Genomic DNA, 144179 nt, shown 5'->3' with positions numbered 1-144179 from the left:
GGGCGGGAATGAGCAGTTTGGCAACGTTTCACTGTTTATAAGCAAAACAGTCATGATTGAGCCGTTTTAATGTTCGGCGACTGCATTTAATCAACAGTATGGCCGAGGAGGAAGCAGGACACCGCCGATCAAGTCAGAGCATTCAATGGTTATGGGTTTCACCCGTATTTCACTCCACCTGCCCAGGGAGGACCTCAGAGCGCCAGAGAGGGTCAAATCCATTTAAAACACAGTCGGATTTGTATCAGAGGCCCATTTCTAAGTGTAAATGTGGTTGGTGGCCATTTATGGACTCCTCCACGCATTGTTTAACAGAGATATTTTGTATATACTGAGAACACAGATGTAATCAGATTGATGAGTGTTTGATGAATGATAGTTTGTTGCAGCCTTTAACTTCTGGAGACTGTAAATACTATGAGACCTGCAGCTTCTGGTCTTGATTTCCAACTAATACAAGCTTCTTTTGCTGTCACTTGCTCACTTTCCACTTCTCTTTCTTGTTCCAGGCTATGCATACTTGCATTTATTCGAGGTGCTGTAAATGTTTAGCATTAGAGGGGCTGTCATCCCACCTCTGTGTTATAATTTAGTGGCTCATTGACATTGCTTGCAGATTGCTGTTGTTTTAATATCAGGGAGCTGTCATCCTGTCTGTGTATTAAACAGTAGTTTTACAGATCTTCTAACTAATTACAGCTGGCCATCACAGGGTCTTGTGCATCTGCTGGTGCAATTAGTCTTCTCCATCATCACCTTTACCTTAAACTATGAGTAGTTGGTAGTTAAAAGCCTTGTAGTTTGGGGGTCTTCACCCATGTCTGGGGATAATCATAGTAGGAGTGGTTATCTGGCTTAAATGTGCAGTATATCTTCATTTATCCATCATTTTATCCAACATAATTGTTGAATTTATAATGTTCCTGAGCATCACGGATTTACAACCTACATGAGTTTCTTGGGGTGATAACATTAATTTATATAGATTCTTCACACAAACCTTGATCTTCTTCACTTGTCTCATGGCTATGTGTATTAGGAATGTTTTTCCTTTGTTGAAGATCACGTCATAACCACGGTCTTCCAAAACTGTAATAGAGATGAGATTTTTCTTTAGGCCTAGAACAAACATGACATCCTTGAGCCTGAGAGGGGAGCCTGACTCCCTCTGAAAGGTGACTATACCAATATTGGTCATGTTGTACCTTCCGTCATCCCCTAGCTTGATGTGCATCTTGAGATCTTTCTCCTCCAAGTCACTGAAAATGTCTCTACACCCTGTCATGTGGAACAATGCACCTAAGTCCTAGTACCACATGCTCCCCATCACTATTTTGGACATGCATGCGATAAGGGTAAATTCAAGGTCAAACTATAAATCGAAGGCTTCACCCACTGCTCCTCCTAAGGTCTTCTTGATTGCCTTCTTATGTGGGCACTTCATGGCATAATGCTCGTATTCATGACAATGGAAGCATTTAATTTTTGACAAATCTTTCTTCTTTCTCCCTTGGTTGGATTTTGGTTTGGTTTGAGATTTATTCCCCTTTTCCCTTCTTTCCCTTTTCAACCAATGCAAAGTTTTCTTCATCCTTGCCCTTGGATGAGGTCCCATCTTTGGTATTCTACCTTATTTCCTCTTGTACCAAATCATACCATAAGTGTTCCCAATTCGGTAGTTTCTCCCTCCTATTCACTTAATCTTGATAGCTATGCCAAATCTTGGGAAGGCCCAGGAGGGATATTCTTACCAAGTCATCCTTTGAAAGAGTAACACCAACTCCTGCAAGCTCATCACAAACTTGTGTGAACCTCCTCAGATATTGCAGGATAAAGCCATTCTTCTACATCTTGGTATTTGAAAGTTTATCCTTGAGCACCAACTTTTTGTGGTCACTACCATTCTAGAATAGATTTGTGAGTGCCCACCACATTCCATAAGGATTTTCTTTCCTATGGAGATTGCTGACAATGTGGTCTCGTACTCCCTCCAATATTATTATCCACACGTTGGCTACAACTTTCTTCCACTAAGCAAGGTTTTGGGCATAAGATTTTGTTGGTTTTGTAACATCTCTCTTGATGTATTCTAGCAATCCATTTTCATCGAATACCTCCTCCATGTGATCCTTCCAGTCAATGAAATTAGAGTTGCCTTCCAAGGCATACTCTAGCCTTAGCCCATTGAAGGTCATATTTTCAGTTCTTAAGAGATCTTGCTACACTGAACTGCAAATTCGAACCTCCTGAGAAACAAATTCGAAATTCCTGCTCTAATGTGAATCCTACTATGATACGATGTAGAAATTATGGTGTAGATTTGCAGCTAATTGCATCCAAGTTGTCTACTAATGTGGAAATTCAAATTTTCTCAATTTAATCAAGGCAAAATCAAATTGAGAATTTCTTGTTGCATTTTTTAACAATCCTTCAGGTGAATCTAATCCATGTTGCCAATCTAGCACAACAATGTGCTAATAACAACAACTAATTGATATAAGTAGCATTCAAAATAAATAAAACAGTTAAAAAACACATATTAAAACACAATCGATGGAGACCCCGAAAAGTACTCCAACTATGTTACCATCTATTAACGTTCTTCGAAAGTGCCTCCATCACTCCTCTCACGACACACACCTCTGTTTTCGGCCTCCATTGCCCTAAATATCATTAGTTGTTGTCAAACTCCATCACTCTACTTCCCGAAGAAACCATTAATAGCGTAAAGATGAACCCCTAATCCTTTACCTTTTTTACTAGCGCGTCATATTGTAAATTTTAAGACAAAAAAATTATTTTGTCTTAAAAAGTTGTCTTAAAATTCCCCTCCATGTAGTAGTGTTGAATTCAAAAACATACAAGTTGTCTCTAATCGTATCAACAAAGGTCAAAGGGACAAAAGAATAATTAATGTTTGGGAAGTCTTGCAAGGGAAAGTTTTCACGTTCTTCAGAGTTGGCTACCCCCACAAAACGAAGAGCCCAACAAGTCGTTGTCTTTATATAAGATAACATGAATGGAAAGTGAAATAACAATGTTGGTATAGGCGCGATACAGTGGTAGCCCACAATGTGGCGACTTAGGGTGCACTATGAGAGTCAATTTTGTAGTTGTTAGATAATATTTTCTTAAATTGTTATGTTTTTGTCTTAATTGTTAATTGTCTTAAATGGGTTTTGTCTTAAGTGACCATTGTCTTAAATATAAAGTTGTCTTAAAATATTTTTGTCTCAATTTGTTTTTGTCTTAAATATAAAGTTTTGTCTTAAAATAATTTTGTCTTAAACTATTTTTGTCTTAAAATAAAGTTTTGTCTTAAAATATTTTTGTCTCAAACTAATTTTGTTTTAAAATATTTTTGTCTTAAATATAAAGTTTTGTCTTAAAATACTTTTTGTCTTAAACTGTTTTTGTCTTAAATTTAAAATTTTGTCTTAAAATATATTGTCTTAAGTTGTTTTTGTCTTAAAAATAAAGTTTTGTCTTAAAATATTTTTGTCTCAAATTGTTTTTGTCTTAAATTTTATATTTAAGACAATTCAATTCATATTAAATTTTAATGTAAAATAATTAAAATAAAAAGTGACTTTTTAAGACAAAAGATTTCTTTTGTCCTAAAAAAATGTCTTAAAAGTGCCCTTGGTGCAGTAGTGACACATCATTGCACAAATATTACGACAACTCAAACACATATATGGAGCCCTTTTGTGGAAACTTCCTAAGAGCCCTCCTTTGCCCCAAGATGCTCGCATACTACTGTAGTTGGGTCTCCAGTCACTAGTTCCCCAAGACATAAACAAGGGTGTGAGCCAAACAACTGCTGGTAAAGACATCTGGCAGCCTCCTCCTCATGGTTTTTTGAAAATCAATATAGACAGAGCCTCTAAGGGCAACCCAGGGATGGCTGGATTTGGTGGGGTTATAAGAGATGAGTAGGGGTGCATAAAGGAAATCTTTCATAGTCATTTGGGGACTGCCACTAATAACATGGCAGAGCTCATGGCCTTAGAGCAGTGCCTAGAAATCCTAATCGAGTCAAATTTATACAACGCCATCATTGAAGCAGACTCTGAATTGGTCATCAATGTGGCCAAGAAGATATGTAATGGAATGGCACCAAGAAAAGTTTCAAAACATTGGAGGCTATCACAGGTCTTTCAGCGTATTTATTCCCACTTGCGAACCCTGAGAACTATCAGTTTCGTTCATGTGTGAAGAAAAGCCAATATGCTAGCTGATCGTCTGGTGAATGAAGGAGTGCTTCACAAGGAAAGTTACAGCAGGTACGCTTGGGATTCAATACCCTCAGGGAAATTGCGTGATGATTGTCAAAGACAGGTAGCCAAAGACATGGAGCACTTCCAGACCATGAGAAATGAGCAGAAGGAAGACCAGTGGAAGCAGGAGAGAGCGGAAGTAGGAGTCAATCCTAACCGTTGATCCCACAAAGAATGCTTAAGACAGAGCAAGCTACAGGGGAGGAGTACATGGTAAATAGCGGGCTAGTAGAAAGGCTGTCGACCATAGATTTTGATGGCCTTCATTATCGAATGGCTATCGGGTTGAAAAATGACCGAAGGTTAAGTCTACAAGCGGACCCGAAGATTTATAGATTAGCAGTTTATAATCTTTATCGGCTTCGTAAGGCGAGTAAAGGTCACTCTAGTTCCTAACCCGATATGTCCAGGAACCATCAAATCAACAGGCTCTTGATTGTATGCTTATCGGGTTTTAAAAGTGATCGAAGGTTAAGACTTAGACCGGATTTGAATTTTTATAAACCAATGGCTTATAATCCATATCAGATTAGTGAAGCGGGTAAGAGTCGTGTATGTTGCCGGGGCGATATCATTAATTACCGTTGGTTCATACATGATCTTGATCGAAAGGATATCGGGTTTCAAAATGGGAGGAGGTTAAGCCCAAGAATGGACCTGAAGTTTTATTCATTAATAGTTTATTTTCTTTATCAGCTCCGTAAAGCAGGTAAGGGTCGTGTAAGTTTTCGACGTGATTTATTTAAGGGCCATCGGATCATTGGGGTCCTTATTGAATGGCTCTCGAGTTAGATAATGGTCAGAGGTTTATGTGTAAGCTATATATGTAAGGTTTTGGGTTTTGTTTCGGGTTTTGTTGACCCTGTTGACTGTTAATTATCAACGGGTTTGTCTTTTATTTGTCTTTACAATTGTAAAGACATGTAACATATGTAATCTTTCTTGTGGTTAATTGAAGGCTCCACTTTTACTTGACCAAAAAAAAATATTATAAAAGTGATTTTACATTATTAAAATCTTTCCAAAAAAACCATGATATATTACAAATTACACGAGAGCATCAGAGTAGTAAATACATATGTTTATAAACTAACGTAACAATTTTAACCTATGGAAGTGAGATAAAACTATAGAAAATGAATAAATATTTCCAACAATAAAGAGCAACATCATCAATATTGATCTCGATCATTCTGATAATCACAGTAATCATCAAATTGTTTAAATTATGATAGAAAATATTAAGGAAAAGACCAGGTTGTGCTCAGGGAAAACCTATTATAATGTTAGTTAGTTGATATAATTCTAACTTAACTTATCACAATGTGTTTTCATAGATTATTGACATTTTAATTAATTAAAATATATTTTTATATTAGAAATTTTCTTTTAAGTATTATTGGTTATATAAGTTTTTTTAATTATTAGGTCTAAGGGTTAGGAGTATGTGTTTCCTCTTAAAAAGTCATAAGTTCAAAATGAGGAGTAAAGGGAGTAGAAAATATATGCCTAGGGAGTAGAGGGAGTAGAGTATATATACCTTAGCAACAGTGAAATGGTTGAGCCTAAATGAGCTTCATCTTTCACAAACAAAAGATCTCATACACCAAAGTTTAACTATGACCTTAAAATTAGATATCGATAATAATAATAAGTATTCCTCCCTTCTAATTTATGTAGATCTGCCTAACTTCCACATGGCATTCTCTTGTGATTCCGGCTTTCTCTTGTTAGGATTCTAGGGGTCCTTTTCCGGTCTCTCCCAATCCCTTATGGGTTCTCACAAGGCTTCTCCTTCCCAGCTACTCGGTTTTCCATCCCATTAACTCCCAAATTGGATGTCCTCAGCACTGACAGTGGATTTGGTGGATTTCTCTGGCAGACCCGTATCTTCCTTAATCTGTTGAAATGCATGCCATGTTCCCCATTTGCAACCTTCTCGATCCTCGAAGGATTGGAGGAGGACCCACGTTCAACCTCTCTAGTCCTTCATCGGATCAATTGCCCAAGACTTTGCATGTAGATCCAACTCAGTATGGTTTTCTCCCGAATCAAATGACTCTGTTAAATGTGTTACATAACACATTAAATCCTCCCCTATCTGTCCGTTTTTCATGCTCTAACGATGGCGCTTCTTCCCAGTTCCTCTTTGTCATTGTAACCAGACTCTAATGTAGACTCTAGGGCCACTCACTGGGAGCGAAAGAAAACTAAGTGTATGTAAGTATATTCCTCTAAAGTTTCTATGGTTGTAGACAAGGGTATTCACACTGAAGCTATTCCGTAGTGTGGAGAAAACCGCTTGTTCGCTGGTTTTGTGGAAGTGGTTAATGAATCCTCCCTGGAAAAATGGCTTGAAGTATGATGGAGGTTCTTTGAAAACTAAGTGTATGTAGGTATATTCCTCTAAAGTTTCTATGGTTGTAGGCAAGGGCATTCGCACCGAAGCTATTCTGTAGTGTGCATGAAACCGCTTGTTCGCTGGTTTTATGGAAGTGGTTAATGAAGCCTCCTTGGAAAAATGGCTTGAAGTATGATGGAGGTTCTTTCCTGGCTTTATTATGGTCTTTCATATCTCTGTTGGAATTTAATTCCAACTGCAACAATGAACAGCTGGACAAGAATCTGATCTGCAGTAAATACTCCAGGCTGATCGATGCCTTAATGTCAAGCCCGATATTTTTGCACATTAATATGCATTAAAGTTTCAATTGAATTCCCCTGCAGACAGCCGACTTGTTTTTTGATAAAAGCATTACCGCCTTGCTGCATTAAATACAGAGATAAACATTAGAAGATATTTTGTAATATTTTATTGTTTTAATCAGATATGTTTTAGCATATAAATATCACACAACAGTTCTGTTTTAAGGTTAGCAGCAGATTGATAGAGAGCAGAGGAGAGCACGCAGTAGCGTGAAGATAATACCTGCCAGATAGTGAAACACACAACAGTGCATAGCAGGAGTAGATGCAACAGTGCAGCAGAGAGCAGAAAGGGAGAAATGCACAGCAGTGTAGATATTTGAATGAAATTTGTTTAACAGATGTTTATTTGTGTGGAACAAAAGCGTTCCTTGGTGAATCTGTTTTGTAATAGAAGTTGTGAAATTCCCTCAGTATGAGGAAGACAAATCTGTAACAATTAGTTTATTTTTAATAAACGCAAGTTAATTCTTCCTGTTGCTGTTACACCGTAACTCAAGAAATACTTGACGTAAAAAAATTACGTTGCTGCAACACCACGAATAGCGTTGCTGCAACACAAGTTACAGCAACTAAAAAAAAAAACTGTGTTGCTGAAACACCGTTTCCAGTAAGCGATTTTTCTGTTTTTCTGTGCAAAAACAGAGTGCAAAAACAGAGCAATTTTTGTCTGTCTGTTATGGAATTTATCAGAAATTTCCAACATGGTATCAGAGCTGGTCTAGGCACTCAGTGAGTCAAAAAAAGAGCTTGTTTTTCATTGTAGGAGCTGTAAGAAGTTTGTTGAGCAGATTTTTCCAGCAGAGAAAGTTTTTGCTTGTTTTCAAAATACAGTTAGTATCTTTTCTTTACCAGTACAGGTTAAGATCGCAGATGCTGGAATAGTTTTGACAAATCCCCAACTGCCTCAGTTTAATGGGAAAAATTATAGTTATTGGTCCATAACAATGAAAGTATTGTTTGCTTCTCAAGGAATATGGGAGCTGGTTGAAACTGGCTATGCTGAACTTGCAGATGCAACAACACTGGTTGCTTTGGCAGTAGCAGAAAGAGACCAGTTGAAGAGTGACAGGAAGAAGGATGCCAAAGCCCTCATTTTCCTCTTCCAATCAGTACATGAAAGTGTTTTTTCGTGGATTGCTGCAGCAACAAAATCCAAGGAGGCATGGGATATTCTCCAAACTGCCTATCAAGGCATGGAGAAGGTGAAGACTGCAAAGTTGCAGATGTTGAGGAGAGACTTTGAAAATCTCAGCATGAAGGAATCTGATACAATAGATTCATTCTTCACTCAGATTATTGGCTTGATAACCCAGATAAGGTCTCATGGTGAGATTCTTGAAGATAGAAGGATTGTAGAGAAAATCTTGAGGTGTTTACCCTCAAGGTTTGAATCTATTGTGGTAGCAATAGAAGAAACAAAAGATCTCTCACAGTTCACGGTAGATGAGCTGAGTGCTTCTCTGTTGTCTCATGAACACAGACTGAGTAGAGGAACAGATTCCTCATTTGAGCAAGCATTCAAGACTCAAATGTCTTTTGGCCAAAGAAGAGGTCGAGGCAGAGCAAATAACAGATGTCGTGGAAGAAGCCAAAACAGAGGCAGAAATTACCCTGCTAGCACAAGCGGAAGGAGCTGCAATCAAAACCAAGATGAAGGTTCAAGCAAACATCAAGCTCATGGACAAAGGTATGACAAATCCCAAGTCCAATGTCATTATTGTAAAAAATTTGGGCACTGCGGCAATGAATGCAAGAAAAAACAAAATGACATGAATAATAGGGAGAATGCTAATTTTGCAAATGAAGAAGATAAGAACCCAAAGAACGTGCTGTTAACATGTAACATAGCACAAGACAAACAAGAAGATTTTTGGTTCTTAGACTCAGGTTGTAGTAATCACATGACTGGAAATATTGCAATGTTTGCCAATCTGGATGAAAAAGTGAAATCTGAGGTAACAACAGAAACTGATGATAAGATATCTGTCAAGGGTAAGGGCAGTGTCAGTATTCGAGCAAAAAATGGAGAATAGATGATTGTGCCAGAGGTATACTATGTACCTGGTCTGAAATGTAATCTTTTGAGCATTGGACAGCTCATAAACAAAGGTTACAACGTGTTCTTCAAAGATGATTTGTGTACTATCAGAGACATACCTCCAAGTAAGAAGATCATTGCACAGGTGCAAATGACCAGCAATAGAATGTTTCCTCTCAAACTCAGGGCAGATTTGAAGGAAGGCAAAACTATTGCGGCTGTAACACAAGAAGTCTTTCAGGAACAAGTGAAAGATGTGAATTGGTTGTGGCATTTGAGATTTGGACATCTCAATTTCGGAGGCCTGAATCTGTTGCACAAAAAGGGAATGGTAAAGGGATTGCCGTTGATTGAGAAACCAGACAGCCTTTGTGAAGGCTGCATCTTGGGCAAGCAACACAAAGAAAGCTTTCCAACAGGAAAGAGTATAACGACAAAAGCACCCTTGGAAATTGTTCACTCAGATGTGTGTGGACCGATGCAAATACCATCATTTGCTGGAAATAAATATGTTTTAACTTTTATTGATGATTACACCAGAAAGACATGGGTGTATATGCTGAAACAGAAGAGTGAAGTGTTTGAGAAATTCCGCCACTTCAAAACTCTTGTTGAAAAGCAGAGTGGGCATTATATCAAAGTGCTCAGAACAGATAGAGGAGGAGAGTACATCTCCCAAGACTTTCTGCGTTTTTGCAGAGAGAATGGCATACAAAAGCAGTTTACCGCAAGGTATACACCTCAGCAAAACGGTGTTACTGAAAGAAAGAATAGGACCATTCTTGACATGGTCAGAAGTATGTTGAAGGCAAAACACTTGCCGCATGAGTATTGGGGAGAAGCTGTTACTTGCGCAGTTTACATCTTGAATAGATGCCCAACTAAAGCTGTCATGAACAGAATACCAGAAGAGACATGGAGTGGTCAAAAGCAAATTGTCACTTACATGAGAGTATTCGGTTGTGTGGCATATGCACATGTACCGGATCAGCTAAGGAAAAAGCTTGATAGTAAGGGGGAGAAGTGTGTCTTTGTTGGCTATTGTGATGAGTCAAAAGCATACAAACTCTATAATCCATCCACCAAGAAGTTAATAGTAAGTAGAGACGTGCAGTTCATTGAAGATGAAGCTTGGGATGGAAGCTTGGCAAAAACAGTGAATGTAAAGACAATAGTGTCTCATGAAGAAGAAGAGGAAGGGACAGCAGCAAATAATCCTTCCTTGGTAGCTCCTCCTACACCAGAGCAAGTACAACAAACCACACCACAAACTGGAATCCGAACAGCCTTGAGAAGTCAAGGAAGAACAGTTGCTGTTACACCACAAACAGCTGATGCTAAAACACCACAGGGATCAGATATACCCTCAAGTTCGGATGGAACTCCAAGCACACCAAGAAGACCAAGATTCAGAAATCTGAGTGAGATTTATGAACAAGGAGAGGTAAGTAACAATACCGGTCTGAATTCATTATTCGCTTTGTATTGTCATATTGATGACCCAATCCATTTTGAAGATGTTGTAAATGAAGATAAATGGATTGAAGCAATGAATGAAGAAATTGGTGCAATTGAGAAGAGTAAAACATGGGAGTTAGTGGACCTCCCTGAAGGCAAGGATGCCATTGGAGTTAAGTGGGTCTATAAGACCAAAAGCAATGCTGAAGGTAAGATTGACAGGCACAAAGCAAGACTAGTTGTGAAAGGCTACAAGCAGCAACAAGGCAGAGACTATGATGAAACCTTTGCACCAATAGCAAGGATGGAAACAGTGAGAACAGTGTTGTCTATTGCAGCACAACACAAATGGAAGATTTATCAGATGGATGTTAAATCTGCATTCCTAAATGGAGTGTTAAAAGAAGAGGTTTATGTTGATCAACCTCCGGGCTATGAAGTTGAAGGCCAAGAGCATAAAGTTTGTAAACTGAAGAAGGCTCTTTATGGGCTAAAGCAAGCTCCAAGAGCATGGTACAGTAGAATTGATGCTTATCTGATTGAGAATGGGTTTGATAAGTGTGATGGTGAACCCACACTCTACATAAAACAGAATGACGGTAAGATTATTATTGTTGTTTTATATGTAGATGATCTGATTTTTACTAGCAATGATGCTTCTCTCATTGTTGATTTTAAAGCAGTCATGAAGAGTGAATTTGAAATGACTGACTTGGGCTTCTTAAGATATTTTCTTGGAATTGAAGTAGACCAAAGTGAAAATGGTGTTTTCATTTCTCAAGATAAATATGTAGAAGCTGTGTTGAAGAGATTTAAAATGCAGAACAGCAAGGCAGCTGTGACTCCAACTGTAGTGGGGTTGAAATTGACCAAAGAAGACAACAACAAATATTTTGATCCAAAATTGTACAAGAGCATAGTTGGCAGCCTTATGTACTTGACTGCAACTAGGCCGGACATTATGCATGATGTGAGTTTAATCTCCAAATTTATGGAAAGACCGAAAGAGACTCATTGGCAGGCAGCCAAGAGGATTCTAAGGTATGTGAATGGAACGAAGGGGTTTGGTATTTTATACTCCTCTTCTGAAAGTTTCATGTTGACAGGTTACACTGACAGTGATTGGGCTGGAAGTGTTGATGATAGGAAAAGCACATCGGGATATGTGTTTCATATGGGATCGGGAGCCATCTCATGGGCTTCCAAGAAGCAACCAGTTGTGGCTTTGTCAACAGTAGAGGCAGAGTATGTGGCAGCAACAGCAGCAGCATGCCAAGCAGTATGGCTGAGAAGAGTTCTCAAAGATTTGTGTCATGAACAAGAAAAGGGCACAACCATTTACTGTGACAATAGCTCAGCAATAGCATTGTCTAAAAACTCTGTTTTTCATAAAAGAACAAAGCACATAGACACCAAATTTCACTTCATAAGTGAATTGGTTAACCATGGTGAGATTGTTTTGCAGCACTACAGAACAGAGGATTAGCTAGCTGACATCTTGAAAAAACCATTAGCAAAGAAAGGTTTTGATAATTTCAGAAAATGTCTGGGTATGCAGTAGTTGAAATTAAGGGGGAGTGTTGGAATTTAATTCCAACTACAACAATGAACAGCTAGACAAGAATCTGATCTGTAGTAAATACTCCAGGCTGATCGATGCCTTAATGTCAAGCCCGATATTTTTGCACATTAATATGCATTAAAGTTTCAATTGAATTCCCCTATAGATAGCCGACTTGTTTTTTGATAAAAGCATTACCGCCTTGCTGCATTAAATACAGAGATAAACATTAGAAGATATTTTGTAATATTTTATTGTTTTAATCAGATATGTTTTAGCATATAAATATCACACATCCGTTTTGTTTTAAGGTTAGCAGCAGATTGATAGAGAGCAGAGGAGAGCACACAGCAGCGTGAAGATAATACCTGCCAGATAGTGAAATGCACAGCAGTGCACAGCAGGAGTAGATGCAACAGCGCATCAGAGAGCAGAAAGGGAGAAATGCACAGCAGTGCAGATATTTGAATGAAATTTGTTTAACAGATGTTTATTTGTGTGGAACAAAAGCGTTCCTTGGTGAATCTATTTTGTAATAGAAGTTGTGAAATTCCCTCAGTATGAGGAAGACAAATCTGTAACAATTAGTTTATTTTTAATAAACGCAAGTTAATTCTTCCTGTTGTTGTTACACCGTAACTCAAGAAATACTTGACGTAAAAAATTTACATTGCTGCAACACCACGAACAGCGTTGCTGCAACACAAGTTACAGCAACAAAAAAAAAAACTGTGTTGCTGAAACACTGTTTCCAGTAAGCGATTTTTCTGTTTTTCTGTGCAAAAACAGAGTGCAAAAACAGAGCAATTTTTGTCTGTCTGTTATGGAATTTATCAGAAAATTCCAACAATCTCAACCAGTCGCTGGCTCTATTTTGTTTTCATTTCAAATGCCGATTGCAATAAGATAAAGACATGCACTAAAAGTAACGATGTTAAGAATGAATGCGATGCCATTTACAAATAGAAAATGTTAGTTGACGTTTACCATGGTTTCCATGAAGAGGTTTTTTTATGGTGGCCTCGGTGGAATACGTATTTATTTAAAAGGAACACTTTTTTGGTGATTTTCAATACGCTGTCCATATTGTAATAATATGAGGTAGTGGTCTTCATATATTTGGTATAGGTATTATGTGAAATAATATTTTCATTAATATTTATTTTTCACCCTAATAGGAGGGACATATAGCGTGAATAACATAATTATTTTTATATATATTAATGTATATGAAATTAATGTTAGAGTTAATGGAGAAATATATTTTGGGAGGGAGTTGGTTTATTAGTTGAGTGTATGTGTTTGATTAGGATTTAATTTTTATTTATTTGGAGGTTGTTTTAACTTCCTTATTTGAATGTGAGTTATATATATTCATGTGTGTAATGAAATGATGTAGAGCGTTCTGTTAGTGACAGTATCTAGGTGCAGTCTCTCACTTAAGAGCTGCCCAACTTGATCAATAGAGTTTAATTCTTCAATTTTTATCATGGTATTAGAGCCCCTCGGGGGCTGGACCCTCCTGGGCTTGGCCCATCCTGGGATGAGGGAAATAAGTAGAGTGAAAGGGTGTGAATGTTTGTCCATTATTCAATTGTTTTGCTGATTATTGTTTACACAAGAGCTGCATCAAGAGGAGGATTGTTCGGATTTGTTGCTCGTGGATTGTGGCAGTAACGTGAAGGTGGCATTCGTAACCAGTGGATTGAGGTGGAGCTGCAGCATTTTGGATCTGTGATTGAGAACCAACAGATCCTCAGTCTACAAAGCAATGTGAGGAGGGCCAAGTTAACGTAGGTGGATTGACCTGATTTGAGGTAGGGGTCTGATTTGTCAACTGCAACGAAAGTCTAGCAGTGGATCGTGAATTGCTGCAAAATTGTGGTATGCGACAAATCACCCTCGTGCTGGTGGAGCGGCGATATGCTGATCTCATAGCTAATTGATCGGTTTTATGTTTATCTGTTTCGCTCCCTTTCATTTGGAGAATTCAACGATTTTGAAACATTGTTTTGGGCACATAAATTTATGATGTTGTGAATAGGGATGCATCTGGATTCGGTTTCGAATACAACTCAACTTTTGAGACTTCCGAATACCTAGATGTGATGTTCTTGTCGTTTTATAGCGGAAGCATGGAAGGTCACAACAACAAGCGAGGTGATGTTCCTGTCGTTTTATAGCAGAAGCATAGGAGGTCGCAACAACAAGCGCGGGAGGTCGAGGTCGAGGTCGAGTTGTCGTCTCTACAGAGGCAGCCTTTCGTGGCTGTAGGTCTGAACTGTGTGGCTATTGTTGGCGTGGAGTGTATTTATTTTTACTGAGGTATCCCCGCTGTGGATTCAAGGTGATGCCATTTTGGATTGACTGCATTGTGGTTGCAGTAGTAGTGTTGATATGATTAGCGTGGAGCAACGAGACGTATCTACTCATGGAGCAACGAGAGATTAGTTTCTCACAATTCGTGGTTGTATCTGCTCCACCAGTCATGGTTGTTCAGATGCCTCTGTCGTTTGGATGGGAGAAGCGTCTTGACATGAAGTTAGGAGAATTTTATTTCCATAATTGCATCATTCCCGCAAAGGATGCCAAGAATTCAAAAGAGCATCTTGTACATGACCTGAACTTTCCTCTGCCACTATCTTTGTCATTTACTGCTTTTAATGATAAAAAGCGAGCAGGCTCAGAGGCTGAGGCAAATAAATCAACCAGTGCGGAAGCCTACGAATCACAGTGGCTAACCAAAATTATAGCAGATCACTAGTGGAATGGTGGTATCGTAAGAGGCGCAGGAGCACGTGGAGCTGTTGGGAGGCTTCTAGCTTCTAGTGTTTGGGATTGGCCTGGTGGAAGGTTGATTGGTGCAGCTATTCATTTCAGGTTTTGGGTTATTGAGCACACCCAAGAGTTCGTTGATGCAGTGCATTTTTAAGATCGAGAGAATCTCTATTAGTGGGCGTGGTTCCATTACAGAGGGATTAGTTTCTACTGTGATCGATCAAGAGATATGAGTTCTGTTAAAAAGAGCTAGTGGATCATCGATTGGTGTGGGGACCAGTGCTGAGATGGAGTTCTACGAAGCCGTGAATGGATCTGTGTGATTGTCTGTAGTATTGCTGAAGCAGAAGCAAAGCGCAGATGTTAGAATGTGGGATCCCTTCCTCAGGTGGTAGTGGAGTTCTTTTCTTTGTTGCGAAAAACATTCCATTTTGCAAGAAGACTTCTTCATCTATGCCATGATAGCAGCATTTAAATATACATGGTTTTGGATGGTGAAGCAATTTCCCGTAGATTCCATGCTTTGACTGAAGAACTAGATCATATTGTAGATGACATACCATATGATTTATTAGATATTTAAGATGAAGTCAGAGAGCAATCACATGGTGCCTTGACTCCAACCTCTATTTTGTCAAGATGCATGTATTTCAGGTAAAAATGTCATTCATGTAAATCTGGTTAAAAGAAATGGATGTTGTATTGTTGTGACATTTAGTCTGGGTAGCCATTGTCATGAGTTTGTGTCTTTGTTGGAATTGGCCATTCCAACAGTAGACAAATTTAACTCTGAGAATGATTGGCCATGAGGTATAATGAAGACATGATAGTGAAGATGGAATTAAAGGAGCTGCATCAGAAATTGGAGGATGATGGACAATCGCGTTTGTGAGAATTAGTGTGAGTTTGTGGAACAGATTCATGGTGTAGTATGAGTCACATATTTTAATCAGAACAAATTTACATGTCATATACTCTTTTGTAATGGTTAGTTGTGGTATTGAAATGTTTTATGTACCTATTGTAAGACCCAGAGAGGCATGCATACCCTTTGTTATGTGTTCCCTCTGTAAGAGAGTTTTAACACCTTGGAAGAGTGTGTCATGTGGGATGGATACACTTGGGTGGGCCATATTGGTTTTAGATTCCATGAGGTGAACTTTTATATTTAGGGGGAGTTCATCGAGAGGTTGGATGAACCATGTATGTGAAGAACTTCCTAGTAGACTGGCGGTTGCAGCGGTTGGGATCACATGCATTCTGGTAGATGACTGCTCCTTTATATGGACATCGACAATTGCATGAACAAGGTACGAGGTGTAATTACGAGACTGGACCAGATGTAGATCTTGCAGATTGATATCAAGACAAGTAGTCATTAAGGGGGTGTTAGAAAATGTAATTCCACTTGTCTCAGTTATGACTTTCTATGTAAAGAGTCTGTTCCTATTCTATAAGAGTGGTTTCCCTAGTTTGGTGTGTGGTTGAGATATTCTCTCAACCAATTGATTGTGTGTCCAAGATAGTTTCCCTATCTTGAGACAACACTTCCTCTATATATGTAATATCCTATTTGATTAATGAATATATATTTCCTTATGGAAATTTAACATGGTACTCTTTAACATGGAAATTTATGTACTCTTGTAAGGCTAGCTAAGACTAGACCAGTAGGCATATGCTATTTTGCAGGTACCCTTTCTCCATTAAAGGGGAGTGTTAGAATTAATGGAGAAATATATTTTAGGAGGGAGTTAGTTCATTACTTGAGCATATGCCTTTGATTAGGATTTAATTTCTATTCATTTAGAGGTTGTTCTAACTTCCCTATTTGAGTGTAAGTTATATATATTCATGTGTGTAATGAAATGATGTAGAGTGTTTTACCAGTGGCAGTCTCTAGGTGCAACCTCTGACTTGAGCGCTGCCTAGCTTGATCATTATAGTTTAATTCTTCGATTTTTATCAATTAAAGGAAAATATTTTTATTATTAAAATATATGAGGTTAATTAAATATATTGAAAAAAATAATATTATTGCAAATCCATTTTAATTTCATATTCATGCACTTGAAAGGTAACACATTGCTACAAATACAAACATTTTCTAACTTATTTATATCAATAAAAAACAGTATATATCAATAAAAATATTATATATTAATGCATATATATTTAAAGGAAATTGATTTTATTATTAAAATACATTATGTTAATTTAATAACTATGTTAAAGCAATAATAATGTTAATTAAATAAAAAAAATTTATTTCCAAAGTAAATGACTCATCTTACATTAAGTTACAACTAGAAAAATAATATAAATGCAAATACATTTTGATTTCAGATTCATGAAATTGAAAGGGAAAAAATTTATGAGAGATTCTTCAGCGTAAATCACATAGAATATCATTTGTCTTCAGTGTAAATCACATAGAATATCATTTGTCAAGAAGAAGAATCTCTCATAAATTGATATGGATCACAGAAGCCTCAATTCCAAAAGGAAAAAATTCCTACACGTATGAACCTTTGCTAACTTATTTACATCAATAATAATATTACACCCCATGAGATCAGTGGCACTGAGCTCAACGAAAGTCAGGCGAGTTGTGAGGCTATTTGGCTTCACAAGGTGATCTGTGGTTTATTTGGTCAAAGGCTCAGACCGACTGTAATATACTGTGGTAATCATAGTTGCGTTAAACTCATGGAGAATCCAGTATTTCATGACCAGTCAAAGCACAGAGATCAATTACCACTCCATTAGAGATTGGGTTCAGAGAGGAGTAGCGAGGCTTTAGTATATATCACTGATGAATAGGTTGCATATATTCTCACCAAGTCATTGTCAAGGGGAAAGCATGTGTATTTCAGAGACAGGATGGGAGTGGTGAGAAACACCTTCATCGGTAAGAGGGAGTGTTGAAGAAAAAGGTACCACAAAGGTGTTTTGTAGTGTATTTTCCTTTTCCTAGGAAAATACTTTAAAATGTATTTTTATCATGTGACTTTATGAGTTATATTAAAGTCATGATAATGTCACTTTATAAATTACTTTATGTACTATGCACTTTTAAATATTACACTACTACACTTTTAAGACATTTTTTTAAGACAAAATAAATCTTTTATCTTAAAAATTCACTTTTTATTTTAGTTATTTTACATTAAAATTTAATATTAATTGAATTGTCTTAAATATAAAATTTAAGACAAAAATAGTTTGAGACAAAAATATTTTAAGACAAAACATTATATTTAAGACAAAAACAGTTTGAGATAAAAAAAAATTCAGACAAAACTTAATGTTTAAGACAAAAATAGTTTAACACAAAAATGTTTTAAGACAAAACTTTATATTTAAGACAACAAATAGTTTGAGATAAAATATTTTAAGAGAACTTTATATTTAAGACAAAAACAGTTTGAGACAAAAATATTTTAAGAGAAAACTTTAGGAGTCATCTACGGAGGCAAAGGAATTGGCCGGACGACCAAAATTGGCTGGAATCCAGCAAAACGAAATTCCAAAAATCTTGTAGAGGCATTGTTTGAATCATGTTTTTAATGGTGGAAATAGACTCAGTACCATCAAAAAATTCTAGGGCACCTAATATCAACTTTTACTTGCATTTACAAAAATTTATGTCGGATTTTTCAAAATATGACCGAAATTTCCATAACATTCAAGGAAAAAAAGCATAATTATTAGACTACAGAAAAAATTTATATTCAAGACATTGTGAATTAAGACAAACTCATTTAAGATAGTTAACAATTAAGACAAAACGATATCAATTTAAGACAATATTATCTAACAACTGCAAAATTGACTCTGACAGTGCACACTAAGTTCGTCAACTTGCAAGCTACTATTGTCTCGTGCCTATACCAAGGCTACTATTTCACTTACCATTCACATTACATTATATAAAGAAATCGATTTGTTGTGCTCTTAGTTTTGTGGGGGTAGCCAACTCTGAAGAACGCAACAACTTTTCCTAGCAAGATTTCCTAGACATCAATTTCTCTTTTCTCCCTTTGATCTTCGTTGATACTATTAGAGACAAGTTGTCTATATTTGAATTTAGGAAGTCTGCATAGAGATTCCATGAGTGGATAGGGGATAATTATAAATTTAATTATTGAAAATAGATATTCATATCACATGAAATTTAATCATATCAATTTTTTTTTGTTAATTTTTTATTTATTTTTTCATTAATTCCTTTTAATTAAATACAAAATTAGAATATGCTAATTATATTAATTTTTAAATTAATTATAAAATTAAAATATAACATTTTGAAAAGTTAGAATATTTTAAACTAATTTTTAAGTATTTAATTTAATGTATATTTATTTGAAATTTATATTAAAAATTACATAAAAGTAATAAATTAAAGATAATTTGATTTCAAAACAATGACAATATACATTCCACACTCTAAAAATATAATTACACTGAAGGTGTTCTGCTACAGGCTTTGGCTGGGTAGATTTGGCCAATCAGAGCATTCAATTTTTGTCCTCCTCTGTCAAATCAATTTTTACCACATGACAGGATCTAGCAACTCTCGGATTTCATCTCCAAGTTCAATCTTCTCTTTCGTCGGTTGTCTCAAGTTCGAGTATGAGGATGTGTTCTCAGTCTCAGTGTAGCCCGTGGATGCAATGCAACACTAGTCTGATCTCAAGGGTGAGGAATATTGAAAATGTTTCCTTAACTGAAGATTTGGCTCTATCATCTCCCCTCTCTAGATTAAGCATGCTAAGGACTGGTATTAGGATTTTGAGAAATACACATGCATTATGTTGTAGGAATTTACAGGGTAAGTTCCTTAGATAGAACACCAAAAGATACCACTCACAAATAGATCACAGATCAATACAATAGTATTCTTGATGAGGTTAAAACCCTCAAAGAGGGAAACAATCCACGGCTTGAGACAATGTGGCGACTTTAGGAAATTTATTAATGTAAAAGAAAGAAAAATTACATAAGCTTCTTTGATGAAAAATCACCTAACAAATGACCCTCCATGCTCTTTAAATAAAGGTCATGGACCAATCAGGTGTTAAGCCATGAATTAAGTGTTGGTAATACTGAGGAGAGAATGAATTGTCAGATCACTTCATGTCTAGAACATATCATGACCGTCGAATTGTAGGTTACAAAAAATACATACTAAAGAGACACATTTTACCTAACTATACACTAGACCAAGTTGAACTTAATTATTTCCTATGTGTTGGAATATCCTAACATCCCCCCTTAAGAACAACTTGGCATAGGATTGAAGGATGTACAAAGATGACACAATAGGAGAAGGAATAAGGCACTAGAGCCTATCCTCCCTTAGTGACAACTTCTTGAACTCCAACCATAAGTCAAAGTTTAGTAAACTTACAACTTGATCATCAGTTGAAAAATACTGCACTTCAAGAACATGGTCATGAATGAGCTTTCTCATGAAGTACATGTGTATTTCAATGTGTTTGTTGCGCTCATGTTGGACTAGATTTTTGCATAGTTGAATGGCACTTTGATTATCACACCAAAGTGTATTCGGATGTTGTTGCTGAAAACCAAACTCTGATAGGATCTGACGAAGCCACATGGCTTTCTTACTAGCTTCAACGACGCCATGATACTCTGCTTCTACTGAAGAAAGAGAAATGGCACTTTGTTGCTTGCAAGCCCATTTAATAGGTCCAAAACCAAGAGTGAAGACATAACCTGCGATAGAATTCCAATCATTAGGGTCACAAGCACAATCAGAATCATTGAAACCAACCAATAGAGGAGATGCTTCTGCATTGTAATGAATCCCAAGCTAAACTGTACCTCGAAGATAACGAAGTATCTTTTTAGTTTCTTTCCAATGAATTTCATGTGGGTTTTGCATAAACTGAGCAACAAGGTCAACAACAAAGGAAAGGTTAGGAAGGTTATGGGTCAGATACAAAATTTTTCCAACAAGCTCATGGTATAAGGTAGCAACAACTTCACGGGAAGTAAAAGTGACTGAAAGCTTTTCTCCAGATTGAAAGGGAGAAGGGAATGCCTTACAGTCTTCCATGTGAAAGTGGCATAGAAGATCACATGCATACTTGGACTTGGAAAGGGAGATACCTTCTTTGGATTGCAAGACTTGAAGACCAAGAAAATAATGGAAGTGTCCTAAGTCTGTCATTTCAAACTTCTTTTTAAGGCTGAACGTCACATGGTCAATAAGGTTAGGAGTACTACCAGTAAGGATAAGATCATCAACATAAAGAACAAGAATGATAAATTGATAAGAGATTTACCCAATTTCTTGATGTAGACATTATTGTTAAAATGACACCTAGAAAAGCTAGTATCTAAAAGAAAACTATCCATTTTGGCATACCAAACTCGAGGGGCTTGCTTGAGACCATAAAGGGATTTCTTAATCCGACATACAAGGCTCGAGTCTGATTGTATAAACCCAGGAGGTTGTTCCATATAGATTTCTTCACGTAAGTCTCCATGCAAGAAGGTAGATTTAACATCGATCTAATGGAATTCCCATTTGAAAGAGGAAACAAGGGAAAGAACAAGGTGGATACAATTCATTTTGGCAATAGGGGAGAAGGTTTCAATATCATCAATACCTTCAGCTTGTGGAAAACCCTTAGCAACAAGATGACCTTTATATTCATCAACTTTTCCATTTGGTCCAAACTTGGTTCTGTAGCCCATTTGCATCTAACAAGTTTTCATCCCTTTGGAAGAGGAACAAGATCCCATGTATCATTTTCTAAAAATGAACGATATTCTTCATTCATAGTTGCGTCCTAATCGAGATGGCCTGAAGCTTCTGCAAAGGTGTCAGGATAATAATTCAATGAAGCTTGAGCAAGTAAAGAAGAGGCTCTATCAAACTAAGAATGTGTACGATGTTGATCTAAAGGATCACCTGCAAGAGAACCTGCTCCATCCCGAGTAATGTTGACCCATTTTGGAAGTTGAGGAGCTGAAGGAGGATCTTGAGAACGTGGGGGAGGATTTCCATCCTTAATGTCATCATCTGAAGAAGGAATATTTTCAAAAGTAGAAGGGACAGAGAGAGGTGGCACATCCGCAGAACTAGGCTCGTAGGCCAATATATTTTTAGCAAACTTTACATCTCTTCTAATGATAACATATTTTGATTTAGGTTGAAGAAGTCTATATCCTTTCACATCTTTAGAATATCCAACAAAAATACATTTTTGACTCTTAGGTTCTAAGGCTTTATGTTTCTCATTTGGAATATGGGCCCATGCTTCACTTCCAAAAACACCAAAGTGAATTACATTTGGTTTAATTGAGCTCCATTCTTCTTCTGGAGTGATATTCTTTAAAACCTTAGTAGGAGTGTGATTGAATATGTAATTTGCACAGTTAATTGCTTCTGCCCAAAAATTAAGACTAAGTCCTTTAGATTGAAGCATACAATTAACCATTTCCTTTAAGATGCGATTCTTCCTTTCAGCGACACCATTTTGTTATGGAGTATATGGAACAGTATGTTGCAATTGAATTCCATGCTCAGTGAAAATGTTGATGAATTTTTTGTTAACATATTCTCTGCCATTATCAAATCGTAGCTTAAGAATTTGGTGTCCAAATTGTTTCTCAACAAAGATCTTAAAGGCCAAGAACATGTTAAAAAATTCACTCTTGAATTTTAAGAAGTATACCCAAGTGTGTTTGGAGAAATCATCAATGAAAATTAAAAAATACTTGTAGCCAGAGAATGAAACAACTGGAAGTGGACCACATAAATCACTATGCACAAGTTGTAAAGGGGCTAAGGCATGCCAAGAGGCACGTTTTTCAAAACTATCCCGATGATGTTTTCCGAGTACACATTTTGAACAAGCATTATCTCTGCAAGATACCATAGGAAGAATTGTCACCATATTTTCTTTACATATATTTTGAAGGGAGCGATAGTTTAAGTGACCAAACTGCTCATGCCAAAGTTTTCTCACTTCATCATTATGAGCAACAAATACTAAGTGAAGAGTTGATGAATCAAATTTGTTAAACTTATACAACCTTGTAGAATCATCAATAGTGTGAGTAGCTAAAATATGTCTAGGATTTCTTAGGTCCTTAATTACAACATCATGAGTTGAAAATTCAATGGTTTTACCTTCACCTGAATGAGTTATCTGATATAAAAATAGAAGGTTACAGGATAAGGTAGGAACTCATAATACATCATTAAATTGACCATTGTCTAGATGAATAGTTTTAGTCCCTGCAACACTAAGAGATCTATCATCACCAACATATATATTTTTGGTGTTACAATAATTTAAAGAATAAAACATGGCTTTGTTTTGGCCATGTGATAAGAAGTTCCATAATCAATGAGCCACTCATGAGAATGAGAAAGAGACATTTAGTGCATAATCAACCGAGATGCTTGAAACCACATGCAGAAAATGTTATTCTTGAAGGTGAAGCGAAGTTGAAGAGTGCTCCAAATGGATGTTATGCTTCTTCATTGTGCTTCCAAGGCTTCCATCTTCTTAAATAATTTGGAATCTGTTGTGGCCAGCAACAACCCCCCCCCCCCCCCCCCCCCCCCCCCCCCCTTTTTCATTTAAGTGTTGTCCAAAATACTAAATGAATGGGGACCCTTAGTTAAAATTTAGGAAAAGCAAGAGTTTCCTTTCTTCAAAATAAGGTTACCATCGTAAGCTTAAGAAGATCTTTTGAATACTTTAAAACCTAAGTTTATGATAAAGAAAAAAATCTTTAAAAAAGCCGCATCATAAAATGATAGAAAAGCACCTCCATTTGGGTATAATCCCGGTATGTGCAAGATTCTCCTACTAAGCAATATATCGCATCACAATAAAGTAATGCTAATAAGAGAAAACTTCAAGATTTTCCGATTTGCGATAACACCGATCGCAAGATCGCATATCGCAGGGAATGAGCTAACAAAATTTGGCAAGCATAAAACTTTTGCGATTTGCGATGTTGCGATATCGTGATAAAATGATGGTTGCGATATTAAGCCAAATCAACTCTGCGATGTTATATTTGTGAGTCGGTGCGAGAGCGCGATAGTGCAATAATGCGATGTCGCGATCTGCGACGATTGCGAACCAAATCGCAAAACTACTCCATCACGAATCTTTCGGGCACGCTATTCAAGAAAAGCCACTTACCATAATTTGACTCAAGATCATGCGCTTTTAATGATAATAAAGGAATTAGTTGTCATCTATTAATAAAATGTAGACGCATGCTTTTGCAAAGAATTACTTCACATAAGGTGGCATATTTGATATATCTGCTGCATTTAAGACTCTCCCATCATCTTTCTTGATCAGTCATTTCCATTTCACTTGTGAGCTGCAGGAACAGAGAACGAAGGATGATACAAAGCCATACGCAGGAAGAAATGGGAAAGAAAAATAAAGCTCAGGGTTCTGAGGTGAAGGAAATGGCACCTTTATATACATACACAGCTTGTAACAAAGAAGCAGGGATATCGACATGGGAAGGCATGTACAGACTGCTTTGAAGAAGAAAACCCCATAATAATGAAGGTTACCGCTGTCTCAGACTCACAGGGCTCTTCCGAAGCATCCTTAGAAGAACTAGCGTGCTCATTCCTTCATCGGATAGCAGCAAGGCCCAAAATTCTCCCATATACTGATATGATCAAGTGGATACTTGACGACGCAGGAATGAACAATAGACAGTTCAAGATTCAAGGACATGGGCTCATCGGGTCATTCGCTGCACAAGATTTAAAGCTCATGTATCATCTTCCTGAACCGCAGGTGACTTACAATGCACAATTCATTGAAAAATTTGTGGCGGAGAACCCAAACCTATTAGAGACCACCAAAGATTGGTCCAGAAAATATGAACCGCTCAAGAAAGACAAAAATGGTATGTACAGCACTAGTTCTCTCTCCTCTCCGTATTGTTTTGCTGCGGCCATGCTTTGTAGATTGTTTGGGATGACAGATATGAATAAGTTTTCGTCTGAATGATTACCATTAATAGATGCTGGCACAAATGCCGTTATTATAGATTGGGCCAAGATCTTTTCTGATAACCTATTCACGGCTATTGTCAATTACCGGTCTAAAAGATCCATGTCTCAAAGGATCTATCCTCCTTTTTACCTATCCACATATGTTATGGATTCTATTTGTTATGTGTCTAAATTTCCCGTTATGGGTTGGAAATGGACAACTCAGGACCCATTACCCATCCATGTTTATCATAAGATATTATGGGATTCTCAGTTCATTCCACATTTCTACCAGATTTGTCACAGGCTTATCTTACCCTTGTATAGAATATTGTATGATAAAGACCCCCCGAGGTGCTCACCTAAGGGACAGATAGATATCATCCCCATCGCAAGATGGTTCGGAGAAGAATGGTTCACCTATATTAGAGTATTTTGAAGCACTGTCCCCCCTCATGTCCTACCTTTGTATATCCCTGACAAACTTCTGGCTCAAGAAATTGCATATCAAACCTATTCAGAAGGCGGCCTAACTAAAGACCTAAAAGACAAAAAGAAGGCCATATGGCCACAATTTCCTATGGCTTGTGGGGCCTTTTCGTTGTTTGATGTAGGTCACGTGTTCACCGAAGTACAAAATATGATGTGTCTACAATTATTTAAATTCTCGGCAAGACCATTTGACCCAAATGAGGTTGCCCAGAATTTCACAACGACAGTTAAGATAAAAGTGTTCGTTGGAAAAAAGGATTTATTTGATGATATATTTCATAGTAAAATCTCACTTCAGGAAATTTTGCGGGAAGCCCAATCGAAATTGTCTCCAGATGACCTCCAAAGATTCATGGTATATAGGGAAAGGAGACTAGCCAGTGTTCCTCTAGAAAAGCTGCGACTATCTGCCAGAGAACCGACTCCAAGTGTTAGCCTCAGTGGGAATTCAAGCACTTCCGGATCTAAATCTAAGACTGTACAAGAGATGCCTGAACATTCTAAAAGATCTGAAAACAACCAAGATAGGAGCGAAGAGTCAGGTAAAGACACCACTCAGTCAATGGAACTTCCACAACAGCAGGTTATCACCTCCCCGCCAAGAGATGTCCCCCCTCTCGTCATTGAAGCACCACCCGTCACAACAGAATTAGATAAGGAATGGGAAAAGTTCAATGAACTGATCAATCTTGAAGGACAAGCCCCAAAAATGCCTGTGAGCAATACACAGGTAGCAGAAGAAGTGGGCTCAACCATAGTCAGCAATGTCACAGAAACGGAGCATATTCCTATCACTCCATCTTCTGAGCTTCTACTGAATGTAGAAGAAATTCCCCCTCTGGACATATTTTATAGTCCCCAACATAAAGCAGTTGTAAGAAGATAGAGAAAAAAGAGGAAGTTAGAAAATACATTTTCTCAGTATGCTGAGCAATTAGACGTCCTATGGAAAGATCCTGCTAGTAATCCGACTGAAAATCTCACCAAACTATCTCAGATCGCAGGGGCGTATGCCTCTGCGACTATTGACAAAGTGTTAGAAGTACAACAATTGTTGAAAGAACAAGAAAATCAGATACAGGTACTGCAACTACAATTGCAACAAGCCAATACTAATAATGAGGCACACAAACAACTTGAAAAGTTGCAAGAAGACTTCCAGCAGATGCAAATAGGTTATCAAAGGAGCTTGGACGAAAAGGGAAAACAGTTGCAGGATGTACAAGAGATGCACATAGATGACCCTAAACTTACAGAATTTATTTCACAATCTATTGCCTTGAATGAACAACTACTGCGGCAACAGGAAGTGTTGGGACAAAAGATATCACAGTGGAATTATTATTGCGAAATGAGTGACAAGATCACCAATCAAGTGGTCGACTTATGAAGTGACTATGATAAGATTGACAAACGAGTGATGGAGTACTTGGCTTGGCAGGATGAAGACGAGGGAAAAAGAGCAGGCGCACCCAGGATAAATGAGAATCATAAAGAGTTGCTCTTCAACAAGTGGGACGATCAAATCAGGGAGGCAGAACAAGCAGCAGAAACAACGACCACGACAGCAAGCATTCTTATCGACTGTGTAAATGAGAATTTGCACAGAGCAAATTTAATCGTAGAGACTACCCCGGGGTATTTACCAAATAAACTATGACTAGAAGCAGAATGGAAGCAGAAGGCACAAGAAAAGGGAAAATCGATCCAAGCACTAAACAGGTTAAATTGGGAATGTTACTGGGCATACTTGGTGAAGTCGCATAGTCAGTGGATGGCTGTGAAATGTATCATAAATGCGGTCGAAAAAATGGTGCCAGCTCTCATAGATTTTGTTTTCTCATCCCAGCTCAAAGCAGAAGTGAGCCAGCCGACTCTCCTTAAACCAATGCTGAATGCATGCAGCTTTAAAGACCAGATATAGAAGTAGCTTAATTTGGAATGTTGTTTTTACTTAAAAATTAGATTAGAAAAAGGGAGATCATTTGAAAACCGCATCCTAAATTTTGTAAATAAACTATTATTAGAATTAGGAAGTAGTATTTAAACCCTTCTCATGCATTTAGAGAAGGCTCCAGAAATTCGTCAAAAACTTGTCCTCAGAACATGCACTTTTGCACCCTCAGAGGAGGTTTTGGTGAATGAATGGATCAAGGTTTATTGATGTTTGCATTTGATATCTGCTACTGATGTTGCACTTCTGTACTCTTGGTAGATATTAGAACAAGGAGAGATAAATCATTGTTGCTTGAAGCTTATGAGTAGGACCAGTCATAAATGGTACTTTTATCTCTTAACCATTTCTGCTTATATTCTTAAAGTGATATATAGTTTTTAGTTGTTTATATGTTATTGCATGAATGTTTGAGTTACCATTTGGCACTTTTGTACGGTGGAGCCATTTATTTATGTTTGATATATGAATAACTTATTATGCGATATGCTGTTCACAATTATTTTGCCTAACTTTTTATGCAAAGTGATTCATCTTAATTGATTTCCATTCTTATGATAGCTGAATGATCTTTATTACCAGTTATTATTTGAAATCTCTTTAGATCGCATAATAGAAGAAATACATCCCGGGTTAGCATAGATTAGATGTGCTGTTTTCATTAGATTACAATAGCATAGAATTAGATTAAAGTAGTTTAGATTAGAACTCTTAGATCAACATCATCCAACTCTGCACACACACACACCCTCAGATTGGGAAACTGGTCCCATTATCCCCAGTCGGACCCGCTATACCAAACGGATAAGGAGCTGCCAACCAAGGTCCAGACCGGGCGGGTATCCCCCTTGTTGTCGACCCGATTTTCGGCGCTTCAACATATTTGGCGCTAGAAGGAGGGCCTGAGCATAGTGTCTGTTGGAATGGTTTGAAATCGTAACATTTGAATTATGATGGCTGCTCACGAACTTCCCATTTGGATTTTTATCCATGTTCGTGCCTCTTCCAACACTCCACCTGAAGTGGTAAGACTCTTTTCTCAGGTAAAATTCAATGGTAAGAATAATTCTTCTGCTTTTAATCATGCCCTTCAATTTATTCAAAATGTTTCAAGTTCGAACGTTCAAAGAATTGATGAAGGCATTTTATGCAGAATTTTTACTCTCACATTCACGGCAGAAGCTAGAAAATGGTGTAGAACCCTCCCAGTTGCCTCAATTCACAGCTGGGACCAATTTGTCAAGGCTTTAATTTGTAAATTTGATTGCTATGATTATGATTAGGTCTATGATGAAATTGAGTATCTACGAAAAGAAGATGATTCTGTTAGGGATTTTAATATGCGATTTCATCTTGATTGTCTAAAATATGATCTTGAAAATGAACTCATGAATGGAGAATCTTCAGATTATGCTGAGCATTCCCTGCCTCCTATGCCCGATCCATCAGAAATTAGTCCAAGTCTTGTTTCATTTTCTTCTAATAGGAATGAAAATTCCAATTTGAATGTGTGAATCACTCATGATGAAGAAACTTCCCAAAGCTTAGGAAACATGCCTGCTCTAATGCAAGAAGACAAAAGCAAGAATGTTGAAAGAAAGCCTGCCTTGGAACCAGAAAGCAACTTGGAGACAAGGTTAGATAATATCATCGCAAGTCAACAAATGCAGATGCCAAGGTTAGAACAGCAAATTAATTCTCTTTCGGAAAATACAAACACGCAAAGGTATGATCTAAAGCCTGATGTCTACAATGAATGTGATGAACAAGAATTTTTCATGATGATATTTTCAAATGCATTGTTTCAGAATCACATTTTTCTCTTTATCTTGATGTATTTAGTGATGATAATTTTTTCCCCATCAGTATTAATGATATATCAAAAGGTACAGAGGATTATTCAAATGAATCACCATTAGCTTTTCAAGATAAAGAGGCAGCTATAGAACATCCTTTGGTCATTTACAAACAAGAACGACTTGACCTTCCTTTTCTGAAAATATTGGATGAAAAAGAAAAATCTAGAGAACCCTGTAAAATCATTTATGATAGCTACTTTGATGATGATGATGTTGATTTATCTCAAGTAACTCAACAGAGCTCAGATAATGAGAGATATTCTAATTCAAGAATCGTATCAGTCGATCCTCATTCCAGAGTGACGGATCATTTGCATGATTTTACTATCCAAAACAATATCCCGATCTATGATTCGTATCATGAGCAAACCCCCATGCATGTTCCCAATCATAACTTGTTTTCTGATTCACAAGACGTAATTTGAAATTACCCGGATCCCATAATTTTGGCCAGTTCTTGTGAAAAAGAAGATATTTCAAGTCAATCCCAGTTGTGCTGTAACATTAGTTGTACAGATAATCATTACATTATTTTTCGCTTGCACTCATTTTGTATAAAATCGGATTGTATTTTAAATTTTCAGACTTTTGATAGATTACTATGGTATATTGAGCACCTTATCAAAGAACATTCGAGAGATGTATTACCATTTTGGAAAACTAAATTTTGTCAAGGAAATACAGAACTTTTTCAATTCCAAGATCAATCAATATCAACTTTTCAAAAGAAACTTCTATGTCATCCAAAACATCATCAACGAAAGAAAGTATTTTTGGAAACTTGCCAGCAATTCACGTTAATTGATAAACCTCTTTCGAGAAATTTCCATCTATTCTTCATTGATTTATTTAGTGATTTATATGTGGAAACTTTCCTTTTACGAGAAATTGATAAAAGCTTGACTTTAACGCATAGTAGATTACAGGCCATTAAAACTAAAAAATGATATTCGCAACCTGGCTTGTCATCTTTCCTATTACATGATCACCAATCCATAACAGAAATTCATCCTTATTTTTATGATCCAATAGGTATCCAATTGGAAAGAAGATTTCATAAGAAAGAAATTTGAGGCGGAATTCCAACTGAAGTTACACTTTCTAATCCTACATTCAATGTTCACAGTCCAAGAAAAGTTTTATTCTTAACACTGATGTTTAAAAGGTACATACGTGTAGGAATAAAAATGAAAAGATGGTTTCACTGGAAATATCATTTTACCTAGTCAATTTTTCTGTGTATAGTTAGAATAGAAGTAGGGGTAGTTTAGCTAGGTTATTAGGTGGATAATTTAATTTTTAAATATTGGTAAGAAAAATAAGAGAAGAAATTATCCCTATCATGTACATAATCCAAGGGAATAGTTACCTCTCATTTCTTTAAATATTTTTCTCCCTAAAAACGTTGTTGTGGTTAACAGCATTTGACATTTACTAAAGACACCATTTCTCTATCAGATTTTGAACTTCTGCTTGTATAAATAGCAAATATTTTGGAAACTTTATCTTTATTATTAATAGATACAGTTAAAAACTTTAACCCAGATATGATACTAGTTTCAACTTCAAGAAATTTGACGAAAGCAATCTTAGTGAAGAAATTGTTTTATATCAGTACAATGAAAGGTATCAATAACAAAATGAGGATTCCCTGTAGAACAGCCATTTCCAAAAGCTCTATTATCGTCGTCCAGAGCTTTCTTAAGGAAAAAATGACTTCCTCCCTGCTAAAGAAAATCGCAGCATTTAGAGAAACGACCCAAGGATACACTATATCTTGAAGAATAAGAGGTCTCATCACGAGCCGGCTTATCATGATCACAGATATTATAACTTGCTATATTTTCCATTACTATCCACTAAAATAGGGCAACGACTTAAGATTGTTGAGATCAAAAGACAAGGGGTCTCATCACGAGCCAGCTTGTTCAGCAAAGTGTAAATCAAGTGAATGACTGTGTCATAATTTGGCTACCAAACCAAGACATTGTTCTTTAAGAATAAAAAAGGAAAAAGTGTCAATATGGGTTTTTCTTTGAAAGTTGTAGATCACCTTAAACAGGATAAAGGATCATTACTGGGTAATAGGTAACCCTGTCGAGGCTATGAATGCCTGCTGGCAGCAGAGGCTCTACCTACGACGAATGAGCATATTTAAAAAACTGGTACACAGGGAAGACCTTATTTTATCTTTACAAGAACAAGTGATGGCTGATGTAAATGCAAGGACAAGCTGAGGAAGCAAATAATTAAAGTAGAAAGAGGTTGGAACAAAATATCATTGATAGTTTGGAGTATAATGCGCTTTATCTTTTTATAATAAAGTTTAATTTTCTAAAAAAAAATTTTGTTTTGGAAATTTGAAAAGTTCAATAAAAAAATAAGAGATAACTGGTTCTCCCAAGTGAATCGCCAATTGTTGTGCCCAGCAACAACCCCCCCCCCCTTTTCATTTAAGTGTTGTCCAAAATACTAAATGAATGGGGACCCTTAGTTAAAATTTAGGAAAAGCAAGAGTTTCATTTCTTCAAAATAAGGTTACCATCGTAAGCTTAAGAAGATCTTTTGAATAGTTTAAAACCTAAGTTTATGATAAAGAAAAAAATCTTTAAAAAAGCCGCATCATAAAATGATAGAAAAGCACCTCCATTTGGGTATAATCCCGGTATGTGCAAGATTCTCGTACTAAGCAATATATCGCATCGCAATAAAGTAATGCTAATAAGAAAAAACTTCAAGATTTTCCGATTTGCGATAACATCGATCGCAAGATCGCATATCGCAGGGAATGAGCTAACAAAATTTGGCAAGCATAAAACTTCTGTGATCTGCGATGTTGCGATATCGCGATAAAACAATGGTTGCGATATTAAGCCAAATCAACTCTACGATGTTATATTTGTGAGTCGGTGCGAGAGCGCGATAGTGCAATAATGCGATGTCTTGATCTGTGACGATTGCGAACCAAATCACAAAATCACTCCATCACGAATCTTTCGGGCACGCTATTCAAGAAAAGCCACTTACCATAATCTGACTCAAGATCATGCGCTTTTAATGATAATAAAGGAATTAGTTGTCATCTATTAATAAAATGTAGATGCGTGCTTTTGTAAAGAATTAGTTCACGTAAGGTGGCATATTTGATATATCTGCTGCATTTAAGACTCTCCCATCACCTTTCTTGATCAGTCATTCCCATTTCACTTGTGAGCTGCAGGAACGGAGAACGAAGGACGATGCCATACGTAGGAAGAAATGGGAAAGAAAAATAAAGCTCAGGGCTCTGAGGTGAAGGAAATGGCACCTTTATATACAGACACAGCTTGTAACAGAGATGCAGGGATATCGACGTGGGAAGGCATGTACAGACTGCTTGAAGAAGAAAACCCCAGAATAATGAAGGTTACCACTGTCTCAGACTCATAGGGCTCTTCCGAAGCATCCTTAGAAGAACTAGCGTGCTCATTCCTTCATCGGATAGCAGCAAGGCCCAAAATTCTCCCATATACGGATATGATCAAGTGGATACTTGACGACGCAGAAATGAACAACAGATAGTTCAAGATTCAAGGACATGGGCTCATCGGGTCATTCGCTGCACAAGATTTAAAGCTCATGTATCATCTTCCTGAACCGCAGGCGACTTACAATGCACAATTCATTGAAAAATTTGTGGGAGAGAACCCAAACCTATCAGAGACCACCAAAGATTGGTCCAGAAAGATGAACCGCTCAAGAAAGACAAAAATGGTATGTACAGCACTGGCTCCCTCTCCTCTCCATATTGTTTTGCTGCGACCATGCTTTGTAGATTTTTTGGGATGCCAGATATCAATAAGTTTTCGTCTGAATGGTTACCATTAATAGATGCTACCACAAATGCCGTTATTATAGATTGGGCCAAGATCTTTTCTGATAACCTATTCACGGCTATTGTCAATTACCGGTCTAAAAGATCCATGTCTCAAAGGATCTATCCTCCTTTTTACCTATCCACATATGTTATGGATTCTATTTGTTATGTGTCTAAATTTCCCGTTATTGGTTGGAAATGGACAACTCAGGACCCATTACCCATCCATGTTTATCATAAGATATTATGGGATTCTCAGTTCATTCCACATTTCTACCAAATTTGTCACGGGCTTATCTTACCCTTGTATAGAATAATGTATGATAAAGACCCCCCGAGGTGCTCACCTGAGGCACGGATAGATATCATCCCCATCGCAAGATGGTTCGGAGAAGAATGGTTCACCTATATTAGAGTATTTGGAAGCACCGTCACCCCTCACGTCCTACCTTTGTATATCCCTGACAAACTTCTGGCTCGAGAAATTGCATATCAAACCTGTTCAGAAGGCGGCCTAACTAAAGACCTAAAAGAAAAAAAGAAGGCCATATGGCCATAGTTTCCTGTGGCTTGTGGGGCCTTTTCATTGTTCGATGTAGGTCACGCATTCACCGAAGTACAGAATATGACATGTCTACAATTATTTAAATTCCCGGCAAGACCATTTGACCCAAATGAGGTTGCCCAGAATTTCACAATGACAGTCAAGATAAAAGTGTTCGTTGGAAAAAAGGATTTATTTGATGATATATTTCAGAGTAAAAGCTCACTTCAGGAAATTTTGCGGGAAGCCCAATCGAAATTGTCTCCAGATGACCTCCAAAGATTCATGGTATACAGGGAAAGAAGACTAGCCAGTGTTCCTCTAGAAAAGCTGCGACTATCTGCCAGAGAACCGACTCCAAGCGTTAGCCTCAGTGGGAATTCAAGCACTTCCGGATCTAAATCTAAGACTGTACAAGAGATGCCTGAACATTCTAAAAGATCCAAAAACAACCAAGATAGGAGCGAAGAGTCAGCTAAAGACACTGCTCAGTCAATGGAACTTCCACAACAGCAGGTTATCGCCTCCCCGCCAAGAGATGTCCCCCCTCTCATCATTGAAGCACCACCCGTCACAACAGAATTAGATAAGGAATGGGAAACCTTCAACGAACTGATCAATCTTGAAGGACAAGCCCCAAAAACACTTGTGAGCAATACACAGGTAGCACAAGAAATGGGCTCAACCATAGTCAGCAATGTCATAGAAACGGAGCATATTCCTATCGCTCCATCTTATGAGCTTCTATTGAATGTAGAAGAAATTCCCCCTCTGGACATATTTTATAGTCCCCAACATAAAGTAGTTGTAAGAAGACAGAGAAAAAAGAGGAAGTTAGAAAATACACTTTCTCAGTATGCTGAGCAATTAGACGTCCTATGGAAAGATCCTGCCAGTAATCTGACTGAAAATCTCACCAAACTGTCTCAGATCGCAGGGGCGTATGCCTCTGCGACTATTGAAAAAGTGTCAGAAGTACAACAATTGTTGAAAGAACAAGAAAATCAGATACAGGTACTGCAACTACAATTTCAACAAGCCAATACTAATAATGAGGCACACAAACAGCTTGAAAAGTTGCAGGAAGACTTCCAGCAAATGCAAATAGGTTATCAAAGGAGCTTGGACGAAAAGGGAAAACAGTTGCAGGATGTACAAGAGATGCACAGAGATGAACCTAAACTTACAAAGTTTATTTCACAATCTATTGCCTTGAATGAACAACTACTGCAGCAACAGGAAGTGTTGGGACAAAAGATATCACAGTGGAATTATTATTGTGAAATGAGTGATAAGATCACCAATAAAGTGGTCGACTTACGAAGTGACTATGATCAGATTGAGAAACGAGTGATGGAGTACTTGGCTTGGCAGGATGAAGATGAGGGAAAAAGAGCAGGTGCACCTAGGATAAATGAGAATCATAAAGAGTTGCCCTTCAATAAGTGGGACGATCAAATCAGGGAGGCAGAACAAGCAGCAGAAACAGCGGCCACGACAGCAAGCATTCTTATCGACTGTGTAAATGAGAATTTGTACAGAGTAAATTTAATCGCAGAGACCACCCCGGGGTATTTACCAAATAAACGGCGACTAGAAGCAGAATGGAAGTAGAAGGCGCAAGAAAAGGGAAAAGCGATCCAAGCACTAAACAGGTTAAATTGGGAATGTTACTTGGCATACTTGGTGAAGCCGCATAGTCAGTGGATGACTGTGAAATGTATCATAAATGCGGCTGAAAAAATGGTTCCATCTCTCATAGATTCCGTTTTCCCAGCCCAGCTCAAAGCAGAAGTCAGCCAGCCAGCTCTCCTTAAACCAATGCTGAATGCATGCAGCTTTAAAGACCAGATACAGAAGTAGCTTAATTTGGAATGTTGTTTTTACTTAAAATTTCGATTAGAAAAAGGACGGTCATTTGAAAACCGCATCCTAAATTTTGTAAATAAACTATCATTAGAATTAGGAAATAGTATTTAAACCCTTCTCATGCATTTAGAGAAGGCTCCAGAAATTCGTCAAAAACTTGTCCTCAGAACATGCACTTTTGCACCCTCAGAGGAGGTTTTGGTGAATGAATGGATCAAGGTTTATTGATGTTTGCATTTGATATCTGCTACTGATGTTGCACTTCTGTACTCTTGGTAGATATTAGAACAAGGAGAGATAAATCATTGTTGCTTGAAGCTTATGAGTAGGACCAGTCATAAATGGTACTTTTATCTCTTGACCATTTCTGCTTATATTCTTAAAGTGATATACAGTTTTTAGTTGTTTATATGTTATTTCACGAATGTTTGAGTTACCATTTGGCACTTTTGTACGGTGGAGCCATTTATTTATGTTTGATATATGAATAACTTATTATGCGATATGCTGTTCACAACTGTTTTGCCTAACTTTTTATGCAAAGTGGTTCATCTTAATTGATTTCCATTCTTATGATAGCTGAATGATATTTATTACCAGTTATTATTTGAAATCTATTTAGATTGCATAATAGAAGAAATACATCCCGGGTTAGCATAGATTAGATGTGTTGTTTTCATTAGATTACAATAGCATAGAATTAGATTAAAGTAGCTTAGATTAGAACTCTTAGATCAGCATCATCCAACTGTGCACACACACACACCCTTAGATTGGGAAACTGGTCCCGTTATCCCCAGTTGGACCCGCTATACCAAACGGATAAGGAGCTGCCAACCAAGGTCCGGACCGGGCGGGTATCCCCCTTGTTGTTGACCCAATTTTCGGGGCTTCAACAGATTCTAAGTGTCCATCATGATTACAAAAGTTGCAATGTCTATCAGTCTTCTTCCCTTTGGTTTTAGTTGCCTTATCATTTTTTTGAGTTGATTTTTCATTGTTAGACTGAAATGGCTTAGGACCCTTGTTTGGTTTAGGACCATTCTTTTTATGATGTTGTTTCTTAGGATTTTTCGAGCTTGGTTGTTGCTGGGCTGCTAAGGCTTTCTTAGAATATTTTCTAGTATTAAGAAGACCAATATGTAAGAGTTTTTCTTGCTCTCTTATTAAAGAGTCACAAAAAGCATCAAAAGAGGGGGACTTGTAGGCTTGTCCTTGCGAAATAAAGGCTTCCCTAGTAAAATGGAAGGTGGAAACAAACATAGAGTAAACTGGTCCTAACTTAGTAAGAATGCAATATATAAGGCTACCATCTTCTTTCTTAACCTTAACACCTTCCAAGAGAAGTCTAAGGGTCTTGAACTTGGACAAAAAATCTTCAACGGAAGAAAAATTATTGGGGTCCAACATAAGCAACTTATTTTCAAGTTGATGGGCTCTAGTTTTATTTTTAATTCCAAAATCTTTATTGAGTTGTTTCATTGCTTCATCAGGGGTATCAATTTCTACGATACGAAATCTAAGGTCTTAAAAAATAGACATACCTATCAACCCACATGCTTGATCTTGCTTATTTTCCCCTTTGACTTTCTTATATTCATCTTTAGGTTTAGACTCTTGGCGTGAGGCTATTCTATACAGACCTTTACTTCTAAGTAAGTTCACACATATGATAGCCATTGGAAGCAGATGGTGTTGTCACGAATAACTAGGCATGGAATTTCCATTTTAAAATAGATTGAAGCTGTAGATAATTAAACTAAGTGTTCCAATGTAAATATCTTGAAAAATTAGGCCGATTAAAAAAAACAGCTTCTAGATGAGGAAGTTATGGCTTTTTGAAGAAAAGTTGTTGAAGATGCCAACGAACTACGTGAATATTTGGAAGTGAATGATAACGTTATATTTAAAAAAAAAATCTGCACCGCCACACCCCCCCCCCCCCCCTCACCCTTTCCAAACTTAATCTAATTAGCTCACTTTTAAAAAAATATTACTTTATGTGACCCACTTTTATAAATATGTGAAAGTCATTTTTGCAATGGTACTTTTGAACTATCCACTAAAATGTAACTTAAATAAAAGATAAAGTGACTCTAGAATTATAACTAACTCACTTTTTATAATGGATGAAAACACTTTTACATAAATAACATTGAAACATAAGTTACATGTGTTTTTTTGAAAAAGTAACTCAACAAAAAGAAATACTTGAACCTAAGACCTCTATTCTCATAAAGTAACTTTGGACCAAGTGAGCTAGTTTAAAATGTTAGTAATTTTTGGAAAAGAGGAAGGGTTTTTTTTTTTACTCACTGAAGATTTGGAGTACATGCTTACCTGAAAAACCTCTATTTGCCTACAAAACAAAAAAAACCACACAAACCAAAAACGAACATGCAAAAGTAATCCAAGCCTTACGACTTAACGTCTTATTTTGCTGGAAACTATATATTTTCCTCAATGTTTATGGTTTTCTGAGATCACACTAAGGTGCGACAGAAAAGAGCATGCACGTGAGAAAACTACCTTCTTTCTATTTTTGGTTTTCCCAGATTGCACAGTATCGCAGGGAAAAGAGCATGGACATAAATGAAAGGTATATATCCAGTAATATAAAACAGAGAGATAAATAAACTGAAATAAGAAGAGAAATAAATAACTAAAGCTGCAAATAAAAACTATATACCTCCAGATCTTAAAAATGATGTAGCTAGGGTTACCAGAAACCTTTTCGTGTGAAATGAAAGGGGTTCCTCACTGGAAAAAATGCTCCTAACACAATAGAGAAATCCTCTCGGCCTAAAAGTAGTTATAAACAATAGGTCTACAAAATGACAGTCAGATGCAGTTGTACCGACTTCAGATTTGGATCACCAACAGATGCGACCCTCGAATAGCTCTGATACCATGTACGAATTTGCGGGTTAAGTTTCTTAGATAGAACACCAAAGGACACCACTCACAAATATATCACATATAGGTACACCAGTATTCTTGACATGGTTAAGACCCCTCAAAGAGGGAAACAGTCCATGGCTTGAGCCAACGTGACCACTTCAGGAAATTTATTAATGTCAAATAAAGAAATTTTACATAAGCTTCTCTCATGAATGGTCACCTAACAAATGACCCTCCATGCTCTTTAAATAGATATCATGGACCAATTAGGTGTTAAGACACAGATCAAGTGTTGGTAATACTAAGGAGAGAATGAATTTTTAGATCACTTCATGTCTAGAACATATCATGACCATTAGATTGTAAGTTACGAAAAATACATACTAAAGAAACACACTTTACGTAGGTATACACTAGAACAAGTTGTACTTAATTATTTCCTATGTGTCAGAATATCCTAACATGTGTTTGCAGATCATGCATTATCATGTTCATGGTTGCAATTATGCTCTTGCCCATGAGGGGTGCAGGATCAACTTGTTCTAGTGGGAGTTGTCAGGTCGTGGGATTATATCACATAACCCACATTAGCTATTTTGATGGTAATAATCTTAGAATCAATCAAGACAAAGAGGGTATTCTCATTTGTTTCCCCCTTTTTTTCCCAACGGGTCTATGATATTTGTACAAACGATAATGACTGGGTCATGGGCCTTCAATGCATATTGTGTAGTTCAGTGGGTGACTCGAGTTATAGATGCACCAAGACTAATACTACAAATCCAACTTTAAAGGAAGCATTCTCAACTTTGAAAGATTCTGATTGATTTTCATTTAATTTCTTTGCAAATCATTAACATTTTCTTTTATTTTTGTTTAGGTGGGCAGACTATCTTTTAATAAATACTCATGGTTGATGACCCGCAATTCTTATGTAATCATTAGAGAAGAATCGTAGATGGGTGTCCAAAGATTCACTTACAATAACCAAGAAATTAACATTACATATTATTTAAATGTATGTATGGCTTGTAAAATATTTCAGGGAAATTAGGGTATTTGAATAGTTGGGAATTTAGTCGAGACTTCAAGTAATTAGGGTATTTAATTTGGGGAAACTTTTATAGAATATTTCTAGAGGGATAATGTTGGACAGGTATGATTACAAGAATGATGTTTGTTTATGCCATTCCTTCACAGGCAATTGCTACAATTTCACAACTTTTGTAGGTTAAAATCCCAAGTCCCTTGATTAGCTCTTGTAATTTTTATTTTTTATTATTTAAATTAAATACATTCAGGCATAATTTTCCACATTTGGAGTTCTATTCAGCTTGTTAGGGTGATATTTTTAGTAGTAAACCAATGCACCATACCTCGAGGTCCACATTATTCAGGATATTTGAATTTACCCAAATGTTCAATAATATTGATGGAAATCAGTGAAAATAAAGCCTTGGATTTAACGTTAAACCAGTCTGACTCATATTAATGTATATTTCATTTAAGATATTTGGGCTTAGACATGTCAAGCATTAAATACATTGATATATTACAACTGATCATATATTTTGTTAACCCTGTTTAAATTTAACTAAATCAATATTTAAATATTTTCTTTATTCGGAATATGGTTCTGTTACAAATTCTAGCTGTGAATACATTGAACAATATTGAGGCATTTCTAGCAGCCAATCCCTCTGAAATCATCACCATATTCATCAAGGACTATGTCAAAGCTACCAAAGGTTTGACCAAAGTCTTCACCAAAGTTGATTTGATGAAGTATTGGTACCTAGTGTTTGCCATTCCCAAATATGGAAGTGATTGGCCCACTGTGAGTGACATGGTCGTGCAAAAATACTTCCTTATAATATTCACCTCAATATCTTCCAAAGAGGCATCAAAGGTAATTGCTTATCAGTGGAACTGTGTCATGGAAAGTTAATGTAAGTTTTACAAAACCTATCCCACGCCTTTAATGATGTATAGGGAGGGATTGATGAGAAGCTATTTTGGTAGATGGGGATGTTGGTTTGGTATTAGGATCCAACACTAATCGTGTTGAATTGAAGAATCTAAGCTCAAAATACTAGTCATTGGTTCTTGAAAATTTGTTCCCAGATCAACTTAGTGTACCCAAAGCCTATGTAGAAAATTTCGATGCGCTATTAAACATTCTGAGCATGTGTCACGAGGCCACGGGAAACCGATGGGCTAATTTTTTAGTAGTGGATTTCTTTCAAGTTCAATTTAACACTTCATTTTTTCAATTTGAACAGACCAATCTTTAACCTCGATGGGTTTTACGACATACACACATAGGTTAAATTTTATTGATCCATGTTAAACTAGGATTTTTATGTTCACATCTATTTTTGATCATTGTTTTATTTTTATGTTCACAACAATGGTCCTAAAGGGAAAGTGGGTTTGGATTTCTGAATTATACAAACCCCAATCTTCAATCTTAGTGGGTTTTATGACATTCACATAGAGGTTAAATTTTGTTGTTCCATGTTAAACTCAAATTATTGTGTTCACATCAGTTTCTGATCATTGTTTTATTTTTCTTTTCACACCATCCTATATTCATTGTGGAATGTTATCACACATTCCATTTTCTGTTTATTCCTTCAAACATAAAGCACGGAAGCCTGATTTATTTTGTTTGCGAAGAAAAATAGAAGTATTCCTCTTGCATTTACTACAGATCTCTAGATAGGGTATTCCTCTAGAATTTACTACAGAGCTTTAGACAGCGTATTCCTCTCAAAGCGTCAGACAAGGTATTTCTCTTGCATTTACTACAAAGCTCAAACTTTGGGAAGAATCCATTTTAATTGAGAAGCTAAGTCAAGAAAACCTAAGAAGATGGGAAGTTGTTATATGAAAGAAGAATTGGTTGATCACAAGATAATTTCACCCTTGAGTCCACAACTATTCCTTCAAGCCAAAAATAATGGCAATTCTCGCCATCATTCTCGTGGAAAAAGGAGGGCAAGGTTACTACATAAGATCATGTACTTCCTCACTATTGAACAAATATATCAATGAGATAAATAACAATAATTTAACTGTTTCTTAGATAATATTTTAGTATTAATTTTTTTTCTTATTGTAAAAAAGGTTTCTATACAAAATGCAATTTAGTATTTTTTGATGTCAATTTATTGTTAGGTATTAAGATTTTGGTAAATATTTTCATCTAGTAATTAGAAAACCATGAATGCATTATTAAGAAACCGAGTAATATTAGTAATTGATATCATTTCAAATTAGGGAATACTAGTTATGTGATTTATCATCCTCATTTAATAGAGATATATATAAATAAATTATGAAGTAGCTTGAAAGAGTGCTTCTAGAATAAACTTTGATTTAACCTCAAAATAAATTGGCATGCCCCTATAGTCACCCACATTGGAGGTTGACTTAGGGCACCCAAATGGCCCATCACTATAGGTTTATGGTGCGTCGTGACTCATTTCATCTCATTGATTTTCTCAATCTGAAACTACATGATTCCATACTACACCTCCCTTTTTATATTTCATGATTATTCAAATTCATAATTTTAACACTTATTGAAGTATGTAGATAATCATTCCATACAATTATGCCTTAATGATGCCAGCCTAAGCTAACTTTACCCACAGTATGCATATAAAATGCATAATCTATTTTGTCACAGGAATTTTAATTCCCCTACCTAGTGAAACCTTCACAAATTAAGGCTTTTGGCTTCTTAATTAAACCTCATGCAGAAACGTTTCAATAACTATCCAATAGTATAAACCTTAATTAACCTTTCCAGTGAAATCTTATTCAACCCTCATAAACTTTGTTTAATCTTTAATCCTGCGCGTATTAACCATACCCTCTTAACTCTTGTCTCAGCTTAACTCAATGTTAACCACACCATGGTCTCAAAATTGGTTAAACTCGACTTAACCTTTTAATACCTTAATCCGCTTTATTTCTTTTATTCCTCGTACAATAAAAATACTCCATAAACCACACATAAGCCTTACCTTTCTGCCAATCCATGACCTTGGCACATTTACCGATGCTCACCTTATCGTGTTCAACCTCCATCGTTGATTTCACTCCACCAGATCAATGGCTATCGTGCGATCTCCATTCATCCTCTAGAACTTAAACAAATTTAACTTGCATTAATAAACACATCAGGTCCGCTCAGAATATTAAGTTGCACACACTTTTCTGTGCGATTACCATCCGATCAGTACATCAATAGATGGTCCTGATCATCTTATCTTAACAGGATTTAACCCAGCTGCATAAACTCTCATCAGGCCTGTTTTTCAAAGATTCGTCCACACTTGCTTAGCATGTGATATCCATCCGATCTCAAATTCAACGGACGGTCCGATCACCTCCGGACTTCAACTGAATTAAGATATTTTTCATAAACCTTATCAGGTCTGTTTTTCACTTACCACTTACGGTTTTGATGCCGTGTGAAAACCACTTCCACTTACAAAAATCGCTCCTCCTTCTGCTAACACTTGACTTAATCTTAGCCTTTCATCTCTTTTACTTTATGTTGTGCGACTTTTCTTTTTGCCATCCCTCGCACTCTACCTCATCCGTTGATCTTATAGATCCAACGACTCCTGTGCATTGTCACTTCATTTCTTCGTCCTTCCCTTTACTTTGTTTATGCCATTACTCATTGTTCTTCTATGGTTTTGGGTTTCTCCAACGTTCTGGTCTTTCGTTGTTCTGCCCCACAACTCTCTCTTGGACTTACTCCGTGTACTCTAAATCACTCTCATTCTTGAACTTCAATTGTGATTCTTCAAATGGGTTCAACGATAAAACCACGATCATTCATACTTCACCACTTCTCTATTTTCTACTCGAGCTTCACCTGCATACATATACTATGAAGAATTACACTAATTCATACACAACTCATAACTCCATTAATCAATACACACCACACAATTCAGGAATCGAATTCTCTGTATTGATAAATAAATATTTAGATAAGCGTCTCTCTCACTCTGGCTTGATTTTCTAATCAGTGGCCTTTGTTTTCCTACCTTCCTATAGGCTTACAATCAAAGCTATCTAACTCTCGAACTAATTCCTAGTTAGCTAACTATCTAACCCCTTTCTATGCCTTTTAGGCTTACATTTATACATAAGGATTCTATAACCAATTCCTAGTTTAGATCCATAAACTTCTCAACAAAAATACTAAAATCTCTTCTTTATCCATAAGGATCCTCTTTAATCCACAAATCATAAAACATATTTCTAATCCAAGGTTTACATCTGATTCTCAAATCTTTCAACTATCCTAAATCTCTCATGTTCTCAAACATTCAAGAACATTTACAAATATGCCTCACAATACTTAATTAATTCCTATTCTCATTAAAATCACTCAAAATCCTAGATAATTACATTAATTTAACACTTAGGAAACTAACTTCCTTAAAACACAAGATCTGCTATGTCTACTAAAATACAATGATTTTTCTGAGTCTGAATGCTCCTGCATCAGACTCCCAAGGTAGAAACATTCATATCTCCTGATCATGTGTCTTGACATGTTGATAGAAAACCTCTAGGGTCCCAAACTTTAGTTTGTAACTGTTTGAATGCTCTACACCTTTGTTGTTGTTGTATGTTTGTTGTCTTCTATTTCATCTTCCTCTCCTTGTCAATCACATTCAAATTCTGATTGATCACACTTCCTCATGTTGTCAATATCCTCCATGAGGTCTGCTTTATCATTAATTTCCATAATTCTTCAATCTCTGTATCCAGCATATCCTTGGGTTGGTCCATACTCTACCACTTACTGCTATTTCTTTCTCTTTGTTTCAGTTTGTTGCTGCTATCCACTAACTCTTCAAACTATTGTTCATTATCCCCTCTTTGAAGTTGTCAAATTCTTACTCTTACTTCCCTTTTATCCTTATCCTCTTTCATGATTCTCTCTCTCTGAATTGAATCTTGACTTTCCAACATTCTTTCTAGCAATTGAATATCTCTATTCCATGGATTAAATACTTCCACAGAATCCTTTTCTTCCATCATTTTTACTAGGCTGCTCATCTGTGCCAAATTTCCTCCAGGATTTGCAACAAAACATGCACTCACAAAATAATTATTAAAATAAAAAGCATAAGGCCTCTGTGCCTCTTCTTCTTTTGGCAACACATCAGTATGCTGCTCTGATTTATCCTCCTCTATCAGCACATCGGTATACTGACTCAACTTCTCTAAAGAATTCTCTAAAGTATTCTCAAGACTATCAGTTAGTCTCTCCACCACACCATTTGCTTCAATGATGTCTTTCTACTCTTGTCCACTGTAATGAACTCCTTCCTCTACAATCATACTGTCATACTATGAATTTTCCAGCAAATACTTCCGCAATTCAATTTCTTTATGACACTTCATAAGTACTTCATCATTACTTATGATTCCTGCATATATACACAAATTATCAGTTTGAAAATTACAAGGTTCAATAGTCTCAACTGTTGCTTCACATATAAGCTCTTCAGATTGAATTTCATCTCCTTATATCACAAGAAATTGTTCCTGTGTTGTCACAGCTTCAAACATCAATGTACTACTAAATTATTTCTGCTGCAATAATTCACTGTTTTTCTCATTTAAGAGAAATTATCCATCCTTCTTTACTTTAGAGTTTTCATCTTCTAAAATATACTCTTCCATACTTTTGACAACTTCAAAATATTTCTCATCCTTCACAAAACCTATAATCACATCAAAATTATTAGATTGAAACATACAAGGTTTTACATCCTCCTGTTGATCTACATTTGTCCAATTGTTCAGAAAATCATCAATAATTCCTTCTTCTTCATTGAGAAATTCACCCTGTTTTGCTTCACAAATGGACACTTCCATTTCCAACTCAGCTTCTCTGAGTTCTTCCATTAGCCCCTTCACTTGCCTCTATTGTAGCCTTCTTTGTAGCTTAGACCACTTCATTGGCTTTTTCTTCAAGACCCATCCTAATCTTTGGCTTTCCTCAAGTATCATCCTTAATACATTGAGTTGTTCTTTCATCTCAACAATCTCTTTGTCAAGTTCCTCTTGACTCATTCTCTTGTCATTTACCTTGGAATCCTCTTTCTTCACCTTTCTTCTATTGTGGTCTTCCTCAGAACCTCTATTATCTCTGTTATGACTATCAGTAGTTATCTCCTTCTCCATCTCTATGAGTTCCTCACTCACTCACTATGAGCTGCACAAGTCTTTGCAACAGCAAGTCCTCCCTGCTGCATGATACCTCACTAAGCTTCTCTCCTCTGAGCTCAGTCTTTTGGCATCTCTCTAGTTCTCTCCTATGGAACCATATGAGCACTCCATGCTCTAGACTTCAACTCATCTGCACTTTTGAGAACACAACTGTCCTCTTGTATTTCAAACACAAATGAAATACTAGGTTCTGCCACTCTCTCTCATAAACCTTTATTGGCTTCCTTCATCACTGCTCTTCATGCTGTGATCTTCTTGTTGAGATGCTTCACTAATTGTTGTCACCTACATATAAATGACATTTAACCCAAAGATCATTCAAAGCTTTCAAAAGCTTACTGCTTAGCTTCCTTCTGAGAACACTTTTGTCTACTCTGTCCAACCTTCAGTTGGATTCTTCAGGTTCACTGCCACTTGTTTTTCCAGTCTTTCATTCACTTTGTTCTTTAGAACATATACAACTTTCTTTGTCTGTCTGCTTCTATCAATCTTTACTCTATCTTTAACCTGCAAAACTCAAACCAGAGTTAAATAAAATAGTACCTATATGACTTCACAAGCAGTCTCTATCCACTCTTCACATTTGAGTGAATCTCCATTTTCCTCAAGAAAACAAACATCACTGTGTTTTCTTTATGCTTCTGCAATCTCTTCTTAAGAGTATCACTTACTCTCATCTTATGTCATGCCTTCTACTTATCAGATTCAAATAACCTGATCTCCTCTTGCCTGCATACACATCTTTAAAACATAACACAGAATTTCCTTATTTTTCTCTGATACCAAATGATGCTAGCCTAAGCTGACTTTACCCATAGTATGCATATAAAATGCATAATCTATTTTTTCCGAGGAATTTTAATTTCCCTGCCTAGTCAAACCTTCACAAATAAATGCTTTTGGCTTTTTAATTAAACCTCATGCGGAAATGTTTAAATAACTATCCAATAGTCAAAACCTTAATTAACCTTTCTAGTGGAATCCTATTCAACCCTTATAAACTTTGCTTAATCCTTAATCCTGTGAGTATTAACCTGTTATGAAACCAGCTCACAAAAAGATAGAAAAGAGAGATCCACGCCTTAGAATTCAGCCTCTTCGAGGGGGCAACCTCCTTTACATTACATAAATGAACAATTCTTGGATGATACAAATGAAAAACCTCCTTTCTATATATAGGAGTCTAAGGGTCACAATATAATCAAAGCCGACCTAACAATAATATTATAGGCACAAAAATAACAATAGAGGGATTCTATGGGGCACAATAGTAACAATATGGGCACTACATGGGTACAACAATATAAATAAGGGGTATAACTACAATAGTAATGGGGTAATCACTAGTATTATAGGGACCCAACATGCCCCTCTCCTTCAAAAAAGTGTTGTCCTCAACGCTTGAGTAGTTCTGGATACTTCTGCATAAAATTCTCATCCTCCCATGTGGAATCTTCAGCGGATAAGTTCTTCCACTTGATAAGATACTCTGAAATTGATCGATTTCGTAGCTGTCGAGTTCTTGTTTCTGTGACTGCTTCCGGTTCCAATATAATTTTTCCTTCCTCGTCAAGTTCTGGCAATATTGTTTGAACTGGGAGCTTGTCGCCTATAACCTTCTTTAAACATGAAACATGGAAAACTGGGTGCAATCGAGAAGCTGCAGGAAGCTCCAATTTGTATGCCATAGTACCAATCTTTTGCAACACCTTGTACGGACCATAATACTTTGGTGATAATTTATTATCCTTCTTAGCTTGCTTGAGGGACATTTGCTTATATGGTTGTAGCCGTAGGAATACCCAATCACCTACATCAAAACTTCTTTCACTGCGATGTTGATCTGCCTGTTGTTTCATTCTATTCTGTGCCAACACGAGGTTATCCTTTAAGAGTTGGAGGACTTGTTGTTGATGTTCGATGTGATGTTCCACTGCCTGAACCTTAGAATTTTCTCTTAAATATGATGTGATGGATGGTGGTTGATACCCATAAAGTGCCATAAATGGGGTCATTTTTGTTGCTGTATGGAAGGAAGTGTTATACCACCATTCAGCCAGAGGCAACCATTTGACCCATTGTGTCTGTTTATCAGATACAAAGCAACGAAGATATCCTTCCAAACATTTGTTTACTATCTCAGTTTGCCCATCAGATTGAGGATGATAAGATGAGCTATGAGCTAACTGAGTACCAAGACAAGAAAATAATTCTGTCCAAAAATTTCCAGTGAAAATGGGATCTCTGTCACTTACAATAATCTTTGGGTTTCCATGTAGCTTTTGAATTGTTTCCATAAATGCAGTAGAAACTGTACTGGCTTTAAATGGATGTGATAATGCACAAAAGTGTGCATACTTGGTAAGTCTGTCAACTACCACCATGATGACACTCTTTCCCTCAGACTTGGGTAAACCTATGATAAAATCCATTGAAACCTCCTCCCAACGTTGGCTTGGAATGGATAAAGGTTGTAATAGACCGGCGTCTTAATTGTTTGAACTTTATTTTGCTGGCAAACCAAACATTCTGCAACAAACTTTTTAATATCTGATTTAAGGCCATCCCAAAAAAATTCCTTCTTAACCCTGTGGTAAGTTTTTAAAAATCTAGAGTGCCCTCCTAAGGGAGAAGTGTGCAATTCCATAAGAATCTTTTGTTTTAGCTGGGAATTCTTACAGAGGTATAAGCGATCTTTGTACCATAACGAATCATTTTTCCAGCTAAATGTATCAGACGTACTGGAATCTTGTTGTAGCTTTCGAATAAGTGCCCACACTTCTTCGTCATTCTTCCATTCCTCCCTTGCTTCGTTTATCCAATCTGGTTGGATAATAGAAATGGCGCACAACAATGCTTCCACATCCTCATCCTTTCTTGAGAGTGCATCTGCCACCACATTTTGCTTCCCTTTTTTGTAGATGATTTCAAAGTCATAACCCAACATCTTTGTGACCCACTTTTGTTGCTCTTCAGAGGATAATCTTTGTTCTAAAAAGTATTTAAGGCTATCATGATCTGTTTTTACCTTGAAGTGTCTTCCCATTAGGTAGGGTCGCCATTTCTTAAGTGCATGGAGTATTGCCAACATTTCCTTCTCATAAATAGCTTTTCTTAAAAACTTTCCCTTGATTGGACGACTTTCAAAAGCAATGGGTCTTTCATCTTGCATTAGAACAGCACCAATTCCATTTCCTGAAGCATCACATTCCACAATAAAGGTTTTTGTGAAGTCCGGTGTAGCTAAGACCGGTGCTTGGCACATTGCCTCTTTAAGATGTTCAAAGGCCTTTGTTGCTTCCGGAGTCCATGAAAATGCATCTTTCTTCAATAATGTTGTTAGAGGTGCTGCTATTCTCCCATAATTCTTAACAAACTTGCGATAATACCCTGTCAACCCAAGAAATCCTCGCAGATGCTTTATGGATGTGGGGATTTTCCATTCCTTAATGGCTTTAATTTTGCTAGGGTCTACCTTAACTCCTTCATGAGATACAATATGACCCAAATATTCCACCTCCTGGACTCCAAAGAAACATTTGGATCTTTTTGCATATAATTGTTTCTCTTCCAATAGTTGTAGCACCCTGTCAACATGTTCAACATGATCCTTCCAAGACTTGCTGTAGATTAGTATATCATCAAAAAATACTAACACAAATTTTCTAAGGAATGGTTTGAAAATTGAATTCATCAAACCTTGAAATGTTGAAGGTGCATTGGTAAGGCCAAAAGGCATGACCAAAAATTCATAATGACCCTCATGAGTTCTAAATGCTGTTTTCGGAATGTCTTCAATCTTCATTCTGATTTGATGATATCCTGAACGAAGATCCAACTTGGTGAAGTAAATTGATCCATGCAATTCATCCAGTAATTCATCAATGACAGGAATGGGGAACTTATCTTTAATAGTGAGCTTGTTGAGCTCCCTATAATCCGGACACATGCGCCATGATCCATCCTTCTTGTGCACCAATACTACTGGAGCAGAGAAAGAACTTTGACTCGGTTGAATTATACCAGCCTCTAGCATTTCTGCAACCATACGTTCAATTTCACTTTTTTGGACATAGGGATATCTGTACGGCCTGATGTTTGGAGGAACACTTCCTGGAATCAGATGAATAGCATGATCATGATCACGCATAGGTGGGAGACCTTTGGGAGTCTCAAATACCTTGGAATGATTGTCCAGGACTTTTTGGAGATCTGGAGAAATAGATGATTCTAATGTGGAAACATCTAGCGAACATAATTGTGCAATTACACCTCTTTGCTCCTTTTTTAGAAGCTTTGTCATACCATTAGAGCTGATTATCTTTCCTGGTTTCCCTGCAATACCCCTTAATTCAACTTCCTTTCCTTCCACAGAAAATTTCATGAAAAGTTCTTGAAAATTAAAAGCTATTGTACCCAAGGATTGTAGCCATTGGACTCCTAGTACAACATCAGCACCTCCCATTGGAATGGAAAGCATTGGGCTAGTCAATACATATTCTCCCATGGATAGCTTGATATTATGGCACTTTCCAGAGCAATTTATTGTTCCTCCATTTGCAATCATCACTTGACACTCTGGTGCTGGATATAGGAAGCAATTCAATTCTTTTGCTACCCTACAATGAATAAAATTGTGGGTGCTTCCTGAATCAATCAACACTATTACCTTTTTCTTCTTGATTTGTCCTTCTATCTTGATGGTTTGAGGAGTGGTAATTCCTGCCAATGCATTACAAGATATGGTCGGATTTATTTGTTCTTCATCTAGGCTTTGTTCCTGGAATATATCCTCTTCTTTTGACCTTTCTTGCTCCTTTTCTTCTTCCTCTTCACAATCTATGTAGAATAATTTCTTCTCAGCACACTTATGACCTTTTGTGTATTTGCTATCACAATTGTAACAAAGCCCTTTTGCTCTTTTTTCTTCCAATTGTTGTGGTGTCAACCTTGTAGGTTGTGGAAGACTATGGGCAACAACACTTCCATCTTTATAGTTGTGAATGGTATGCTTCCTAGTTGCCATAATTTTGCTTTCCATTTTTCTTGCTAACCTGAATGCCTTCTCTAATGAATCAGGTTCCCAAAGGCGCACATCATGTTGGATATTATCCTTTAAAGACCCTATGAACACATCAATCCTATGCTCCTCTGGAATATCTTTTACCCTTATGTTCAATTTTTGGAACTCCTCAATGTGCTCCATTATTGAACCCTTTTGTTTGAGACTTATCAATTGGCTAAAAAAAGTGTTGCTTTTTGTATCCTCATAATGTGCTATCAATTCTTCCGTAAAAATTGCCCAAGTGATAAATTGTTTACGAGAACAAAGCCATTGATACCATACAAACTGATTTGGTTCCAAATATAAAGTTGCCATACGTACCTTTTGTGTGTTTTGCACATTATTGAGATCGAAGAATTGCTCCATCTGTAATATCCATGTGGCGGGATCCTTGCCATCAAACTTCCTCATATCGATTTTTGGAACATGGTGAGTCTTCGATCCAACATTAGAGTCTATGGAATCATGATTAACATTTCTTTTGTTCTCATCATGAGTTTCCTTTACTACCTTTTCACCATTAGTGACCCTTTCTTGTAGCAACTTCTTCAATTCATCCATCTTATCATCTATGCCATCAATTTTAGCGTCAATCTTAGCTTCCATGCCATCAATTTTAGCGTCAATCTTAGCTTCCATGCCATCCATCTTAGCTTCCATTCCCTTTATCTTAGATTCCACGCCATTTACCTTAGATTCCACGCCACTTATCTTAGCTTCTGTTAGCTTTTGTGAGCGTGACATTTGTTGCACTTGTTCTTGTAATTTTGATATATCATGTAGCATTTCTTCCTCTTCTTCATGAGTCATGCTAGAGCTTTCAGGTTCCTTACTAGGTGTTTGCATTTTCTTTCCTCGGGGCATCAGTTACCGATAATAATGCTTTACTATGCCCTTTGAATTCCGTTAAACCAAGCTTACACAAAAATTTAAAAAAAAACTACACACCTTTTTTCACTTTATAGAAGCCTGATATTGAATCTGATGTATCTCTGTGATTTTAGATCATCCAGTTCTGAAATTGCTATCTGTAGTAGCCTTTTGCGTCCTCTTTCCAATGCCACAAGTCTGAGCCAAATTGGATTCTCCAAGGAAGAGTTATGTGAAATCTCCCACAGTGACTTGCTTTTAGACTGGTTCAGTAGAGCGAACTTGTACGACGTGCCACGAGTCACTGTTTCAACCTTTGAATCTGAAACTCACCCACAAGAAACTAAAGTCCGTCCTCTTTCTGTACCTTTTTACGAAATTTCAATCCAATCCTCAGAGAGAGAGTTATGACGATTTTCCCCAGGTCACCTGTTTTGAATGTAATTCAGGAGTCTGCAAAAAGACCAACTTCCTCAGATCATATCTCCGAAAATATCGCGCGAAAAGCTCTGAAATTCGGACCCAAGGTTCAACACCAATTCTTCTCAAATGGGTTTTTTTTGCGACTTCTGAAACGTCACAGAAAAAAGGTTATAGCGAAAATGCCACGATGACCTGTTTGGAGCAGCGAAACCCTAGAATCCAAAGCTCTGATACCAAATGTTATGAAACCAGCTCACAAAAAGATAGAAAAGAGAGATCCACGCCTTAGAATTCAGCCTCTTCGAGGGGGAAACCTCCTTTACATTACATAAATGAACAATTCTTGGATGATACAAATGAAAATACCTCCTTTCTATATATAGGAGTCTAAGTGGTCCCAATACAATCAAAGCCTACATAACAATAATATTGTAGGGCACAACAATAACAATAGTGGGCTTCTATGTGGCACAATAGTAAAAATATGGGCACTACATGGGTACATCAATATAAATAAGGGGTATAACTACAATAGTAATGGGGTAATCACTAGTATTATAGGGACCCAACATAACCATACCCTCTTAACTCTGGTCTTGGCTTAACTCAACGTTAACAACACCATGGCCTTAGACTTGGTTAAACTTGACTTAACCTTTTAATACCTTAATCCACTTTATTTATATTATTCCTCGTATAATAGAAATACCCCACAAACCACATGTAAACCTTACCTTTTCACCAATCCATGACCTTGGCACATTTATTGATGCTCACCTTTTCGCGTTCATCCTCCACCATTGATTTCACTCCACCAGATCAATGGTTATCAACGCGATCTCCATTCATCCTTCGGAACTAAAACAAATTTAACTTGTGTTGATAAACACATCAGGTCCACTCAGAATATTAACCTGCGTGCACTTTTCTGCGTGATTACCATTCGATCAGTACACCAATGGACGGTCTTGGTCACCATATCTGAATAGGATTTAACCTCACTGCATAAACTCTCATCGGGTCCATTTTTCAAAGCTTCCTTCGTGCTTGCTTAGCACATGATATCCGCCTGATCTCAGATTCAATGGATGGCCCAATCACCTCTAGACTTCAACTGACTTATTCTCCATCGTTCATCTCTTTTACTTTATGTTTCTCGACTTAATCTTCATTTTCCTTTACACTCTACGTCATCTGTTGATCTTATAGATCCAATGAATCTTGTGCATTGTCACTTCATTTCTTCGTCCTTCCCTTTACTTCGTTTTATTCCATTTCTTAGTGTTCTTCTTTGGTTTCGGGTTTCTCCAAGGTTCTGGTATTTCGTTGTTCTGCGACACAACTCTCTCTTGGACTTACTCCGTGTACTCTAAATCCCTGTCATTCCTAAACTTCAATTGTGATCCTTCAAAAGCATTCAACGATGAAAACATGATCCTTCATACTTCACCACTTCTCTGTGTTCTGCTTGAACTTCACCTCCATACATATACTATGCAGAATTGCAGTAATTCATACACAATTCATAACTCCATTAATCAATACACACCACATAATTCAGGAATCGAATTCTCTGTATTGATAAATAAATATTTTCATAAGAGTCTCTCTCTCTTTGGCTTGATTTTCTAATCAGTGGCCTCTATTTTCCTACCTGCCTGTAGGCTTATAATCAAACCTATCTAACTCTCGAACTAATTCCTAGTTAGCTAACTATCTAACCACTTTCTATGCATTTTAGGCTTACATTTATACATAAGGATTCTATAACCAATTCCTGGTTTGGATCCATAAACTTCTCAAAAAAAATCCTAAAACCTCTTCTTTATCCCTAAGGATCCTCTTTAATCGGAAAATCATGAAACCTATTTATAATCCAAGATTTACATCTGATTCTCAAATCTTTCAATTATTTTAAATCTCTCGTGTTCTCCAACATTCAATAACATTTACAAATATGCCTCAAAATACTTAATTAATTCCTATTCTCATTAAAATCGCTCAAAAGCCTAAATAATTACATTAATTTAACACTTAGGAAACCAACTTCCTTAAAACACATGACCCCCCTATGTCTACTAAAATACAATGATTTTTCTGAGCTGAATGCTCCTCCATCACTTAACATAACCAATATGAAAATTATAGGAATGAAAGTAATCTTGTAGAATCAACTACCCAACTGACCTAACAATTGTCAAATATTCAAATGTCTTACAACCAAGTGAACTTTAGTCTCATATATCAATTTAAAAATTATAAGAGCACACAATTCATACAAACCTATCACAAAATTTCCTATTTGATTTATTGTCATCGATGACAACTATGTCATATGTCAAAGTCGTTTCACTTGATAGAAATAGTAAGTACTCTAGTATGCATGCAATTTATGAAGAGTTAAGTTAAGCGAAGAAACCAAGATAAGTCTAATATTACAAGTCAAATGAGCCAGAGTTAAAAAAGTTATTGCCTTGTCAAGAAAAGCTAAGTTAAGGAAAAGAAAAATGTCGATTTATGTTAAAATGAAGTTATAAAAGTTTAGTTAAAGTGTCAAGTCATAGTTTGCATGATTCCATATTTATAAAGTTTAGCGCATATATACTCACGGTTAGGTCATTTTTATTTGAAGTAAGAAGAGAAAATAACAACAGCTCGATGGATGTATATGAGAGAATAATTAATGAATATAACTTCTTTATTCAAGCAAATCTTGTGTACTTATTTTTCTTGTGTTTGCATGTTTATCTCCGTCTCTAAATAATATGTGGCATTAGAGTAATATTTAGCAAGGTTTCAAAGGACCAAAGGAGTTAATAAGGTCATGAGCTACTTCCACTAAGAGCCTTGGCTATTGTGAGTAGCCCGCAAATTGAAGTTTGCATTTGTTGGTCCATAAGTAGAAACTAGAGCTCATTAAGAGTTTGTAAACCCAACTACTAAAATATTAGGGTGAGTAGCCAACAAAGCCAACACCTTATGAAGAGGAAAGATCCACTGCCACTAACCAAAGAAGGACTCTCCATTGTGAGCTATAGGCACGAGCCTCAATAAGAATCTGTGTAGAAGAGATTAGCAATGTTCCTAGTAGTTGTTGGGAGCCACTGTTAAAGTGAAGGTTAAAACGTTTATTTTTAAAGATAATCAAGTGTATGAGACATTCATTTCTAGAATTATGACACAATAAGGAAAGAAGAAAAAATATAAAAGAAAGACGACATTCATGGGTCACAAATAACGATTAAAGCAAATCGAGAAAATAAATAGAAAGGAAGAGCCAAAGTATTTTGAAGAGCTCATAGAGGTTCTCACCACATTCGGGGCACCTAAATACAAGTAAATGAAGTATAACAATTTGAGGATGAATGGAACAAGATAGATCTTGTAACATTACCAAAATTTACTAGTAAAACATTTAATTTTTGGAAACTGCAAAAATGAAATTTTTTCTTTGATGTAAAGAGTTGATTGAGTATCAGTCTAATAACCCATATGATGAATTATGTGATGAATTAGTATTTAATCTTATAAAACATGCATTGGATGAGAAGTACTTGCGTTAGGTAACAAAAGCTACATCTTCCTTGGAAGCATGGAAGACCCTAAAAGTAAAATTTTGTATAAAGAAAAGTGACATAAAGCAACTAATTCTCTTACAATCTATTGAGGAATCAATAGAAAGTCAACTACATATATAAGAGTAAAAATCAAGACTCTAGGAGGAAAACAAAGCTTGGATAATCCCACTCAAATGTGGATTATTGTTATAAAGACTATAAAAGTGAAACCCATCACACAAACATGCATATAGATGAAGAAGACACATAAAATATTGCAGAGTGAGAAGTTGAAGCCTCTATGTGTGGAGTAGAACAATATAATATATATGCTCAAGAACCCCACTGTAACATGGATGGTGAAGATGATGGTGAATCCCACTATGACAAGACACATATGGATGGTGACTACAAAGTGAGTTTTGAATTGGTAAATTCAACAGAAGACCTTATTGATGATGGTGAAGCTTCCAATAAAGAAGTGAATAACATATGTGATCTAGTTGGTATGATTGTAGTTGATGATGACCTCTTTGAATCAAAGTTTGAGGCATTTAAGTTTGAGAATATCAAATATAATTTTTCATATGAAGTAATCTTTTGTAGATTTGAAAGTGCATCTCTCATTAATCCAACAACAAATGATGAATTTGGTGATGCTGAAATTGTTAATGAGCACATGCATGCTCAAATATCTCACCATAGGGTAGCACTGGTTGTTAACTTTTCCTTCACTATGCTTTATTAATGAGTTCCAATCATCCACATGATAGTAGTTTGGATTGAGGTAAAATTCCAAGTATAGAAGACCATGATCCCATGTAATCATCTTATATGGTAACATCGATTCAATATTGTTAGGTCCCTATAATACTAGGTTATTCCCTTATTATTATTGTCATTGTACCCCTTATTGTTATTGTTGTGCCCATGTTGTCCCCATATTATTATTATTGTGCCCCATAGAAGCCCACTATTGTTATTGTTGTGCCCTTACATTATTATTGTTATGTCAGCTTTGATTATATTGTGACCCCTTAGACTCCTATATATAGAAAGGAGGTATTGTCATTTATATCATCCAAGAATTGTTCATTTGTGTAATGTAAAGGAGGTTTCCCCCTCGAAGATGCTACCTTTTAAGTCTTTGATCTATTTCTTTCTTCTATTTTGTGAGCTGGTTACATAACAATTGGTATCAGAGCTTTGGATTCTAGGGTTTCACTGCTTCAAACAGGTCATTGTGGAATTTTCGCTATAACGTTTTTTTCTATGAAGCTTAAAAATCTAAAATTAAAACCCATTTGAGAGGAAATCTTGATGAACTGTGTGACCGAATTTCAAATCTTGTCTTGCTATATTTTTGGAGATAAGAATTGAGGACTTTAGGGTTTTTGCAGGCTCCTGAATTAGATGTCGAACAGGTCACCTTGGGAAACTCGTCATAACTTTCTCTCTCAAGATCTGATTCAAATTTCATAAAAATGATATAAATAATATAGACTATATTTTTTTTGGGTGTCATTTCCAGAACATAAGGTCAAATTAGTGACATGTGGCACATCATACAAGTTCGCTCTACTTAACTAGTATATAATTAGGCCATCGCGGGAGATTTGGCATAACTCTTTCCTCCGGAATCCAATGGAGATAAAACTTGTGGGATTGGATAGAAAACACAGAGGAATATGACAGGCCAAAATTTCAAAACTTGGATATCCAAAATTACAGAGTTACAGACATTTCAAGATCGAGCTCATACAAAGCGGAAAAAAAAGTGTGTAGTTTTTTTTTTTTTAATTTGCATAAGCCTTGTTTGAGAAAGTAGTTTAAAGCGATTCAAATGGAAATGTGAAGCATAATTTTTATTCATTGATGACCTGAAGAAAGAAAATGGAAACACCTAGTAAGCAACTTGAAATCTTTAATATGACACACGAAGAAGAGGAAGAAATGCAACATGATATATCAAAATTACAAGACCACGTGCAACAAATTTGGCTCTCACAAAAAGTAACTGAAGCTAAGATGGATAGTTTAAAGAATGGAATGAAAGCTAATATGGATGGTATAGAAGAAAAAATTAAAGGAAACATGAAATATTTGAAGATAGATTTGACAAAGTTGCTACAAGAAATGCTTACTAATGGCGAAAGGGTAGTAAAGGAAACTCGTGAAGAGAACAAAAGAAATGTTAGTCATGATTGTATCGATGGATTTGCTCTCATAAACAAATTGTCACTTGGGAAATTTTTATGGAAGAAATGATAGCACATTATGAGGATACAAAAAGAAACACCTTTTTTAGCCAATTGATAAATCTCAAACAAAGGGGTGCAATGGTGGAGCACATTGAGGACTTCCAAAAATTGAATATAAGGGTAAAAGATATTGCAGAGGAGCATAGGATTAATATTTTCATAGGGAATTTAAAGGATAACATCCAACATGAAGTTCACCTTTGGGAACCTGATTCATTGGAGAAGGCATTCATGTTGGCAAGAAAAATTGAAAGAAAAATTATGGCAATAAGGAAGCCTACCACTCACAACTATAAAGATGGAAGCTTTGTTGCCCCTAGCCTTCCACAAACTACAAGGTTGACACCACAACAATTGGAAGAAAAGAGAGCAAAAGGGCTTTGTTACAGTTGTGATAGCAAATACACTAAAGGTTGTAAGTGTGTTGAGAAAAAATTATTTTACATATATTGTGAAGAGGAGGAAGAAAAGGAACAAGAAACATCAAAAGAAGAGGATAAAAACCAGGAACAAACCCTAGAGAAACAAGAAATGAATCCGAAGATATCTTGTAATGCATTGACCGGAATTACCACTCCTCAAACTATTAATATAGAAGGACATATCAAGAAGAAAAAGGTAATAGTGTTGACTAATTCAAGAAGTACCCATAATTTTATTCGTTGTAAGATAGCCAAGGAATTAAATTGATTCCCATATCCAGCACCAAAGTGTCAAGTGATGGTTGTAAATGGGGGAACCATAAATTTCTCTGAAAAGTGCCATACTATCAACCTATCCATGGGAGAATATGTGTTGAATAGTCCAATGATTTCCATTCCAATGGGTGGTCTTGATGTTATACTAGGAGTCTAATGGCTACAATCTTTGGGTACGATAACTTTTAATTTTCAAGAAATTTTCTTGAAATTTGTTTTGGAAGAAAAGGAAGTTTAATTAAGGGGTATCACAGGGAAACCAGGAAATATAATTAGTTCTAACAGCATGAAAAATCTTTTCAAGAAAGAGAAATGAGGCGTAATTACACAATTATGTTCGTTAGAGGTTCCCACATTGGAATCATCTATTTCTCCATATATCCAAAAAGTCTTGGAAAATCATTCCAGGGTATTTTAGACTCCCAAAGGCCTACCACCTATTTGTGATCATGACCATGCTATTCATTTGATTCTAGGAAGTGTTCCTCCAAACATCAGGAATTACAAATATCCCTATGTCCAAAAGAGTGAAATTAAACTTATGGTTGCAGAAATGCTAGAGGCTGGTATAATTCAACCTAGTCAAGATCTTTCTCTTCTCCAATAGTACTGGTGCACAAGAAGGATGAATCATGGTGCATGTGTTTGGATTATATGGAGCTCAACAAGCTCATTGTTAAAGATAAATTTCCCATTCTTGACATTCATGAATTATTGGATGAATTTCATGGAGAAATTTACTTCACCAAGTTATACCTTCGTTTAGGATATCATCAAATTAGAATGAAGACTGAAGACATGCCAAAAACAACATTTAGAACTCATGAGGGTCATTATGAATTTTTGGCCATGCCTTTTGGCCTAACCATTGCACCTTCTACATTTCAAGGTTTGATGAATTCCATTTTCAAACCCTTAGAAAATTTCTGTTAGTATTTTTTTTATGATATACTAATCTACAAGAAGTCTTGGAAGGATCATGTTCAACATGCTGACAGAATTCTCAAACTATTGGAGGAGAAACAATTATATGCAAAAACCTCCAAATGTTTCTTTGGATTACAAGAGGTGGAATATTTGGTTCATATTGTATCTGATGAAGGTGTTAAGGTAGACCCTAGAAAAATTAAAGCCATTAAGGAATGGAAAATCCCCACATCCATAAAGAATCTGCGAGGATTTCTCGGGTTCATAGTGTATTATCGCAAGTTTGATAAGAATTATGGGAGAATAGCGGCACCTCTAACAACATTACTGAAGAAAGATGCATTTTCTTTGACTCCAGAAGCAACGAAGGCATTTCAACATCTTAAAGAGGCAATGTGCCAAACACCTGTCTTAGCTATGCTAGACTTCACAAAAAACATTTATTGTGTAATGTGATGCCTCAGGAAATGGAACTGGTCATATTTTAATGCAAGAAGAAAGACCTATTTCTTTCGAAAGTTGTCCAATCAAAGGATAATATTTGCACAAAACTATTTATGAGAAGGAAATGTTGGCAATACTACATGCACTTAAGAAATGACGATCTTACCTAATGGGAAGACACTTCAAGGTAAAAATAGATCATGATAGTCTTAAATAATTTTTAGAACAAAGATTATCTTCAGAAGAGCAACAAAAATGGGTAACAAAGATGTTGGGTTATGACTTTGGAATCATCTACAAAAAAGGGAAGAAAAATGTTGTTGCAGATGCACTCTCAAGAAAGGATGAGGATGTGCAAGCATTCCTTTGTGCCATTTATATTATCCAACCAGATTGGATAAAGGAGGCAAGGGATGAATGGAACAATGATGAAGAAGTGTGGGCACTCATTCAAAAGTTGCAGGAAGTTCCTAATACATCTGATACATTTAGCTGGAAAAATGATTCGTTATGGAACAAATATCACTTATACCTTTGTAAGAATTCCCAAAAAACAAAATATTCTTAGGGAATTGTACACATATCCCTTAGGAGGGTATTTAGGATTTTTTAAAACTTACCATAGGGTTAAGAAGGAATTCTTTTGGGTTGGACTTAAATCTGATATTCAAAAGTTTGTGGTGGAATGTTTGGTTTTTCAACGAAATAAAGTTGATACAATTAAGAGGAGGTTTCAATGGATTTTATCATAGGTTTACCCAAGTTTGAAGGAAAGAGCATTATCATGGTGGTAGTTGATAGACTTACCAAGTATACACACTTTTGTGCATTATCTCATCCATTTAAAGCCAGTACATTTGCTACTGCATTTATGGTAATAATTCAAAGGCCACATGGAAACCCAAAGATTATTGTAAGTGACAAAGATGCTATTTTCACTAGAAAGTTTTGGACAAAATTATTTTCTTGTCTCAGTACTCAGTTAGCTCATAGCTCATCTTATCATCTTCAATCTGATGGGAAAAATGAGATAGTGAACAAATTTTTGGAATGATATATCTGTTGCTTTGTATTTGATAAACAGACACAGTGGGTCAAATGGTTGCCTCTCACTGAATGGTGGTACAACTCTTCCTTCCATACTGCAACAAAAATGATTCCATTTATGGCACTTTATAGATATCATCCACCGTCCATCACATCATATTTAGGAGAAAATTCTAAGGTTCAAGTAGTGGAAGATCACATCGAGCATCAACAAAAAGTTTTGTAGGTTTTAACCCCGTACAGAAATTACCTGCATACGATTCTAGAACACAAAAAATAAACAATGTGAGAGCATAACACACAAAACACATCTATACAGAGATTTTCCCCTGGATCCCAAAACTGGGACTACCAACTTGATTTTTCATTATGTTCCTTTGAATGTTACAATACATATTTATACATGCCGAAGAATCAAATACCATGGACTGAAAACCATCGTGTCCAAAAACATGGACTGAAAACCATCGTGTCAAAAAACATGGACCGAAAACCATCACATACAAAACCATGTGCGAAAACCATGCAAAAAACCATAGGTAGGTCTGCCCAACCTAATATAGGGTCTAAAAACAAAATTTTCTAGGGTGTTTCCCTAGACCCCATAGAGGGGGGCTACATGTCCCCCTCAAACCCCCTATGACCCCCCCGCTGCGCAATCGGCGTAGTGAAGTTGGGGCTCCACCCCCCCCCCCCCTCTAACACTCTAATTAGATACATGGGCTAGTCACGGAAAGAATATAATACAACCCAACATTCTCCCACTTGTTGTTCTCTTTCCACAGGGGGCCACAAGATATCTTAGTCATTTATCCAGCCCTGCAATGCCCTTTATTTCTCTACACCAAGAGAACTTCTCAAAGCTCACATATTTTGTTAATGCATCTGCAATATTCTTCAAAGTGTCCACCTTTACCACCAACACCTTTTTGTCTTCTATCATATCCCTCACAAAGTGATATTGAACATCAATGTGGTTTGTCTTTGAATGATATGCAGGGTTCTTTGCCAAGAAAATTGCACTTTTGCTGTCACATTCTATCCTTATAGCTCCTTGTACTAATCCCATACTTGAACAAAATCTCTGCAACCAAACTACTTCGTTGCTTGCATGAGTGACTGCCATGTATTCTGCCTCTGTAGTTGATAGTGCCACTATAGATTGTTTCTTACTCATCCAACTGACTACACCTCCAAATAGGTTAAACACATAACCACTTGTAGATCTTCTCTGATCCATATCTCCAGCCCAGTCTACATCAAAAAATCCACGAATATCCAACACTCTGTCCAATCCTAGTCTTCCTTGGTAGCACAAACCATAATCACTAGTGCCACGCAAATACCTGAAAACTCGCTTCACTGCTGTCCAGTGCTCCTTCCCTGGTTTTGACATGAACCTACTCAATACTCCCACTGCATGTGCAATGTCTGTTCTAGTACAAACCATTGCATACATCAGGCTACCAACTGCACTTGCATATGGAACATGGGACATGTCCTCTTCCTCTTCTTATGTCTTGGGACATTGTTCAACAGATAACCTCACACCTATAGGAATAGGAACCTTCACCGGTTTACTATCCTGCATATTAAATCTCTGCAGTACTGTCTCAACATACTTCCTATAGTTTAACCAGAGGTTCCTCTTTGCCTGGTGTCTTTTAATTTCCATGCGCAAAATATAGTTTGCAGCACCAAGATCTTTCATGTCAAATTTGGAGGACAATTGGGTCTTCAAATCTTGGATAATTTCTTTGTCATTTCCAACCTGCAACATATCATCCACGTACAAGACTAGATATATAACACAATCACCAATTAATTTAAAATACACACAGTGATCTTCTTTGCTTCTGGTGAAGCCAAGTCCCCCTATAAATGTATCAAATTTCTGATACCACATCCTTGGTGACTATTTTAACCCATACAAAGACTTCTTTAACTTGCATACCATTTCTTTCTTACCCTTCACTGTAAAACCTTTAGGTTTCTTCATGTAGACCTCCTCTTGTAGATCCTCATGAAGAAATGTTATCTTCACATCCATCTATTCTACCACAAAATCAAAAGCAGCAACAACAGATAAAAGTAATCTAATAGAAGCTACCTTGGCAACAAGAGAAAAAGTATCACCAAAATCAATTCCCGACACCTAGGAATAGCCTTTTGCTACCAACCGAGCTTTGTATTTCTCCACCTTTCCTTCTACATTTTTCTTCTTTTTGAACACCCATTTGCTGCCAATGGGTTTCCTTCCAGCCGGCAACTCCACGAGATCCCAAGCTTCATTTTTGTGCAAAGATGCCATTTCATCAACCATGGCCTCTTTCCAGAGTTTTCATCCTCTGAATCTATTGCTTCCTTCACAGTTATGGGATCATCATTAGTAACAAATAAAGAAAAATTTGAATAGAAAGTAGATGGACTATACCTTTTCAACTGCCTTCTTTCTCAAACTGATCTTCTCACACCCCGAGTTTGTGGCTCTTCATCTTCTGATTCCTCCTCTGCTGTAGAGTCTGATTCTTCCTCCTTAAGCTCAAATTCTATCTTCTCATGTTCCTTTGGTTGGAATTCATGTTTAATAACATCTTTCACCTCTCTGAACACCACATCTCGGCTGTACACATCTTTCCTTGTTACTAGGTTCCAAAGCTTATAACCCTTTAGACCATCCTTATACCCAATAAAGATGCACTTTTCATATTTACTATCCAACTTGGTTCTTTTCTCCTTTGTAACATGTACATATGCATCACATCCAAATACCCTCATATGTGAAAGAGATGGTTTCTTACTAGTCTATACCTCTTGTGGAGTCTTATCCTCTAACGCTGATGAAGGTGATCCATTGACTAGGTAACATGCTGTCTCCATCGCCTCTGCCCAGAATTCCTATCCTAACTCGACACCACTGAGCATGCTTCTTGCCCTTTCCATCAACGTCTTGTTCATTCTTTCTGCAAATCCATTTTTGCTAAAGTGTGTATGGAGTAGTCTTCTACCGTGCTATACCGCACTTCTTACAAAATTCTTCAAATTCCTTGCCGCAAAACTCTCCATCGTTATCTGTCCTCAACACCTTTATCTTCTTCTCTATCTGGTTTTCCACCAGAGCCCTAAATTCTTTAAACCTGTCAAAGACTTCAGATTTCTTCTTAAGGAAATATATCCATGTATTCCTTGAGAAGTCATCTATAAATGATACATAGCACACAGACTTACCCAGTGATGGAACCTTCACAGGTCCAAACACATCACTGTGCAAAAGTTCTAATATATGTTTTTCCCTCTTACCACCAGAGGGGAAAATCACAGGATTTTTCTTCCCATATACACAATTTACACAGAAATCAAAATCTAGAGAGCTATTACTCATACCTTTACCTTGAAGTATTCGAAGGCCCTTCTCTCCAATATGTCCAAGCCTTTGATTCCATAGCATGGTCTTCTCTCACGAGACCACTAGATTTTTTGCTCCACTTTCAGGAGCCACAAAATTGTTGCACCCATCAATAATAGTGCTACCTTGTAGCTTGTATAGAGTTCCAATCCGAAATCCCCACATCAATACCAATGCTCCCCAAACCATTTTGCAGGTATCCTTCTCGAACGCTGATTTTACACCTACATCATCCAACTTGCTTACAGAAATTAGATTTATGGCCAATGCAGGAATATGCAGAACACCTAGAAGTGTTCTAACCCTTCCACCTTGAAACTTCAACTTTACTTTTCCATGACCAACGATTCTAGCCTTCCTGTCATCCCCCAAGAAGATATCACCACCATCATATTTCTCATACTCGCAGAACCATTCTCTATGGGGAGTGAAGTGAAAGGATGCACCTGATTCAATCAACCATGCCTCATGATCTACATGTGTACTTGAAGAAGACAAGTACACATCCCCGCCTTCATCTGAGGTGGTTTTCACCTCTGCAGAAGGAGCATCATCAGATCCCTTTCCTCTGTCAAGAGCTTTAGGTTTACAGTCCCTTTTGTAGTGCCCTTCCTTTCCATATTTCCAGCACACCACCTTTATAGTTTTTCCTAGAGATTTAGATCTCCCACTGGATGACTTATTTTTTTTTCTATTCTGGGACTCTCCTCGTACAGACAAGGAATCACCATCTTGGCTCTCCATATTTTTTTGTCTCATCTCCTTCATCAACAAGGAAGAGACTATTTCATCAAACTGTAAGGTAGTTGCATTGCTACCTATTGCAATAACTAGACTATCCCACGAATCTGGTAGAGAACACAACAAACTAATGCACTTATCTTCATCTAAAAGTTTAATATCAACAGATTATAAATGACTTACCACAATATTAAATGCATTTAGCTGTTCTATCACCGAGTCTTCATCTTTCATCCTTAGGTTATACAACTTTTTCCGTAGGAACAATTTATTCACTAGAGAATTAGATTGGTACAAAGTTCTTAACTTGTCCCACAAAGCATTCGCCATAGCTTCCCCTAATACATTCAACAATATTGAATCTAAGACACACAATTGTATTGTGCTCTTAGCCTTTTGATCCAACTTCTTCCATTCTTCATCGAACACTCCCGTTGGTTTAGTACCTGGATCTACCATGATCCACTGATCTTTATCCACCAACAGATCCTCCATTTTGAATTTCCATAACTCAAAACTCTGACCATTAAATTTCTTGATCTCTATCTTTCCACTGCTTGCCATCTTCTTTCACCACCAGAATCGATTCTGTAGATCTCCCACTGAACGGGGTCTACCACAGGCCCGAGCGAGACCCCTCAGCAACAAAGGCATCCCCTTGAAGCCAAAACAACTCTGATACCAAATGTAGGTTTTAACCCCATACATAAATTACCTCCATATGATTCTAGAACACAGAAAATAAACAATATGAGAGCATAACAAACAAAACACATATACACAGATATTTTCCCCTGGATCCCAAAACTCGGACTACCAGCTTGATTTTTCATTATGTTCCTTTCAATGTTACAATACACATTTATACATACCGAATCATCCTATACCATGGACCGAAAACCATCGCATCCGAAACCATGTGTGAAAACCATGCACAAAACCATAGGTAGGTCCGCCCAACCTAATATAGGGTCCAAAAACAAAATTTTCCATGGCACTGCCGTGAACCCCATAGAGGGGGGCTACTTGTCCCCGTCGAACCCCTTGTGACCCCCCCACTGCGCAATCGGTGCAAGGAAGGGGGGCTCCGCCCCCCCTCTAACCCCGTGATTAACTACGTGGGCTAGTCATGGAAAGAATATAACACAACCCAACAAGTTCTCTAACTCTTAAAGGATAACCTCACTTTGGCACATAATAAAATGAAACAATAGGCAGATCAACATCACAATGAAAGAAGTTTTGATATAGGTGACTGGGTATTTCTACGAATATAACCATACAAACAAATGTCCCTCAAGCAAGCTAAGAAGGATAATAAATTATCACCAAAGTATTATGGTCCGTACAAGGTGTTGCAAAATATTCGTAATATGGCATACAAATTGGAACTTCCTACATCTTCGCGAGTGCACCCAGTTTTTCATGTTTCATGCTTAAAGAAGGTTATAGATGACAAGCTTCCAATTCAAACAATATTTCCAGAACTTGACGAGGAAGGAAAAATCATATTGGAACCTGAAGCGGTCATAAAAAAAGAACTCGACAATTGCGAAATTGGTAAATTTTAGAGCATCTCATCAAGTGGAAGAACTTACCCGCTGAAGATTCCACATGGGAGGATGAGAATTTTACACAGAAGCATCCAGAACTACGCAAGTGTTGAGGACAACACTTTTTTGAAGAAGATGGGCATGTTAGATCCCTATAATACTAGTGTATTCCCTTATTATTATTGTCATTGTACCTGTTATTGTTATCATTGTGCCCATATTGTCCCCATATTTTTATTATTGTTCCCCATAGAAGCCCACTATTGTTATTGTTGTGCCCTAACATTATTATTGTTATGTCGGCTCTGATTATATCGTGATCCCTTAGACTCCTATATATAAAAAGGACGTCTTTTCACTTGTATCATCCAAGAATTGTTCATTTGTGTAATTTAAAGGAGGTTGCCCCCTCGAAGAGGCTACATTTTAAGTCGTTGATCTATCTCTTTCTTCTATTTTGTGAGCTGGTTTCATAACAAATATTCAAGATATTTTTCTTAGGGACATTATTATAAAATAAAGTGGGCTTATTCTGGTTGATCTACATGCCTAAGGATGAACAATAGACTAATAAAATGCTTCTAAATGTTTTCCACTCATCTTCGGAGCCATCACCCAGAATAAGGATGTCATTGACAAAAAACGATGAGTAGTTTGGCTTGAGAAAAAAGTCATTTTATAGAAGAAAATGATCCCAGGGAGTCATGTTATATGGTATGATTGATTCAATAATCCAGATAGTTTACACAAGAACATTATTATAAAAGAAAGCGGGTTTATGTTGACTGATCAGCATGCCCAAGGTTGAACAATAGACTAGGGAATTTCTTCTAAACATTTTCCACTCATCTTCACAACCACCACCCAAAAGAAGGATATCATCGACAAATAAAATAAACTAGGAAGATGTTGAATGACTTGAAGTAGAGTATGGATTAAACAATTATTAGGATCCCTAAAAAGAATGTCAAAGTGAGTCATCAAAAAAAATTAAATTCCTATTGAGAGGCATAGGAATTTCCCTTAACATCCAAGATGTCTCGTATGGCATTCTTTTTCTTCCCGTAGGAGGAAAACTTATGGAAGAATATTGTATTATGGTCACCCTCCTTTATCTAGATTTCCATACTTTTGAGTATCCAAAATTCCTCCTCCGAGCTGAGCAAACTTGCTTTCCTCTCAGCTAAGATACACATATTTTTTTTTCATATTATTTTGGAAACTTGTATGAATAAAAGAATTTTGACATATGTATATTTTATATTCAATAGACTTCAGATCTTGGTGTTGCTCATGGATAAGATTCTAGGACCAGGCTTTAACATGGATTTTTAAAATTTTAATTTTATTGGTTCATGAATCCATGTTAGATATGGAAGGATCCACCATATAATTATTCCAAAATTCATACAAAAGGGACACAAAGGATTTCTCATTGAGCTAAGTTCTGTTAAATTTGAAGGGACATTTTGAATAGGATTTATTAAAATCCAGTTGAAAGAAAATAGGATAATGATTAGAAATGACTTCTTGACACATCCAAAATTGGTATTTTCCCACTTTTGTGATCAAACGAATAAACTAATACGAATATATCAAGTCACTTTGCCACCCCTTTAGTCCCTGATCTTCCATTTTTCCATGTTGGTCCAAGAGGACACAAACATATGTCGATAAGGTGAGACTCATAGATAATCCTAGAGACCACGTGTATAAAAGGACTGGGTAGAGAATTCTCATCCTATATTTCTCAGACAAAGGAGGAAAATTTAGATCACCAACAAGGATAACAGAGTGTTCCATTAAAATCCCACTATTGAACTTCTTGTTTCAAAAGGATTCTCTTTCTTGATCGGGTCCATAATAGTGTACAAGGATTACTAGATTATCAAATCGTTTGAAATTGCCTCACATGATAATACCAACCAGGGAAGAGAGAGGTTTAATGGTAGCTTCCAAATGAAAATTAGGCCCCCAGAATGACCATCTTCACCAACAGAGCATATACACCAATCTGGGAAAATTTTGTGGAGAACATCCTTGGCTTTCTCTGTAGAGACCATGGTTTCTTGGAAGAATATAATCAAGGACTATTGAATCGACACTAATCTACGAAGGGATGAAATATTAGGAAAAAATATGGGCTCTACACATTCCACACTTCCATGACCATGTGGTTCATCAATTTCAACCATGGTTCACCTTTGAGCTAGGGTTGCAACTCCATAGGAAACACTATCCAATAATAACAAGATATTTTAGGGGCTTCATTAGGCTAAATTAGTTGAGCTAAACCTCATATAAATATGGGTTAGTCTCATTTCATTTGGATCGTCACTTATGGATCAATTCAACACTCTTAGAGATTTCAACCTAGCTGAAATTTGTCTTGTATCTTGTGCAGATGTGATATATTGAGGATTTTGGCTTATGGAGCTATTTATTAGTATTGGAGATGTCATTTTGGAGCAATAAAGGATTCATTCATGCATCTATCTTGAAATTTATTTCTTTTGTTGGAATTTATTTTATGAATATTGCATGGAATGGTTATTGTCTAGATTTTGTATGTGCTAGTGATTATTGGATATCTTTTGATGGAATCTTAGAAATGGTATTGTATGCATTACTCATCTTAGAATTTGTATGAAAATTGCATGATTGAATCTTTAGACTAGCTCTCCTCATTGACTTTACTCCCTGACAATGAGGGGACACAAGTCAAGTCACAGGTCATAATAAAAGGTGTGACTTGCACATCGCAAGTCAAGTCTCATGCCCAAAGGTGTGACTTGTGACTTGTCACCTAACATAAGAAAAATGTGAAATCACTTGGTCACTTACGATAGGTTTAGATAGGTCACAAGTCATAGGTAACAAAATAAGATCATATTTGACAAATGAATATGCTTCCAAATTGTGACCAATAACTTGGAAAAGTGTATAGACTAAGGGAAGGTCACAATTTCAGTTTTGAGTGGTTAATTGCAATTTTGGGCCTAGTAAAATGAAGTTTTGGCTGCTTAGACTCCTTGCACCAAGTTTTTTCCCTTTTTCCTTAGGTATGAAGGCATAACAGGTGGAACCAAAAACCCTGAGATGCTTGATCAAAGGAATGTGGCCATACAACATTTCATAGGGAGTATTGTTTCTGATAGCATGAGATGGACACCTAAAGCCATGGTTAGGAGTTTTGTTTCTAATCCAGTGGTTAGGAACCCATAAATAATTTGTAACATTAACCAAGGAAAGGATTATTGAAATTATCTATTGCATGGACCTCATTGTTGGAGATGATCTCCACCTCATTGAAGATGGTTTTGTTTTCATAAAACCTTAGAGCATGAGGATCCAATTCCTATAGAAATGGGTTATGTCTTCCTCTCTATATGATATGCTCATTATGACCATGAAATCTTACTAACTAGATCCAATTCAGTGAAGTTGCAAAATATAAGAGGACCCATGCAACAAACACCTCTACTTTGATGTATAATAATAACAAAATTCAAACAAATATGGTAAGACACATTGCCAGGAAGGAAAAAAACGGCACCCCCTCCACAAGCCCCAGATTGATATTCTTCATCAAAGCAACCAATATTTGAAAATAGTGGAGTGATAGAAAAGTGAAAGGCCAAACTTAATGCCTCCTTCCAAGGCTTGACATAATATGAGAAGAAACCCATGATTTGGGCTAGGATGCCATTGATTTCTATATGTCTTCCCTCAAAGATGATTTTTTAGATAACCCATGTAATGAAGATGGGTAAATATTTATAAATGCCCATTTTTTTCTCCCAACAAAGAAGCAATTGATTAAGAGGCACCAATGGTCCATTATCCAGGACGTTTAATAACCTGTGGGCTTCTGACCAGAGAGTTCTGGAAAATTCACGTATAAAAAATACAAAATTAACTATTTCAGAGTCCTCTTAGGAGAGGACACAAACATTTGGCCCTAAAAATCCTTTTTGGAGTAGAAGTTACCAAGTTTTAATTTGATTTTCTAATGCTAGCCAATTAAAGCACTTCAATTTTAGTGCTATAGGTCAATCCCATATTTTCTAGTGCCACCAATTTACCATTTACAGAGGAGAGTGAATACATATGGCATTGTAGGAATGAAGAGCATTAATTTGTCCAAATGAGAAATTCCAAGCCGAAAAAATAGAGATACTAGTGTTAAGAATATTTTTGTGAATAAATCCCATTCCTTAATTAGACGACCCTGAAGACCCAAATTTGGAGCACTTTTCCACCTGCCAGCAAGAGGCTACTATGAGGAAGACATAATATCATGGCATAATCATAAAAAACTTTGAGAGTTCATATGATTAATGAGCTCATAAGATAAATGGAAGAAAGAAGATCCCCCTATAATATGAAATGTTCCCAGTTTGACCTGATTACCATTAACTACACTTAACATCATCCATTTATTGATCCAAGGTATAGTGGCCATCATTCCCCTCCAAATGTTCAATCTTGTAATGTGTTTCGGTGGTCTAAAGGATGAGAGCCAATCATGATCAGGTTGGATGTGCAAGTATTTGTTGAAAGGTATGTTGCTCCAAACATTGTCCCTTGTGATTACTTGCCATGCACTTTTCATGGCCAATGCAAGACTAAACTAGTGGAGGTTCTTGAATCCCCAACCATTGTGGTGCTTTAACTGGGAAATAATTTTCCACTAGACCAAATGATGATATGTGCAAACTTATTTTCTCATTCCATAATAAATTACTCACATATTGTTGAATCTTGTGAACAGTATACTTTGCAATCTATAGAAGAGAAAACCAATACATGGGGATGTTTTTCCAAAACTCATTTAATCAGAGTCATTCAACAACAAATTGAAAGCCATATGTAGCACCAGTTGTTAAATTTGCCTTCAATCCGATTTATTAACCAATTCCAATCCTCCACATGATAGTAGTTTGGCTTGAGAAAAATGTCCAAGCATAGAAGACCATCATCCCTCAGAGTCATCTTATATGGGAGCATTGATTCAATATTCTAGATAGTATGCTTAGGGACATTATTATAAAAGAAAGTAGGCTTATTTTGACTGATCAACATGCTTGAGGATGAAAAATATATTAATAAAATGCTTCTAAATATTTTCCATTAGGGATTTTGAGATTTTATATCAACCAAACCCTTTATATTACCAGAATTGCCCACTTTTGTAGGAAATTGGGATGCTCAACATATTTTTTCGAGGAAGTTGTCCTGGAAATTTGAATTCAAAGATAGTTAGGATATCTTCCTAATTCTATAAAAAAATTACTCTAAGAAGGGGTTAAGACTCAATGAGACTATGGAATAGGAATAAGGGTTCTCAGTTGAAAAGAGAACTTTAAAATCACTCCCAATGCCCTATATCTATGGAAACACTACTATGTTGGAGTTTTGTAAGTTATTATTCTAAAATGTGGTATATTTAATATAAAACTATAGAGGTGAGAAGACATATTTAGAAGGATTGGAAATAGTATATGACAATCACTTATTTTCTATGAAACCAACAAACTACATTAAGGGATATGAGTTACCTCTCAAATAATAGGAAGGCTTAGCTAGAATCAAACAATTCAAGATAAGGATAATAGATGTATAAAACAATGTCAAACCATATTGAAATTAGAACATCTTTCAAGTCCCAAGTTTTAGGCTGGTTGGTAATCAATCAGTCCCTTGTTGTCAATGTAATTCATAAAATATTAAAATAAGGTTAACCAGTGGTTTTCTTACATTTCAAACAAAATAAATAGTGAAACATGTAATTTAGAGAACTATAGAGCTCATTGAATGTTGTAGGCATGGACTATTTTGCTCACATGTATCAATTTTCTATGAAGAAGATAATGTATGGAAGACTTTAATGCTGCATCAAATAACCTTTTCCTTGTAGATTTTTCAGAGACTAAAGTTGATCTAGTTGCAAAAGTTGCAACGAAAATGAGTTTGTATAGAAATAATATGGATTATATGGAGTTTGGTACCAAGGTGGATGTGTTTCCCATGCTTACCTATCTCTCTCTCATAATGATTACAGTTGATTAGTTCAGTTTGAACCCACTAGTTAAAAAAAAATCCATTTTGGCCAAAAGACATCTTGAACCAACTCTCTAAACTCGTTGGTTGTATACAACCCCTGACCCGTGTCCTAATTTTCTACTAAGAATGGCTCGAGGCCCTAAGCCCTAACCCTTACTCTATTTAAAGACACAATCCATCCCTCCCTCTGATCTTCCTCTCTTTTATAATGAAGCATTTATTAACATATGAAGAATTTGGAGTTGTAGCGAAGAACACTAATTTTGAGTAACGTTGGGCCTTATTAGTGCTGATTTTTGTGGACAGATTTATCTACTTTAATAGTCTATAATTTTTATACAATAATGGAGGAGATTTGACAGTGGATTCTTGTTCCCATTTAAATATATCTAAAAAAATTTGTAACCCTCATCTCTTAGACTATATATTTGTGAGGTTCCATGTAACCAACCCTAACATCTCACAACATATGAAGACACTTTGCTAATCACAGACATTGGGAAGGAATATGGATGTTGACATAGTCAAGGTACAAGAATGTTTATATTGTAAATAACAACTTACACTATGTGGTCAATGTAAATATTTATTTAAGTAATTTGATATGTGTGTTGATATATGTACCTTAAGAATTGCATACATTAATGGTAAATATCTTTAATTGCAATAGTGGGAATTCATAATTATCTCTCGATTGATAGAACCTGTGAGCGACTCGACCGCAACACATATATATGCACCTTTTGAAATGTATTATGGTACCTTGAATTTCATTTCATTTATGACTACAAAATATGAAGCAACACCCTTGTCCTCATAGTTTATCATTCACCGCTTCAGCAACAATAATTATTTTGTCTCGATCCAATGTCAACACTCAACATCACTTCAATCATTATGAACAACATAGCATCAAATTTCCTTTGGTATGGTTCAGGGCACATAGGTTTCAAATCCACTCTCTCTTGAGTACCAATATTGGTTCTTACCAAGGCAAATGGTGGTAAAAAGGAAATTAGAATTTATTTAATCGAAGGTATGGGAAATCATAATGAAAATGATGATAATCTAAATTACCAACATCATACCTACATATCATTATCAACTATCCCTTTGAAAAGGTGGGGGAGAAGGCATTTGAGGGGAGGCCTTGGAACAAATATGAGGGGGTGTTACACTTGACATTCTGAAACAAGGGGGGACCTGGAGAGAGATTTCGAGAGAGGGATATTTTGTAGAATTAGAATACATTGAGAAAGGGGGAAGGGGCACTCCTGGAATGATAAAGAAGGATACCTATAAAGGCAGAAGATAGCAATCAAATGCAAGGATGGGGAAGGGCTAGATAGCAGAAAAATCGAAGTGACAAGGAAAGGGCCTAACTAACTGCAAGTGAGGGGCAACAGTAGAAAATGGAAATAGGTGAGGACGAGGGGGATAGCAAAGAGAATGAAGCAATAAGAAGATCACAATTAGGAAGGCAAAGAAGATTTGAATAGATGTTAGCAATCCAGGTATGAATCTGGAAGACCATTCGTGCAAGAATAGGGCCTAACTTGGCTGGAAAGGCATCGACAAGGATATAACTCAACCAGTAGCATCACAGATTAGTACCATAAAAACTTAGATTATTATTTTTTCCTCAATAAACCCTTACAATATTTATTTTTGTGTTTGATACTGAATGGAAGAATTTAGCATCAGCGAGTCTTTTTGTTGTGAGAAATTCTTGCTGACTATGTGCTTACAGTCGTTCCATGTTCCTACAATTACTGCGTGTGTTTGTATTTAGAATTTTTACTATTCATTTCCATAGATGGTCAACCCATAATACCCATGTTGTTTGCAAATGCGTTAGCATGTCAAATCTAGGGTCACATCTGTAGTTTTAAACCAAAGGATAAAATCGAGATAGACCAATTTCGATCCAAGTTCACAGACCCTTTTGTTTGCTTAATCACTACATCACTGGGAATTCTCCTTGATAAGCATGTAAGAACTATGTGATGAAATCACTTTATAGTGAGTAGCTAAAATAGGTTAATGAAGTAAGATTAGGTTGGGGATAAGTCTTTGGAATCCCATAATATAGTTAGGGTGGAGAGCCATGTCTCTCGAATCCTGGATGCCTAAAGGGTGGAGGCATGATCTCTAGAGCCCCATTCTAATAAAAGGGTGGATACATTGACCTCTGGAGTTCCTGGTTGTACATTAGGTGGATATATACATCCTTGTAATCCCTTACCAACTATGGGTGGGGATATGCCTAAAGGGTGGAGGCATTGATCTCTGGAGCCCCTTTCTGATCAAAGGGTGGAGACATTGACCTCTAGAGTCCCTGGCTATACATTGGGTGGTATACATCCCTAGAATCCCTTACCAACTGTGGGTGGGGATATATATATATATCTATCTATATATATATATATATATATATATATATATATATATATATATATATATATATATATATATATATATATATATATATATATATATATATATATATATACACATGAGATTTTGTTTTCTAGAAAGGTGGAGGTGGGACAACCTCTCAAATCCCTGGCACACTAGGTGGTGACACGTCTACACAAGCAGATGTCAATGGTTGGGAGGTGATTAGGAAACCTGTCCCTATGCCCATTTTGAGGAGTTTCAATGTCCAAGGTGGTAGAAAAACATGACAAACCATGTGGTGTGTGTAACCACATTCCTTAACTATTCCACCTAATGAAGAACCATGCTGCCTACCTACCAAACTATTTGATAACCAAGAATATTGTGGCATTCCATGACCATAGAAAACAATCTCAGCTAGTGAGATACATCAAAATCATAATGAGAATATGTTTGATCATACTTGAAAATGTAACTATAACTAGATATTTTTTTTGTTATTCCTATATGCTTATGTAGGGACCCTAGCTGAAGCAGGGTCAATCCTTAATGGATACAACCCAAGAGGGTTTTTCCTTTTAATTGTAATTCATAGACCTTATGGTTATCAACTATACATACTGTTGAGACTTCATGAGGTTTAGCAACACAAAGTATCTTACGCCCAATTTCACACTGTGGCTTCTTGATGCACTTTTCGAGGAAAAGAGTGATGGAAATTTCTCATCATAACTTGGTTCTTCCCATATTTCCATTCTCAAACTTGAATGGGTGCCTTTTCCTCCTAAAGTGTTGTATGTAATGGTGCTTCACATTAATTAACTAAGAGATTTGATAGGGAGAAAAATACAAAATTCTTAAGAAATTAACCATCATTGGTAGTAAGGACTACAGGGTGCCATGTTGTGGCTCCTTTTCCTATTTCGATCTGAATAAGGGAATGGAGTCCTAAGTAACTTAATGACTATCTCATCAATGCCTTACGATATGAGACTTGAATACATGTAGTTTTCAAGCATTGTAGGAATATGTATGTATAATTTCAAATTTTTATTTTACTTGTAGTAACTGTGGTTCGATACTATGAATGCCTCAAGGTGAATAGAAGTAATAGGGTAGGAAATTGACACAACAATGTTCGTGAATGGAATTGTTCACTGTTGCATGGTTTCTAGTGTCAATATCTTTACATAATTCATTGTACTATTGGTAACTTCAGGTTGCACTTTTACAAGTGGCTCATTGATACCTAACATAATATATTAAGTCAATGACATGGTGGAATTATTGATGTATGTATGATTCATGGTTCGGATACCCTAACAGAGTCCACTATAACTTTTTGATGCATATCTTACCACCATTCTTAAGAAATTTGGGTTTTTAATCATCTAATGGATGTATAATTGAATGCCTTGAAATTAATGTCCTCATGGTTACCTATGAAGGATGCATAATAATTATCATTGAAAGTAGCACGACACCCTCACTAGTTGTAGCTCAGATTTTTGTAAATTTCTTTTTCTATTTTAGATACTTCGCCATAGCTTGGGATGGTACATGCCTGAGGTTTCCATTTTCATCTCACAAAATATGTAGGTGGCATATAAATGGTTAACCTATGCCTATGTTTCCCTAGAGTGATATTTGAATGCTACTAACTCATACTGAATGGTTTACATGTTATGGGAATAACACATAGATCTAAGTGGTAGTTTAGCTCATGGCATAAGAATTGAATTCCCCACAAGCCTGGACCACTAGATGTCAAATATTGACTTGGCATAACAAAATGACCTCGTGTAGGAACTTGCATGGTTCACAATGATTCACACAATTTATTACTCTTGTTGGTGTTACGTTGCTTGTTTCATGATTTGCAGGAGTACCCTTGTTGCATAAGTACTGACCTATGCTTCTGTTCAATTTACTACACAAGCATACATGTCATAGGTGATCTTACCTTACCTTGATAGGTATTATAAATATGATTGGAACGAATGAAAATAATAACACTCAGGTGGGGAAGGTTTGAGAGCGTATTTAGACTACTCATTTAGATATTTTGCTACAGGAAATCAAGATACTACCTGTAGAATTTGGGACACTCAAAATTAAGCTTTTCTGTAGCAGTCCTTAGGTTTAGTGTGGTTATTGAGACTTCATCAGATGGTTATCTTGGATGCAAATACCAATTATGATCAATTTCAAGAGATTGACCCTTTAGGTGAAAGCATTGACATATTATTAAATCCAGACATAGAGGCCATCTATGACTTGGATTATATATAAGTATGCTTGCAGTGTGTTTTCATCCTATTATGACATTTTTAGTTGTCTTTGGTTTATCTAATCTCTATTTGCTGGAAAAAACACTTGATTTTGATGTTTTGGATTGAAGCCTTATCCACTATGACCTTTTTTAATTTGTCCTTGTTCCCATGTTGTTCCCCATTTCTTGCTATGTCCTTAGAGTGTAGGACTATGAGGTGATTTTCTCTTGAGGGTATCGACAAATTGAAACACATGTCTAAATTTGATCCAATCTTGTAGATCCACTCCTTTCCCCTCTAACATGGTGAATATTATGCCTCTGGACTTTCATGTTTGAGTTCTTCATTGGAGATGTTATTTTCTCTTCTTTCAGTAAACAAAGCGGTTATATTTTTGGCATTTCTAATGGGTGGATGGGAGGGAAACTTTGCACTTGCCTGAATTCACTGTTACTGATTGGTCTCCTTAACACCCTATAACTACAACTTCATATGCTTATATAATTATTAAAGTACTTTGAACTGGTTGGTAGTTTATATTACTATCTTCAGAAAGGACAAAACTGTAAGTGTTATGCTTTAAAAGAAAAGATTGGTTATTGAAATTCCAAAAATATTATGTCTTCAACTGATGTGTGTGTCTTCTTGTCTCCATCATAGATGACAAATTTTTTATATTTAAAATATCTTTTTGTTCATTGTTTTGATTCCCATGATAAAACTCTAGTTGATTACATTAATGTTCTACTTTTCTTCTTGATTGAATTCTTCCTTGGATATTTACATCAATGAGTTTATGTGTACTGCATTTGATCATCTATTTTTTGTTCACAATCTTTAATGTTTTTCATCTGAGCTACTAACACATTAGATCTTGGACATGTATTGTGATTGGACATGTATTGTGATTGACAATGGGAGGAGCAGCGAGCATATTTTTCCCTGGGATGTTTCATGTGGCAATAGAGAAGACTGTATGTACCAATTTGAATATAAGTTATTAAATGCCTTTTATACTAATACGTTAAGTTTTTGATAGAATTTTCGAGTGCAATACATGACCATAATGTTTTTGATAAATATGCCAATTCTTTGTTTTTCAATTTTTTTTTTAATTTGTTTTTCTAATATGGGGAAACTCAATATATGTTCAATTAAAATATGGGGTAGTCTCATATGTAAATATTCTAATGTTCTCATATGAAATGTAAATTTTTGTTAGACATTTTATACTCTGGATTGGTGTAAGTAAGAAAACATGTGAAGTAATTAGGAAACTAGTTGAGTCTACTTCACTTGTCAGGAAAATCAATAGCTCACCTATAAATCAACACATGAATAATTGGTACATGTTTCCTTATTATTAAATTTTTTTTTTTAAATATTAGGTTGGAGGGTAGATCACAAGTTGTTGAAGGTGAGTTAGTGAGGCTAGGTGAGTAATTGGTGCATACTTTTGAAGGAACATGTGTTATTGCACTAGAACTTTGTCGAGAATTTGAAGATAAATTTCTCCATCATATTGACTCAGGAGAGGTATGTTACATTCCTTTCATTTAAAAGGGAAAATGTTTTTGAATAAATTAGTTTGTTAAAGATTTTTTTTCTTTTTATTGAAATAAATAAACATGCTCAATATCGTTTTATGCTTCATCTATTCAAAGGCTTGAAGGAAGGTTTGACAAAGTTGCTACAAGAAAGGCTTCTTAATGGCGAAAAGGTAGAAGAGGAAACTCATGATGAGAAAAAAAGAAATGTTAATCATGATTTCATAGACTATAATGTTGGAACAAAGACCCACCACATTGAAAAGATTGATATGAGAAAGTTTGATGGCGAGGATACCATAACATGGGTAATACAAATGGAACATTATTTTGATCTCCATAATGTGCAAAACACACAAAAGGTATGAATTTCCACTTTATATTTGGAACCAAATCAGTTTCTATGGTATCGATGGCTTTGCTCTCATAAACAAATTGTCACCTGGGAAATTTTTACGGAAGAAATGATAGCACATTATGAGGATACAAAAAGAAACACATTTTTTAGCCAATTGATAAATTTCAAACAAAAGGGTCCAATGGTGGAGCACATTGAGGACTTCCAAAAATTAAATATAAGGGTAAAATATATTCCAGAGGACCATAGGATTGATGTGTTCATAGGGACTTTAAATGATAACATACAACATGAGGTTCACCTTTGGGAACCTAATTCATTGGAGAAGGCATTTAGGTTGGCATGAAAAATGGAAAGAAAAATTATGGAAAAAAAGAAGCCTACCACTCACAACTATAAAGATGGAAGTGTTTTTGCTCCTAGCCTTCCACAAGTTACAAGGTTGACACCACAACAATTGGAAGAAAAAAGAGAAAAGGTTCTTTGTTACAGTTGTGATAGAAAATACACTAAAGGTCATAAGTGTGCTGAGAAGAAATTATTTTACATAGATTGTGAAGAGGAGGAAGAAAAGGAATAGGAAATGTCGAAAGAAGATGATATACACTAGGAACAAACCATAGAGAAATAATAAATGAATCTGACCATGTCTTGTAATGCACTGGCTGGAATTACCACTCCTCAAACTATCAAGATAGAAGGACATATCAAGAATAAAAAGGTAATAGTGTTGATTGATTCGAGAAGTACCCATAATTTTTTTCATTGTAAGATAGCCAAGGAATTGAATTGCTTCCTATATCCAGCACCAGAGTGTCAAGTGATGATTGCAAGTGGAGGAACCATAAATTTCTCTTGAAAGTGCCATAATATCAAGATATCCATGGGAGAATATGTATTGAATATCCCAATTCTTTCCATTCCAAAGGGTGGTGTTGATGTTGTACTAGGAGTCCAATGGCTACAATCCTTAGGTATAGTAGCATTTAATTTTCAAGAATGTTTCATGAAATTTTATTCAGAAGGAAAGGAAGTTGAAGTAAGGGGTATCACAAGGAAACTGAGAAAGATAATAATCTCTAATGGAATGACAAAGCTTCAAAAGAAATAACAATGAGGCATAATTTCAAAATTATGTTCGCTAGAGGTTCCCACATTGAAATCATCTATTTCTCCAGATCTCCAAAAAGTCTTGGACAATCATTCCAAGGTATTTGAGACTCCCAAAGGCCTCCCACCTATTCATGATCATGGTGATGCTATTTATTTGATTCCAGGAAGTTTTCCTCCAAACATCAGGCCTTACAGATATCCCTATGCCCAAAAGAGTGAAATTGAACATATGGTTGCATAAATGCTAGAGGCCGGTATAATTCAACCTAGTCAAAGTTATTTCTTTGCTCCAGTAGTATTAGTGCACAAGAAACATGGGTCATCGTGCATGTGTCCGGATTATATGGAACTCAACAAGCTCACTATTAAAGATAAATTTCTCATTACTGTCATTGATGAATTATTGGATGAATTGCATGGATCAATTTACTTCACCAAGTTGGATCTTCATTTAGGATATCATCAAATCAAAATGGAGACTAAAGACATTTCAAAAACAACATTTAGAACTCATGAGGGTCATTATTAATTTTTGGTCGTGCCTTTTGGCCTTACCAATGCACCTTCTACATTTCAAGGTTTGATGAATTCCATTTTCAAACCCTTCCTTAGAAAATTTGTGTTAGTATTTTTCGATGATATATTAATCTACATCAAATCTTGGAAGGATCATTTTCAACATGTTGACAGGGTTCTCAAACTATTGGAGGAGAAACAATTATATGCAAAAATATCCAAATGTTTCTTTGGAGTACAAGAGGTGGAATATCTGGGTCATATTGTATCTCATGAAGGTGTTAAGGTAGACCCTAGAAAAATTAAAGCCATTAAGTAATGGTAAATCCCCACATCCACAAAGCATCTACGAGTATTTCTTAGGTTGACAAGGTATTATCGCAAGTTTTTTAGTAATTGTGGGAAAATAGGAGCACCTCTAACAACATTATTGAAGAAAGGTGCATTTTGATGGACTCTAAAAGAAACAAAAGCCTTTGAACATCTTAAAGAGGCAATGTGCCAAGCACTAGTCTTAGCTATGTTAGACTTCACAAAAGCCTTTATTGTGGAATGTGATGCCTTAAGAAATGGAATTGGTGTTGTTTTAATGCAAGAAGAAAGACCCATTTATTTCGAAATTCGTCCAATCAAAAGAAAGTATTTACATAAAGCTATTTATGAGAAGGAAATGTTTTCAATACTACATGCACTTAAGAAATGAAAACCCTACCTATGGGAAGGCACTTCAAGATAAAAATGGATCATGATAGTCTTAAATACTTTTTAGAAAAAATATTATCTTCATATGAGTAGCAAAAATGGGTCACAAAGATGTTGGGTTATGACTTTGAAATCATCTACAAAAAAGGGAAGAATAATGTTGTGGCAGATGCACTCTCAAGAAAGGATGAGGATGTGGAAGCATTTCTTTGTGCCATTTCTATTATCCAACCAGATTGGATAAATAAAGCAAGGGATGAATGGAAGAATGATGAAGAAGTGTGGGCACTTATTCAAAAGTTACAACAAGATCCCAGTACATCTGATACATTTATCTGGAAAATGATTCGTTATGGTACAAAGATCGCTTATACCTATGTAAGAATTCTCAACTCAAACAAAATATTCTTATGGAATTGCACACGTCTCCCTTAGGAGAGCAATCAGGATTTTTAAAAACTTACCATAGGGTTAAGAAGGAATTTTTTTGGGATGGACTTAAATCAGATATTCAAAAGTTTGTGGTGAAATGTTTGGTTTGCCAAAAACATAAAGTTGAAACAATGAAGACCCCATGTCTATTACAACCTTTATCCATTCCAAGGCAATGTTTGGAGGAGGTTTCAATGTATTTTATCACGGGTTTACCCAAGTCCGAAGGAAAGAGTATCATTGTGGTGGTAGTTGATAGACTTACCAAGTATACACACTTTTATGCATTATTGCATCCATTTAAAGCTAGTACAGTTTCTACTTCATTTAGGGAAACAATTCAAAATATACATGGAAACCCACGATTATTGTAAGTGACAGAGATCCCATTTTCATTGGAAAATTTTGGACAAAATTAATTTCTTGTCTTGGTACTCAGTTAGCTCATAGCTCATCTTATCATCCTCAATCTGATGGGCAAACTGAGATAGTAAACAAATTCTTGGAATGGTAACTTCATTGCTTTGTATTTGATAAACAAACATAATGGGTCAAATGATTACCTTTTTCTGAATGGTGGTATAACACTTCCTTCCATACTGTAACAAAAATGACCCCATTTATGGCACTTTATGGATATCATCCACTGTCCATCACATTATATTTAAGATAATATTCTAAGGTTCAAGCAGTGGAAGATCACATCAAGCATCAACAACAGGTTCTCCAACTCTTAAAGGATAACCTCACTTTGGCACAGAATAGAATGAAACAACAGGCATATCAACATCGCAGTGAAATAAGTTTTGATGTAGGTGACTGGGTATTTCTATGGCTACAACCATATAAATAAATCTCTCTTAAGCAAGCTAAGAATAATAATAAATTATCACCAAAGTATTATGGTCCATACAAGGTGTTGCAAAAGATTGCTACCATGGCATACAAATTGGAGCTTCCTGCAACTTCCTGAGTGCACCTAGTTTTCCATGTTTCATGCTTAAAGAAGGTTATAGGTGACAAAATCCCAGTTCAAACAATATTGCCAAAACTTGATGAGGAAGGAAAAATCACATTGGAACCTGAAGCAGTCACATAAACAAGAACTTGAGAGCTATGAAATTGATCAATTTCAGAGTATCTCATCAAGTGGAAGAACTTACCCACTAAATATTCCCCATAGGAGGGTGAGAATTTTATACAAAAGCATCCAAAACTACTCAAGTGTTGAGGACAACATGTTTTTTAAGGAGAGGGGCATGTTAGGTCCCTATAATACTAGTGATTCCCCCATTACTATTGTAATTATAGCCCTTATTGTTATTGTTGTGCCCCTATTGTCCCCATATTGTTATTATTGTGCCCCATAGAAGCCCACTATTGTTATTTTTGTGCCCTTATATTATTATTGTTATGTCGGCTTTGATTATATTATGACCCATTCGACTCCTATATATAGAAAGGAGGTTTTTTCATTTGTATCATCCAAGAATTGTTCATTTGTGTAATGTAAAGGAGATTTCCCCCTCGAAGAGGCTAATTTTTAAGGCATTGATCTATCTTTTCTTCTATTTTGTGAGTTGGTTTCATAACATGGGTCCATTAATTTCTAGCTGGGATACTGGTGGCTTTTTTAGTTATTGAGGGATTCAATAATTTTTATTTTTGGATCTATAGTCCTTGTAACTGCACGGTTTAATAAAATTTTAATTTCCTCAGCCGTGTTTAGGCAATGCCAATCACACCAACCCTAGAATTTACCATTGCACTCAAATCCCTAGGAAAAAATAAACCACATATGCACATACCATAAATAACAACATAATATGTATAACCATGTAATGGTACTAATAATGTAAATAGATGCATAATTTAAATAACACACTATATGAGTACAATCAAATCACTAGAATACCAAACCATGTGTAAGTACAACAAAACAAAATGAGCACACAAAGAAATTTAAGCACTTATTTGTATGATCCATCGGCTAGCTATGAACCTATAACTTTTCTCTTTTCCATAGTCCTCATGGTTTTTTAAACTCAAGCATAGGTCACCCATGATCTAGGGTTACAATCTCCATTGGCAATGTCAAAACAATAGTAACAGGTCCTTCATTACTATTTAGGTGTTGTTACTTCATTATTTTTAGGTGTTGTTACAAGATGACTAATATTATGTTTGTTCTGATTTTCCTTGCAAAATAAGATTTATTAGCAGCCTCATAATACATCGGTGCTTTATGCTAGATAATCTCAACAACATATTAGTTTTAGATTCATATTCCATATATCAGCGTGCTTGGAAACATCAAAATGTTGAGATAAAACCTGAGGTAAAAACCAACATGAATCCTTTTTATTTGTCAAAAATTTAGGGGATAATGATAAGAGACTATTGTAAGCTTATTTCATTTTCCCTCCTTTTGTCTTTGTTTTTCATCTCTAGTTCAACCTTCATCTCTTATCGACCCACTGGTCCACATCACTCAACAAGAAAGAATCAATTATTTCTTAGCATTTTCAATCACTCTCTTCAACACATATTGTCCTCAGACTTTTCTTTCCTTACACATGTTGGATTGAAGCCCATTTCAAACCTAGCTGCAAATAATTAGAGGGAAAATTTCATGGGCCATGTGCCAATATTATTAGAAAGGAATTCCTTCAATTTTCCTCTGTTTTAAAAAAAACCTTTGCCACCAAGAAAGTGGTGTTCCTGACCTATTTTCTGAGTATCAACAATTTTTTATTTTATGGGAATTTTAACTATAGGTCTACCAAGTGTTGGGTATCTTTGAGAGCCCCCTGCCTAGTAGGGGATTGAGGGCAGTGCCCCCAAAGCTAAAAATAGATGTAAAATTGCCTTGTAAAATGTTGTAATTTCATATTCAATCTGGGTCATTCATTAGGCAGATATTTGATGGTAGAAGTTATGTTTAATTTAGGGTTTTTTACCTAGAAGGCAACACCTTGCTATATGTGAGGGAATTGTATTGCGTTTATGTATATTTGTATTCTGAGTGAGAAAGAGAGAGGAGATTGTGTGAGAGTGAAGAGGGAATTACAACGGATCTACTGTAGGTTGTATCTCTTTAGTTTGTTGGATAATATAAAAGGAAGGACTGGTTGTTTCTCCGTAGACGCAGCCCAAATTGGGTGAACCATGTATATTTGTGTCTCTCTTGTTTTATGTGTTCCATTTCTCTGTAATAGATAATTCTCTAACACCAAGGAACTTATGGATACTGTCTTCTAAAGGCTCACTTGATTCATGACTTGTCTTGGTATCCCAACAATCTATAATTGATGTAACAAAATCCTCATGCAAAATTTGTTTTTATTTTGAATATTATTGATTATATGTCGACAACTCTAGCTTGTTTTCACAAGGACATGCAAAAGTGCAGGTGTAGGGGAGAAAGGAACAACCGTTGTATTTGCACATGATAGCTAATCCTACTTGTATTAATTCCTCTCCATGCATAGGAATATTGAGATGCTAAGAACAAAGAAACTACTTTTCGTGATTTCTCATTTATTCACACTTTTTGTTTTAAATTCAAAAATTAGTTTGTGTATATCTCCCAAACCATGGATTGGATGACTGTGAAATTTGGATGATGGATGAACTATTGTAAGATGAATAAACCCACAAAGTTTCAAGTAAAAATAGCTTATAAATTTTAAGAAACTATGCATCATCACCTACATCCATTTTGTTGATATTTTGATATTTATGCATCAAATTGACACAAACTTGGTGAGCATAAGCATTAAGGTAATATTAACAAGCCTGCAAAGTTTTGTCCAAAACAAATTTATAATTTCCAAGATATTAAACATCATCACCTACAAACATTTTCATTATATCTCAATATTTGTGCATCAAATATTGTAATGTTTGGTGTGGAGAATAATTATGATAGTATAAACCTACCGAGAAAGTTTCAACGAAATCCAATTTATAATTTGTGATAAAATTTTCAACAAAAGCTATTGTTACACCTATAACAGTTGGCTAATACACCTGTAAAATCTTGTTGAAATTCCTGCAACAACTTATTTTTTATATTTCAAGATCTGTGAGATGGTTTACTATGGTTTTTGGTATATAACAACATTATATGGTGATGAATACACTCACTGAAAATCACCTCAACCTAAAGTGTTGTTTGCATGAAATGTCAATGTCTTTGAATCTTTTGCAACTCCATGTACATATTATTGTAACTCCACCATAATTGTTAAAAGGCTATTTTTGAAAGTATGTTGGTTGTGGGAATTGAATATAAGACTAAAAAGTTGATCCAGATAACCATGGATTGGGACATCATGAGTTAGATCACTTGGTTTTGTTCATGATTGGCTAATGGAGACATGTATTTTAAGAAGGCCTTTTTATGAGAAATGCAATTTTGACAAAATGGGACAACCATTATTTGAAAAAGTTTTTGCGTAGGAATTATTGTAGAGAGGTAGTATGTATATATAACCAATAGATGCAAAACAATCACAAGAATTAGTGTTGAACATGCACAAAATTAGTTGATGATGTCACACAAGAACTAGCATTGAATATGAAAAGGAAAGCAACTCCATAAGAACTTGTTGTAGGAATTGATCTAGGTCATCAACATTATTTTGGTGGAATCATTCATGGAAAGAAAATGGAGAAACAATAAGAAATTCATTCAAGGTAAAGGGAAGATTGTTGACAAAGGTATTGGGATGCATGACAATGACAGTTTTTGCAACAAATAAAAAAAAATGTTTGACGCACATGCAGTCCTACAAAAACATGAACAACGGTCTTTGCCAAGGATAGAATGAAAAATTTTCCATTGGGAGAAGTGTTCATGAAACTAAAGCAAATATGGTAAGGATGGAAAATTGCATTCCACTGTAGTTGTAAATGAGATTCCTAGTCCAACGATTTAGGTTTGGTGCATATGAAAGGTTGGGGAGCTCTCTATTGTTGGCTTTGTATTATTTGCACGAGGACATGCAAAAGTGTAGCTGTGGGGGAGATCTTGGGCCATAAAATTGTCACATTTTTCACCATTCTAAATAACCATTTCTAGTCATTTTATGACACTCCTTCGCTTACCTATTACCAATCTTGTTATGTTTATTCATGAATGTGCCACATTGAGATTATGAAATTAAAGAAGTTAATTATCGTTATTTTCCTTTATTTTTTATGAATTAGAAAGGATTATTGTTGGTTTTGTTGATGATGGCTTTCCTTGTGTTGCTGCAGTCATTCCTATATAGTGAAAGCAATAGGCTTTCTGGTTAACATACTTATGCATCTCCAAGATAAATTCTAGAACATGGATTTTGTCGCTACGGATGTTAACATGAATTTTGTTCCATACTACATGGAAAGTAGTAGTATAGTGGTTTTTCTCCTCAAGAGGGTTCCACCTAAAATCATTGTGTCTATGTGTATTTTTTCTCATGTTTTGTTTTGAATTTGGATGCATGCTAAATTTGTTGTTATTGTACTATGTTATTGGTTGTTTAAGTGTTTATTGTTTTGGATAAAAATGGTTAAATTGTTTAAATTGATATTATATTGATTCACCATTCCCCCCTCAGTATAACTAAGTTTCCAACAATTGGTATCAAAGTTGGTTCCTTCCATTGAAACTTAAATGGTAGAAGCTATATTTGGGTGAATTATGGGTTATCAAACTCCTCTACTATTGAATGCTAAAAAACTTAAAGAATGGAGAGAGAAGGTGGAATCAAAAATATATGCTCATGGATTTGAAGTTTTGAAAGTGTTGATACATAGTTATGGTGAACCCCCTGCCCCCTTAAAAAAATATTAAAAATGGGATGCACAAGATAGGTGTGCAACTTATAACAATATTCATAATGTTGACCTTGAGAAAATCATGGATCTCAAGATTGCAAAGAGTATTTGGAACAGGCTGCAAGTTATTTATGAAGGAGAAGAAAATCAAGAGGAAGAAAAAGGCCCATTGGAAAGATAGTGATCATCCATAAGAGAAATGTTCTCCTACTATCAAAGTAGTTGACTATCAAAAGGAGGGATCACCTAAAGATCAAGCTAATTTTAGCTCAACATTAGTTGAAATAGAAAAGATCTGAGTAGAAAATAGAGATCTAAAAATGGTCCTTCAAATGCTTGAAGAAAGGGAGTATGATTTTAAGGAAAAAATCTCTAGTTGGAAAACCCAGCTAGAGGAGGAAAGGAGAGTTGAAGAGGGAGTGAGAAATCAGTTGAAGGAGACAAAGAAACAATGTGAAGTACTAGAAGCTAAGGAATATTCAGCAAGAAACAAGTTAGAAAAAAATAGATCTTGTTCGGAGACACCTACAATCAAATCATAAAACCAAGAATGACAACAAAAACAAAGAAGTGAAAATGGTTCATCAAGAATATTTCCTCCTCAAGATCGGAGAAATCAAAGGAAAAAGGTTTTAAGCTACATACAAATTATTTTCATGGACTTTGTTATTCTTGAAATTATTTCAGTCATAAGGCCATTAATTGTAAATCATACGTAAAAATAGGTTTGAGTACATTGTTTAGGAAGAATAGATTATTTGTGGATAGAAGTACTAGAAGGAACATATTTTTTCCTCCATTTCTTGGTCGCACAAAGTGTTATAATTTTGAAAACTATGGGCATAAAGCATTAGATTACAAGTATGGAATGTTTGATTCTCACTTTTGTTTTAGGGAATCAAAAGAGGCAACACAGGCCATGAAGGATAAAAATCAAAAGAAGAAATATCATTGTATGATCACTCTCACTACAACGTGTCAAAATAGACTGTCAAGGAAATTTAAAAGAATTTGGAGAAGAAAGGAGTAGTTGGAGAAAGTTGCACGTATCAGAGATCATATTGTTAAAGTTTGGAAGAAAATGTTATAGCAAACAACTTCAAATAAAAATTGAAGCTAGCTTGGTCTTAGGGGGAGCATGTAGCAAAATGTGCATGAGTTCAAGGGGAGCTCCTTAGAGAAAAGAAATAATTTCTTATCATTTTACTATCTCGGTGTAAATCTCTTGTATTCATCCTATTATATAATTTGATCATGTCCTTGAACTTGTTTTGATGGTTCTATAATTGACGTACTAATTTTTTTATTTATGTGGCTCAAGTTAATATTTTAAAGTAAACCCTCTATCTTTATTTGAAAGATCTTTTCTAGCTATGGGCACAAGTATGCAGAGCCATGATTTGGTCAAAGTACATTGGGCAATATGAGTTTTTGATACATCTGAAATAATTGGAGACCTGTGGAAGTCCATGGTTAAATTTCACGCCTGTAGTAGATAGAGGATTAAACTAGTATGCTAATGTGTAATTACAGAGGATAAATACAAAACAATTTGTATTGAATGTAGAGAGAGTGCACACTAAAGTAAAGCGATTTAGATCATGAACAATTTTCAATGGATTCTTAAAAGGTTAATTTTGGGTAGAAATTTCCTATTCTTATCATTTTATGCCAAATTTGGGTCTTATATGGTTTCTTGGAATAGTACCTATCATTGAAGAATTGATTTTTGAAGCAACATTTGTTTTGTGTTGATATGCTATGGGCATAAAAAATATGCTTCTGAACATTGCACAAATAGTTTCATTTCTTCTCTGACCTAGAGAGAACAAGCATTGGATTGATCCTTATTTCCGTTATGTATTTGGTTATTGATATGATGGGTGTTGAGTATTTTTATCCATGAACACATATTTCATTAAAATTGGAAATATTTTATTACAAGGACATCACTAGAATTGAGTTTTTTGGTTATTTTGAAATTCTAGATCCATTGTTTAATTTTAAATTTAATGAAATATGTGTTAATGGATCAATTTCAATTTTGGTGATAGTGTGCATTTCTTAGCCATTTGAATATGAAGTTGTTGAGATTGAGAAGTTTGATTAAGTTTATAACATCTTTGTTGATTTGGTCATCCAAGAGGTGCAGAAAGTAAAATCCCATGAGAATAACAATCGAATATTACCAAGGTATGGAAACAGTTTGAGTGACTTGAATGTTGTATAATGCTTGTGTGGAATCAATCCTCCAGATTGAAGTTGAGTGCATTAATTAGTTTACAACGGTGGATCTAGTATTGTTCATAAATACATCATGTTTAATGTGGATGATCTAGTCAAATTTAATGAGTTCATTTGGTCTCAACATTTTATCTAGTCATGATTCGGTCTCTAGAGGTGTGAAGTAGGTTTGTATGCTTCATTGGTAGAGTTAATGTGTTGGTGTTGGTGAACAAAAATTATGGGAAGAAAGAGGGACCAAACACTTCACCCTGCTGTCGTAGTTGTGGATAAATACTTGAATGGCTTATCTCTTACATTGGATAAGATAATCTCAAGCAACGAACAAGTAACACAAATTGAATGGTGTTTGTATTCATCATTATACTTTTTTGTGTCTATAGACGAATATAGGGTTTTTGATGACTAGAAGTGTCAGGATGAAATGAGTATTATTGCTAAGAGATATTGAGTGTCTAATGGAAGAACAAATGAGAGAATTGAGAGAAAAATACTTCTAGGAGTGAATACGAAAGGATAAGGATAAGATCAAAGATGTTTTTTATTAGCAAATTCCAACAAGGAAGAATTATAATAGGAACATTGTGCGCCAAATTTAAGAATTGGAAGAATTTCTAAAAAAGAACCCACATCCTAATGAAAAATAAATACTTTAGCTCATAACAGAACTAGGTGTGGAACCCTGGCACATTATTGCTAAGAGATATTGAGTGTCTAATGGAAGAATAAATGAGAGAATTGAGAGAAAAATACTTTTAGGAGTGAATACGAAAGGATAAGGATAAGATCAAAGATGTTTTTTATTAGCAAATTCCAACAAGGAAGAATTATAATAGGAACATTGTGCGCTAAATTCAAGAATTGGAAGCATTTCTAAAAAAGAACCCGCATCCTAATGAAAAATAAATACTTTAGCTTAGAAGAGAACTAGGTGTGGAACCCTGGCACATTATTTTTTGGTATCAAAATCATTGAACCTAAACGAAGACTCTAGGAAAACATGCAAATAATAATGAGAGAACAAGAGGTGAGAACATAGCCATTAGAGAGGCCCTCAAATATGTACTTTGTTCAAATTATGGAGGACCTCCTACTGAAGAAAGTTCATTTGAAGAAAAGGAATTCCTACATCTAGAAAATGCTCGTTTGAAAGAAGAGCTGGATAGTTTTTATGGTATTTCTATGAAATACATTGGGAGACTTGTCTAGGTGCTAACTTCTTTACATCTAATTTTAATTCTCTCCTTGGATCTAGGTTTTGTAGGCTATGGAGTACAAAATGTTATGCCTTCAAATTATATTATCTCCATCGGCCAATCTTTATCTGATTATTCCATGCCTACATGCTTCACTTTAAAGAATAATCTAATCATAAATATAGTAATTGATGTTGTATACGAGGTTAAAAACTTGGAACACGTAGACAAGTCATTGTGGATCAGGAATATCAATGGCAATAAATATGTTCTTAGTTTGGAATGTTACAAAAATACATTTCTAGGAGTTATGGAGTCTAATGCCTACAATATTAGAAATGAAGTAATAAGGGACTCTAACTTGGTAATGCTTAATTAATATCCATTAGTTGATTTCTTCATGGACACAAATAAATGGATTTAAATGTTCTCGATGATTGTGGCTAGAGCCAAAATAATAGAAGTTCTAATCCCTGGTACTCTTGGGAACATAAATTGGTATATATGGGTTGATAAATTTATTTGAAAGTGTGTTTGAGGGTTTGTATGTTGATAATGTGTTATTGTAGGTGCTTGTTGTTAAGAGTCATAGTTCGATGGCAGAATTTTGGAGGTTAGTTATTGTGAATTTGGTAGAGCACATGGTACCCGTAGCAAAGCTATTTTGGTAGAGATATACCACATATCCATTATGCATGTGTGAATGGAAGAATGCTCAGATCATGGATTTCCAAGTCTTGTTAGCGTAGTTTGATGACTATAAAGTGAATTTCATATAATATTGTTGCATATGGAGGATATATCAGAGGTGACGCGCACATCTGATCATTTCTAAACTAGTGTATACATTAAAACTAAGGTTGCATTCATTGTTTGTGAGGAAACAATATTAAAGTGAGTTTTATAATGTTGTGGTCCTTTCTTAAAGAGACCAATCACCTATAGAATTTATGAAGAGTTCTAGTTAGTGCCACATTTTTCTTTGCACAAAGAGAGAAAGTGAGTTTATATGTTGTTGCAATATATAAAATGATAGAGTATATGCTATTGATGATGAGAGCATGCTAGTTGCCTAAGTGAAGTGTTTCCAATGAGAGAATTTTTACTATCCTTGAGTTGTTTGTAATTATTGATAGTTTTGTTGAAGACTCGGTATTATGCCATATTGATGTTGTTATGTTGTGACTCTAATGTTGATTCTGTATTGGCAAAATTTTGATGTATTTAGTTGAGGTTGAGAACTCACATTTATGCCATGTATTGGTATTCATACAATATACTCTAGAGTGTGAGACAAAATTATTGGACTAATTGATGAGCCTTATATTATCCTAAGTGTGTTACATGTCATTTTGTCACATCAATCAAATAATCACTAGTTTGCATCTTTCTCTATAAGAAAATGTGTCCTAAGAACATTCCCCTACAAAGTATGGATCTAAATTATCATTGAGAAAGTGGATTTCTAGATATGATGGTACAAAACCTTAATTCTGGCTATGTTCACTATTTTCTAGCTAATTCCCATGCATTCATAGGAAGACCATTATTATCTGTGGATAAGTATGCATTATCTTCCACTGTGACCTGCGAACATGACTTGAAGTACGTAAAAATAAAAAGCAAAGTCTAGAAGCATTTTTGGTATCATCTATCCTAACCAAAAAGCTTCGAATGAGTGCCTATTTAGGGTTGATCCCTTCCATCATGGAGTAATTCCCCTTCCTTTGTGGAATCTCTATCCCACTGATAGTAGATCTTATCCCTTGGGGAATGGATCCATAACTTCTTTTCCTTGGCCTATAAAGCTATTATAGGTCTGAGTATTGAGAGAGGACTGTTGGAAGTAGGTTTATGTTGTTTAGATTAGGTTGGAAGGATTAGGCTTGCAAGGGAGAGGGTTGGAGATTGAAGGAAGAGCTTGTTACGTCAAGGCTACATGGTTGCAAGGCTTTTCTCTAGTTTTATGAATATAAGCAATTGTTCTTTCTCAATTACATGTCTATTGATTTGATTTGTAGGATTCCTTGATCACCTACATGAGTTTCGGTTGTGTAATTGATTATTTTACATGTATAATTAGTTAATAAGTTCATTATATCTTTGATTATATGTTATATGCTTTGATCTCTTGTTTGTCTCTGTTTTTGCATATCTCTTTGAGGACATTGCATAGAGGTTATTGGGAGTGATGAGAAGAAATTTGGAGCATCAAAGAGTGAGTGATCTAAATATTTGAGGGACTTCTTCAATCAATTCACCAAACTAGTAAGAGACCTCCTTCATTCTATTTTATTTCAAAGGATCAGAACTTAGAGAAAGGTAGAAATTACTGTGTGTTTTCTCCTAGAGTTCTTTGAAGTCTAGGGAGATAACTCTTCTCCGAAAGAGGGATTTTTCCACACAAAAAATTGGTGACTCCATTGGTGAATCATTTCAATCTTTGTCTTTTTCCTTGCTTGATATTTTCAACCTACTGCACAAGCCATATTTGAGTGTCTAGAAAGTTTCCAAATTTGGATTTTGGGATGGATTTGGTTTATTTTTTATTTTTCTTGAATTTCCTCGCTTTGCCCACTTTTAATTTAGGTACAATGCACACTTTTGCACACTAATCCCTTAGAAACAAAGCACATGCACAGTAGATTATTCTAGATCATGCGCACATGCCTAGAAATTTTGAAAAGCTTACTTGTTTCCTCCTCAAATCCTTTTTTTTTTTTTAACTTTTTCCTATTGTTTTATACCTATTAGAACCTCCTATGAGTGTTTGTTAGCCTGAATAGATGTTATTTTAGTTTTTGTTTGTGATTGGTCTTGTTTTGTAAATTAGGGTTGAGTCTTGCCTTATGAATGGTTGACCTATCAAGAGAGATATTTGTCAGTCCTGTTGAATTGACTATCTATATTTCTTCTGTCAATTAAATCAAGTTTTAGATGTAGATTTCTCTTTTGCAAAAGTTTATTTTTAATGTCATAGTGAATGATTTACAATTTTAGGTTTGGTTTATAAAAGTACTTCGTATGCTGGTTTTGGAATGAAAAAGCATTTTTCATCTATTTGCTAGAAGTGTTAATGAACTGAATTAGTTACTGCAAGAAAATTTGTAGCATTCATTTAGGAAAAAAATCATTTTTTGTCATCATTAGATTCTTGTTGCATTGTTTGAATTTTTGAGTTCTTGTATGAAAAGAGAATTTTTTTGGCAAAGTGAAGATTTGAAATTGTTTTCAATATTCGGGTGATTTGAAACTGGTTATTTGCATTTTAAGGAAAATGTTATAGTGGGGTTTTGAGTTTTTGTTTGTATTTCAATTTGAAAAAGTGAAAGACTCTTTCCCTACCTTAGATATATTTTCATTGAAACAAAAATACCATATCATCATTTTTTATTGCATTAGGATTGTGTCAAGTCATAATTTCATGAAGTGTCGCATCCATTACCTTTGCATAACAACAACTATTAAAATCAATGCTAATGAAAATCAATTTAGAAATTTTTATTCTTAGGTCTCTTTTCCACCTACAATAGATTAAGTGTAGCGCTTTGTAATAGGAAAGTAAACTTTCCAGAGCTGCAGAAAAACAATAGAATCTTGCGATAAGGAGATAAATCCACTTGTTTCAGTTTTTCTCTAGGAAGCTCCAATTACAAAGGAGTCAAGCAGGAGATCATATCAAACCTGGTGTTGTGATCATACCCACTTCATTAGCTATGGTACAGTGGTTTACACGTATTACAATGGTGTAAAAAGGTACTTGGGGTAACTTGAAAGTAAACCTCCAATTAACCATGTTAAGGAGCTTTCAAGGGGATTGAGCTTTGTTACTCTTCCCTTGCATGTACGTTTGATATACGACTTCCCCCCTAGGTAGAATTTTTGTAATTGGTAACCTTAGTGACCATAAACCTAGGGCTATTACCTGAGGTGACGACAGAGGGAAGGTCCTCCTGTACCTAGAACAAATGTTGACTAGACTCACTTGGACTTTTTGGAGAGTAATCTTTGCTCGAGATGGAATAAATGAAGTTACTTTCACCATATCATTTCATTAAGCAATTTTTCAGTGTAACTAGTTGCACTCACTCATATCTATATCCACTTTTCACTTTAATTTTTGTGTCAATGGATTTCATTACCAACTAGTGATTTTATTGTGAAAAACTTGTTTGCACGATTTGAATCCTTAGATTTTTTAGCTTGTTTTAGTTGTTTGTTTTTATGTTTTAGAGACTTTAGGATTGAATTGTGAATATTTTTTAATTTTGTGATAAATTTTAATCCTGGCTGAATAACCAAGACAATCACATAGAATGTGAGGTCAACCTCTTGAATACACACTAACTCAGTTGGAAAAGATAAAAATGGAAAAGTCAAAATTGACAGGATCAATGATTTAGGTGGATATCAGTGGCCACCCACCTGTTCCATCTATACCTCTAGTCAATTTCATTTGTTTCCTTATTTATTTCAACATTTACTATTTTTAGTTGTTTTTTGGGTTTTGAACTTCTGGAGTAGTTGCGATGTTTTTTTGGGGTTTGCAGCAGGCCCATAGCCAAAGGTAAGGTTTGACGCAAATCTTGTAGTACTCAAAGAGAACTTTACAAAAGGTATCCTACATGTCGAACGGAGATAATATGACCAAGTCATGACCTCGGGAAGTTCGCTGCCCAATTAACGCCAATGGGGCCCACAAACCCTTGGTGTTCCATCTCCTGGAGATAGGTTTTAGGTTTTTAGGGTTTCGCCTTGTTATTAAACAATAAATAGGACCTTGAGCCTCATTGTAACATAGTTCAGAGGCATGTAGCCACCACATCTCTTCTCATAGATCAGCTACCGTTGCCTGAGCTAGTTTATTTCCATTCTGTTTATAAGCATATTTCAGTATTTTGATATTAATGAAACGAAGTGTTATTTTTGCTGCATCTCTATATTTATGGTTAAATCTATAATTTGTTGTGTTCCTATTTAAGTTTGGATCAGTGGTATCAGAGTGGTCTGCTCTTTCTCTATTTTTCTTTGCATGTCCCCAATGAGGTGATGGTAAAAGGAGTTAGGGCTTGAACTGGGTTAACCTTTGGAAGACTAGCCTTGCAAATCCCAATGGCCTCCCATGGTAGAAGAAAAGAAAGATGAGGGGGCAGGAGATCCTTTCAAAATATTTTTGGAGGAAGCTCTCAAGCGACAAAGGAATGTGATGATAGATAAATTTTCCCATATCCTTCGACGGCTACCCATAGGGGACGCATCTTCATCCAACAAACACTCTTGAGGTGCCACTCCTTTTAAGGTACAAGTTAACTTAGATACTCCCATATTTGAGGGCTCGATAGGTGCAGACGCCATTGATAAATGGTTGAATCTTTTGGAAGGATATTTTCCAATTCATGACTATTCCAATCGGCAAAAGATTATGTTTTCAATTCTGAAAGTTTCCCCACATGTCAAGCACTGGTGGGAAACCTACTATGAACAAAAGGATGAGAGGAAATCCTCACTATTTTTAGATGCACCCACTTGGGATCCTTCCGAGATACCATCAAGGAATAATATTACCCTGTCAGGAGCTATGAAGATAAATACATAAAGTGGACCACGATACGATAGGGAAGCGACCAAGATGTGTCATAGTTCACAAATGTTTTCCATACCCTCTACATGAAATCCTGAGTGGGATTTGGTACTCAAGTAGCACAGATATATGCACAAGTACATCAGGGATGAGATGGAGTTCTTGGACATCTCCTCACTTGTCATGGCATATTGATATGCTGTTAAGATTGAGCAGAAGTTTAAACAGAATAAGCAAGGCTTTGGATCTGTGAATCTAAAGCAAGGAAAAGGCGCCCCCAAATCACAGAGCAAAGGCCAAAGCAAAGTTAAGGTGATCCAAGACAACTCACCAAATTCGCAAGAAAAAACCAACACCATGAAGACAAGAAGGACATGGGGAAATGGTGTGAGTTCCATAGGAGCTCCACTCACAACAGAAGTGAGTGTCAAGCCAATTAGCCACTGGTGGTTGAGATGAAGGATTCTGAATCAGACGCATGTTCTAACTCTGAGTTAGAACCCAACAAAGGGAATGAAAATGGGAAGTATATCATTGAAATGGAGCCCAGTGCCATCATGGCCACCAACAAGATCCAGAAGAATGAGCCTGAAGATCCACAGAAGGGGGGACACCTCTTCCACTCACAAATGTGCATGAAGGTTTCTCCGCTGCAGTTCAATGTCGACAATAGGAGCCAAAATAACCTCATTTTAGGAGAGGTCATGAAGCGGTTGGGCCTACCTATGATAGCACATCCTCAGCAGTACACAATATGGTGGCTTCACAAAGGACGAGATCTTCGTATCAGCCAGAAGTGTCTCCTTCCCTATAGCATCAAGCCCTTCAGGAATGAGGTATTGTGTGATGTTTCTCCTTTTCAAATTTGTGATGTATTATTAAGATAACCATACTTGTGGAAGCATAATGTTGTATATCAGTCTAGATCTCGCTTAGTGATTATTACTTTGGGCAATAATTTGTATATGATATCGGAGGTAGCTCTGCCTACCACCATCTCTTTGATCACTACAAAGAAATGCAGTAAGATTATTTCCCAGAACAAGAAATTTGTTTTCCTTATGATTCGCCTTTAGGGAAACAAGAAGGTTGTGGCCACAACTTCCAGATGGGGCTCCTCTACACAGCAACAATAGATGGAAAAGGTTATGGAGGAATATTTGGACATTTTCATCCTACCTACAAGGGTACCTCTACATTGTTAGGTCAAGCGCTCCATCTATCTAACCCTGAGATGTTGCTAACCAATGGACCAATCTATCGAATCTTTGTTCTAGAGAATGATGAGATCAAGAGGTAGATTCAAGGGTTGTTGTAGAAAGGGAACGCCAGACCAAGCTTATCACCCTGTGGGAGTTTGATTATATTGGTATAGAAGAAGGATCAGAGGTGGAAACTCTGTATTGACTATTGGGTGTTGAACAAGATCACTGTCTGGAATAGGTACCCAATCCCATGGATTGATGAACTTCTAGACCAGCTCAAGGGGGCCAAATATTTCAGCAAGATTTACTTGAAGTTTGGTTATCACCAGGTACCTATCAAACCCTCCGATGTGTGGAATATTTCCCTCAAATCCAAGGAGGGCCTTTTCGAATGGTTGATCATGCCTTTTGGGTTGATGAATGCCCTCGAAAACTTCATGAGATTGATGGATGACATATTGCGACCCTTCACCAATGCATTCATGGCAATGTATTTATATGACATCTTGATCTTCATCCAAAGTTCGGAAGAGCACCTCCACCATATTTGATAGGTCCTTCAAACACTGCAACAACACAAGTTGTGTGCCAATTTCGAGAAATGCACTTTTTCATGACCCAAGTTAGATAATTGGGGTACATCATTGATGAGCAGGGTGTTCATATGGACCTAGCCAATATATAAGCCAATTGAGATTGTTTAGCCCCAGCCACTCTAATAGAGTTTTGTATCTTTATGGGTCTTGCCAATTTCTATGACAGGTTCATGTTGGGGTTCTCTCATATCACTTGGCCTTTAAGTCAAGTCATCCAGGGTGGAGCAAAAGCAAAACAAATTGGTCTAAAACCCAACAAAAGGAATTTTTTGAGTTGAAGCATTGTGTCTACTCTACACCAATTCTCACATGACCAGACCTACATCAACCATTTGATATTGAGACAAATGCTTCTGACTATGATATTGGTGTAGTTCTTACTCAATAGGGGCATCTAGTGGCTTACCACAGTGAGACAATTTCAGACATAGTCCAAAAGTATCCTGCTTATGACAAAGAAAGTTATTCTATTGTGCAGGTCTCCCGTTAATGGAAGCATTACATTCTGGGGAAGGAAACAATCATCCACATAGACCACTTAACCCTATAGTTCATACATACCCAAGGGAAGCTGCAGAAAGATTGCCATCGGAAATGGTCCACATACCTGAAAACTTTCCACTTGAACATTAAGTATAAGAAGGGAAGCCCAATAATGTTGTAAATTGTGTCAACCGACCACCAGTCATGGCACTGATCACTGTGCTCGACTATTGTGGGCACGAGACTTCGGGGTGGCAACATATTTACAAGAGTGATCTAGAATTTGGTAGCACATACCAAACACTCCTAGAATGGAAGAAAGTTCTAAATTTTCACCTCCATGATGCACTGTTATGCCACTTGGGACACATATGTGTTCCTTCAAGAGGGCATGCCAAGCTGATTTTGGAAGTGCACTATAGTCGGGTTAATGGACATTTTGGAGTAGAGAAAATAGTGGTAGTATTGCAAAAATATTTTTACTGGCCGAAACTTCATCAGGATGTTGGGAAGCACATCAGATCTTGCACTGCATGCACCATTTCCAAACCAACCATAAAGAAGCAAGGCTTATATACTCCTCTACCAACTCCTAGTCAACATTGGGAATCCATCTCCATGGATTACATGTCGGGCCCTCCTTCTACTAAGCACAGAAACAACTATGTTTTCACGGTCTCCAATAGATTCTCTAAGATGGTCATCATGGAAGCCTGCAAGAAGAGTATCACAGTAGAGGCCACTGCTAAACTCTTGTTTGAGCGAGTGTGGGTACACATTGGGATCCCATAGTCTATTATCTCATATCGAGATAGCGGATTCCTATATGCATTTTGATCAATTCTTTGGTCATTATTGGATACCAAACTTACTAATTCCATGATGTTCCACCCCCAAACTGATGGCCAAACTGAGGTCGTTAATAGGATGATTATACACATTCTGCACATCTACAGCTCAAAGCATCCATGCACATGGGGTGAAAGCCTCCCCTATGTCTACATACTTTCCACCATTGTTGGACACATCCGACATTGCAGAACAACTCGCACAAACAGAGGTAAACCTGGACTACATGGAACACTCCACAAATGATCAACTCATGGACATGTATATCAATAACACTCGCCAACATAGGATCCAACTATATTGATTTTTCAAAGCATGCCAACAGAAGTATCATCACCTCACGGAGGATCTGTACACAATGGGGACCATTGCCTCCTAAGGGGAGGACTGATCCAGGTGGATATTGGTGGCCAACTACCTATTCCACCTAGATCTATAGTCAATTTCATCTATTTCCTTGTTTATTTTAACATTTACTAATTTTAGCAATTTTTCATGTCTTGAACTTCGGGAGCGTTTTTGACCCCTTAAATGGAATTTTTTGAGGTTCACAACAAGCCCATAGTTCTAGGAATGTCACAAATCTCGTATTAATTTGACATAAATTTCCAACAAGGTATCATACATGCCAAATAGAGATAATGTGACCAAGTTATGACCATCGGAAGTTGGCTACCCAACTAACTCCAACGGGGCCCACAAACTCTTCTCATTCCATATCCTATGGTTACGATTTTCCTTTTTTTTTCAACAATAAATAGGCCTTTGAGCCTCATTGTGACATGGTTTAGAGGAATGTATCCACCACATGTCTTCTTAGAGATAAGCTACCATTGCCCGAGCTAGTTTATTTTCTTTCCATTTGAAAGCATATTTCAGTATCTTGATATTAATGAAATGAATTTTTATTTCTACTACATCTTTGTATTTATGGTTATATTTGTAGTTTGTTGTGTCCCTGTTTAATTTTGAATCAATCAAAAGCCTCAAACGAACCTAAAACATCAAAATTTTACAATCTGAGATAGTAGAAACCGAACTTAGTCCAAAATAGGAAGTAGAATCTAGCTTAGTTCACTATGACCCAGAAGTTACCAAGGTATTTCATACGAAATATGTCACTAGTGAAGTCCCAGACATTGAACTTACCGAACCAAAATTAGAAGAGCTTGAGTCTGAACTTTCTCAATGTGAATCACCTTCAGTTACAGCTCGTACTCCTGAGCCACCTTCACCTCGAGGAAAGTTGATAGTAATCATTGAATTACCTCCTGGTTTAATTTGTATTGAAGGCACTACTGAAGAAACAGAGACACCTTGTTCTCCATTTTTCGGTGCTAAATTTTTGACCCAAGAGTTCCTTGCTCTCCTTTCTGACCTAACCCTTAGTATTCTACAACTTTGATTTTTTTAGGTTAGAATTTTTCACTGCCACGCATTCCTTTTTATTCACCAGAAGTAACTATGCTAGAAATTCTGGTTGGGATCCAACCCATTGATTCATCCATGTTTACAATCTACCTAGAATCACTATTGTTTGGTGGTCCATCAGTTCCTCCTGGGTACCAGTCACTTACTGGGACGTTTTCAAGAGCCTCCTCTTCTCCCCAACCTTCTACTTGGTCATCTGGTTTATCTACGTTTATTGTTTAGAGCATAAATTTCATGCTTGAAGTGCTTACAGCGTCAAAACAAAAAATTCACATGGTTTCTGGTAACTCAACTGACCCTCAAGTAATCTCAACTAGCATTTATTACTAGCCTCAGGGGCAACCACCTTATCCTCCACCTAGAGGACAACTTGTTGTTGGGGGTCAAAATTTTATTGGTACCTATGGTGAAATACCTCAGGCCTAGGTCAAACTATTATAAATCAACCTTTATATGGTACTCCTTATCTTGGGATGAACATAATTTGGAATCTTGCTTTTAATCAACAATATGGTCAAGGTGCTCGACAAGTTCCGCTTTATCAACCTATTCACTCTATTAGATAAACTATTCCTCCAATACCTATTCCAGGTACTGCGATACATGTCCAAAAACCTATCCAAGGGATTCCTCAAACACCTATTCAACAATTGATTCAATGATCTTTTCAGAGTTCACAATAGTCCCCTATTCAAACAACTATTACACAATCAATTCCAGTTTCTTCCCAACCACCTATTCGAGGAGTATCACAAGAGACCATTCTAGCAACCCCTCAAATATATATTCCTCAGACTACTCAGGCAGCCCCTCAAGCTCTTTCTTATCAAACTATTCCTATAGTTCAGTCTATACCACAAATTCTTATTGGGAAACCTATCATCAGAACAATGCAAATAACTTTTCAAGGTCAAGATGACTAGGTCCCACCTTTTCAAGGACAAGCTTTTCAAAGTCTTCCTTTTCAAGGCCAAACTTTCCAAAACCCACCTTTTCAAAGTCAATTATTTCAAAGCCAGCGTATTGAAATTCAATTTGTTCAAGGTCAACCTTTACAAGTGAAACTTAGTCAGGGGGAATATTACTTAGGTCAAATGGGTATAGATCAACCTCTATAGAGTCAACCATACCCCAGTCATACTTATCAAGTCCCTGTTAAACCTCAACCCTGTATGATTCATGCTAGACACTCTAGTGAAATTCCAATTTAAACTTCTCAGGTTATTCCAAGATATCCTGGATATCCGCCTCTAGGGGTTGGTATTAACCCACAAGGTTATCATACGTTAATGCAAGACCCTATCCAGTAGCTACCATTTCTTGTAATGTTAGATCTACCAAATTTATCCCGGTTAACTAACAATCTTGTTTATGATTATCCTTTTTTGTTCATGATTCCTACCAAATTACCAAGTGACATACCCAAATTTGAAGGTAAATTAGGAGAGGATCCATCCAATCACGTGATTACATATCATCTTTGGTGTGCATTGAATTATTTGATTGATGATTCTATCTATCTATGCCTTTTCTAACAAATTTTAACTAGTTCGGAAGCTAAATGGTACATTGTGCTACCTCATGCCTCTTTCCATAACTTTAACTCCCTCAAAACATAATTTTTAACCCACTTTTAGCTACCAATCCATTATGATAGTGGTACCAAACTATTGAATTATTTAAAACAATCGAAGTCGACTCACATCTCTAATCATATCCATGAATGGAGACATAGACGTCATTTAGTCAAAGTTTTAATTCCAAATGAAATTTTAGTTGAGTTGTTTATAAATTCACTTATTCCTATTATCACAAAAGCTGTTGCCAAGGGAGGTTTCATCACAGAAGAGAAAGTAATTTCTCATGCTTAGTACTTAGACTTAATCTACACTCAATATGGCACTTTGTATGAAAAATCCCAAATTCACCTCACCTTATGGGTGGACCCGTATAAGATCAGAATCTAATGTCGCTGATGGAATTATAGGTTTTGTCAACCAATGGTCAAAAGGGAAAAAGAAGAATTCAAAAAATACTTAGATTTTGGCCATACAAGATACACCATCTGAAAGTATTCCTCCTGAAATTATTTCTGAGGTTAATGCCAAAGAATCATCTAATGGAAAGAAAAAAGTAATCGAAGGTAAAAAAAAGGGGAAAGGTAAGCCGAAACAAAATTTTACTCCAAAACAGAAACCAATTAAAGATGAATCTACTAACGAAAAATGAAAACCCCACTATCCTTGCCTTATTTTCAATGAAGATCATTATACGAATGAATGCCCACATCGTGTAGAGGTTTCAAGATTCATTAAAGGTTCTCCAACTCCTGTTGTTTTGAATAATCCATTTCCTTCTCAAGACAACAAACCGGTTTCCCATAACACATCTTCCTCTTCCACATCACAATATATCCTAATCATTTCTTTAAAAGAAGTTCTGGTAGCTACTAGTTCCAAAGATTATGAGTCCAAGCATCCTATCGAAAATGGAAATGAGGCTAGTTAGTCTGGTGAACCTTCCAATTCAATTCCTCCTTCTCTTCCTGATCCATTGCAGATTGAGAAGCCAAATCGTGACATGATGATCTGACCATCCCCAAAATGTGTGCTTTAGAAACCATCTTTCAACTTGCATGCTAGAGCTGCACAAAATTACAACATTGTTGAAGACCTGTTTATGTATCGTTTCATATTGTCAGCTCTAGAAGTGTTGCAAACATGCCCGACACAGCGAAAGTTTTTATTTTCATTTATAGGATCTACTGATTCTAACTTAATTATATTTGATCTTGACAGTCACATCCTGAGACTCCCTCATCAACTGGCAATACAAATTCCAGGTTTTGTTAAAACTAGATGACTATTTCATGCAGTCGTTGATGAAGGAGCTTCTACGTGCATTATGTTGATTGCTTTTTGGAAAACTTTAGGTTCTCCAACCATTAATCAATCACCTACCACTCTAAAAGCTTTTGATGGAAAAGGGTTTTATCCATATGGGATCTTGAATGATTTTCCCATAGAGCTAGAGGTAAAAATGATCACAATCAAAGTTGAAGTTGTAGATTCTCAGCTAGATTATAACCTTTTTCTTCATCGAAGTTGGACTTACCTGATGCTAGCAATGGTCTTGTCACTTTTCTGAATGAGACAATTTCCTCACAAAGGAAAAATTGTCAAAGTAGACCAATTGTCTTATTACACTTAAGACCTTAACTCTATAGGTAGTATACCTTTTGTCATAAAAACAAATTCTCATTATGAAGATATTGGTGTTGGTTTACTCAAAAACTCATCACTGATGGGAACCTTTGTGATACCTCCATCGAATTTTTCTTCTAATTTTGCAGAGGTAAGCATGATTACATGAAGCACTATGAAATCTCCTAATCCATGGATAGGGCCTTTAAAGTATGAGTTATCCTTTTATGGCAATGAGATTCCTTTGAGCCCTTTTGAATTGGCTTATCAGGTAGTACAATCATTTTCTGACCCAACATCTTTAGATATTGATCGAGTGGATATGGTCAATGAAGATTATTCTCAGTGTCCTTGGTTAGAACCAGTTGCACTCTCTGATCCTTTTGATTATGTGATTCTAACTGACGAATGTATCATGGATATTATGACTTCATATGAAATTTCATGGAAGGATCACCATTATCGTTCATCTTTTCTATCTAGCCATAACAAAATTGAGAATGATTTTTTAAATATGTTTTCACCTGAGATAGTAAATAGTCCAAAATCACACATTTTAGTATTTCAATATGAATCTGAAAGGAATTCGGGGAATATATCTGTGACAATCTTCATTAACATATCAGTTAAAACATGAATTGTTGAAAATATTCACGTATGTACATCTTGTTCAATAAGAGAAATTCAAACATATAAGACCCTATTTCAAGAATTCTGCAACATTTTTTCCTAGACCTATGAAGAAATTCCAGGAATTGATCCAAGCATTGTAATACATGAAATTAAGACTTACCTGGATGCCAAGCCTGTCAAACAATGATTACGTCTGGTGCATCAGAGAAAAATTGTTGTGATTAAATCTAAGCTTGAGAAGCTACTCAAAGCAGGTTTAATCTACCTAGTTCCCTTAACTAATTGGGTATTCAATATCGTCTATGTTAATAAGAAACAATGAACCATTACAGCATGTGTCGACTATAGGGATATTAATAAGGCTTGTCCAAAAGACAATTATCCTACCACCTGTATCGATCAAATCCTCGATGAATGTGCCCGAAATGATATATTCTCATTTATGGACGGATTTTTTGGCTAGAATCAAATCAACATACTCCTAGTTGATCAACATAAAACCACATTCATTTTCCCATGGGTGACTTTTTCCTATTGAAAACTCCCATTCATTTTGAAGAATGCAGGTGCAAATTTTCAATGGGCCATGTCTTATGCATTTCAAGATATCAAGCATATTTTGTAACCTTATTTGGATGACTTTCTAGCTCATTCACTAAGACAGGGGACCATCCAATGCATTTGAGAGAAAATTTCATCAGATGTCGTTATTACAATATTCGTTTGAATCCACATAAGTGTGTTTTCTATGTGCAATCTAGTTGGTTTCTAGGGTTTCTTGTTTCAAAGGAAGGCATTTGTCACGTCCCATTAAAGGTTGAGGCTATCCTAAATTTACCTCCTCCTTATAATCTATGCCAACTCTAAATTTTGAAGGGAAACACAACTTTCTATGTTGATTTATCCATGACTATGCCGAGTTGACTAGGGGTTTTATTCGAATATTGAAAAATTACATCCCATTTATGTGGGATGAAGTGGCTCAAAAATCCTTTTATTCACTTAAATATGCATTTACCCATACATCGTTTTTGCATCCTCCTGACTATCACCGAGATTAATTTTTATACTTAGCAGCATATGATGCGACCATTGGTATGGTCCGAGTTCAGGAAGATGAATCGAATGAAGAACATGTGATATATTACTTAAGTTGTAATTTTACCAAAACTAAAGTAAAATATGGCAAATGTGGAGAAATTGGCCTTGGTAGTTGTTCATGTTGTCCAATGTTTTTCTCACTATATCCTATTGCACGGAACTACTGTGATTTATGATTACAACCCCATGGTTTACATTCTTACTAGACAATTACTCGGGGGAAAGTATTGCAAATGGATAGTCATCCTACAAGAATTCAATTTGAAATTCATGAAATCCAAATCTAAGAAATCGTTAGTTTTTGCTAAGTTATTATGTGATTTTCGTTGTACTGAAAATCAAAACATGGAAAAAGATTCTCTTCCATATTAATCTCTCTTTCTAATCAATACCTTAGATCCATGGTACAAAGATATCATCATTTATATCTAGGCCAAGAGATTTCTTCCAAAATTGATTTGAACTAATCATCGTCAAGTTCGGTATCAAACCCAACAATACAATATTGTTCGAAATAGTCTATATCATCGTGCTATCAATTCTATTTTTAGACAATGTTTAACTCATGTAGAAGCTATGGCGAACCCTAGCTCCCCCGTCTCCTTGCCCTCGGCCGCCGTCGGCTCCTGGACTGCGCTGTGTGAGAAAAGGCTGGAGCGAACGGCGCATCGATACAGAGGCTTTCTCTCTGCTGCAGATCAGCAACAAGACCATGCCATTTTCAATGGTTCGAAACCCAGATTTGAAGGTCCCTGGCCCCAGGCCGCCGCTGGGTCACAAATCGCGCCGAAAGCAGAAGGATTGAAGATACCTGGGCAAAGATCATTGGCAGGTCCTCAAGATCTCCAAGCCATGATCGCAGGGGTTGTAGACACAGAAGAGTCTGCTTTCCTCTTATCGGCGAGCTCCGGGAAAACAGGGCCCCGTCCCCCTGCTTCCATGGCGCAATGGAGCAGCCCCCTTTCGACTATCGAAGCAGTGGATAGGGAGATTCGGAAGGCGCGATGGACCAGGGTTTCCAGGAAAGAAGGAACGACACTAAACAGAGGTATGCCGCCCCTGCACACTAAACCAAAGCCGGATCCGAATCTCTATCAAGGCATCAGCCTTCCCGCCCCTCAGAACGGTAGGGGAAAAAAGCCTTCAGAATCATCCGCAGCTTTCCAGATTCAAATCAGGCTTCTTTCAGGAAAAACCATGCTTCAATGGGTTTTCCAGGCGGATCCAGTGTGGAATCTCAAGCATGCATTGGACATCAAATTGGGAATCCCTTCGGCAGAACAACGGCTTCTCTACCAAGGTAAACATCTGGAGGACCTCTTACCTATTTCATTTTACGGTATTGAGAAAGATGCATCTATTATCCTTTCCCTCCGTCTTAGAGGAGGAGCTAGGGGAGAGCCTTCCTCAGCTAAAGGTTTTTCGTACAAAGATGCAGTCCATGGCAAGCAAGCTGAAAAGACAGAGCCACCAATACAGACTTCACCCAAGGCCTTTCTGGTTGACAAATTGGAGGAGATCCCATCAGTTGAAATCTCCTACCCTGATCTTGAAGACGACACCCAGAAATTTGCTGAAAGAGCCATCATCTGCAGATTCAATGGGTTCTGGCCGCGCTCACAGGATCTTTATGACTGGATCAAAGCCACCTGGACGGATCGTTGTAAGGTTTATTTCTGTGCTAAAGGATATTTCATAGTGTTGTTCGAGGACCTAGAGCATTGCTACAATGCCCTAGACGAAGGCCCTTGGTTCATGGGATCAGCGGGTCTCTTCCTAACTCCATGGTTTCCCGACTTTGACCTAGCTTCAGCAGTCATCACCAAGGCTCCGGTATGGATCAGGCTTCCAAATCTCCCAGTTCACCTGTGGCGTACAGAAGTATACAGGCAAATAGGCAATGACCTGGGGCGCTTCTGGATGGGAGACTACCAGAGAGAGAGGCAAGGTCTCTATACATACGCCAGAGTATGTGTGGAGCTTGATTTAAGCAAGGGACTGCCAGAGTACATCAATCTCAAGATCAAGGACGCTATCTGGACCCAGTTTATAGAGTACGAGAACACTGCCTTCAGATGCCGTCATTGTCACCAAACAGGGCACCTACATATCTCTTTCCCAACGCTGTCAGCAAAAGCAAAAAAGGGCCTCTTTGCTCATACTAAGCCCAAGCGTTGGGCCCCCTGCCCACCGCCGCCAACCAGAAGCTCCAGCCCCCCTAGTATGGAAAAGGTTCCAAGTATGGAAAAGGAGGAAAATCAGTCAGAACCAGATCAGATACCGCAGACGATGGATCCGCCCACGAACTTTATGGAGCACACCCATGTCTCAGAAAATTCCCAGAAACGTCCCCATGAGACTTCCTCCTCTGACTCAGAGAAGGAGTCCCCAATGATAGAGAACTCCAGTCTCCAAGTTGTTGTTGCCCATCCTCCTCACGAGGGCTGGACACATGTTAACAAAAAGAAAGGGAAAAAACAGTGTGGTGTAATCACAGTCCCGCTGGGGTAACAGCTTGTATTTGCTTTCGATTCTTCAGGTTCAGCAGTGTTTGTTTACTCCTTCCGAGACCGAGGTTGGTGATTTTATCATTTCCGGTCTGTCGGTCTCTTGTCTTTCCTGCAGCTCAGGGTTTGTTTCTCTCTTCCGGGACCGAGGTTGATGTATCTATCATTTCCGGTCTGACGGTCTTTTGCCTCTCCTGTTTGTACCATATTGATTTCTCTTAATAGATTTAGTCTTTACCGATAAAAAAAAAAAACTCATGTAGAAGCTGAAAAGGCGTTAAATGAATGCCATTCTGGAGCTTGTGGTAGTCATATGTCAGGGTTTTCCACTACTCAAAAGATCTTTCACGTAGGATATTTCTGGCCTTCTGTGTATAAATAACGTGGTCCAAAAATGCCATAATTGTAAAATTTATGATCGAAAAATGCATGCACATCCAACTCCTCTTCACCCAATCATTGATGCTAGTCCTTTTGCTAAATTGGGCATTAACATTCTTACATGTAACCCTCACTCGCTCCGGGGGCATGGGTATATTATCCTCGCGGTAGATTATTTTACAAAATGGGTCGAGGCGATGCCTACATACAAGTATGACGGTGAAACATCATCCATTTTCATGTTCAATCATGTAATTTCTCCATTTGGAGTACCATAAGATATCATTATGAACCATGGTATCAAGGATTCTGAGTGGGATTTGGTATTCAAGTAGCACGGATATATACACAAGTACATCAGGGATGAGATAGAGTTCCTGGACATCTCCTCACTCATTATGACATATTGATACACTATTAAGATTGAACAGAAGTTTAAACAGAAGAAGTAAGACTTTGGATCTGTGAATCCGAAGCAATGAAAAGGTACCCCAAAATCACGGAGAAAAGGCCAAAGCAAAGGCAAGGTGATCAAGGATAACTTTCCAAAGCCGCAAGAAAATACCAACACCATGAAGACAAGAAGGACATGAGAAAATTGTGTGAGTTCCATAGTATCTCCACTCACAACATAGGTGAGTATTGGGTCAATCAGCCACTGGTGGCTGAGAGAAAGGCTTCTGAATCAGATGCATGTTCTAACTCTGAGTTAGAACCCAACAAGGGGAATGAAAAATGGAAGTAGATCATTGACACGGAACCCAGTGCCACTATGGCCACTAGCAAGATACAGAAGAATGAGCGTAAAGATCCAGAGAAGGGGGAATGCCTCTTCCACTCACAAATGTGCATGAAGGGTTCTCCGCTACAGTTCAATGTCGACAGTGGGAGCTAAAATAAACTCCTTTTAGGAGAGGTCATGAAGCGGTTGGGCCTACTGATGATAACACATCCCCAGCCATACACCATCTAGTGGCTTCACAAAGGACGAGATCTCCACATCAGCCAGTAGTGTCTCCTTCCCTATAGCATCAAGTCCTTCATGAATGAGGTATGGTGTGATGTCTCTCCTTTTGAAATTTATGATGTCTTATTAGGATAAACATACTTGTGGAAGTGTAATGTTGTATATGAGTCTAGATCCCACTTAGTGATTATTACTTTGGGCAGTAATTTGTACATAATATCGGAGGTAGCTCTGCCTACCGCTATCTCTTTCATCACTGCAAAGAAATGCAATAAGATTATTTCCCATACTAGGAAATTTGCTTTCCTTATTATTCACCTTCAGGGAAAGAAGAAGGTTGTGGCCACAACTTCTAGACAGGGAAACTCCACACAGCAACAGTAAATGGACAAGATTGTGGAGGAATACATGGACTTTTTCATCTTACTTACAGGGGTACCTCTGCATTGTTAGGTCAAGCACTCCATCTATCTAACCTCGGGCACGTTGCTACCCAATGGACCAATCTATTGACGCTTTATTCTAAAGAATGATGAGATCAAGATGTAGATTCAAGGGCTGTTGCAGAAAGGGCACATCAGGCCAAGCTTATCACCTTTGATTATATTGGTACAGAAGACGGATGGGAGCCAGATTTTGTATTGACTATCGAGAGTTGAATAAGATCACTGTCTAGAATAGGTACCCAATCCCATGGATTGATGAACTTCTAGACCAACTCATTGACTTGAAGTTTGGTTATCACCAGGTGCCTATCGAACCCTCCAATATGTGGAAGATTGCCTTCAAATCCAAGGAGGGCCTTTTCAAATGGTTGGTCATTGCTTTTGGGTTGACGAATGCCCTCACAACCTTCATGAGATTGATGGACGACATATTACGACCCTTCACCAATGCATTCATGGTGGTGTATTTAGATGACATCTTGATCTTCATCTAGAGTTGGGAAGAGCACGTCCACCATATTCGATAGGTCCTTCAAACCCTGCGACAACACAAGTTTTGTGCCAATTTGGAGAAATGCACCTTTTGCATGACCCAGGTTAAATAATTGGGGTACATCATTGATGAGCAGGGTGTTCATATGGACCTAGCCAAGATATAAGCCATTCGGGATTGTCCAGCCGCAACCACTCTAATAGAGCTTCACATCTTTCTGGGTCTTGCCAATTTCTACGACAGGTTCATGTTGGGGTTCTCTCATATCACTTAGCCTTTAAGTCAAGTCATCAAGGGTGGAGTGAAAGCAAAACAATTTTGGTCTAAAACCCAAGGGAATGCATTTTTTGAGTTGAATCATTACGTATACTCTACACCAGACCTGCAACAACCATTTGAGATTGAGACAAATGCCTCTGACTATGATATTGGTGCAGTTCTTACTCAATAGGGGCATCCAGTGGCTTACCATAGTGAGACAATTTCAAGCACAGTCCGAAAGTATCCCACTTATGACAAAAAAATTATTCTATTGTGTACGTTTCTCGTTGATGGAAGAATTACATTTTGGGGAAGGAAACAATCATCCACACAGACCACCGACCCCTATAGTTCATACATACACAAGGGAAGTTGCAGAATGATTTCCATTAGAAATGTTCCACATACCTGCAAAATTTCCACTTGAGCATTAAGTATAAGAAGGGCAACCCAATAATGTTGCAATTGCATCAGTCGACCACCAGTCATGGCACTGATCATTGTGCTCGACTATTGTGGGCACGAGACTTCAGGGTGACAACATATTTACAAGAGCGATCCAGAATTCGGTAGCACATACCAAACACTCCTAGAAGGGAAGAAAGTTCCAAATTTTCACCTTCATGATGCACTGTTATGCCACCTGGGACACATCCATGTTCCTTCAAGGGAGTGTGCCAAGATGATTTGGGAGGCGCACTATAGTCGGGTCGCTGGACATTTTGGAGAAGAGAAAATAGTGGTATTATTGCAGAAGTATTTTTACTGGTCGAAACTTCATCAGCATGTCTGGAAGTACATGAGATCCAGCATTGCCTACACCATTTCCAAACCAACCATAAAGAAGAAAAACTTATATACTCCTCTACCAACTCCTAGTCGACATTGGGAATCCATCTCCATGGATTACATGTTGGGCCCTCCTTCTACTAAGCACGGAAACAATTGTGTTTTCATGGTCGCCGATAGATTCTCTAAGATAGCCATCATGGTGGCCTGCAAGAAGAGTATCACAGTAGAGGCCATTGCTAAGATCTTAATTGAGCGAGTGTGGGTACACATTGGGATCCCATAGTCCATTATCTCATATCAAGATAGTGGATTCCTAGATGCATTTTGATCAATTCTTTGGTCGATTTTGGATACCAAAATTACTACTTCCATGATGTTCCACCCCCACACTCATGGCCAAACAAAGGTCATCAACAAGATGATTATACACATTCTGCACATGTACAGCTCAAAGCATCCATGCACATGGGATGAAAGCCTCCCTTATGTCTAACACAATTATGACAAAGCTCTCCATAGCTCAAAGGGCCATAGCCCCTCTCAGGTAGGGTTGGGAGTTCATCCATTATGTCCCATTGATGTGGCCATACCATTTTCAGCTACTCTTGCAGCTTCGACTCACGTCCAATCCAAAGCTGACAGGACTAACAAATTCATTGAGCTCATTCAACACATCCTCCATCATGTCCATGATATATTATACAAAGCCAATGTTAAGTACAAGTAGTGTCATGATCAGCATCGAGTGTCACACAAGTTCCATGTGGGCAAAAAAGTTTGGCTACATTTGCAAAAGGAGCACCTCGTCAGACCCTATTTAAAGCTTCTCCCACTTTGATATGGGCCATACACCATCACCAAGGATGTAGGGGAAAATTCCTTCTAGCTCATCATCCCATTGTTCTTTGGTTTTCACCCAATGGTAATTGTAAACTACCTTTGACCATACTTTCCACCATTGTTGGACACATCCGGCATTGCAGAACAACTCACAAAAACAGAGGTAAACCTGGACTGTATGGAACATTCCACAACTAATCAACTCATGGAAATGTATATCAATAACACTCGCCATTAGAGGATCCAACTATATCGATTTGTCAAAGCATGCCAACTCCTTCAAGAGGAAAAGTGGTTCACCAAGGACCAGGTTCAACAGAAGTATCCTCAACTCATGGAGGCTCTGTACATAATGGGTACCATTGCCTCCTAAGGGGAGGACTGATCTAGGTGGATATTTGTGGCCACCTACTTATTTCACCTAGACCTATAGTCAATTTCATCTGTTTCCTTGTTTATCTCAACATTTACTAATTTTAGCAATTTTTCAAGTCTTGAACTTCTAGAGCGGTTTTCACCCCCTAACTGGAAGTTTTTGAGGTTCATAGCAGGCCCATAGTTGTAGGAATGACACAAATACTATATTAATATGACATAACTTTCCAACAAGGTATCGTACATGCCAAATAGAGATAATGTGACCAAGTTATGACCTTTGGAAGTTGGCTACCAAAATAACTCCAACGGGGCCCACAAACTCTTCTCGTTCCATCTCCTAGGGTTAGGGTTTTGGTTTTTTAGGGTTTTCCCTTTTTGTTCAATAATAAATAGGCCTTTGAGCCTCATTGTAACATGGTTCAGAGGCATGTAGCCACGACATGTATTCTCAGAGACAAGCTACCATCACCCAAGCTAGTTTATTTCCATTCTGTTTGAAAACATATTTCAGTATTTTGATATTAATGAAATGAAGTTTTGTTTCTACTATATCTCTATATTTATGGTTATATCTATAATTTTTTGTCTCCCTGTTTAATTTTGAATCAATCAAAAGCCTCAAACGAACCTAAAACATCAAGAATTTTACAAACTGAGACAGTAGAAACTGAACTTAATTTAAAACAGGAAGTAGAATTAGGCTTAGTTCACTATGATCCAGAAGTTACCAAGGTATTTCATACAAAATATGACACTGGTGAAGTCCCAAACATTGAAATTACAGAACCAAAATTAGAAGAACCTGATTTTGAACTTTCTCAACGTGAATCACCTTTGACTGTTACATCTCATACTCTTTAGCCACCTTCACCATGAAGAAAGATGATAGTAATGAATGAATTACCTCCTAGGTAAATTTGTATTGAAGAAATTACTGAAGAAACAGAGACACCTCATTCTCCATTTATCGGTGCTAAAATTTTTGACCCAAGAGTTCCTTTCTCTCCTTTTTGACCTGACCCTTGGTATTCTACAACTTTGAGTTTTTTAGGTCAGAATTTTTCACCACCACACATTCCTTTTTATTCACCAGAAGTAACTATGTTAGAAATTCTGGTTGAGAGCCAACCCATTGATTCATCCATGTTTACCATCTACCCAAAATCACTATTGTTTGTTGGCCGATCATTTCCTCCTGGGTACCAATCACTTACTGGGACCTTTTCAAGAGCATCCTCTTCTATGCAACCTTCTACTTGGTCATCGGGTTTATCTACGTTTATTGTTAAGAGCATATATTTCATGCTTGAAGCGCTTACAACGTCAAAACAAAAAATTCACATGGTTTCTGGTAAATCAAGTGACGTTCAAGTAACCTTGACTTGTGTTTATTACCAACCTCGGGGACAACCACCTTATCCTCCACCTAGATGACAACCAGTTGCTAGGGATCAAAATTTTACTGGTACCTATGGTGAAATACCTCAGCCTGGCCTAGGTCAAACTATTATAAATCAACCTTTATATGGTACACCTTATCTTGGGATGAACATAATTTGGAATCCTAGTTTTAATCAATAGTATGGTCAAGGTGCTCCACAAGTTCCGCTTTATCAACCTATTCACCCTATTAGATAAACTATTCCTCAATTACCTATTACAGGTATTGCGATACATGTCCAAAAACCTATGCAATGGATTCCTCAAACACCTATTGAACAATTGATTCAATGATCTTTTCAGAGTTCACCACAGACCCCTATTAAAACAACTATTTCACAATCGATTCCAGTTTCTTCCGAACCACCTATTTCAGGAGTATCACAAATGACCGTTCCAGTAACCCCTCAAATATATATTCCTTAGACTACCCAGGCAAGCCCTCAAGCTCTTTCTTATCAAACTATTCCTATAGTACAGTCTATACCACAAATTCCTATTGGGCAACCTATCATCGGAACAATGCAAATAACTTTTCAAGGTCAATATGACTAGGTACCTTTTTCTTGTTGTTGCCAAAATCACTCTGCAACCAAAAACCTAATGGCGGAAAGGCGGTAAAACCCTTGGGAGGAGAGAAGGTTCGGCCAGGGTGCAGACACTAGAGGGATTTAGCAGAAGAAAAGGCTGACATCTGAGAGACAAAAGGCATGATAGAAGACATCAGGAGGGGATAGATCCCCTCGTATAGGGATACGGTGACAGGAGACGGTCAGAACAGTAAGGTGACAAAGGAGAAATAGAGTGTTGGACCGGTGTTGGGAGCAACCTGGCAGGTCGGCCGAAGGAGCAGATGCCTACCATGTGCAGAGGAGAGACCCAAGTTCGTGATGCCATCGAATAAACTGGAAGGGTACAGAAGTTATATGAAGGATCATGCCCTTATCTGCAAGTTCATGGGAGTCTGGCCGTCAGAAAAAGAACTTACCAAGTGGATTCAGCAAAAATGGCAGCCCCAAGGCCACATTAAGCTCAAGCTAGGAGCGAAGGGCTTTTTCACGGTAATATTCTCAAACCTAAAAGATAAGGAAAAAGTTTTTGAAAATGGCCCCTATTTCTATTATAATGCTGGTCTATTTATGAGTTATTAGGAGGAATGCTACAACCCTGATAGGGAAAAATTTCTAGCAGAGCTAGTCTGGATTCGATTATTTGGGCTACCTATAGATTTCTGGGATCCGGAAATATTGGAGGGGATAGGAAACTCAATAGGAAGTTTTGTGAAAATAGCAAAATCCATGAAGAAGGGAAGGTACACCTCGTTCGCTAGGATATGTGTCTATATGAACTTAGCAAATCCCATCCCAGACTTTGTGGAAATAGAGTATCATGAAGAAGTTTGGCAGCAAAACTTAGACTACGAGCACATACCATTTAGATGCCATAGGTTCCATGAACATGGCCATTTGGCTAAGGAATGTCTGATTACACGGGATGAAGAAGAAAGGAAAAGTATCCTGCAAAATAGAGGGCCAGTTGACCAAGAAGGATTCCAAGAGGTGAAAAGTAAATGGAAAATGAGCAAAGAAATCCCCAGGGAAGATAGGAAGGAAACACAATCAACCCTAGAGAAATAAAATAGCTTTGAAATATTACAGGAGGAGGGCGAAGAGGAGGACCAAACTATGGAAAATCAAGAGGATAAGGAGTCAGACAATAGTGCGAGTAGTGAAAGAATCCACACAAAAAGGAAAGCCCCAAGCGAGACCATGGACAAAGGTAAGGAACAGGAAGAACCAATAGAACAGATGGGGATGGACTTGGAAACAAACAGGGATTATTTAAGCCAAGAGGAAGAAGTCCTAAGAAAACTACTGAATGAGTGGAGGAACTTGGATGAGAGGTTTATCCCGGAAGATCAAAAGAGGCTGTAAGCGGAAACCTTTCAAGAGTATAAGGGTAAACTGGAAAAAGGTAAAGCTACACTAGAAGAATATCAAGAGAGCCAGAAGGAAAGCAGAACAAATCAGCCAGGCCAAGGAAAGGGGGGAAAAAAAGAGGAAGGAAAAATATTAAGGATTCCATCCAATTAATGGGAGAAATGCTGGTGAATACAGGGATAGTGGTACCACTGACAGCGGTGTTCCAAAACCTATCCCAAATTAATCAATGATTTTGACATCATGGAATATTAGAGGCCTAAACAGCAGAGGGAAATAGAGACATTTAGTGGCAATACTGAGGAAGGACAAACCCCAAATCATGCTTATTCAAGAAACTAAAATTTCAGGTCAGAAGATGGAGGAAATTCTTAACAAAATAACACCACAATATGAGCAAGTTACCATTGATGCCAAAGGAAGTGTAGGTGGGATAGCAGTTATTTGGAATCCAGCAGAAGTCCTATCATCTTGGTGGATAGGAATGCCAAGAATCCTGACTGGAAGATTCAGACTCATTGGGCAAAGTGAATGGGTGGCGGTGTCGGCTATCTATGGGCCCCATACCCAGGCTGATAGAGGCCTATTCCTAACCCATTTAGAAAAAATTAAAAACATGCACCAGGAACAGAGATGGATTATCGCAGGGGACTTTAACTTGATAACGTCAAGAGAAGAGAAAAAAGGAGGAATAAGTAGAGAAGATCCGGAGATGGAAAGATTCAGAGATGTCCAAATAGAATTAAGGTTGGTAGATATTCCCACTATAAATGGGAAATTCACCCGGAACAATAGAAGAGGGGGGCCAAACAAATCGCATCAAGACTAGATAGATTCCTAGTCTCGGAGTACATAATAGGGCTGGATATCTTCTATGAAGCCTCTATCCTACCCTCTATAGGGTCTGATCACTGGCCAATCAAGCTAGAAATAGCTTTGAATGATAAGAATAAAAAGAGACCCTTTCATTTTGAATCCTTTTGGCTCAGAGCCCCAGATTTCTTGGACAAAGTAAAGAACTGGTGGTAGGAGAGTAAGATGGGAACGGAAGGCCAAAACAAATTTCATTCGTTCCAGATCAGACTTAAGGAAATAAAGAGCAAAATCAAGAAATGGAATAGAGAAGAATTCAGCAATATATAGCAGGAGAAAGGTAAACTCCAGACTAGACTGGAAGAAATACAACAACAAATCATTACAGATGGAAGGAATGAGGAGGTAGTTGAGGAGGAAGGCAGGGTAATCAATCAACTGGAGGAAAGATGAAAACAGGAAGAAATTCTATGGAAACAGAAATCCCATGTCCAATGGCTAAGAGAAGGAGAAAAGAATTCCAAATTCTTCCACAAAGCGGTGTTGAATCACCGGCATCACAACAGAATCTTTTCCTTGAAAGATAGTCAAGTAAATAGAGTGATGAAGCAGAAAGATATGGAACGGCTCTTGGTGGAGCATTTCAAAGGAGTCCTAACAAAATCAAACATTAACAGAACAAAGGACATAGAAAGGGTCTACCAACATATCCCTAAGAAAGTTACCAGAGAACAAAACATGGCTCTGCTCAGGGTAATCTCCAAGGATGAATTAGAGGAAGTGGTTAACAAAATGGCAAAGAATAAGGCGTCGGGCCCCGATGGGTTTACCATAGAGTTTTACCAAGCAGCTTTGAGTTTTATAGGAAACGACTTGCTGGAATTGGTGGAGGAATCAAGGCATTCTAAAAGAATGCACCAGGGGCTGAATGCCACTCTCTTGGCATTGATCCCTAAGAATGGTAGTTCGGACAAACTGCAGGGATTTAGGTCCATATCCCTGTGTAACATGGTATATAAAATCTTAGCTTCAATTATGGTAAATAGACTCAAGCCGATTCTGCCATAGCTCATAGCGCAAGAACAAACAAGTTTCATCAAAGGGAGGCAGATAACGGACGGAATCATAGTGGCCTAGGAAGTGATTCACTCCCTGAAAAATTCTAGAAACCCAGGTATGCTTATCAAATTAGACTTGGCGAAGGCGTACGACCGCATTAGCTGGAGATTCTTGGAAAGCATTCTCAAGGCCCACGGATTTGATCAAAGATGGGTAAATTGGATCCTGTCAATGGTAAGTACCCCCGTAATGTCAATCTTGTTGAACGGTACCCCCTCTGAAGCCTTATACCCATCACGTGGATTAAGGCAGGGAGATTCCCTGTCTCCTTTCCTTTTTATCTTCGCCACGAAAGGTCTGGGTAGGCTGGTCAAAGCCCAAGTCGCCAGGGATAAGATATAGGGGCTACGAATATGTGGGAATGATCTCCCTGTTTCGCACCAGCAATTCGTGGACGATGTCATGTTATATGGCCAGGCCACACTGAAGGAGGCATAGAAGATTGTTAAAACATTATCTGAATTTAATCAAGCTTCTGGGACAGAGATTAATAAGGAGAAAACTGAGGTTTTCTTCTTTAACACCTCGCTTGCGATCCAAAGATTCTTGGCGCGCACCATGGGGTTCAGAATTGGAACCTTCCCGACAAAATACCTGGGAATTATGTTGAATGAGCACCAATATAGGGCTGTTAACTGGGAACCCTTAATTAAAAAAATTAGGAACAAGATGGAAAATTGGACCTTTCACTCGTTGAATGCCCCTAGCCGGCTAATTCTATTAAAATTTGTTCTGCAAGCTATCCCAATCTATCAGATTTCATGTCAAGCTATCCCCAATTCCATTAGTCAAAAGATGGTCGCCATGTTCAAGAAATTTCTTTTGCAGGGAACCAGCAAGACTAGGAAATGGGCCCTAATTTCATGGGCATGGCTTAGTAGGCTAACCAAAGATGGAGGTTTAGGATTAAGGGACCCCTTCGTTCTTAACCAAGTGATGGGGGCGAAGCTTTGGTGGAGGTGGTCCCAAGGCGGCCAAGATCTGTGGAAAGTGATATGGGAAAGGAAATATGAGGAAACAGGGGAACCTGAAGACAAAATGAGAAGCCAGATAGAGGTTAGAGACTCTGCAATTTGGAACCTGGCAAGGGGTAACAAAGAATTGATAAGAGATTATAGTTTTTGGGAGATAAGAGCTGGAGATAAAGCCAGGTTTTGGGAGGAATCATGGCAGCAACGTGAAAGGCTCATCCTCAAAGAAAACCTCCAAGCCATCCATGCATTCACGTCCCAGACAGAGGGGAAGGTTGTAGGCAAATTCTGGAAACTAGGGGTAGGAGGATATTGGCGTAACTGGAAATAGAAAGAAGACTGGGAAGGGCCCCTGACATAGACAGATGGCAAGATTATTACACAGAGATGGCATCTCGAAAACTGGCAAGGAAAACTGGGTCAAATATTCTAAGATGGGGTACCCGAATTCAAGGCACTTTCTCAATATCAGAAGGATATTATCACACAGTTAACCAGAATCAATAGCCAGAGACAAAAAAAGGGAAAAATCTATAGAAAATTAAACATTGGCTGAAAGTGTCTTTCTTTGTTTGGACTATGCTACATGGAAGGGCTCTTACCTAGGACCAGATACAGAGGAAGGGGCAACAAGGACCATCTTGCTGCGCACTCTATAATTCAGAAGAGGAGACTATGGAGCACCTGATGAACCGGTGCATAGTCAGCAACATCCTATGGGAAAGCCATGGCAAACTATTTGAGTGATGTCATAGAAATGATCAAAACATCATTAATTCCATAGAAAACTTGCCGAGGAAACCTTACCAAAATCTAGTGATTAATCATTCATGGCTGCTCTCCACTGGTTTCTTGATCTGGAACATATGGAAGGCACAAAATAATGTCATTTTCAAGGCAAAAAACCGAGCTCCAGTAGACATATGGGAGCAAACCCTCAAAAATATGAGAGAAACGATTTTAATGGAGAGTTGGAAAGACGAGGACTGGCAGGTGTTGCCACTGGAGGAGAAAATCCTAAAAATATTAGAGGTAAACCAAAGTATGGTAAGCGGGAGTGTCCAAAGAAAATCCCAAGTCAGAGAGGTGGTAGAAATAACAAAGTTCAGACAGCCCCCACAGGGATTCACAAAACTAAATTTCGACGGGGCTACCAAACACAACCTGAGAGAAGCTGGTATCGGGGGAGTATTTAGAAATGACTATGGTAACACCCTAAGAATATTTGCAATGGACTGTGGGGAGGTGACAAATAATGAAGCGAAACTTTATGCGCTAAAGCGGGGCCTGGAAATTGCGATACAGGTAAAAATTAATAGTCTCCAAATTGAGTGAGACTCTAAATTGGTGGTGGACATGGTAAGGCAATTACAACAGCAAAAACCAGTGGAAAAAATCAGTAAAAGCTGGCGCAAAGCATGGATCATCGGTGAAATAGGGAAACTCTTGACCAAAATAGACTATCTCATCCCTTCCCATGTGAGGCGCTCGAGCAACAAACAAGCTGACTGGTTGGCGAATTGGGGTAGTCGGAATAGAGGAAAGTCAATTGACAATGAAGGAATGGATATGCTGCTACAGGAGGAGCGTGACATATTACAACAATTACTGGATGACGATAAGGGTGGTAATGGAAATATTGAGGCAAACGGCCGGAATCAGATAGGACGTAATAGTTATGGGGAAAGATTGCAACGGGCAGGAATGGATAGCATATCCGTAGGAAAGGACAGGAAAGACATAAGTGATGAAGCAGGGCAGATGATGGAGCAAGGGCCACCTAACGGGGAAGTAGAGAGAACCAAGGCATCATTAAGGAAAGATCTGGAGGGAGTGTGGGAAGTCGGGATAAATGGAAGAGGAAGGACGATAGGTGGCATCAGGGGTACAGAAAGGGTACGGCAGGAGCAGCTGGGAGAATGCAGGAGTAATGAAGAATAAAGGAGGACAGACAGGTATCACCAAATCCCGAGGAAGGGATGCGGGGATGAGAGCCGGGCAATCAAGTGGCCAAGTGGAGGGTAGGATGAAAAGACAAAGGAGAGTGTATAAGCAAAGGCCTGAGGTGGCCATTAGAACGTTCATGCAGCATAGCACGAAGAATGAAGGATTGACGAAAGGTGGCAGCAAGGCTCAGCGTCCAGCCCTCATCTCAGGTCGTGGCGAAGAAAGGTGGTATGTTTCCTTGAGCCCCCGTCTTTCAGACCTTGTGTTAGATAGAGGTAGAATTGCCTGTTTTTTAACGAAAATGTTCAGCAAAAGGGAGCCTTTAACCAGTAGACGGATAGGAGGTGGTTATCCTGGCCACGAGACGAATAACCTCTGGCCCATCAGAGCGGAGGAGAGTTCTAGTGGAAAAACCCACGGCCCCCGCAGTCGGGGTCATTTCATGATAAGAAAGGAGAGGTGGGAGGGGAGGGTGGCTTTGTCGGGTGTCGCTGAGCTCCATGATGGGCTCTGGTACCATAACTGTGTCGGCTACCTGGATAACCCCCGGCAGGCTTCGCACAGAAGCTCTTTGGGCGACTGGGGGGTAATAAGCCTCCCCCATCATATGGGAAGCCAAGGGAGGATTGCTCTCTTTGCCGAGACCAGCCATGCTAGTCAGCGCGAGGATTTCTGGGATGTAGGGAGGGGGGGAAGGGTATCGGGCCACATAGCAGGCGAAGTTGTGAGGTGGCTCAGGACTGCCAGTGAGAAGGAATGGTAGGCCCCTCAGGCCAAGGCTAGGAAGGTAAGTGACTGGATGTCCGCAGAACCTCAATTCAAAGGCACTGACTTGTGGTTTGTTGTCTTGATAGGTAGACAAGCCTCAATAAATTCAAGGTTTCAGGACCACAGCAAGATGGCTCCGAAGAAGGCAAAACAAGCTTGAACCAGGGAAGAAGGCACCAACAGCAATCTGAAGCGGAGAGGAAGGCAGCTAGACTCAGAGAAAAGCACGTTCCTAATAAACGCGTATATGGTTGGGAACTCCCCGGAAAAATGCACCCAAATCCATGGGTGGGAACGGGAGCTGAGGGCCATTAGCGAGAATAAGGAAATTCCCAGAGGGGAATGGGAGGAGCTGATTCCCGACCCCGGAAATACTAGGAGCAGAAATTCTCTGTTTAATAAGACGTTACAACAGTATTGGATAATGAAACATGTGGTCACCCGGGCTATGGAAATGAACCAGGCTGTCAGAGAAGAAGAGGAGGAAGACAGGAAGTAGAGAGAGGAACAGGAAAAAAGCCAGACAAGGGAGGAAACAGATAATCTAAAGGCAACCCTCCTGAAAGAGCTTGCGGCCGTCCAAGTCCAGACAGCGAGAAACCACGTGATGCTGCTGAAGATGGAACAAATGTTGCAGGAAATGAAATGGGCAATGGAACAGAAGCAGGTGAAACCTGGGTGCAGTGCCACGGCGCCCGCCCCGGTCAACTCGTCAGATGAGGAATGATAGAGATGAGTCTTTGGTTTTGTTTAAAATGATGTTAGAAATGAACTGTGCCTGGTTACTATGTTATGGTTGTGTAGTTAGTTTAGATAGCAGTACTTAACAATTTGGTTATGACAGTATGAAGGAGAAAAACATATTTAAATTTTGGTCTGGTTATAATGCTGATAGGTGGTGGTCTGGTTTCCTACGGGTAGATTTGCCACCTGATCATTAGTTTGCTATAAGTTTCTGTTATTGTAATATAGAAAGAGGAATGCCTAAGTTTACAAAAAAAAAAAGATGACTAGGTACCACCTTTTTAAGGACAAGCTTTTTAAAGTTTTCCTTTTCAAGGCTAACCTTTCCAAAACCCACCTTTTCAAAGTCAATTATTTCAAAGCCAGCCTATTCAAAGTTGATTTTTTGAAGGTCAACCTTTACAAGTGAAACCTGGTCAGGGGGAATATTACTCAGGTCAAATGGGTCAAGATCAACCTTTCGAGAGTCAACCATACCCTAGTCATACTTATCAAGTCCCTGTTCAACCTCAACCCAGTATGATTCACGCAAGATACTCTAGTGGAATTCCAATTTCAACTACTCAGGCTATTCCAAGATATCCTAGATATCCGCCTCCCAGGGTTGGTCTTAACCCACAAGGTTATCAAAATTTACCACAAGATCCTATCTAGTACTTACCATTTATTGTAATGTTAGATCTACCAAATTTATCCCGGTTAACTAATGATCCTATTTATTATTATCCTTCTTTTGTCGGTGATTCCTACCAAGTTACCAAGTGACATACCTAAATTTGAAGGTAAATTAGGAGAGGATCCATCCAATCACTTGATGGCATATCATCTTTGGTGTGCATTGAATTCTTTGATCGATGATTCCATATGTCTATGCCTTTTCTAACAAATTTTAACCGGTTCGGAAGCTAAATGGTACACTGTGCTATCTCGTGCCTCTTTCCATAACTTTAACTCCCTTGAAACATCATTTTAACCCACTTTCAGCTTCCAATCCATTATGATAATGGTACCAAACTGTTGAATTCTTTAAAACAATTGAAGTTGACTCACATCTCTAATCATATCCATGAATGGAGACATAAACATCGCTTAGTCAAAGTTTTAATTCTAGATCAAATTTTAGTTGAGATGTTTGTAAATTCACTTATTCCTATTATCACAAAAGATGTTGCCAAGGGAGGCTTCATCACGGAAGAGAAAGTAATTCCTCATGCTTATTACATAGACTTAATCTACACTCAATATGGCACTTTGTACAAAAAAATCGCAAATTTACCTCGCCCTATGGGTGGACCCATTATTACATTTCGTACAAGATCATAATCTAATGTCGTTGATGGAATTATAGGTTTTGTCACCCGGTCGAAAGGGAAAAAGAAGAATCCGAAAAATACTCGGATTTTGGCCATACAAGATACACCATTTGAAAGTATTCCTCCCGAAATTATTTATGAGGTTAATGCCATAGAATCACCTAATGGAAAGACAAAATCAACCAGAGGTAAAAAAATGGGAAAGGTAAGTTGAAACAAAATTCTACTCCAAAAGAGAAACCAATTAAAGATGAATCTATTGATGAAAAATTTTAACCTCATTGCCCTTGCCTTATTTGCAATGAGGATCATTATACGAATGAATTCCCACATCGTGTAGAGGTTTGTAGATTCATTAAAGGTTCTCCAACTCTTGTCTTTTTGAATAATCCATTTCCTTCTCAAGACAACAAACTAGTTTCTCATAACACATCTTCCTCTTCCACATCACAATATATCCTGATGATGTCTTCACAAGAAGTTCTGGTAGCTATAAGATCCAAAGATTATGAGTCCAAGCATCCTATCGAAAATGGAAATGAGGCTAGTTAGTCTCGTGAAACTTCCAATTGAATTGCTCCTTCTCCTTCTGATCCATTACAGATTAAGAATCCAAATCTTGACATGGTGATCTAACCATCTCCTAAATTTGTGCTTCAGAAATCATCTTTCAACCCGCATGCTAGAGCTACACAAAATTACAACATTATTGAAGACCTGTCTATGTCTCCTTCTGTAATGTCAGTTGTAGAAGTGTTTCAAACATGCTCGACACAATGAAAGTTTTTATTGTCATTTATAGGATCCACTGATCCATAGGATTACAACTTTATTATATTTGATCTTGAGAGTCATATCCCTAGACTCCCTCATCAACTAGCAATCTATATTCTAGGTTTTGTTAATACTAGATGACTATTCCGTATAGTTGTTGATGAAGGGGATTCTATGTGCGTTATGTCAATTGATTTTTCGAAAACTTTAGGTTCTCCAACCATTAATCAATCACCTACCACTATAAAAGCTTTTGATGGGAAAGGTTTTCATCCATACGGGATCCTGAATTATTTCCACGTAGAGCCAGAGGTAAAAACGATCACAATCAAAGTTGAAGTCATAGATGCTCAGCTAGATTATCACCTTTTTCTTGGTCGAATTTGGACCTACCCGATGTTAGTAGTGGTCTCGTCACTTTTCCAAATGAGACAATTTCCTCACAAAGGAAAAATTGTCAAAGTAGACCAATTGTCTTATTGCACTTCAAGCCTTAACTCTGTGAGCATTATACCTTTTGTCGGAAAAACAGATTCTCATTATGAAGATATTGGTGTTGGTTTACTCAAAAACTCATCACTAATGGGAACCTTTGTGATACCTCCATGGAATTTTTCTTCTAACCTTGTAGAGGTAAACATGATTACATCAAGCACTATGAAATCTCCTAATCCATGGATAGGACCTTTAGAGTCTAAGTAATCCTTTTATGGAAATGAGATGCCTTTGATCCCTTTTCAATTGGCTTATCAAGTAGTACAATCATTTTGTGACCCAACATCTTCAGATATTGATCAAGTGGATATGGACAATGAAGAATATTCTTCGTTTCCTTGGTTAGAACTAGTTGCACTCTCTGATCCTTTTGATTATGTGTTTCTAACTGACGAATGTATCATGGAGATTATGACTTCAGATGAAATTTCATGGAACGATCACCATTATCGTTCATCTTTTCTATATATCCATAACAAAATCGAGAACGATTTTTCAAATATGTTTTCACCTGAGATAGTAAATAGTCCAAAATCACGCATTTTAGTATTTCAATCTGAATTCAAAAGGAATTTGGGGAATATATCTGCGACAATCGCCATTAACATTTCAGTTAAAACATGAATTGTTGAAAATATTCACATATGTATGTCATGTTTAATAAGAGAAATTCAAACATATAAGGCCCTATTTCAAGAATTTTGCAACATTTTTGCCTGGCCCTATGAAGAAATTCCAGGAATTGATCCAAGCATTGTAATACATGAAATTAAGACTTACCTAGATGCCAAGCCTATCAGACAATGATTACGTCTGGTGCATTCGAGAAAATTTGTTGCAATTAAATCTAAGCTCAAGAAGCTACTCATAGCAAGTTTAATCTACCCAGTTCCATTAACTGATTGGGTATTCAATATCATCCCTGTTAATAAGAAACAAGGAACCATTACAGTATGTGTCGACTATAGAGATATTAATAATGCTTGTCCAAAAGACAATTATCCTACCCCCTATATCAATCAAATCCTCAGTGAATGTGCCCAAAATGATATATTCTCATTTATGGACGGATTTTTGGGCTAGAATCAAATCAGCATACTCCTAGCTAATCAACATAAAACCACATTCATTTTCCCATGGGGGACTTTTTCCTATTGAAAATTCCCATTCGGCTTGAAGAATGTAGGTGCAACTTTTCAATGGGCCATGTCATATGAATTTCACGATATCAAGCATATTTTGCAACCTTATTTCGATGACTTTCTAGCTCATTCACTAAGACAGGGGACCATCCAATGCATTTGATAGAAAATTTCATCAAATGTTGTTATTACAATATTCGTTTGAATCCACACAAGTGTCTTTTCTATGTGCAATATTGTTGGTTTCTAGGGTTTCTTGTTTCAAAGGAAGGCATTTGTCACATCCCATTAAAAGTTGAGGCTATCTTGAATTTACCTCCTCCTTCTAATCTATGCCAACTCCAAATTTTGAAGGGCAATAAAACTTTCTATGCTGATTTATCCATAACTATGCCGAGTTGAGTAGGGGTTTTATTCAAATTTTGAAAAATTGCATCCCATTTATCTGGGATGAAGTGCTAAAAAATCCTTCTAGGCACTTAAATATGTGTTTACCCATACATCATTGTTTCATCCTCCTGACTATCATCGAGATTAATTTTTATACTTAGCAGCGTCTGATGCCACCATTAGTATGGTCCGAGTTCAGGAAGATGAATTGAACGAAGAACATGTGATATATTACTTAAGTCATAATTTGACCAAAACTGAAGCAAAATAAGAAAATGTGGAGAAACTGGCCTTGGGAGATGTTCAAGTTGTCCAATGTTTCTGTCACTATATCCTATTGCACGTAACTACTTTGATTTATGATTGCAACCCCATGGTTTACATTCTTACCAGACAATTACTCAGGGGAAAGTATTGCAAATGAATAGTCATCCTGCAAGAATTCAGTTTGGAATCCATGAAATCCAAATATAAGAAATTGTTATTTTTTGTTAAGTTACTATGTGATTTTTGCCGTACTGAAAATCAAAACATGGCAGAATATTCTCTTCCAGATTAATCTCTCTTTCTAATCAGTACCTTAGATCCATGGTACAAAGAAATCATCATTTATATCTAGGACAAGAGATTTCTTCTAGAACTAATTCGAACGGATCGTCGTCAAGTCCGGTATCAAACCCAACAACACAATATTGTTGGAAATAGCTTATATCATCATTGTGTCAATTCTATTTTTAGACAATGTTTAACTGATGCAGAAGCCGAAAAGGTGTTAAATGAATGCCATTCTAGAGCTTGTGGCAGTCATATGTTAGGGTTTTCCACTACTCAAAAGATCTTTCACACAGGATATTTCTGGCCTTCTATGTGTAAATATTGTATAACCGTGGTCCAGAAATGCCATAATTGTCAAATTTATGATCGAAAAATGCATGCACATCCAACTCCTCTTCACTCAATCATTGATTTCAGTCCAATTGCTAAATTGGTCTTTAACTTTCTTACATGTAACCCTCACTTAGTCTGGGGGCATGGGTATATTATCCTCACGGTAGATTATTTTACAAAATGGGCTGAGGCAATGCCTACATACAAGTATGACTGTGAAACATCATCCATTTTCGTGTTCAATCATGTAATTTCGCGATTTGGAGTACCACAAGCTATCGTCATGATCCATGGTAGCCATTTTTGAAACTATATGATGACCGATCTTCCCACAAATCTAGGCTTGTTTCATGATAGTTCTACACCTTATTATCCATAGGAAAATGGCCAAGTGGAGGTCATTAACAAAATTTTAACTACTATGATTAAACAGATTAGCAGGACACATAAACGAGAATGGCACCAAATGTTATATCCAACCTTGTGGCTATACTGCACTACAAAAAAAATTCAACTGGTGTTACTCCTTTCCAGCTTGGCTATGGCATGGAAGTGGTTCTACCAATCGAATGCGAGATACCATCTCTAAAACTAGAAATTCAATTATTACTACCTACTTCTATGGAAGAGGAACATTTTTTATACTTAGCATGTCCCGACGAGACTCACCACATGTTGTATTAGCTAGAGATGCCCAAAATAAATGAGTTAAAGCATAGTATGATCAAAATGTCAAACCTTGTTTGTATGTAGAAGTGTTGTAGTGGCTATAACCACCCTCCAAAATTTTGCCTTAGCTTCATTTTGGAGCCTCAATACCAACCTTTCATAGTAGCATGTCTTGCTTCGTCAAGTACAGAAGATTAAGTGATTTTCTTGCAAAATGACAGCTTGTCCATCAAATCTTGTTACATTCCCCTCATAGGTTGTTTCGCCAGACTTGGTCCAGTTGCAGGCTGAGCAATGCCCTCAAGGAATTGCATAATTATGGAGGGGAAATAGCCTTCCCTCTAGAAATTGTGCAATTTTTTCTGGTAGCCTGCTGGGCTCCGGAATTGCTCAAATTTTCATGTCATTGTTCACTAGAAAAATTGCACAATTCCTCCTAGCAGGGCTGCTCATCCCAAAAATTGTGCAATTCTGGGAAGAAATCAACTTCTCTTCTTAGAAATTGTGCAATCACTATGGGCAGCCACCCCAGCTCCCTCTTAGAAATGTGCATTTATTTCCCTTTAGCTGAGGATACTGTTGCATGTGTAGTTGGGTTGACTGGTTCCCTCCGAGACCGAGCCAAACTGATTTGCATGCATGGACTGCTTCTCCCAAGGCAGCATGCAAAGGTATCCCTTGATTCAGGGATCTATTTTTAGTAGCTAGAGGTTACATGCAAGGATCACTTTAGAAACCTCCCTCCAAGTGTCGCTTTTCCTAGATTTGTGGCATGCACATCACAACCTCCATTTTATCGAAACCCATCAATCGGGCACTGCAGAGCTCATTCCTTACATCGAACTTGCAGCTCTAACATCCCACATTGCATCTAGGAGTCGTCGGCACATTCAGCTTAGTTGTTTTGGGGTAAGCCGAATTTTCATGTATTACGTTGCGTTTCTGTTGCTTTTTGTTGGGCATGGGATCCCCCAAGGGAAGTTTTGGGGCTAAAAGCCCAAATTTTGGTCAAAATATGTAAATCCGATATAAAGACTTCACAATTTGTGGGTACACAATGTGAGCTTGTAAATGAGTCATAGGGTTGTCCACCCTCATTTTTGTAATATAATATTGGCTTTAGAGATCTACCCATGGTCCGCGGAACATGGGATTGTGTAAATAGAGTGAGGCTCTAAGTTGTAAGTTAGCAATAGAAATAGAAAGAAAATGATGAAGAATTGAGTCTTGTCTGAAGTGTAGAGTTGATTTTTGGGTCGTAGAGTAGGAGAACGCTTTGCAGCTAAGTGCGCAAAGGCCTAGTAGTCTGCAGCTGAGTGCGCAGGGCAGGTTGAGTCTGTAACTGTTGAAGTATTAATAAAGAGAATTTTTATACCCTTCCTGTGTATTTAATTACTATTTTTGGCATTGAATGTATTGGGTATAAATTGCATTTTCATTGTTTATATGGTGCGCAAACTTATATGATTATATTGATTAAGTAAATGTGAGATGAGGTATCTGTTTATGCGAAGTTAACTAACAATTGTAATAAGATAAGTAAGAAATGTGGTGTAACTTGGGGAAATAGTGCAGATCGCTGCCCTAGTAGCACGAAAGCATCTCAACCCATGGTTAGGGCTGAGAGAAGGTAGTTATAACAGATCACGAAGGTCTCGCAAGTCAAGACACTACGCGAAGTGACCTGCGCGAAGGTATTCACAGTTGGACTAAATCGACCCTTAAAACAATTCAAGGATGTAGAAACTTGGTTCCAGCATCCCCCCATACTGATTTGGGTGAGACCTCAGGCCGTGCTCGATGGGCTATTGCCGAAAGGGCTAGTAGTGTAGGGATTTGTTTGGCTAATTAACTCTGAACCTGGGTCAGGCCCCCTCAAGCTAAAAAATGGTTTTGTTGTCGGGACCAGTATCTGCATAGAGATGTCTGATGTTGTATCATTGGAATCCAAATAAGAAGGAAATTGGAGGTTGGTTGGAAAAGAGGATTCACGAGTTCGTGGCATAGGAGAATAGGAACCCGCGATTGACAAAAGAAGAGTGGTTAGATTGCTACCTGTACACAGAAATCCACGAGATCTTTTTGGCATCTTTCCCTACTGTTGTAGGGAAAAGTATCCGATTCGGATGACCCTATCCCACTCTAAGGGTGATAGTACCTCAGCAACAACTGTAAACAAAACTACTTAAGGTTTACTTCTTTATGAAAGCAAGAGAGAATGAAGAAATGCACTAACCGTTGCCTTGCGCTCAATATTTGCTCCAATCTCTTCTCTTTGCTGCTTGCTCCTAACTCTTTGCTCTTTTGCTGGCCCAGCTACAATGAGATCCTGCAAAATAACAAAGAAGGAAACTACAAGAAGCATGCATTCATAACTGATTCAAGGATTAGCATAAATCAAATATACAATCATCACAATACATCATTGAAACAAATGCATATAGAAGAACCTCAATAGCTTTTATTAATGGAAGAAGTAAAGTTCTGAGAAGGTTACAACCATTGAAGGCTCCAATCCAGCAACACCTCCCAGCAGAAAGAATTTCTCCTCTTCACCTCCTTCAAGCAATCACCCAATAGTTCTATAGTGAAACCAACAGCATGTCATTACTTTGCACAAAATTCCAGCCTCATGAGCTCATAGGAGAGAGCTCAATATATAGATGAATTGAGAAAGGATGAGTCAGCTTGCAACTGATGTGTAGCTGCCTTGTGTCCTCTCTCTCTTCAGTTGATCTTCAGTTCTTGAGTCCACTTGGAGAACTTTGCTTCCACTTGGAGAAACAGAGCCTCTGACTCATCACAAGGCGAAATCCCTGATCCAAGTGTCATTTTTGGAAGATTCCAGAGCAATGACTCAGTGTGCCACTTGTCCCATCTCGCTCAGCGCAGGTGGCCTTTGTTCTACCTGCTTTGCAACGCAGGTACACCATGGAGGAGTTGAGTTTCAGCGCAGAAGCCTAGTGGAGCACCTGCTTTGATTTCAGGATTGCTTGTTTTTGAGTGTTTTCAGGTGGAGAACTGATCTGAGAGCTGTTGGTTTGCTGACCTTGTTCCTCTAGGGGTAGGAACATCATGTTTAGGGACTTTGGATCCCTTGGATTATTGACAATTCATGCCCGATGCTGCAAGGCACAAAATTGTCTATAACACCTACTGAGTTGTAGGAGTGGATCGTGAAGCTCACAGATAGCTAAGGAAGGTGGAAGCTCGATGATCTTATTGTGTGGACCCAAGAGTTGGTGCGCAAATTTGAAGCATCGAAGGATAAGATCATGCACGCTGTTAATCATTGGCTTGATTGGATTACAAGAGGATTCATTACCTAGTTCACGGTAGATACTTCAGTCAGCTATAGTGAAGTAGAGTTACGCTTTCTCAGAGGATCATGAGGTAAGTACGTAAAGTCTCTAAATACTTGGATTAAAAATGCTATTGTGCGAAAAGAGGGTTATGCAATTACCTTGATGTTCGAAGCTACGCGAAGCGGAAAAACCTACAGAAACGAAGGAAGTAAGGGACCAGAGAATAGTCCTTTGCTTTCACCACCGCGACGGGACAAGGAAGAAGTTGCGAAGGTCTCTCCACGAAGTACAATCCATCTGATAAGGAAAAGAATTCCACACATACCATCCCCATCCACATCACCACTAGCTTTACCACCTTCACCTCCATCTTCACCTGTACCACCTCTGGTACCACCGCGAGTCAATATGGCAAGCACGATACAGTTTCCAGTGTTCAAGGGAGTGGGAAATGAGCATTTGGACCAATTTTGGTTCATCATAAGAGCTGTATGGGAAGCACAGGGAGTTACAGATGATAATATAAAGAAAGAAACACTGGTCAGCATTGTGCAGGATCGCGTGCTAACCTAACATATTAAGCATTCTAATGACAATCCAAATGTGGGAATTGCGGATATCCAAATTGCGCTAAATAATGAATTTAGAAGGCTGAAGTCAGAGGCACAGTCGATCATTGGATTCAAAGAGATCAGAATGCTACTAGGTGAGATTCCTTGGGAGATGGATCAGAGGCTGTAGTGCACAATTCATGAAGCTAATATGAATCTGACATATGGACATCATCGTGAATGGTTTGTAGCATCGCTAATGCCACATTTGAGGAGCACGCTATTGCAGCATAAGTTAACGATTCAGGTAGAGGCCTTAGAGATCACGATGACGCTACATGAAACCCTGATGCAGGATCCTAACTTGGGAGTTCAGCAGATCCACGTGTAGTTGAAAAACTTATGCCTTGAGATACAGAGCCTGAAATAGGACATGATAGCTCGACCAGAATTGAGTGAATAGGTATGGTTCGTAAAATGCAAGGGTTAGGGTCATGATAAGGACCATTGCCCCATGTTCGTAAATTACATCGTGGGAGGAGGACCGATGCCGTTAAGACCGGAGGCACAAGTAGAACCTAGCGCGACACCCACTTTGTGTTGTGCGATTTGTCAAATAGGAGGGAAACACACTATGGACAACTGCCATTTGTTACAGAAGTATACACAAAATTCACATCAATTGTTCTATAACTTTTGTAGATTAGTGGGACACAATGAGAGCACTTGTAGAAGCTATGAGCTAATGATGGATAGAACTCCCACCTATAGAGTTCAAGTCAAATCGCGGCCCCTAGACTCGAATACAGGAGTGGTGCGAACAGGATTTCAGGGACGCAGATGAGGGCGAGGTGGAGGAGGACCTGGAAGAGGTCACAGACAGCTGATATGCTACCATTGCAGAGGGCTAGCACATTATGCCCATGATTGTATGAACCCAATGCATCCATCATGTCTGTATTGTACCTTGTTTGATCATGAGATGGAAGACTATCCTACGCTAATAGCTAGGATACCTGACAAGGGAGCGCTACTACCTCCCCTAACTCAGAACCTGTAGATGATGAGGTCTGAGCCACGCGAGGAAGATCCAAATGTGAACATTGTGCTTCGAAGTGGAATAGTGCTGGGAGATGATAAAGGCAAACAACCCGAAGATAGTACTTGGGTTCACAAGGCTCCAACGAAAGAAGCAGAGTTTGATTTGGAGCGCACTAAGGAAACCTTCATGGAAGTTGTTATCACTTAAGAATTCTAATGCCAAAATTTCTCATACTAGCTTGATGACAAAGGTCAGTGCTAGTCTAAGTCTATTTTTTTGTTTTTCCTTAGAGTCTAAGTCTTAGGGTGTCTTGAGTCAAGTATGCATTCTCCTTCATCACTAATAATTCTCATTCATCACCAGTGTCATAGCTATGTGTTAGTTTGGTTTAAAAATTACTATGTACCACAAAGCCTTGTAGGTGATTTCGTAGCGCATGTAACCATTCTGAAGTGTTTTCGCAGCACACTAATCCTTTTTAGCAGTTTCACAGCGCAAAAGTCCATTAGGTGATTTCGCAGCGCAAAAGTCCTTTAGGTGATTTCGCAGCACAATACGTTTTAGGTTATTTTGCAGCGCATACTTCAAAATTTACACTGACTGTGCTACGAAATCGGAGATTCGTGCATTCCGCAGCGAATCTTTCCCAACTATCAAATCTGTCAAGTTAATCTATGGCTGCGTCCTTCATTGTCAATTTATGCACTCCACAGATCATGTCCAACCACTTATCTCCATTATTGCAACCACTAGGTACGTTGGTACACACAGAATACAAGTTCCAAGAAAGGCCAGGTATGCACAGTCTTAATGATGATTGTATGTCTTGCATGAGAAACAAGTCTGCAAGATTTCAATTTGAAAACATTGGCATCAAGCGAGGCATCTATCAAGTGAGGCAGCCATTTAAGCGAGTCAGAGATTGGAGTTTGAGCAGCGCTAGCATTTCTAACCTCCATTACACTGAATATTCATGGAAGGATCGGCAAAAAGGAAAGATCACAGGTCAGGAAAATGTTTAAGAAATGAGCCTCAAGGTTTAGACATAACCTTGAAGAACAAAGAAGTCGAGCAGGCATTTAAACAAGCTGTGTGTTGGAATTTTTGCAAGAAGCTACAGGGAGGTCATGCACAAGTTACTAAGGAATTTGCCCTGAATTTCACAGGACTAAACTCAAAGGTTGGTATGCTGGAATTGCAGGTCTCACTAGACATGATATCCACAGTTACAGAGATTCCAAGAGGGAAAGAAAATTGGTTCAAGAATTTTAAATTCGATATGAACCCATGAAAAGTATTTCTAAAGCAGGAGTTTATTAACTTAGATTTAAGCAAGTCTGTTCCTAGAAGTTATTTCAAAGAATCATATGCCCATTTGCTTACCTGTATATAGAAGTACCTGACTTGTGAAGGGAGATATAACAAAGTGTATTCATACCATTTTAAACTTCTGTTGCATTTCACAGGGAAGACATCTATTGATCTACCTTTTTACTTATTCTGCAGCTTAAGTAAAATGTGTGACAAGGTACAACTGAGAAAAGAAGCCTGTGAGACTTCATTGTTCCACCATAGCTTGATTAAGTTGATTGTTCTGCATGAACTCCAGAGGGTAGGTAGGGACTGGGACACATTCATATTCATGTCTGGTTTCAAGAGCAAGACCGGTCTCAGCCCTCAAGTTGCAAAAGATCTTCCAACAACAACCAGTCCTCTGGCAGAAACAAGATCTAAGAGGTTTTCGAAGTTAAAGGCAAGGAAACAAGTAAGAGAATCTACCAGGCCACTGACTATTCAGGACACACCCCAGCAGTCAATTAAAGAGAAAACTCAGGTCAAAGAAACTGCACAGGAATCAAGCACAAGTGGAGGACTTCAAAGAAGAAGGACTAGGAGCCAGGTGGCTAAAGAAAAAGGTAAGTCAGTGAGTATTGAAGAAAGCCCTGTTTCAAAGGGAGACTTAAATGATTTATTGCAAGCAATTGACATTGAAGAGTCCCCACTAGTTCAAGCTGATTTGATGCAGTCAAGAAAAGAGAAGGCTAAGAGGGTCAAAGCCTCAAAGAAACTCAAGTTTGATGATCAAGTTGATCAATTTGTTTTTAAGCGCAAGAGACCCATAACAAGGAAATTCAAACAAGTATAGGAGGTACCGCCAAGAGCAGATGAAACAGGAGAGGTGACACGGCCTCATGAAAGAAAGGATAAAGGCAAAACAGTTGCCACTCAAGAAGAAGGTAGTGTGGAAGACTTGAAAAGGAGATTGGAATCTGCCAACTTTTAAATTGCTAGATTGAAGAAATTTTCCAGGAAATTTGCAGTTAAGGAGGCTTATTTCAACCAAATGCAAGCTCGATGGGAAGACCAAACATTTCAAATTCCCGAGGTGGTTGATTTTAGTGTTCAATTCCGTAGCTGGACTACTCCTGCAATAAAGGAAGCTCAATTTATAAGAAAGGTCAATACAAACCTCAAATCTGGAATCAAGGTCATGAAGAAACAAATTGAAGACTTAAAAATACAGTTAAGCAAGCTGAAGGAATCTCCTTAAAGAAATCCCACTTCAAGTAAGGCTATGTTTAAAATTTTGATGATTTTGCTTGGTATAATCTTTCTTGAAGAATCCTACATTTCCATTCAGTTTTGGAAGGTCTTGGAACAGTTGAAAGAATGTTTAAACAACAAAGGGCTCAAATGGAAAAATTTTGGGTTGAAACTATGATTTTTGAAACAACTCAGCAGTTTCGTAGTGCGCTACGAAACTGCTGAAGGTGATGACTAGAGCTCAACAGTTTCTTAGCGCGCTACGAAATTGCTGAAGCTAAACAATCTAATATCAATCAACCGGTTTTGAAATACAAGCGGGAATTTTGAAAGGGGAATATATACAAGGCATCATTTGAAGCTATCAACATTCAACCAGGTCAAGACAAGTGGAGAAAATATGTATTCGAATCCAACTTTAAATTTTTTGTCATAAAGTGAGCACATTTACCACAGTTCAAGATATGTCAAAACAACTTGGAAGAGCTTTTGCCTTTACACATAAAAGAGGTGGACAGCACATCAAGGATGTGGCCATCTGTTAGATTTTGGATAATAAAAGATAAAGGACATGCTTCTTTGGATTCGAACATTTTGAGGCAAACTAAAGACCGATAAGCGAGGGTAGTTTCCTATGTTTCAGGGCAATGGAGAAGATGTGACATTGAAGAATAGCATGGAGTTTTGAACATTCATCACAGCCATACTAAAAAGGGACCAGATGTCAAAGAACGAGAATGTTTGTAATCAAGGCTATTATTAGCATAATATGGAGTTAGACTCCTACTTGATTTAAATATCTAGAAAGTCTAGTTACAGTTTGTTATATTTAATAGGTAGTTAAAAGTTGAACAGGTGTCATTAGAAATAGATTTCTAGTTCCCCTCAGGTTTGAGGAGGAATCTCAGTCAGGTAGGAGAACTTTATAAATAGGAGAAAGGGAAATGTAATAGGGGTTGGAAGTTTATGTAAAAAAGCTCTGTTGTTAAGCTTATGTAAAGACTTTGTTTATTTTGGTAATATAGTATTGGCTTCTGCTGCTCAAGAATCATAAAGACTTCAATGTATGAATTCCTCTTGTTGTCTTTTCATGTTGTATATAGTATTATGAGTCTTTGATTACTTAGAAATCACTTGCAGTGTTCTAATTTCCTTCATATACTCATAGACTATCCTTTTGTGTTTGTTGTACTCTATCTATATTGAAATCTTAATGCCTTGATTTTATTGCAAAGCCAATTCACTGTTAATGCTAAATGACATGTGACTCCATGAGCCCAATGGATGCTTGTTAATTCAAATTTTACCAGCCTCATTCCTATTTGTTTCATAAAGAGTTAGCCATCTCGATCATAATCACAAACCTTAAATCCTTTGAGAGAGCCCTCTCAGGTTGAGGAGGCTAAGCCTTAGCTAAAAGATTGGTCTGAAACAGTTACTTGAAGTCTTCCTGGTCTGCAGCCTTCTAGGCCCTAATTTTGAGATAACAGAAGCTAAGTAGAGCTTCGTTGATGCCTCCACTTCAAGAAGCAAAGATAGACTAGAGCCAAAAATGGACCCATCTATGCTTACGACGTTCCTGGAAACATGCATGAAGCTATTGCATGACAGTAAGGCTATAAAGGGACTACAGGAACTCATTAACAGATGCGCTGGGACTGCACTAAGAGAACCATGTGTAGCCTAGAATATTGGAAAGCATAAGACAAGGACGGGAAGAGAAATGAGGTTAACTATGCAAATTGGAGAATATGAGATGGACCATGTAATTCTAGATTTAGGATCAGAGTGCATGGGGAGGCCTACGCTGCAATGGTCTCCTATTCAGCTGCGAATGATGAACCAGCAAAATATAATACTTATGGGGAGATTGTAGGGAATCACTGTGGATATTGAGGGAATGAGCACCTTAGCAGACTTTGAAGTAATAGAGATTTTTGATGACAACAATCCCTACCCCACACTCTTAGGAATTGATTGGGCCACTGACATGAACAGGGTGATTAATCTGAAGAAGAGTAAGATGATTTTAAAAAGATGTCTCTGCACATACTTATACCTTTGGACCCTCCTGAAGGATCGCACTATAAAGAGCCGGTGCGCGACTATGAAAGTTATGATGATTTGGAATGCATCTACAAAATAACCATGCAAGATCAAGATTGGGTAAATCCCACTGCGGCCGAACGAATAACATGGAAGTGTGAAAGCTCCTGTACGTTGATTCTGATGAGGAGATAAAGTGATGGCAGAACCCATTACATGAGGTAACCACGCTGAACTATAATATGATGACAAGATTGTTGCATTGCGTATTGACAGAAGTGAGGGATCTACCTACTTATGATGGGTTAAGTGAGGTAGATACTTTCATAGATAAGTTTGAAAGGGAGGTGCCACAAAAGAAATGTTTCTAGGCTTTGAATTGGGTACTGCGTGCTATGCCGTGAGGTGGTGGCGTACGCACAAAGGGAGCTTTGAGGACTAGCGTGAATGAAATAGAATGATGTGCACATAGTTTGGGAAGCCTAGAGTGCGATTGACAGATAAATGCAATGGGCAAGATAATCTACATGCACATCTAGCCAGGTGGATGCTGAGATATGGAAGACAACCTATGTGGATACGCATGAATTCCGCACTGAGAGGGATGGTCAATAAACTTGTGTTGGGGAGGCAGATGTGTAGTTGGCTCTTAAGGTTGGATAGACAGTATGTGGGAAGAACAATCCCGCAGAAGGTTATCCATGTGTAAGCATTTTACAAGGTATGCAATGCGCAACGAAGTGGTTGGGACCTATGTATACTCGGTCAGATGCCTTTTCAGTTGGTTGATAAAGTAGAGGCCGTAATACCTATGAAGTCTATCATGTCTAGTCCACGCATAGTGGCGCTCATAGAGGTAATGAACCGTGGAGCCCTAGAAGAAAGGCTTGTGCAGTTGGAAGAGCTCGAAGAAGAACGGTTGGGACTTGATGAAGAGATCCAATAGGGTGATCTTAGGCTCCAAGAACTCATGAATGAAAGAGTTTGGTTCAGGGAGAAAAGAGCTAGGGCAGAAGCAGAAGTGAAGCTTGAGGAAGGAATATAGAAGGACTTCCTTGATAAAAAGACCATGGTGATAAAGCAGGAGGAGCTCGGTTACATTGATGAACTTAGGGACTACCACTGAAAGTTTATCAACTTGATGCATGGGATGGGACCGTATGTTATTAAGGTCACAGATGGTGGCGCGATGCAGTTGGTGAAGTTAAATGGTGAAATCTTTCCAGGAAAAGTAAACAGTAGTCGGTTGAAGCCATACCCAGGTGGATCGGCCACCTGGCTAGCCATGGGAAGCACACTCTTAGCACTCCATGTAGCTGAAAGGAGGTGTGGGACTATAAACTACTCTACCCAAGGGTTGTGCGATGTCAGGATTACGCGCAGTAGCGAGGTGTCATAGGGTTCACGACTGTGCAAGGGTAGCTGCGCTACCATGCAAGTTGGCTGGAAAGTGACCGTTACAGTCAGTATTCATGACATGATGCTTGGCTTTAGACCAAATGGATCGGGCGGTAGGCATTTAAGGCAAACTTTATGGGCTAGATTTGGGAAAATCTACTGCCAAGGGAGCATTAATGGATCGGATTTGGGGGGAATGGTTGAATTCAAATTCAAAAGCAACTATAAATTACAAAGGGGTGCCTAGCAAACAACACTTGGCCATTTCAAAATTGAGCTGTCATGTGCCCAATGATTTCTAAACCCAGACCTAGTTGACCTTTTACAGTCGAAGGCATTGTTCGAGCACCCACCTGAGCAATTGGGATATTTGTGGAACAGAAATATGGCAGCGTCTGGAGAAGCCATGGATATCGAAGAGATGACCGTTAAAGAGGCCACATAGGCCATGATGATAGGAGATGCCCCAGAAAGCATCGGGATAGTTGCAGAAATCCCTAAATCACCATGCACGTCGAGGCCCAAGAAAGACAAGCAGCCTATGGTACTGGTGTGCATGTCCCCTAGAAACTCACTGAGAACTAAATTGACCATGGAAGAAAAGGGGAAGGTGATTAATTTGGAAGCCGATGAGAAGGAGGAAGACCTTGAAGAAATCTCGGTGGAAGAGGAGGAGGATGAAGAAACCTAGGGTGCGACCCTTTGACCAAGTTGCCTGCATATGTTGCTCCACAGAAAGGGAAAGCAAGGGTACCTAAGGACCTAGATGAGAGAAAAATCTCTCTACAAACTCTGTGGCTCCCTGATGATATAATTTTTGAAGGAGCGCACTTAGGACGGGTGCCGGTTCTAAAGTTTGAAGATTTGGATCTCGCAGACCATAAGAAATTCCCACACTTGGCGACCATGTAGCTAATGTGGCCGATGAAAAACATAGCGGAAGGAGTCATAGAGTTGGAGCCACACAAGTGGTTGGACAGAGTAGAGAAAGCAGGGTTGTTAAAACTGCTCTGGCTACCACATTACCATCGTGCCCCAGTAGCTATTTTTGTCATTAGGCAGCTACTTTGCCTGGTGCATGATGGGTGCTTATGGCTGGAGGAGCCCATCCCCATCACGGACAACCTAATTCATAGAATTACCCGACTCCCTTGCAAGGGAGAGGACCCAGCAAATATTTTGGAGGGCAAGAAAAATGATTTGGCCATCACAGAGGCCATGAAGAAAAAATTCAAGCTATAGAAGAAGAGAGGGTACACAATCTCCAGTATCAATAATAATGCAGTTAGAGTTGCGACCCAGATACTGGCTAGCAAGGTTATGCAGAAGTGTCGTGTGGAAGAGGTGCTCACGCTAGTGGTATCACTTACCACGCAGTGCACAGAGGGGGTCCAATTTAACTGGTTGGAGTACTTTTGCAAGGAGTTCCTAGAGCCACGAGGCATAGGAACAGGGGAAGAATTTCCACTATGTATGGCTTCTACTGTCCATAGTGATGGTGGGTTGGGAATTGTTAGAAAATTATATATATTACAGAGCAATGGAACACATAAAATATTGCATAAATATAAACACAGAAAACGCATAAAACAAGAGAGACACAGATATACGTGGTTCACCCAGTTTGGGCTATGTCCACGGAGAAACAACCAGTCCTTCTTTTATTATATTATCCAGCAAACTGAAGAGATATGACCTATAGAAAATCTGCTGTAACACCCTCTTCGCTCTCAATCTCCTCTCTCTTCCTCACTTAGAATACAGATCTACATAGATGCAATACAATTCCCTCATATATAGTGAGGGGTTGCCTTGAAGGGCAAACAACCCCAAATTAAACATAACTTCTACCATCATATCATCTGCCTAATGAATGGCCTAGATTGACTAGAAATTAATAGACTTTTACAAGGAAATTTTACATCTATTTTTGGCTTCGGCGGCCCGCCAAGGGATCGCTGGCCCCCAGATCCCCCAGCCGGGGCGGATTTACCCCCCTGGACCCCCGCTGATGGGACAAGTCCCCCCCATGTGGAGGGGTGTCTAGTCTTCCTGAGGTATACATCCGGCTGAAACCTTTGAATATAGAAGATAATGAGGCTCCACACCCAACAATCTCCCACTTGGAGACCGATTATAGCAACTCCACCACTGCTTCATTTGCTAGACAATGACTCCACTTTTGGACCTGGTTGTTTCTCATCTTCTTCATCATACTTGAAGACCAATTAAAACTGAGAAGATTCTCAGTTTCTCCCTGGTTACAACTTTTGTTAGGATACTTGCAGGATTCTGGATAGTGTGTATCTTTTCCAGCATCAACTGTCCATCTTCCATTGCTAACCGTATGAAATGGTACTTGAGTTGTATATGTTTAGTCTTGGAATGAAATGCAAAGTTCTTTGCAAGATGTATGGCACTCTGGCTGTCACTGTATAACCTACCCAACTCCTGCTTCTTACCCAATTCATCTAGAAACCTTTGTAACCAAATCGTTTCTTTACTAGCCTCTGTAGCAGCAACATACTCTGCTTCTATTGTTAAAAGTGTAACAACACTTTGGATTTTTGAAACCCAATTGACAGTTGTTCCACCTACAGTAAATACATATCCTATAGTGCTCCTCCTGTTATCTCTGTCACCTACCATATCTGCATCAACATATCCCTGTAGAGAAATGTTTGAACCACCAAACCATAATGCTTGATTTGTGGTACCTCTCAAATACTTGAGAATCCACTTCACTGCCATCCAATGTTCTTTTCCTGGATTTTTCATGTACCTACTTACAACTCCCACTACATGTGCAATATCATGCCTTGTGCAGACCATTGCATACATTAAGCTTCCAACTATTGATGCATATGGAACTTTAGACATATGAGCCATTTCTTCCTGAGTCTTTGGACATGCCTTCTTACTTAATTTGAAATGGCTAGCCAAAGGTATACTAACTGGTTTTTCATTCTGCATATTAAACCTTTTCAACACCTTTTCTATGTACTCACTTTGAGACAATGTTAATTTGTGATTCTTCCTGTCTCTAGTTATTCTCATACCAAGGATTTGTTTTGCAGCACCCAAATCCTTCATTGCAAATGGGTTTTCCAATTTCCTTTTGGGCACATTTATTTCCTGCATGTTAGAACCTGCAACAAGCATGTCATCTACATACAATAACAATATAATATAGCTACCATAATTTTGCCTTTTGAGATAAACACAATGATCAGAGTGACATCTAGTATAACCTTGTTCAGACATAAACCTGTCAAATTTTAGATACCACTGCCTTGGAGCCTATTTTAAGCCATACAAGCTCTTCTTCAACCTACACACTAGTTTATCCTTCCCTTTTACCTCATATCCTTGTGGCTGCTACATATATATCTCTTCCTCCAAATCCCCATGGAGAAAAGTTGTCTTTACATCTAACTGCTCAAGATGCAAATCTTCAACTGCTACTAGACTTAAAATAGTTTTGATTGAAGTCATTTTAACAACAGGAGAAAATATTTCATCAAAATCAATACCTTTCTTCTATGCGAACCCCTTCACCACAAGTCTAGATTTGTACCTCTGTTTTCCTCCATCTTCTTCCTTCAGCCTATAAACCCATTTATTCTGCAATGTTGTTTTACCTGCTGGCAACCTGACTAAGTCCCAAGTTTGGTTATGTGCTAATGAGTCCATCTCTTCTTTCATGGCTTGCTCCCACTTCTTCCTGATTTCTACCTGCACTGCTTCTTCATAACATTCTAGTTCTACTTATCCTCATAGATATTCTAACTCCACTTTCAGGTGTTTGAAGTTCTTGCTGCTGTTGTGGTTGTTGTTATGGCTATTGATCATTATGATTTTCAGGCACCATCACTTTTCCTGTGATATCATCAAGCACTGTTTATTCTCTATTTTCTTTTTCTTGTTTCTTTTCCTGCAACTAATTCTTATACAAGACCTTTTCATTGAATATTACATCTCTGCTCCTAATGATTTTGTGATTTTCATAATCATATAAACGATAACCAAAATCATTAACACTATATCCAATAAAGGTACATTTCTTTGATTTTTCCTCAAGCTTTGTTCTATTTTCTTTATTAATGTGGACAAAGGCTTCACAACCAAAAGTCTTAAAAAATGAGTAGTTTACCTTTTTACATGTCCATGCCTCCTCTGGAATACCACCATCCAAGGAACTTGAAGGCCCTCTGTTTATTAGATAAACAACAGTATCTACAACATCTGCCGAAAATTGTAAAGGCAATCCTGCATGCAATCTCATGCACCTTGCACACTCCATGATTGTCCTGTTCATCCTTTCTGACACACCATTTTCTTGTGGTGTTCCTGGAACTGTCTTCTCTCTGCAAATTCCATTCTCTGAACAGTACCTATCAAACTCTTTGCTGCAATATTCACCTCCATTATCTAATCTGAGACACTTCAACCTTTTCCCTATCTCATTTTCAA

General features: G+C 37.5%; 1 pseudogene; it reads left to right on the top strand.

The window, feature by feature from the left end:
* The first annotated feature begins 38919 nt into the window (after positions 1-38919).
* LOC149243259 (PI-PLC X domain-containing protein At5g67130-like) lies at positions 38920-107147 on the top strand (annotated as a pseudogene).
* The last annotated feature ends 37032 nt before the right edge of the window (positions 107148-144179 follow it).

This window comes from Pinus tabuliformis, chromosome 8 (assembly GCF_031772625.1).
Source record: "Pinus tabuliformis cultivar Carrire ecotype Pingquan chromosome 8, CPIR1, whole genome shotgun sequence".
NCBI classification, from domain to species: domain Eukaryota; kingdom Viridiplantae; phylum Streptophyta; class Pinopsida; order Pinales; family Pinaceae; genus Pinus; species Pinus tabuliformis.
Note: the sequence above shows the minus strand (reverse complement) of the source record. Positions and strands in the feature narration are given on the sequence as shown.